Source organism: Plectropomus leopardus, chromosome 6 (genome assembly GCF_008729295.1).
Source record: "Plectropomus leopardus isolate mb chromosome 6, YSFRI_Pleo_2.0, whole genome shotgun sequence".
Taxonomy (NCBI): domain Eukaryota; kingdom Metazoa; phylum Chordata; class Actinopteri; order Perciformes; family Serranidae; genus Plectropomus; species Plectropomus leopardus.
Genome location: NC_056468.1, coordinates 21,472,931 through 21,582,443, shown reverse-complemented (window position 1 = coordinate 21,582,443; position 109,513 = coordinate 21,472,931). Strand labels below are relative to the sequence as shown.

Sequence of the window (109,513 nt, the reverse complement as noted above, 5' to 3'; positions counted from 1 at the left end):
ATTTTACGCAACAACATATCGCTGACAAAGTTTGGTTCACTTTGGTTTGCCGAGGTTGAAACCACAAAACAGCAAATCTGTTTCAAGTCTCAGCGAAGAAGAAGCTTTTGTGAGAAAGTCAGCCAGCTGTGCCCAGAAGTAAATGAGGTAACTGTGTGAATGTGCTCTTATCTTAAAGGAATAGCTCAGCATTTATGCTTATTTACTTTTCGGAAAATGATTAGAATTATTTAATAAGAAGAACTGAACTGTCCAGTTTGTCATGACAGAAGTTAGAAAACGTCACAAACTCTGCAAAGATAGTAGTCTATATATTCCACTCATATACTGAACTGAAGAACCTCAGAACAGGTGTTTTTCACCAGTTGCGAGAGGCTCTGGCATAAACGTCTGCATTACCTGGCAACAAAGTTATTAATTAGGTTTTAATATGACAGCTTCTGAGTGAGTTCTGCATTGATGCAGCAAGACCCCATAGGTGCTCCTGTCCCATTATTGAACACAGGTGTGTTTTAATGAGCTTCGGTTTTGAAAAAAATGTACTCAGCAGAGGCAACTGACTGTATTAATAAGTATACTAATAACCTAAAAGCATGAGCACAGCGTTAAGTGATCTTGCAGTGCACCTGCACTGTGTGCGCTGAATCCAATGGTAAAACCAAAAAGGATTTACTCATGTCTATATAGGCTCATGGAAATGTGTTTGTTCCAAGTTCATGTAATGCTGTTCTTATGAGGAAATAAAAATTGATACCCTGTCCACTAACCTTCCAAGTTGACTTTTGAATTGAAATCTTTACTTCTTCTTACTAAATTACCTCAGTGTTTAGTCAGAAATGCTTCCTAAAAACAGTTTCTCCCAAACAGTTTCAGACAGCGAAGCAATACCATGTGACAGTAGAGCGAAAATTCCCTACTGTAAGTACAGGACATCGACTTCACTCACTTGTAGTTAGCAAAGCAAATCATATTACAGTAAAATGTCGCGGCATCTGTTAAATACTGTGCAGCAGCTGTGGCCCGGCTACAGTGCTGTACAAGTTGATTAAGCATTAACTCGAATAAGTGAATGAGAGCTCATGTGGAGTCTGGGAGTTGATAGAGGGGTTTTTACCATGAAGCTCTGTCACTGTGCAGCGCAAAGTTCAGGGCATTCCTGTTTCTTTTTCTGTGTGTGTGTGTGTGTGTGTGTGTGTGTGTGCATGCGCGTGTGTGTGAAACAGAGAGAGAGAGAGAGAAGAGAGAGAGAGAGACAAGTGCTAAAGTTACTGAGATGACCTGAGAGGCTATGAGACGAGCTGATTGCAGACATGCCGCTCAGGGTTCACAGGGTGTAATTCAAGTGTGTGTATATGTGTGTGTGTGTGTGTTTTAATGAGCAGGCTGGTAACTCTAAAGTCCACGGCTGTTTGTGTCACCTAATGCCCAATGTTTTAAAAGGAAGGATAACACTTCAGTCAGAGCAAGTGCCTCTTTCACAGAGAGAAAGTTCACCTCTTAGAGATGATTTTATACAGTAGGAAAGGAGGGGAACATGATGGGTGTTATCCTTATAATTAAAAATTTAACCTCCTCATCATTTCTATGCATATTTGAACTCTGACAGATGTTTGGTCCTGGCTCTGCTGTTTTCATTTTTGGCATTTTGCCTAAAGGATTTCATACCTTAAGGACCTCTGAGGTGCTGACACATCAGTCACAGAGAGCAAAGCTTCAATAGAAAAATCTGTAGCATTGGGAAGTGCTCACTGACAGGTGCGTTAATGGGCAACAATCTCCTTTCATTCTGGCATGTGAGCAGATCAACTCTTGGTTAACCCCCCCCCAATCCATTCAAGCCCCTTTATTTATAGAAAAGGTCTCCTCTGATATAGAATTGCACTTCTTTAAAAATAACGAGGGTTTGGGGACTTGCATCCGTGCTCTTTGCAGATGATATGGTTCTGTTGGCTTCATCACACCATGACCTTCAGCATGCACTGCGGCAGTTTGCAGTGTGAAGCAGTTGTGGTGAGAGTCAGCACCTCCATGTTCAAGGCCAAAAACGATTGGTTTCCCTCTCTGGGTTGGGAGAGAGTGACTGCCCCAAGCGAATGAGTTCAAGTATCTCGGGGTCTTGTTCATGAGTGAGGGTAAAATGGAGCATGACATGGACAGACAGTTCAGTATCAGCTGTGATGTGGGCGTCGTGCTGAACCGTCAAGGTGAGGAAGGAGCTGAGCCAGAAGGCAAGGCTTCAGATTACTGGTCTATCAACATTTGGACCCTCCCCTATGGTCATGAGCTCTGGGACCAAAAGAATGAGATCACAGATACAAGCAGCCATAATGAGTTTTCTCTGGAGGCTGGCTGAGCTTAGCCTTAGAGACAGGGGAGGGAGCTCAGACATCCGAGCGGACCTCGGACCAGAGCCGCTGCTCCTTTGCTTTGAAGGCGGCCAGTTAAGGTGGTTTGGGCTTTTCATCGGGATTCCTTCAGGATGCCTCTCGTTAGAGGCTTTTCTGGGTGCGTCTTACCGGCAGGAGTCTCAAGGCTCAGCCCAGAACACACGGGAGGGATTATATATCTCATCTGGCCTGGGAACGCTTCAGGAGGAGCTGGAGAGCGTTGATGGGAAGAGGGACGTCTGGGGTCAGATGCATAAAACTCTGTGTAGATCCACAAACTAAAACTGTGGGTACACACAGAGGCAGAGTGCATACACATTATTTTTTGACATATTTATAAAGCCTCGCGTACACCTGATTCTGTTTTATAAATCTCAATGATTTTGGCGCTGGATGCACAAGCATGAGCCTCATTTTCACACCCACAGTTCGCCATAAATACTTGTAGAAACACCCTTAAACATGCATTTGCATATTGACACGTGTCCCCTTTCACCATTCATTACACTCACCAGTGAGGAATACAGTAGAAAAAGGGCAATTTCACCAACTGTATTGCATCAACAAGGTTCTCCAAAAGTGCCAGACTGCATCATTACACATGGCTGTGGATATTTGTAGTGTCAGCACCACTTATTCATCACATCTCTGCAAATTATTGTCACAGTGAAATCTCGATCGTTATTACTATTAATAAATGTCAGAAGCACAATCAATGATTCATTCAGAGCGTTCATGTGGAAACTAACTTTACAAAATGCTCCACATGATAAAATTAAATGATCACTAACAGGGAGATTAAGTGTGTATAAAATAATGCAAAAATGTATCACACATAAATAGTCTAAGATTGAATTTATAAACGCACCTTTTATTGACATTTTACAGAGCACAGTGTAAGCTCCAAAAATATTAAATAAAACAATCAGTAAAATTGGCAAACAACCTTAAAACATTGTTTTCCATCTAACAAATTAATCTCCTTCTTATCATCCCTGCAGCTATCTCAGCTAAAACTTTGTGTGCACTTTATCTGAAAAAACTGTGAGGTGCACACATTCTCACTGCACATTCATCCTTTATAAATACAAGTTTATGTTTGGGAAAAGGTATATGCGTGGTTTTTCTGCGTAACAATTATTCTTCTTCGTCAAAACTTGGAGCCTGCATTACCCACAGTACAGCTTGATCACAGACAGTTCAGACCCAGAATCAGGTATGTTATGCTAGAGGTGGCAAATAGCTTCAAGGGGAGATGAGGCGCAGCCTACAAAGGTTTGTTAAGCTCCTTTTTTCTTAACTCCAGACCCCCTGAAATGCTTTGCAAAAACTTTTCCCATATGTAGGCTAGTACTACATCCAAACAAACTTTCATGTTTAAAATTGTTGGAACTCCACTAAAGGCACAAGTTGTGCCTATCTGTGTTTGCATGTAAAAATATGGAAACAAGGGAACACAGAGAGCTAAATTTAGAGACAAGAAGGGATGGAGAGAGAGAAAGAGAGACAGAAAGAGAGATGTGAAGGCTTGGACTGAGGTATCAGCTGTATCAGTGTGATCATGAGTAATGGACACCAGCAGGTTGGAGCATCTAGTTTATCCTCTGGACACTGGATCTGTCCCTGTCCGTCCCTGGCAGCTCAGGAGAAAAGCAAACACAGTTGCTGCTCGTTGTGTGAATTATCAAGTGCTGAAAAGTGCCAGGACAGAAAGGGAGAAAAGTAGACTGTGTGCTTGTGTATGTGTGTGTGTGTGTGTGTGTGTGTGTGTGTGTGTGTGTGTGTGTGTGTGTGTGCATTTTCACACCTGCAAGTCATTATGTGCCTTGGCACTGGAGGTATGACAAAACTGTCAAACATGCAAACTAGACAATACTAGGCAAGCACAAGAATAGAATATAACAGAATATCCAATTTTATTTATAAAGCCCATTATCACATATCATAATTATATCATAAAATAGGATAAGGGAAAAACTCAAGAAAAATAACCTTTAATGGGGGAAAAAAACAAAAAACAAGAGAAACCTCAGGGAGAGTGACTGAGTGGGTATCAGGATGGATGGACGCGCAATAGATTTCATAAAGAACGACAAAATTAAAGTAGATTTCAAAATGATACATAGGAAAGAGAAGAGGGAGAGGAAGAGAGGAAGGAAGGTAGAGGGGTAAAGACTAATAAAATAACAATAGTCATAGACATAAAATTTAATCAGTTTAATTTATGATATCATGTATACTACATTAAAATATAGTAGAATAGAATAGAATAGAATAGAATAGAAAAGAATAGAATCGAATAGAAAAAATGAAACCTTATTCCATAAATGAGGACATTTGGATGAGCTTTGACAGAAATCTGCATTATGTATTCATACAGTAATTCAGTTCTGACTATGACTGCTCTTTTATCTGCAACACTTTGCGCCCACATATTCAGGTCTGCGTTTGATTGCAGAGCCGCAGTGAAATCCTGGGGAGGGTACACAGTACACGGTGATTAGACAGAAAAGGAGCTACCTTGTGGAAATGGTGGATTCTCAGAAGAGCGTGGGCAGGCCCGATGAGTCAGTGTGGCAGATGGTTTGGCACTGGCAACAAATGTGGGCACAGCCAAACATTTACTGATCGAGAGGATTTGTTGTTGTCCAGGGTGAATTCTAAAAAGGGAAATGAAAGCGTTTGATGAAATGAAGGAAATAACAAAGACAAACAAATAGAGAACATGACAGGAGCAGGTTTGTTTTTCAACTTGACAAGCTCTCTATTAGTCAAAGATAAAAACCTAAACAGGATCCTGTAATATAACAGAATGTGGCCAGCCCTTTTTGATAACTTATCGTGATAAGGCCACTGACACAGACTTTGATAATAATCTTCTCATGTTTGCTGAGTCATTTCACCTGCCTCTTACCTTGCCAGATACAGGTGGTACAGTGAACAGTAATAAAATGTGCTTCTTGTAATTGTAATTGCAACTTCGCAGTAAGTACTCCATATTCTATAGGGTATCTCAATGCAGTGACAATCAAATTTAACCCTATGAAACCTGAGCAGATTGGTTTGATTTCTTTCAAAAATATGAATTTTATATTTAAAATATACATAACATTCTAAAGATATTTATGATTATAGATATAGTTTTTTGTGATTATTTTCTAATAATCCTCCCTCTTTTTAAAACTATTTTTTATGTAAAATGTCTTGAAATTTGTGGGACATTCCTTATCAAGTTGGTCATTGCCTTTATCCCCATGTTTTAAAAAAAAATTAAACCAATTTTCTCAGTTCTCATAGGGCCAAATAGCCACATTTCAAATGGTTAAAGAACGTTCATAAAATCAAAACTCACATTAAACAACACAATGAAAGTTAAACCACAAGTCAGTCACAAAAAAAAATAATCGTAAAACCTTCCTCAGTTAAAAATAAAAAAGTTTACAAAAGGTGTCAGGATCTTAGGTTTTGTCATAGTTTGTTTGTTTGTCTGTTTCCCATTTTATTCTGAAAGTCACTGTCCTCATGTCTCTTGTCTTGTCTTACTTCCTACCTTTTTCTGCTTCCATACACCCCTGGGACAAGTTCAGTCTCAACACATTTTGCACCTTTTTTTAATGGTTTCCAGTTTGATCCTGCCTGTGTGGTGTTTTGCAATTGAGAATTTTGAAATTTTGTAAAATATGACTCAAAGGGATTGGTATAGGGTCAGAAAAAAGTGAATTTTGACCTTGTCAAACTTTAATAAAAAATCTTGCAATATTGCATCTCTGCTGGACTTCCTTGGCATTTACAGGTGAGGAGTGCAGTTTACAACACTCTTCTATCAAAAGACAGTTGTTGAAATCACAAAGTTTATCTCAAATACACGCTACATGATCAATGTAAATTATAGCAGTTCATATGATGTCAAACAAATTTAACACTCCACAAATGACATTATGTTCTTGACGTAACGTTACATAGGATGGGTTTAGGAAATGAAACATGGTGAAGACATACCTGAATTTAACTCAAAATTCATTTGGTTTCACACGGTTCCAAACAGCCGTTTATTTGATGTGGTGCAGGTAGACCCAAATGCAGGCGACTGCAGGAAACAGGAACTTAAAAAAGATTGCTCTTTATTACAGGTCAAAGCAGGAAAACAGCAACAAAATCAAGGATTTAACAGAGCCTGAACTGAAAACCAGGACTTAAATACAAACTAGACTGATGAGAGGATGAAGTCCAGGTGGAGAAACAGGGCGGAGAAGCTCAGGTGAGGGGAATAAGGTGATGAGGAGAAGATCAGGCAGGGGGCTGATTGGCTTAGAAAAACTCTGACTGAGGAAAGGACCAACAAGGCTGATGTAGGACAGGTGCTGGCTAAACAAGGGAAAAGGCAGCACAGGAACACAGTAAACAGAAACACAATCCTCTAAATAGTAAACTGACCGAGTGAAAACAGACACTAATGCAGATGTCATAGAAAATTATTACAAATGAAAGTATGTAAATGTGATCATGAATAACTGTATGGAGATATGCGATTCACACGTTCTTTGTTTAGATGTTGTTGAAGAGCTTAGAGTCCTTCACTGACTCCAGGGTGTCCGAATGTTAAGATACTGCAAGAGCAAGACCATGTAGATGTTTAGACTACAGTGATAGATACAGCTCTATTATGTGCTGTATGAGGCTGAGTGATTCTACTGTTGCTTTGAGTTGTTGGCGTGTCGTTGTCTGTGTTCGTGCTGTGCCAAGAGCTTCTCGGATTCTATTTAAATTGTCTTTAAATTCACATGTTCATATAAGATCTACTGTGGCTCATCAAGTTTGTTCTATTACTCATCAGTGACCAAGAGTACAAGTTTTTTCTACATTAACAGGCAACTTAATGAGTCTGTTACACTCAGTTCAATATTTCCAAAAAGTCATCAGGACACTAACTGTGACAACAACTGTCTCCTGGTGGAAAGTCCTGTGTTTGTCTGACCAACTCTCCAACCTGCCTCCTTGTGTGAGCTTTTGGTCTTAATTTTTAGCTCACATGAGGGCTTTGGTCCCATGATTACATTACTTTTTGATTACATGATTATACATAATACATATATCATGGCTCATGATTACGTGGGTTATATGTGAAATGTGGTGCACTACTTTTAGTAGGGATATGTATGAACAGTGTGTGTGAACAGCCTGGCATGATGCCTTGTGTAAATACTTTGGCCAAAACTGAATGGTATTCCACTTTAAATGTTAAGTTTTACCTGCTTGTCAGACTAACCGCCATTTGAAATCTTTCATTTCCTGTGATCTGTCTTTTAAATTTGTCTTTTTCTAATTGTTTTTATTTATTTTATTGAGAATCAAACTTAACTTCATTCTATTTATAGATTCCTTAATCACACTGAACTCCTTGGCATATTTTTTTTAACTTGTATTTATTACTAATTCATTTATGTGTCTACATGTTACAGCGTGTGTACACAACAAGCTGACTGGATTAATAAAGTTGTGTGAATCTGACTATGGTAGATTCTGGAGCAGCTGAGGGCTGAAGTGAGGTTAAATCTTGATAAGATGTTCTGGGGCAAGCTGAAAGACATTTTTGGGTGAGTCTGTGACTGTCGGGAAGTATAGACTCTGATTGGGATGTTGCAGGCCTAAACCTGTGTGTTATACTTCAGTCAGTCAGTCATTTTCTGTAACCGCTTGTCCTCGTAAGGGTCGCGAGGGGGCTGGAGCCAATCCCAGCTGTCATTGGGTGGAAGGCGGGGTACACCCTGGATAGGTCGCCAGTCTATCACAGGGCCGACTGTGTGTTATACTTTTAAATGAAAATTTTTAAATTACTTATTTTTTGTTTCAAAGTGTTTTTAAATGTCCTTTCATACTGAATTGCATTGATGGCCTGTTTTATATTAATTTTGTCTATTTTCATGAAAAGCACTTATATTGTAAAGCACCTTGTGCTGCATTTCTTGTATGAAAGGTGCTAAATAAAGTGTGATCATTTTGTTATTATCATTATTATAATTATTATTATCATTATTATTACTAATATTATATTATTATTATTATTAGTAGTAGTAGTGTTTTATTTTATTTTATTTTAATTCATTTTTTAACCTTTTATTATTAGTTAAATGTGACTTTCACTGAAGGTCACTGAAACCCCAGATTGGCTCCTCCAGGTCTCATCTAATGTTAGTTTTATGGATTACATTAAACCAAAGTTCTCACAGCCGTGATATATATTATCATGTGAGAGTGAAAAGGGTGTAATAAAACCAGAGACGCATACATGGGTGATAAAGGTAGTTTGTGGTTTCCATTAGCTCTGGATCTAAATATCAAAGAGTCCTGAACTTTGCACACTGTAAACGACCAGCACCTGGTTTCCTGATTGTGAAGTAACAAATTTCTGGTTAATCTGAGAGTGAAAATGGCCACTGGGTTTGTGAGTGTCGCTGCTGTAGTCCTCTCCTTGAGTTTCAGGACACCTCCTGTGCGTGTTTGTGTTGGGACAGCCACCAAAAGCAGCTGTCCAGGTTACCCGAAATGCCCCATGTGGAGTAGCTGCAGAGAAACTGATCCATCCTTGTTTATTATCTCCTCAGCTTGAAGTATTTTTAGTGGAGAAGCGGTGACAGACTGAAGATCTAGTGAAGCAACAGTGGTGTTAACAGTTGGGCTCGTTATTGATTGGTTTCCGAATAATTCGGATAATAATTCTGCAAACCATGGACATGTTAAATGTGCACATTTTATAAGTAGCATATACCTTCTTTATGTTTTAATTTTCGGTTTCATGCAGTGACAACTCTATAGTTAATGTGCGGATAGGCTTAGGCACAAACAACACTAGTTTAGTGAGAAAAAAATCATGTTTTTGCTTAAAATACAAGGCTAGGTGAGTACAATCGTGGCTGGAAATGTGCTCAACTTTGAAAAAATAAAAATAAATAACTGCTTTTGTTGGTCTCCAACAGTCGTTTCACCATCTGCCATCCCATCCATCTGATGAGAAACTCAGCTAATATGAACTACGTCACATGTATGAAATGTACAAATGTAAAATATCCTTGGTTTGCAGGAATGTCAACATTTTATTTTGGTGACTGGGCTGTTCTTACATTGCTTGATGAAATCACATTTACACATAAAGACTTGCAGTAAACAATAACACCAACATGTTCAAAATGTCTGAGAGACTTCCAAGAGTGCATTTGTTTACAGTGCATTTGTTCCTGCTCAAACCCTGAGTGCCTGAGGTTTTTTACTCTCATGTGATGACCTTTTTCTTCAAGTTCTTTGAGTTACATATGATGGAGACAGTCCTCAAGGACACCAGTACTTTGTGCTCCCAAGTTTTCAGGAGCTTTGATATGCAACAGCATATGAAAACATGTAGCCCTATGATCAATAACCATGATCCACACAGTCTTGAGCACTGGAGGTTGAAAACCTGGCAACATGTTAGAGTTTGACAGAAAGATCACTTGGTAAATAAAAATGGCCAAAGTGGGACATTGCATTAACATAAATCAAGACTAATGTTAGAAATAAAGCAACCGAGCAAATGTATCTGTACTGGAATAATGTGGCGTCTCTTTCTGTAAGGACAGTTTAAAACAGGCCTCAAAGAGGGATTCCTGGTGGTGGAGATGCACAGCATGTCCCCACATTTCCTGTCTTTATCGTCACTGTCGGCTGTCAAATAAGGGCAAAAATTCCAATAAATACATGAACAAACAAATAAAAATCTGAAAATGTGACAAGGAGTGAGTGTGTGGTTTGGGAGCCAGCGTGCAGGTAAGTGAAGGTGTGTGTGCGTCTACATGCACGTATACTTTTTTCGAATTATTCCTCAACTGTCTTTTCAACACTGATTGTTAATTAGATTGAGTGTTATAAGAGGATATCTGTGTGTGTGTTGTTTTTCGTATGTGTGCGTTATATTTGAGTATTTGTTGCTGTAATCACTGCCATGCCAGCTAATTCTCCTCTATTCATATGAGTGTTGTTTTGACAGCTGACTCAAAGTGGAAAGTCTCTGTGCCAGAGAGCTCGGAGAGCAGCAGTCACTCTTCCTCTCTCACGTACGTGCTCTCACACACACAATAGACAACTTTTACAGTTACACACACACATACACACACAATTAACAGCTCCTCTGGTCCAATCTGGGACGTGTGTGTTAGTGAGACAGAAAGAGAAAGAGCGAGGCAGAGACCATGGAGTGCAGTCCAGACCAGTATCAGATTCAGACCACAGTGATCCCCATGTTAATACCCTGCCTTTCTATTTTAGCTGCAGGGGCTCTTATGTAATCGGTCACGTTTTCCCAACACCACTTTCTCAGTCACCACCTTCTTATTTTACATTCAGCAGGTGTTCCTCTTATCCATAGCAATGCACTGCGAGTGCATCAGAACAAACAAGTACTAAAGTGCAGTACTGTGGTGAATCAGTGCAGATCCAGCACCATTTCAACTCTGTTTAAAAAAGATTGATAGTGCTGATAGATCCAACTGTTCCAGGGCTGAAGGGCTCAGAGGAATCAGACATTCAGCGGGCAATGACTCGTGGAAGTGTATTTGAACTCTGGAGGGTTCAGTTCATGTCAGCAGGTGAACTAACTGAAATTAGTTCGGCGCTAAAAAGCCGCACTGAGGTGCCTCAATATATGAGGCTGTCCTCTCTCAGGTCAAAGTGTTGTGGCAATGAGGTTTTTCGGGAACAGAAATGTAATCGGAAGTAAACAGCACAGAAAAGTCTGATTTTAAGGACGTAAGGAGGCAGATGTTAACATCTGACAGCTAGCAGTTATTTATTCATGCAGGGGCATAAACATGAAAAACAGGAGGATTCAGGGTCCTCTGCCAGAACATTTGAGCATCAAATTCTTTATTTTTTAGCATTTGGTGATTTATTTTTATGCACACATTTGTGCTTTTTCTGCATCCATTAATTTTAAATGTCTATAATTTTAGCAAAATAAAAGTCCTCTATCTGCTGCCTCCATGTTTTTATTGTTTGGGAACATGCACCGTGCCTGGAAAGCATGATGAAGATAAAATGCTTGTCATAAGTTATGAGAGCCCAAGTCAAGACCAGCATAATTAAAGTCAAATCCAAGACCAGTTCAAGGTAAAATCTGAGACCAAGTCCAGTGGCAGCTGAAGTCAAGACTGAATCTAGAGCAAATCAAGTCCTGTTCCAGATGCTAAAATTAATTATGGAGGAATTTTAACATCTAACATTAGCCGAGGTATCAAGTGACTTGCTGTAAGTGAGGTTACTGTTAGAAAACTGTGACGGCAAGATCTGAGATCAGAGCCAGCAGTGTTTGCAAAATTGCAATTCCAGAGAAGAGGACACAGATGGAGGGTTTTTTTTCCTGTGTGTGTGCAACTGATCCCTACTCAACCCCATGACGGTCTGATGACCAAAAGGATGAGCGCTTAATGACCAGTTGCCAATAGCCAAGACAAGGCACGAGACCAAGACAAGTTTAAGACTCAAGAAAGGTGGTCCTGAGACCGGACTCAAGACTAAGACGGGACTTGATTCGTGCTAAAGCCCTGGCCCAAAATATTATAAAACGCCTTTTTTTGTCCAGTCAAAAGTCTTTATTACTAAAAAAAACAGTTCTATGTCTGTAACATGGAAACTGGAAAAAATCACAATGAAAGTTGGGTAAACGTGTCAGGTATTTGGTTATATATATACTGTATAAGTTCAACTATATCTACATGTTGCCTTTAAAAAACAATAATAATAAATTATGGTGGGAGTTAACTATTCGCTGAGTCCTCAGCCAATGAATTCGTCCATAACAAAGACGCAACAATGTTGACCCTACAGCACATGACAGCATCTCCTGCTGCCATGGCGACCAAGGACAGGGAGAGAGGAAGATGGGGAAAAGTAGAAAGAGAATGTGGCAGACAGACAATGACATACAGATAAATAGAGTAATAAAATGTTAAAAGACACAATAATTTCTTATTCATAACTGTCTCCTTTGTTGCTGCTCTTGTGGATGTGCTGTAGTGTTATTCTGCCTGTCTGTCGTGTCAGTACAACCTGATCTGAACTAAGATGGATTGAGTGGCACGTGGAGACGGACGGATGGAGGCACAGGGAAAGGAAAGGTGTGTGAGGCAAGTTCACCTGCAGGTATTCAGAGATGGAGGAGCTTATTTAATGTAGGACAGCTTTCCAACAGGGCATTCTTCAGCCCTAAATATAGACAGGACAGAAGTAGGCTGGGCTGGGAGCACTGCCAAAAAGGCTACGAAAAATAAGCCATAATGTGAAGACTTGTGCATGATGAGTGAGGACTGTGAGTGGTGTGCACTCATACATCTAACTCTTGTGTTTTGATGACTTCAGTTGCTAATTGTCTGGGTTAACACAGACCCCACTTCTGCATGTCATCTAGGGCTGCAACTAATTATTATTTTAATTATTGATAAATCTGCAGACTAGTTTCAGAATTAATTGATTATTTGTAAGTGTTGAAAAATTGTAAATAAAATACTAATCACAATATCCCAGAGCCTGAAGTGGCGTCTTTGAATTGCTTCTTTTGTCCAACCAACAGTTCAAACCCCAGAGACTCATTTACTGTATCACACATCATTTAGTATGATTAGTGACAAAAAAATGTAAATTTTAATTTTTTTAATAAGCTATAACCATCAAATGTTTGACACTTGCTCTAAAAATGACAGGAGCAACGAATGAAATTATTAATGATCAATACGGTTGCAGATTAATCTTCAATGGATTGACTAATCGATAGTTGAATCTTACAGCTCTAAAATCTTCCCTTTGCCACAAACTGAGTTCACACATGATGGTAACAGTGACAAAAATATGACCATAAAGCGTTTTTAGATAAATAAAAGAAATATTTCATGATTAATGTGTTAAATAATCTATGCACAACCAAATACATATATCCCTTTGTTGGCCAAAAATGCATTCACAGACAAAGGACCATTCAGTATGTTATACAGGGACTTTATTTATGTTTGGGTCTAGAGGTCTTACTCGTTATCAGAAAATTAGAATGAACTGAAGTTATAAAAATCTTATTATGTTTTGGGTATCCATCTGTGTCTGCTGTTACTATCCGGGATGCCGTTACAATGATGTCAACAAATGCACATGGTGGGATGACGCTGCACGTCATTATGTTTTGACAACAATAACACATGGCAACTAATGCTGGGATGTCAACAAATGGATGGTTAAGATTAGGGAAAGAGGGCACACAATAAGGTTTAGAAAAAACCATCACATTCAGATGGGAGGCAAACACCAGACTCCTGCACGAAAGTCCAGGGTTTGCTGGACCCATCCATCACCTCATTATATTATGTCATTATCGGCAGCTTTTCAACTTGACGCTGTCTGCCACGTTTCATGCAGACGCGACAGCTGCCATCCACCCGTGTTCTCAAGTGATGCTGCCTGTGCACATATCATACCAATGCAGCAGGTGCCATCCGGTCGCCCGCCAGTGTACAATAACACTGTGACCGGTTCTATCCGGCCACGTGCTCACCTGACACCATCCAGCGGAGTTTCATACTCACACGAAAGGTGCCGTTTGACATTGCAAACTTACGCCAAAAGCACTTTCAAAGCAGCAGTATTTTAAGAGTTTGGAACAAGAACAGGCTGAAACAAACTGAGCAGGTGATTAAAACATTGTCAATGAATAAAGCAGTTTCAAGTTACAAATCAATGTTTCTCCAACACTGTTTCTCATGTCGGAGACGGGCTGCTATCCCAGCACCTGCTAATGTGTGTTCACATTTTTTCTAGATCCAAACATTCTGGAGGTCTTTGCCGGAAGCTGAGTAGTCCACAGAGGTCTCTTACTCTCCAAAACAAACTGACCTGATGATTTAAACTTGTAAAAATACTGTATAAAGCCGTTTCAAATTAAAAATCTGTGGTTTTCCGACGCTCCTGTTGCAGAGGGGCTGCTAATTATGGTGGCCTCCACGAATGGCCTTACCTAGAGCCAGTGTTTGGTTTGTTTATTATGGCCTATTGTAGAGATAGTAATGGTAATGTCCATGAACGAGGACCCGCTCCCTAAGATATTGAAGACATGCCGATTCTTATTGTCAGATGATTTTACAACACTTAAGAAAACATACTTATTATATTATATTCCACTTCTGTCAGTATATCTCCATAAATCACAATGGATCTTTAAAACGAAACTGAAAAATGCAAACCTATCATTTGTGTATGTTTTTTGGAGTTGTTACAAAACAGAACATTAGAGATTATTAAAGCATTTATCTGTGTATTTGCACCACATGGGGTTTATACTTTTTGCATCTGTATGCTATCCACTGTGTCCTTTCCATCCTAAAACACAAAAACAAAGAGTTACTCTCTTTGTGGAGCTTCCAAGGAGTCTGTATCAAAGACAGCGCAGCAGGGTAGATTCCTGCTAACTTCATGACTGGGACTTCATGGGCAACCCTCTGACTCACTACACCCCCTCCCTGCTGAGCTGAGGAGTGACTTTTCTAGAAAATCTTTTTAACACAGACTTCCTACAGCTCATCTCAGCTACAGTCCTTTCTCTCTCTGCACCCTTTTTAATCTCTCCCTCATTATGTCAACATCTAGTTCAGCACAGAGCTGATGGCACAGTTAACCTCCAGTGTCGTGCTTTACACTGTGCTGCGACAAGCCTCGACTTGTTCCAGGCACCGAGACCCAGAAACACCTACACCATATACTTCACAATTACCGTCAATAAAGATGTTAACATTCCTGCAGGAGGAAATGTAGGTTAATTTAGGGAACAGGTTGGAAAGAAAGAAGAGTTATAGAGATGTGGGTGAAGTCAGATTAATTTTCCCACTCATATAAGTTATCAGGGATGTGTTACTCCTCACACAAGGTCAAAATAAATAACCCTGTGTCCTCTTTCACCTCATTATATCCATGCTATTTTTAGTAGTTAATCCTGGGTGTGGTTAGAATAATTCAAAACAGCACAGTTCATAGACACTCCTTGGTAAAACCCATGAACTAAAAACACACACAAAAAAATTCCAACTTCCCCCTCCTCTTTCATTTTCTCTTTCCAGGTTGGTTTTGACAGGTTAGCTAAGCTCTCTGAAGTTATAGTTGTGTTGTTTCTGTTATGTAACAGTATGGTTTCAAGTGGCTGTGTTATTTGTTATTTGGAGTGCTGGTTTGGAAAAAAAAAAGGTCCCCAGAGTTGCAAAATCCTTGTTTACAGATCACAAAATGGACTCTTGTTCTGCTATGACCCACGCAGATGGTAAAAAATATCTACCCAAACCTGCTCTGCTCATCCTCAGCCGCCCAGCACAAGCACGCGCGCACACACATACACACACACACACACACACACAGACACAAATACCATAACAGTGATCATGACTCATTAAGAAATTCCCACTCTCCACTTTGCTAGAGATCCTGGCAGTGACTCACTGGAGAACATAGGATGGGTGTGACATTCTGGGACTGACTGCTGATGCTTTACATGTGGAGCGAACAGGTGGTGAGATCCTCGCTGAGAGACGGATAGGGGTGGGAAAAAAAACCTTAAAGGGATAGTTTGGATCTGTAAAGTGCTGTTTTATGTTTCATTTATCCGTAATCAGTGTATAATCTGCAGTACATGTCATTCAGTACGCCCCCAGTTTGGAGAAGCCACGGTACCATGTGCCCCTGTGGGCGTGGATCAGCAGCAAAATTTATTATTATTAGCCACCTACCTTGTGATTTTAAATGTGCTGTGATATGATCATTATTGTAGTATCGTATGCGTATCATAATAACATATATTGTGATACATTACTTTTTTTAACTGCAAATTCTGTCCCAAAACGAAAACTTTGTCAGCATCTGTGTCAAGATTAAATTTTCTTTAAAAGCAACACAAAAATTAATACTTGGCATCTGTGTATCAATATGATATTGCAACGCAAAAAAATATAGTGATACTATACTGTATCTATTTTTTCCCCCAACTCAACCTGACGGTCTGTTCTAACAGGGATGTCGTCAATGGCTTTAGTTCTACAAGTATGCTCTGTTCAAAGCCACCAGACTACAATGAGAAAAACAATAATTTTGGCTCAGTGAGCACAGGAGCTGCTGGTTTACCACCGCTTAATCAGTTTGTGTTGTAGTGTGACTTTGGTGAATCAAAACTAACCCCTTCAAGCACCAAAGTCACACAATAACACAGATAAAATAACTGATTGCAAAAGGTAAAGCAGTGAAAATACTCACAATATAGCGTTAACTTAGCCCTTTGGAACATAGTGTGACGTAACTTCTTCTGCTTCTTCTGCTTTTTTCACAAGAATTAAAATCTTTGAACATTGAGCAAATTGGTGCAATTTCTTTTGAAAATATGGGGGAAAAAAGTGCATAAGACAATGTGAAACGTGGTTGAAACGTAGTACAAATTGTAAGAAATTAAAAGATTTTGAAAATTATTTTTAAAAAAGCTAGGAAAAAATGTTTAGGGAAAAGGAGAAAAGCTACAGGAAATCTATATAATTATCAGAATTATGTTTGAAATTCTGTTAGAGGATTTGTATAAGCACATTTTCTAGGTTATTTCCTTTTTTTTCTTTTTTATAATACTAATCTTCAGATACTTTTCCTATATGTTTCATTGATTTCTTGCTTATTTTTGGGTTGTTTCAAACTAAAATACTAACTAGGAGCACCTGAAAAACTGGAGAATAAACCACGACAAATACTTATAACAACAGAGAACAGCCTAAATGACGAGGCTGGCAGTCATCTATTTTTTCACATCACAGAAGTACTGGACACATGATTTGTTTTTTTTTTAAAAACAGTCTTTGCGATGACCGTGCTCAACAGAAAAAGACGTAAACTGTTTTTTTTATTTCTTGTTATATTGCCAGAAGCAAACACATTTGGCCGGTTACTATCACTGAGTGAGTAAATGATGTCTGCCTGTCTCTCAACAAGGAAAACACAGTCGTTCTCTGCAGAGCCTCCAGTCAGACACTGACGCTCTTTTATTACTTTAAGCTACGAGCACTAAACACACAAGCCACAAATCAGCATGTTTTTATTTGGGACAGTTCTAGGAAGCGACTGGACGCACAACATGTGCAACTCCCTCCTGCAACGTCAAAGGCTGCTCTGAACACATTTCAGTGCAGGGGGGTCCACCATGTACCCACTCCCAGCTCAAGTGTCTGGAATGAGTCCACCGCTCAGTGACTCTGCAGTAAAAAGTAGCCCGAGGAGGGACTCAAACAGTCTGGAAATCCAATTACATCAATTCAATTCAAATAGTCGGCAGATACTGTAGCAGCAAAACAAACTGGTTGAAGCCAGTTTCTGGTAATAACTGCAGTTTTTGCCTAAATCTGTGACATGAGTTTATATCTCAAAAGGATCTCTTGGGTGGACAAATGTGCCTTTTAAAATGATTTCAGTTAGGATTTAACTGCCTTTTTCATTATGAAATGCAATTATACTGATGGGACGTGACTTCCAATCATCCCTCAGAAACCCAAACCCCACCAGGGACGCCCAAAATTATACCCTTTATCACTGCCAGAGACTGTAAAACATTACTTATCACTGGGTTTTCAAATTGTCGACGGACATTGCACAAGTCGTGTGTTACAAACTAAAATAACCAAATCTGACTTTAAAATTTTGACAATTTATCAAAAATCATTTATAATCTAAATGTTTGATTTAAAATGACACCTTTAGTAAACAGTTTGCACCAATCAGACCCTGTGAAAATCATGAGCAAGTGGGAAGTCATGTATGACTGTTGAGAGCGGCAGTCACTTGACAAAGTTTCAGTGAAACCTCGACTGAGCTGCAGGCTGTTTACACAAAGCAGAGAAGAGAGCGGGAGAGGTTGTAAAGATGTAAATACTGAAAAAATATGTGTAGCATGTGGAGCCCCAACATTTATGGGCAAAGTTGCACATATGGATTCCATTTTTCTCCATTATCTGAAAAATAAATAAAAGAAATGCAACTTGACTTTCTTTTTCAATGATTTATGGCATTTTAACAGTGATACTCGGAACACAAAAGACATTTGAGTTCCCCCTTTTACCCTTTATTGTGCCATTTCCACAGAGGTGCAGGACTGATATATTGCAGTGAAAATGAGGCACAGTGAGTATAATATGACAGGAGCAAAAAAAAAAAAAAAAAAAACACCCTTTGGGGTTCAGAGGATTTGATGCAACTCCTATCTGCACACAAACACACAGAATAAGGAAATAAAGACATTTAGACATGAAGACAAGTGCAACATGGGTTTATTGTCAAACTGGTTATTAAGACATGAACTTGATTAATGCCATATCAAATCTTAAACTCCGCTGTAGTAAAGTGCAGATTCAAATCAAGTTGCCCTGGGAGTCATCATACATTTTCTATGTCTGGTTTTGAACTGTCAGGTTAAATAGACTGCAATATGAAATCCTATGAATTATGAAAAGCCCTTTTTTCAACCCACACATCTAAAAGCTAATGTGCAAACAAGATAATTCACAAAGCTTTACTATTCTGTAAGTCAAGGCGCCCTCCCGCTGTCTTCAGTTCTCATACAATTGGATGACGGTTGTAAAAAACCAGCAGAACTATCCTAGCTGTCGTCTAGTTTGGAGTCTAGGAGTTCTCATGAAAGGTTCTCTGCAGTGACCGGTTGGCTGATATGCTGCTGCTGCTGCACATGCACAGTGGGCCAATGTTGGTAGCCAACCCTAGATTTTTTTTTTCCTTTTTGATCATGATTATTAAAAGAACGATGGCATTTCAAAGGTCAGCCATGTAACACATTAAGAGGTCACTTCTGTGCACAAGCCTGCACACTCCAGCTGTTGTAGACACCGAGTTTGGCCGTTGTGGGTCGGAGTGGCAGTCATGTGCATTATGGAATCTCCATGAGTGCCACTTCACCAGACTCTTGTCCTCAATAATTTGTGTAAGCTCAAAAAAAAACACTCGGCATACAAGAAACACACTGTGGCACTCACACACACATACACTCCAATTCATTCGCTCTTCTTACAACAATCAGTACAATGGTTTTGTATCCCCTTCCTTCTCTGAGTGAAGGGAGGGGATACTGAAGGAAACGGCAGCAATGAGGTAAACACAAAAACTCATGAGATATTGCACAGACGAGTGCCGGCACAGAATACAACAGTCTCTCTTTCCAACAGCCTAGCCTGTGCATAGGAAGAATAAAGCACTTATGGTGTTCGCAGACATTAAACCCTTCTTGTAAAGCTTTGTTATACACTAAAGAGGGAACGACAAATGAGTCTAGAATCCACACTACTTGGCAGATATCCAGAGTTGCATGACAATAACTAAATGTTTTGTAAAAGTACAAAAAAAGAGTAACCTAAGAGTAACTGAGGAAGGGTCCATGACTGTTGGCAACAGTGATGGGACGAACAAAAAAATAACCTGAAGTCCCAGCATATGTAGAAATGCCTCAATCTTTGTTTTGAGAAGAGAGGAGCAGGCAAAGTTGAGGCTGGGTTGAAGCCAGCATGGAGAAAAATCTCTCAAGTTTCATTCAATAAATAGCATAGTGGATTATGCAAAAAAAAAAAAAAGTCAAATTTTTCTAAAGCAAAAATATGTAAACCCCGTGCTCAGTTCATCCAGAGATACAACTATGTTTGTCCATGTTGCAATCTGCTCGTAATACATCCCCACAGATCTGAGAGCTGTGGCTCCATGAGAGCAAACAGAGGAAGAAAATGGTAACTCATTCCCCCGTTTACTTATTTTTCAGTTTATTCTGGTTGAATGAAGACATTTTTGTCCACACGAATATTCAAGTTCATACTCCAAATAGTTTGCAAACCTCGCCCACAAAATTGTGTCCTTCTGCTCCTCAAACACTTTGTGGGTCAGGCTTTGAACTAAAATGCTCCTCAGACTGTTCAGTCCACTTGATGTGATCACACCCTCTCCTCTTTTCATCCATCCACTCCCCTTCTTCACGATTATTATCTGTGGAGCAAGACAAAGGCCTCTAGTTTCTCGGGGATGTTTCCCCGGTAATCGAGGCTGTGCTTGACGATGGCCCTGGCGGCCAGGCACTGCAGCGTGGTGTGGTTAATGGGCTGGATTACATTCCTGGACAGCTCCTTCTCGTCCAGGAGGTCGCAGGCCGTTTGTTGGAAGGCGTTGGTGCTGTCAAAGTGAGTCCCGCATGATATCAGCAGGTTCATGATGTCAGGGTGACCGTTGGATGCAGCTATGTGAAGGGGGCTGGTGGGTTGGGAAAGATAATAGATCCACTATGTGATTTTACTACAAAACAAGTAATCATGGACATTTCATGCTATTTGTTTAACTGGTGGCTGTCATAATGGCACAATGAAGGAGCTTTTTCTTTCTCTTTTTATTTTAGGGCTGTGCCCAACTCAGAATTATACCAGTCAAATTGGATTTGGTTGTTTAATATCAATATCCAATTCTTTGTTTTGGTTTTGGATACAAAGTTTTTCAGTTTAACGGGGCTCCGCGGGAAGTTCAGTGTGACAGCAGCATTCCCATCATATAGTAAGCAACACTTTTTCCCAACACTAGATATCAAACAAAAGCCAGAGACTGCAGCATATTAACCTGCTGTAAGCTGCAAATTCACTGTTACTGAGCAGGTCTCTCCTCCTCTGTGCCCCTGTCTATCCGCTGCCTGCATGTCTGAAGCTCCAAAGAGTAGCGAAAAAGTCAAGAGAATTCACTACACAGCAAAATCTGGGGACCAAAATGTCCCCAGAAGTACACTGCACAGCACATCGACTAGCAAAAGAACAAAAGAACGGCAGCTTGACTTTTAGCAATCTCAGTCGACCGAGGGTCTTCAACTGATGATTTGAATCTTGATCTTTTAAAGGGCAGCCCTATTTTTTTTCATTTACCTTCTCGGTTTATGGACATACGTAGTAAACCTTAAGTAACCCTTTCTACTATGTTTTTTTATTATCAAGTATGGTATGAGGTATGAGAGCTTAAAGGTATACCTATTGTGGTTTAATGTTTGTAAACACGCTCATCAGCGAAAGTTGAGGTAAAAATCCATCCCAAATTCACTGTTGTTTGGAGTTTACCCTCGCTTCATTTGTGTTTTTCCTTTGCATGCCTGCTGCTTACAGTCTGACAACTGGTCATCACCAGCCATGACCTTGCCTGAGCGCTGTTGGGATACACAGCCACAAACGTTCCCAACACAGAAAGTACAAAATACAGGCAGAGGGCGGTCTCTGCAGAAAAATACACCGCCACACACTACTGGTGGGTCATGAGTGATTATTGAGAGGGATTGCTTCTGCAGGAGTCTGTGCATTGTTTTTTGAGGAAATTTCTGCATAGTGTATCTTAAACGAAGAACTAAAAACAAAACAAACTGACCTGTTGTCATCTTCATCACGGCTGTTCACATCTGCCCCGCACTCAAGAAGGATGGAGGCGACTGTGAGGGAGGGGAACTTGCAGACGGGATAGCGGCCCACACAGGTGGTGTTGCGGTCGACTGCCAGGTGTAGTGGACTGTAGCCATTCTTACCACACGGCTGGAGCTTCAGGAACCTGTGGTGATGTGGACAGATGTAAATTTTTCAGTCTAAGAAGAGCAAAAGGTGACCTTGAACTATAACTTTTATGGTAACGGCAGTGAGGGACAATGTCCCAGCTGAAAGTGAAGATTTCAGTTTGGCTTGAACCATGTGGTTCATGGTGGTCCATGATCGTAAAATGCGTCTAAATGGTCATGGCCTGGGCCCCTGCAGATACCAAAACACACACCTTGCAACTTTTTTTTTTTTGTGCCTGTCAGAGGGACTGAGTCATAGAAGACAGCCAGAAAACTGTAATGTCATTGAGTCTCATGCCGGTGGCTTAAAAAAAAAAAAAGGAGAGACGTGACAATGTACACTTGATGTTTGTGATATGGTTAAGTTGTACATCTTACGTGGAAATAACTGAGTACCATCAATATATCGTCCGCCCTTTGTTCAACTGTCACTCTTATTTGCTGAAAAAGGGGGATAAGAAAGTTGCTCTGACTGGAGCAAGTTGACAGTACGGCACCAAATACAAGTCAGGACATGGAAAGACATTTTTAGAAATGAGGTTAAAGAAAATCAGAGCCACAAAAAAATACAGATTTCACTCAAAACTGCCCTATTTTGCACTGCACGAACACACGTGAAGGACCTCACTCTACCAGATTACCGAGGCAGTTTTCCTCACTGAAGAAAAATCAAGGCACCTTAAGTAATTTATACAGAAACTCACTTGTAGATGGTTTCCTTCTTAAAGTGGTCCTGTTCTGCAGTACAAGGCACCTTCTCTAAGAGACAAATAAGGTGCAGGATGATTGACAGGGCTTTGCTGAGCTGTGCAGGGTCAGGAGGCATCGGTCCATTTTGTTTAACGGCCCGCTCAATCTCCAACACGCTCTTGGAAAGGATCCCCATCAAGTCCTCAAATGACACCGATGTCCCCAGAAGCCCTTTGGCTCTGTCCTGCAGCATGAAGGAGAAGAGTTCAGCGAATGACAGCAGGCTGGAGGCTGTCATGGGGCTGAGGGGGTCCAGGTTGCTCTGCTGCATGTCCAATGCATACTTCCACAGATTGATACAGCGCTCAAAGTTCCCAGAGTCAGCGTAGACGGCGCCTCTGTAACGGATGTAATAAGACGTGTCTGGATGTTGTGGGCCGAGGATTCTTTCACGGATGAGCAGTGCCTGCATGCGCATCTCATCCGGGTCAGATATCAGCCCGTCCAGCTCTTCTCCATTTGTTACCTAGGAGGAGGATTACAAGGTCAAAACAATGGCACAGTACAGCAATTAAGGCAGTTTAAGGTTTTCCTGTACAATGAAGTCATGCTTAAGAGCTGACACTAGACTGCTGCAGTATGTTTTCTGTATATGTGGCAAAAATTATAGTAATACATTTTATGTTTCCCTTGTGCCTGAAGTGTGTTTTTTGTGGAAACAAGCAAGGTCCTAAATATCTGTTTCTCTTGGTTTCCATTTCTTCACAGCTAATGCAAAATTTTGCAGGCTGTGTCTCAGATACAAGAGACTACTTTCAAGTTTTTTTGTGCACAGTGAATTTAAAAGCAGTCTCCCTGCTAAACTCTGTGCTGCCTTTATCAAATTATGACCACTTCTGCAATAATACAATATATTTCAAGACCATTCAATGCAATGCGACTCACTCTGGGGTGGTCCCTAGTAGAAAGAAAGTACTCACCTCCCTGGCGTAGTCATATGCCATGATTAGCTGCTTGGGTTCTGGTTTATGGACAATGTTGTTACTGTCCATGTACCTGAGGTCCATGGCTCTTTTCCAGTATTTCAAAGCTCCGAGCAGGTCTCTCTTCTTGTCAACAAATGTGGCACCCAAGAGCTCCAGGGCATCGACGCGCTCTGTGTGGCTTGTCTGCAAATGAAAGAAAATACTTTTTTCATATATTTCTCCAAGATGAATAGATTAAATGCATCAAAGCAAGAGCCTCCCACACAGGTAGACAAACTTTCCATTGTCAGTGACAAAAACCCTGACCTGCGGATGTGTCGTCAGGTCATCCACAATGTTAGTGTGTCCTGTGACGCTGGCAGAGAGCAGAGGCGTCATGCCATAGCCGTCCTGCTCCATGGATGCTCCAAACTGCAGTAACATCCGCATGATCTCCAGACTGCCCGACTCTGCACAGTCATGAAGTGCTGTGTTTCCTGTGAACAAATGACCATTTATGGTTTCTTTTCAGCAACAGAATTAGTCAGCATACACAAGTAATGCTAGATGATCTGCACATACATTTAAATGAAGATCTTACAACCATGCTGCTGGAGGAAGAGGTAATTGTGGCATGCACTTATCCTATATGACTGCTGGGAACCCCAGCATTTTTGATAGAGCAGAAATGGTTTTGGTGCCACTGTTTGGTTTGCAAACTGTAAACAAGAAAAACATTCGGCCAACCTTTCTGTTTCTATAGACAGAGCTAGAGCGTTACAGCAAAGCCAGGAGTACAGCAGTACACTGTCCATTCTCTTGGATATATTCAAAACAGCTGTCGTTGATATCAGGATTCTTATGGAAACGGCCATCAAGTCACTTGTCTGCAGCACGCTCACTTAAACTACCTGATTACCATCATCGTCCAGGTGCAACTTGCCATACTCGCAGTATATTTGATCAGCACCACCTGATTTTGCCATTTGATCACTTTTTTGAGTTTTTTTAAGAGAGAGGGAGCGGGAGAGAGGGAGAGATGGGTTTCTCTCTTTCTGCTTTTATACACTTTGTGTCCTTGGTGTCAGGCATCCCAAAATGCATAAGTACAGTTTATACAGCCCTAGAACCAACAAAAATCTAATAAGATAAAGGAAAGCAGGACCCTGAAATTAATCTCTGCCGAGCACCAAATGCAGGTAGATTTTCTGTTTGGAGTTAATCTTGGTAGGTGTTTGCACCAAAATAGTCGTGTAATTAACAATGCTGAGAGTCTCTGCAGCGTGTTGGTGTCATTTAGGGGTGCATGGCTCTGCTGCTCATTGCTCCTGTGCTGTCTCTGTGTCACACACACACACACACACACACATACACACACACACACACAAAACCTGACCATCACGAGTGCCACTTGATTTGCAGTGCTGTTTACCATACATGAGATCAGCTGATCCACTAAACTGTTACTTGATGCTGGTCTACCACTAGCTAATGTTGCACACATACTTCTGAAGGCGGGGAGATATTAAGACAGAGGCCACATAGACTGAACCAAGACAACCCTCTTTTGTTGCCTCTTACAGTGACAGCGACAGTGCATTAGCTCCACTTCCTCCATTCGTACCTTTCAAAATAAAAGCCCTAAATATAAACAGTGCTTCATTGCTCACCAGAGCAAACCTATTTACATGCTGAGGCTGTGCTGATGAGTGTTTACAATACATTTAACAATTTTTGCTCTGGCCTTTTCTTTAAGTTTGTGTTCCATATAATATAATATTATCTTAGTAAAACTCACTGAAACAAACGTATCCGTAAAACTGATACTGCAAAAAGGAAAATGTATCATTCTGGCCAATAAAAAAAATTGCCTGACCAGCCACCTTGCCCAGGGAGTCAAAACGTTAATTTCAGACACCAGAGGAAAGTTTACCAACTATCTGAAACAGGATAGTTTTAAATACAGTAATTCTATATCCTAGATAGATTCCTGCTGTAGTGTCCCTTTGATAGTGTACATCTGCTGCCCACTGATTCATGCATCCAAACAAAACCCTATGTAAGTAACATTTACATACATGGTTTCATGACAAGTATCTGTTACGTGAAAGCAAAAGTGTGGAGGCAGAATACTACTAAGCCTCTGCATGCCTTGCCCATTCTTGTCCTATAAACTTTTCTTTCAAATAGGTCACTCAGCCCTGGAAATCTGGGTCAATCATCAACAAAAACATTGTGGAAAAAAAGGTTTCCTCAGATGGTTCTTCCTGGAGTTAAACATGAGTAGTTAGGGTTCTGGAAAACAATATCAGAAAAACAACAACCTCAACACACATAAATGTCATCAAGTAAATCAGTTCAACACACCTCATGTCCATCCCTATCAGCCTAATAATGTCAATGTAATTCTTTTGTGTAATGCTGCTTTGCTTTCGCTTGCATCTAGCTTCTCCGCTCTCAGTCCACTAAGGCTAATCCATATTCAAGCAGGCCAGACCAAACAGGGTTAGTCAGAGATTAACCATTATTTATACTCTGCAGTTTCTGCCAAAACTACACTGATCAGATTATTTTTTACTCTTGACAAAGAAAACTTGGGGGCTGCAGCGGGGATTTTCCTCTATTTTATATAGATGGATAAAACGAGTGAAGTTAACACTGTAGAAAAAATGATTAACATTACTGTTGTGGTGTTGGGGGACTGAATGCTTTTAAACGAACAAGTGATTATGTTTTAATATTTTTGGATTTTAAATGCAGTTTGCCACAAAGGAAATTTAGACTATTACATCATCATTACATCATCAATGTTTATGTTTCCATGAATTTCTCACAATGCCTCTTTTGGATGTTCCTCAAAACCAACTGCCACCAAATTTGGCACATTTTCTGGGGGAAAGTGTTTAATTGTTTTACATGGTGAAGGTAATATGTTGACCTTTGCTTATCTGGGTGATAAATTCACCTCTACAAACAAAACAAGTTAATCCAAAAACCAAGGAAATCCTTTCCAACGCCAGGTATTAGTCTGAATGCTCCTTATCCATGTCCAGACTGAATTTAGGCTACCTTAAGCTGAAGAGAGAAGGGAGCCTCACTAACAGGTTTTCTACGGAAGGAATTGAATAAACTAAGTGTTGGTTTGTCTGGGGGGGGAGGGAGTTTATCATAGCTTTTAAAACAGTTCGAATGAGATTATAGTGCCCTGACCATTTTTTTCTAACTTGCGTGCCTTCCTCCATCAACACAAGGTCCATTGTTATTTGGAAATATGCCACTTCATATCCAATATTACACATTTCCTGATGGTTCTGCTGTTGTGGGAAAGAAATCTGAATAATGAGCCTCAATTGCCATATGATACTGACTAGCTCGTTTGTAAGCACATGCATTGATTTGTGCACAACAGAGCACCTGCGTCCTGATATTCCACTGGTCAGGAGAACTAGGTCTCTACTCCGGCGTTTTGGCTAAAGTTAATGAATTCATCAGGTTCATCAGGCCAGCCATAGATAAGCTGCAACAGCACTGTTGTGACCAAAGAGTGGGAGATGAAAACCAATACACTGCTTGCAAGTTTGTCAGATTCCTGCATGAGGATAACACATACACCACATTTACAGTATATGAATGTTTTGAGTATGATAATTTTGGAACACACTGACTATACAGATGGTCTGCCAAATCATTCGCTGGCTCTTGGGACTCGTTTTGTTGGTGTGTCTGTGCAACGACACGGACAGGCAGGAGAACAGTTAAACAGTTAAACAGTACACAGCAGCAGGATCAGAGGTCTTTGGAAACGTTTCAGTGTTTTCTTCTCTATATATCTCTAACTTATTCAGTCTTCCTTTCAAACTCGGGGCACATGTATTTGAATGTGTGTTTTATCGCTGCTTAGGAGGAGATAGACAGTAATTAGTAGTGTCGCATCATCACTTCTTGATGGTTAGGGGCTGACATTACCGCAGTCAATTGGTGTTAGTGGATTTTTTGCAGCGGGAATGAGGCTATAGTGACCAAACTGGAATTACACCATCTGGATCCATCATGTGATGCCATGGGGCCGAGAAAGGCTTTTTCCCATTGACTTACATTGGGAAAGAGACATCTTTAAATTAGTGAATACATTTTTGTAAGCATAAAAATCTCTGCGAAATGACTAATTTTATGATCAAGATTTAATACATTCAGTTCATTAACATTTGAAAAGTCTAGGGGAGCCACAAGATTAAATAATTTGATCACCAAGCAAGCTAGCAGAGTGCTAAACAGGAAGTCAGCCGTTCGCCGGCATAAGTCTCTAGTGCAATCCAAAAGATCTGGGAACTTTCTGCTGAAAAGCTCTTTTTTTTGCTTCATGCATCACTGAGTAGCTCTCAGAGGAATGAATTGGGCACCACATCCATGCTGTATTCAGTTTTTCTTAATACATTCATGGCAGTTGCTCAAACTACATAACGTTACCCACCAGCGTGAGCGTTTATTGGTCTGGAGCTTTCTAAAGGTTCTAAGGTTTCTAACTTTTGAGCACAATCCAATGGCACAGTCCTTTTTCATCAATTTCAAAAATATTTACGTCTTTCTACTGCACAGACAGCCTAGTTTTATATGAGGACTCTCTCTATAAGGACAAAATACTACTTTAAGGATAAATTGATCATTTTTCCTGCCCCCAAAACTAGTCACTTTATAAATCCACTGCAACAAATATGTAATTCAAACTAACCACAACAGCTGTGCCCCATGAAGGTCGAAACAACACACATTTGCCAAGCCTATTACACATCTACAGCGGCCATGTGTTTGAGCCACAAAATTATTTAATGGATAAGCAATCCTTTGGTCTGTTATCTCACAGAATACAATACCCTAAAAACCGGATGGACACTGGTTTTCATGTACTCATAAAATACCTTTCAAAGAGAGCTTATGACACACCCACAGAGTCAGCCCAAGCTGACGTAGTCATCACAAAAGTTTTCCATTGTGAAACCAGAAGTTTGTGTTATTCTGTTGAGTCATTACATGCGGAAACATGTAAATGCTTTAATTATTATCTCATATTGTTGATCCCTACTGGTTTTTACAAAGTCTTCATTAGATATCTGTGTGTTATCACCTGTGATATATACAGGTATTTTACCTGTTTAGAATACCAGCATTTTTTATTCGATTTCCTCTGTTTACTTGCTATGAGATCATGACATACCTTTACCTGAACCAAAAGGAGAGAGCACATTAGGTCAGTTTTAGCTTCTCTGCACTAAATTCCAGTGACATTTAGAGTTGATTTTAAGACCACCCTACCTGTAAACAAAGCTCTAAATGGTTTTGGACCAAGGTACATTGCTAACTCCCTTGTGAACTATTTGCCCTAACCAACACTGGGATCATCTTCTTTATTGGAGGTTTCCAGCAACGACCAAAGGAAAATCTCTGATACGGTACTAATTTTTTTTTTTTGTTTAGGAAGCTTAAAACATATCTGTTAACTCTATCCTTTAACTAGCTCTGACTTTCTAAAACTCTTCTTTTTACTCTTCAGGCTACTGCAGTTCTTTTAAAATGTTGAATCTAAATTGATTTTATAATTTACGGTGTTATTTTATGACTTATTTTTTGTTTTACTCTGTTTTAAAATGTCCTTTTATGCTGAATTGCCTTGCTGGCCTGTTTTATGTTCATGTCATATCACTGTGCTTGTAATGCCCTTATTGTAAAGCATTTAAGGTGCTATATACTGTAAAACATTAAACAAAAATCCATTCATTTTACTAGCCTTGAGTGGCTACACATTTTAACAAATAAAGGCCTATCTCAATTAGAGGCCCGGTCTGGTAGTCATGCAGTTCATTTTTATAGAAGTTCTTTGGATGTATAAAACAGGATGTTGGCTACCCGCTGGACATAAGCTGCTTAAATCACACATATATATCAATTTTTTTTAAAATGTTGAGAGTGTGAAAATGCTACACATCTTTAGCTTGGTGATATTCTCCACCATTCATTCTACTGAAACCATGAGCACCAAAGAAGTAATACTATCATAGTAAACAAGAGGTTAACAAACAATTTGACTGTATTTCCCATCTTTGCTAAGCAACAGTTTTTTGAAAGTAAATAAAAGTCTGTCCCATGTAGACACCCATCACAAATATAAGCCTGTTGGCTTCAGTGATTTAAGCAAATTTAAGCAAATAATAACCTGGGCTCTAAGGTAAATAAAGTGTGTATTATTATTATTATTATTTATTATTATTATTATTATTACCTTTATTATCTATTGAGCTGACATTTGTCTTGGAACAGGGAATTTAACCCATATTGAACCGTGAAATGTACAGTTTCTTTTTTCTGGATGAGACACCTTGTCAATAAAGAAGGCTACTGTATGTCATTTGTTGCTGATAGCTGTTTGTCTGCCGCCCCCTCACCTTTTACACTTTTCCTGTTGACGTCTGCGCCTCTCTCCAAGAGATACTGTGCTATCTCCTTGTGTCCTTTGTAGCAGGAAATCATGAGACACGTGTGGCCGTGTCTGTTGGCCACCTCCAGGTCAGCTTTGTGCTCCACCAGGTATTTCACAATGTCCAGGTGGCCGTCAAAGCAAGCTGCCCTCAGTGGTGTAGAGTTGGTCAGGGTGGTGCTGTTCACAGATGCTCCGTGGCCCAGCAAGGACTGGACCACCTTCAGGTGACCCGCCGCAGAGGCTGCCCAAAGGGGAGGCGCTCCCTCGATGGTCTCCCCGTCAAAGTTCACGGACCCACCGACCTCAACGGGAGCGCTGCAGCACTCCAGCAGATACTCTACCAGGTCCAGGTGACCGTACCTGGACGCCATCAGGAGCGGGGTGGCCCCGTTTGTCTTCTCGCCCATCAACTTGGTCACCTCGTGTCCATCTTTGTTCTCTAACAGTTTCTGAAGCAGCCGGAGTTTACCGTCCCTTGCTGCGTTAAACACTGCTGTCTTTAAATCCATCTCTGAGAGTTGGTTCAATGCTAATAAAAAGGCAACGATGTACGTGAAACAGTCGGTTAAGTGTAACCCGATGTGTAACGTTGCTGAGGACAGGTGGAGCTCGGGACTCTTTGTTTACAAGCTCCGACTCACTAGCTAACGGTAAGCCAATTGACGTTAGCTAGTTTTGGTTAAAATCGCACTATTTGTCTTTGTACACGCCAGTTTTAAAAATCAGCATCACCCGCCTGTTTTGTGTCTCTTTAAATCGACTAATAACGTTTGAGGCGACCCTTGGTCCAGTAATACATTTGTCGCCGAGTTAGCAAGGTGGCTAGTCAACTTCCTCGATCAACGTAGCTAACCGACTAGCTTCGCCAAGCTGAACTACTTTTCACACTCTTTATAGATCGTTCAACCGATACTCATCCGCTGATATTTCTCCTCTTCTAGCTCGTCTCCATTAGATCTGCCTCCAGCGCTTGTCATTGTCCCACAAAACACTACCGAGACATTATTTATATTCGCTTCCCGAGGGCCGAAAGAAATGTAGAAATCCACCCCCACCCGTTACGCCGTGCTGCTGTTAGCTTAGCCTGGGAAAGCGACGCTCGGTCGGCCAAACGGTTAGGAGATATCCCCGGTGTCCGAGCCGCACACACGTCGAGAAACAAGCCAGAGACGTTATCCCCAAAACGGCGAACAACAGTCGTCCATGTAGCCACTCAGCGAGCTGACAATAATCTCGGCGGAGGGGATGGTAAATAGGGAAGGCTATCCACCCACGGCTCGACCGGATGATCACGACTCAGTTTCTGTCAAATCGCAAATCCAACGCAGTCTTTTTTCTCGGCTCGCGCATGTGATTGACGTGTGAGCGACCAATCACAGAGCTGCTAGACTCTGACGTAATCAATGGAAAAAACAACAAAAAGGGATCGCTGCTCTTCGAGTACCTGGGACTTTTACAAATATATATATAATATATATATATATATATATAAAATTATCATGCAGAGAACATCAGAACTAATCGAAAAATCATTTGAAATATTACAGTATTGTGCAAAAGTCTTATGCCACCTTAAACTCATTTTAGCAAAGTTATGATCATACATATTTATATTTCAGCAGCAGTGGTGGAAGAAGTACTCAGTTCCTTTACTCAAGTAAGTATAAATACCACACTGTGAAAATTTTCTGTTACAAGTAAAAGTCCTGCATTAAAAATGTTAAGTAAAAGCAAGTATAATCAGGAACATGTACTAATAGTATTAAAAGTAAAAGCATGCACTGAAGAAAAATAATTACCCCCCAACTATAGAAACACACAATTGTATATATATATATATATATATATATATATATATGTGTGTGTGTGTGTGTATATACACACACTAAAAACTTGAAATGATATTAAAAAAATGTAACCCCCAACTCAAAATAACCAATAACTGAAAATGGATGCCGAAACTCAATATTCTATATTCTTAAAAAAAAAAAAAAAAAAAACATCACCCAAAACTCAAAATTATTTTAAAAAAAGAAAGAAAAAAGAAAGTCAGTTAATTGATTTAGCAAATAATTGTTTCAGTTGTACTTGTAAAAACTGTTTGGGCATTTATTTCAAGCAAAACATATTTTATAAATTCTTTTTACCTTTGTTTATGCATAAATCTTAACTTGTAAAGTAACGATAGCTGTCAGATAAATGAAGTTGAGTAAAAAGTTTAATATTTCCCTCTGAAATGTAGTGGAGTGAAAGTATTAGGTGACATGAAAAGAAAATACTCAAGTACAAGTACCTCAAATTTGTACTTAAGTACAGTACTTGAGTAAACATACTTCCTTACATTCCAACACTCTTTAGTAAAATACAACCAGAACATACAAGAAATATGTATACAGTATTTAAAACGCAAATATTTCATAATAAAACAACATCAACAGGCTAAAGTTACAAGTGTGACCTCTCTGTCTACTTTGCATGTCTTGAACTCTCTTGGGCAAACAAGAGAGATGAGAACTACAATACTAATCGTCTGGTGTATTTCCACCAGGTCGCATTCAAGACATGTCCAAAGCTCAATATTGATTTGTTGCCGTTGTAAGACTCCATGTTTTGTCTTTACCCCTTTCTTTGTTGAGCATTACTTAAACAACTTGTGACAGTTTAACTCCCTGGAAGATGGCTACTGTGTAAGACCAAGTCCCTACCACATCTTTTCATTCAAAATGCCAAAACTACACAATTAGACAGGAACAAGACTATTTTTTGCATCAGCAAGGCAAAAACAAATCTATAGTGGGCTAGGACTCGTGCACAGTACTGTACGTGTGCAAACCTGACTGTGATGGCCTTGATTATATCACTCCCTGCAGGATGCAAGAAGAATGGCCAGAGGTTGTAACCAAAAACATGATCTCTTATTGAAAATCAAGTGATTATTAGTTAGGATTAAATAAAAGCATACCCCAACATTTTAACAGAAAGTTTATTTAGCCATCCCAATAACTTAAAAAGTTCCCAGAATGCATCAGAGCTGAAATTGTGTCCAAAAATGACCTGTGCACAAACCCAAAATGTCTACACTGCACCACCTACCAAAACTGACCTTGAACATATGGGGAGAGGGGGAAAGCATAACACAGGAAGAAAAGACAAAACCAGAAGTAATAAATGAATAAAATAAAACACAGATTTTAATTGTTTTCCAGACCTCTAGAATAAGCTCTGACAGTTAAACAAGACCAAACTATAATAAGCGTTGAATTTTTGGTTTCTTTAAGTGGCTGTTTGTCATGACATAAATGTTATATTTGTCTTAAATTCCAATAGTGATGTCTACTAGCTTTTCCGAGATCTGATGTAACCTCAGTCACATTGACTGATGTTGTGTACTACTAATTCAACAGGTGAACTTCAAATTGACTACATTATACTCAGGTATTTCATGTTTCTGCCTTCATGCTTGTTTAAAAACACAATTTGCATTCAGGTTTTTTCAGTGAGACAGTGAGAGAAATAATGCCCCACTAAGTTTCACATCATTTCCTGGCTGAAGCTACTTTACCAGGTTGAACTAAGCCTGCATGTAGTGCTTCTTGCAGGCATAAATATTCAGAGTCCTAGTAATGTATTTAGGCTGTCTAAATCCTTCTTCCCATTCCTTTAGAAATTTAACTAAATTGACAGCAAGGGAATAACATTTCAAATTACAACTACAACTCAGTTATCTTATATTCAAGCAATAATTTGCAAAACAACATGAATTTTACAACAGTGCTGTATAAAACCAAGAGGACAATATCAGCCCACAAAAATAACTTGATACACTTTAAACAGCAAAGGCAGAACTAGACATAACATTGCAAGGGAACCAGTGAAAGACAATGTCTTTATAACAAGTTGTTGCATTTAAAATATCCATCATTGTCACTTAACACACAGAATGTGTCAAACACAGGAATATCAGTCATTTCTTATTTTTGCCTTCCACACTGAGTCACACAGATTAATGTGACTTTTTGTGTGCTCAAATTGAAGAGTAACTTAACCCCAGTGTGTAATCGTGCAAATAGAATCCAAACTGCAAAAACTGACTTAAATATTTTTAAGGAATTGGGTCTGTAGTCACTCCAGGGAGACCATCTGCATCTCTACATTCAATCTTTCAACCCAAATACAAACTGTTTCAAGCGAATATTAGATTAAATGACTGTGTACTCTATGTAAGCTGATAAAAGCACAACACAATGTCTACTCTGTCTCACTTAATACAGTGAGGTTTGATAGCAAATAAAGAAAATGCAACACATTTTTTTATGATCACGTGCAACCTTTGTGGGGAAACCCTCTTTGCCTTGCCAGTGTGGTTTTAGAGACCCAGTGCACTGCAACCACTCTTGGTTTTTTCAGTGCACAGTTTGGGCTGAAAAATGGAACAAATCAGGGAGAAAAGGTTTGAGATGACAGGGGTAGAAAAGGACACAAATAAAATAATACATTTAGAAATCATTATATATTGCTTCAACTATATGACCAGCTGCATTAACTGCCCTCCAGTACAGATAGTTACAAGCAACACAAGAAAGTCTCTCTTCAGGCTTTCTCTTTTACCCCTCAACAACATTTTAAACAAATATAACCTTTTTGCTCAAGACTCATTTGCATGAAGTTTGTATGAATACCAGTGCTGAATGAGGATGACGTGTCAGATTGTACGACCTGGCAGTTTGATATGATCCAATGTCAGGTCAGCACTGATATTCTAACCAACTCCATGCACACGAGCCCAGGTACAAAGAAAGTGATGTATTAGATCCTGAGGCTCAGAGACTGTTACGATCCGACACGCGTCGTAGTGGTCTTCTTGTCAGAGAAGAAACTCCTCAGCAGGACCACCTGACTGATGCTGACCACCAGAAGAATAATGGCCTCTCCAATGGACCAGAACGCAACACGGGTGTTGAGGTCCTCTGCCCGGCTGCGACCCTGGGCCTCACGGAGGCGGAAGTGAGTCTGGTAATCGATGACTGACTTCAGGGCCTCATGGATGGAAACACAGGCTGATTCCATCTGGAAAGGGTTAGGAAATATGGAGGGCAAGACCAAGACAAGATATTTAGATGTGGCTTAAAATCAATGATTGACAAACTAATAACATGATCATTTTAACTTTGATTCACAAACTTGAAAAAAATTGGTGAGCAAAAAAAAAAAAAAAAAAAAAAACTGAAAACATCCTTTAACTTGTAAAATAAAGGGACATAAATACATACATAAAGTTAATCTTTTTTGAACATTCAACAATTAATGTTCTGTTTCCATCAGATTTTTCAGAAAAGTGTTTCAGAACTGGGTGGTGACTGCTCAAGTCTAAAAAAAATGTTCAGCAGGTTGGACCTCTTTTAGGGTTAAATTGGGAGGAGCCTGGCTGGGAATTTCCGGAAATCACACAGCTATATGCACTTACAGGAACCTCAGAAGTGTTAGTTGTATGACCCTAATGCTAAAAATACAAGCAGTGGTAAAGTGCAGCTCACTACAATAATTACATTTTTGTGACATAGGTCAACATGTCACAGAAATCACAGGACTCTGTTTACTGATTCGCTGCAGGTGTTCTCTGGCTGCACTTTGCCGTTAAAAGTCAAACTATCCTCAGCGTTTGGTTTGGCGGCACTGTGCTGCAAAATCAATCAGCCATATCTTAGAGCGGTCACTGCATGGCAGCTTACTGCAGCCTGTGGAGTGTTTTAAAGTGTATGCTAAACACTGCATAATGATCAAGCTTGTGCATCCACACACACACACACAGCTTACCTGAGTGAGAGCAGTGACTCTGTTCTCATTGGGGAAGAGTGGAGGGTCATCGCCGACCTGGAAGTCAAAGTACACTGTCTTGTGTGTGAAGGTTGAGAACTCATTACTGAAGCAGAACTTGTAGGTGCCGTTCTTGGCTGCCGTGAAGGTAAAGCTGTCATATTGCTTCTTCATCTCCTTGTAGAGTGTAGTCCCTTCTGGATCCTCCAAACGACAGTCCACATCATAATGACCACCGGTCACCACCTGGAAAAACATACAGACAGGATGACCATCTAGAAAAATGACACGATATTTGTTTTTTCCAAGTCATCATGCATTGTGTCAAGAAGTACAGATATAAAGAAAAGGAGGGGACGATGTGGACAAAACTCATGTCATGATTGCAGGGCTATCAGACTGAGTATCTTAAATTTTGAATATCATTATAATCCAAAATGTTGTGCTTTTCTGGTTTTAAAGGCTGCATAACAGTACAGAGATGTCATTTTCTAAACGTACTAGACTGTTCTAGCTGTTCTTCTAATATTTACTATTTATCAGAAATTTCATTGCGTAAATACTTTGTGAAAGCACTGACAGTTCACCGTAAGATACTGTCACAATGTCGATATTGAAGTATTTGATCAAAAATAGTATTATACTTTATTTTCTCCATATCACTCAGCCCTGTGATGATAGTCACATCAAAATCAGTCAAAGGATGCATTTCACTAGAATACAGCCATCCTATAATTATCTTAAATGTGCACAATTATTCAATATCTCTCAAGATGCAAAAGATTTTAGTCATGTTAAGGCATGAGCAACTGGCATGAAGACATAATATAAATTGAAGAGACCACACACAACATTGTAATAGTAAATCTTCTTCTTATCTTCTACTTATACTGAGCATCCAGACTACACATGTACACACAACGGCGAGGACAGACAAAAGCCCCTGTATGTGTGTAATTTAAAAAAATATATATTTTAAGTGTTGCTGTTATTATGGAAAGTTAATCGTGTAATGATAACTCAGATAACTGCTGATATAAACGTGTTCCTAGCCCTGTGTTGTCAATTTTTGAATCCGGATGATGCTTTCAAATGGACAGGCTGGACTCTGTTCCTCAACACTTCAAAATGACAGATTCCCATAAGGACGATTTGTAAAAAGGCTGAACGTTGGGTCAAATGAGGACCCACTCACCTGAAACTCCAGTGTACACTTGGTGCCGATGATGATGTCCTCGTAGAAACACTGCTTGGCGTTGTCTGGCAGCTCAAAAGTTAGCTCAGAGCCTAGCACCCACACACAGAGCAGCTGGGCCGACAGCACCTGCAACAGCACCCGAAAGGCTCCGTACATCCTGAAGACCGAGATCCAAGCTTCAAAGTAAAAACCTGAGTGGACCTGTCGAAACACACATAATCACGTAACAATCTAAAATTTATACCGATGGAGGCAAAAAGACAAAAATGGTGACAAAGCAAACCCGGACATTAATTTCAGCGACAAGCTGTTAGCTTAAAGCTAACGCTAACTAGCTAGGTGCCGGCCTTTATATTTTAGAGACAGAAAGCCACTGGGGATTTGTAACACTTTTTCATAGCTAGTGTATATTTGTATTATGGGCCCGTTTGTGGTCACTTAAGTCAAAGTAAATTCAAACATTAACATTTCTTAATTCATTATTTTGTCTCGGTCAGCATTAGCTACTCACCTCAAAGTGCTCACCCGGATGCAACTAATGCTAAGTAACGTATTACAAAAGTGACACGCTATTGGCTGTCATGGGTAAAAGCCCGCCCCCTGCTGCCTCTCATTGGTCAATAAAGAATAGGAGGAATGATTGTGAAATCACGTGGGCCACGTCCACATAATAGTAAAGCATCCTCCTTGTTCAATATACTCCAACGTGGCTGCTATCTATCAGGCTGTGGTTAGATATAAAACTACCAGTGGTGAAATGTCACTTAGTACATTTACTCAAGTACTGTGCTTAAGTAAAAATTTCAGGAACTTGTACTTTACACGAGGCTTTTCTTTTAATCCCACTTTATACTTGTACTACATTTACTAAAAGCTTTAGTTACAAGTACTAAATAAATCGATAGTTTGCGTTAAAACCACAAGAAAAGTGTATACAATATGATATTTTGTTATAAATCAAACTACCCAGTGCATACAAGTACAGCTGAAATAATTAGTTTATTAATGCAATAGCTGACCAAAAACTAATTGGCAACTATTTTGATAAACATGCAAGTCAATTTCTTGTTTCTTTTGTTTCTTTTATATATATATATTTGAGTGTTTTTGTTTTGTTTGTTTGTTTGTTTGTTGTTGTTTTTTTTAGATTTTTCTTAATTAGGAACTTTTACTTTTCATATTTTAAGTGCCTTTTCCTGATTATACTTCCTTACTTTTACTTAAGTAACATTTTCAATGCAGGACTTTTAACAGATTATTCACGGTGTGGTATTGGTACTTTTATTTAAGTAAATGAACTGAATACTTCCTCCACCACTGAATATTACAAAATTATTTTGTGTTTGGCAGTTTACACAATACCATAAATTTACTCAAAAGGCTGATGTATCAAATAGGTATTTGTATCAACACAGATCTCAAATGATTTGTAGTAGAAGTCCTGAATCATAATATTCATGTAATGTAGCAAAGAGTTATGACACGGTTGTTATTTTTTGGCAATGCCTCAGCTTATGTAGCAATATTTTTACAGAAAGTATGACATCAAAAGAAATGCTCCCTAAGACCTCATGGTATATCAGATGCTTTGCTCCTGTTGAATATTTTGTGTTACTACCTATGAGATGCTTGTGGCGATGAGACAAAGGGTTGTGTCTTCATTCATGTTTTGTATTCTCATGAAAACCACAAAAATACTCCTTATAAAGTTACTGACTTAGAATAGACTCAGGGGTTATCCGAAACAGAGTCAGAAATACTCTGTTCTCTATTCTGAGATCTCACTGAATTATTTCCACAATGCATGTTGGTGTATAGAGCATAGCTAGTGTTGGATACATGTATTCAATGACAAAGTAATGGTGCTTGTAATCAGTTACAGTTACTGAATGAAAACGTTAGGCGCTATTTAATTACAGTTACAAATCAAAATGATGGCGATTACAATTGGGTTACTTTTGAATATATTTTAGAATTGCCATAAGTTACATTATGATTTCATGAAAAATGACTGAACTGATGAACAGATTTAACCATTTTCAAATCATTTTTACTTGTTCTGCTCATATCAACACACAACAATCAGAATGAGATTCAAAACAACTCTAATACACGTTTCATGACCAAAAAGCAGCAGGGAGTAAGAAAAAAAAGTATTCACCTGCCTCTTTCTCTAAACAAATATAAACCAAAGAAAGAAAGAATCAAGAGCCATACCAGTAAGTCACCTTCAACACAGGAAAAGATTCTTCCCGGTAGTTTCATAAAGCCCCTAGTCTATTTTTTCTTTCTTTATTAATTTTCTTAAACTTAAAAATATAATTACAACACTTAAAATCATTCTGTAGAGGATTTCACAGTTTGATGCCAACACATCTGCTTTAATGTAGTCCCTGCAAGCAGGTGCTTATAAAATATATGATTGTCTAATTCTACCTTATTAGCTGTCCCATTTTACCTTAACATGCCAACAGAGTGATGTAGGGTTTTTCGATGTGTTTTACTGTCCAACATTAATAAAATATTTTTACTTAACATATTTTCTTCAAAGAAATTTATCTGAAAACCATGAGTTATATAATTATTACTTGAGATCGTCTGTAGAGTTTTATGTGTTTTGTTTTGGCAGTCTACCAAAAAGTGTCCTACATTACCTGACTTTACCCTTGTTTATTGAACCATTCTCAGGACACAACGCCCCTGCAAGATGCGCGCTGAATGCGTCCTTCTGACAGTTGTGAATACACATCTGACCCATAAACAAAGTCTCGCGTGAACCAGCGACACGAGATTACAGTGTAGGGAGGGAGGGCTGCATGGAAAGCTGGAGAGACAAAACAAAAGACACACATTTCAACCAACAGGCGCTGGTCGCTTTTTATGTTTTTCCAAACCAAAACAAATTTGATTAACTATTCGTATCGCTTCCCGTTTAACGATAATATTACACAAAGTTTTGCATCATGCCGAGCAGCACGTCTTTGCTGGAGGCCGACGACGGAGAGTCCGAGGTCCCACCGCCGCTAGTGCACGCTTTCGCCGGTATGGGCCTTGAGGAGCACCACGGCACCCAGAGCCAGACCCCCGAACAAGTAGACGAGAACATCTCTTTTCACCGCCACCACCAGCTACCCCCGGTTTCTCATTTCAGCCTCCTCGGTACGGTCCTAGACTTGAAGCCCCTGCCTCTGCACCGACCGCCCTCGGGAGATGAAGCGAACAAAACGGCAGCGCCCGAGGACGAGGAGCCAGAAGTTGTAGCCGACTCCTCCTCGCTGCTAGCGCAGGCCCACCGCCACCAACACCTCCCATCGGGGCCGGGGGGCTCCGTGATGCCGTCCGGGATGGAGCCGCCGCACATCGAGACGGTGTTGTTGTACAACGGAGACGAGCGGGATGATACTGGAGTCGGCGGCAGCGCCCTGCCATCGGCCGGCAGCATGGCGATGCTACCGCCCGGCGTGTACGGGGAGTCGGGCTACGAGGCCGAGTCTTCGCTGTTGGCTCGGCGAAAGAGCGTCAACACAACCGAGTGTGTGGCGGTGCCGAGCTCCGAGCACGTCGCGGAGATTGTGGGCAGACAGGGTGAGTCTTTGTTGTCTCTCGGATGTTTTTGGCTGGATCGATTAGCTGATGTTAATTCGCTATAGGGAGTTAGGACGAAACTTGGTAGGAAGATAGTTCAGGCAGCAGTAAAGTCAGAAAAATAAGATATACACAGCAATGAAACGGGTCAGACTTATATAGTTAATTGATTGAATAATTGTGATTGTATAAAAAGAAAAAAACACATTCAGGAGTGAACATGTCGCTAAATTAATTTTGTCTGAAGTGGGAACTAACGTTAGTTAACTAGCTAAAGTTAGCTAGTAACTTATTGTTTTCAGCAGCACTAACACCAGCAACTCCGCGCTATTTTACATCACTAGCGACCATTTTTATAAGTTACATTTTTTTACGTGGGACATCTGTCTAGCTTTGTATAGATGAAATATTAAAAACGACCTGTAATTTAATTAAATTGTCACTTAGCTTTTTCAGGCACAACAGTTAGCTTGAAACCAGCTAGCTTAGCACTCCTCCTAACTGGGTCAACACCACACTCGCCCACCCTCAACAAAACTTTGCATCACAAGTTTTATAAATCACCAGATTCCCCTGTGTTTTCTTGCTTTGACAGTTTGTCGGTATGATGGATGTTTCGTCTGTGCTCTGCAGACAGTGAGTCTGTCCTCAGCCGTGCCTGGTCGTGCTAAACCAGGCTGGGCTTTGTCTCGGAGGAGAGCATGAAGAGCAGTGTGCTGGTCACCATTGCTTTGCCACATCAGCTGCAGGATGTAGTTAGCTCCGTGACATAACCGAGACTTCTGAGTTCAGCTAAACACGACCAGCTTTTCTTAGATATCCAGCGCCTTAATTTGGTCTTTTACATAAACTTTACATAGCTCTATGGTAGGGTAGAGAGAGTGTCATTATGTCGTCTTTGAGACGAGTTGGGGGAGGGTGCACACAGACTGCAGTGTTGACAACAACAGGAAATGGCTCTGGTAATGATGTTGGACTCTCCACCACAGCTGAAAGGAATATTTAATTTATTAGATATGCAACTTTTAGATGGCATTAGTGATTGGAAACTGAAATTGCCTGTGCTATAATTTTTTAATAGTTCATCATCTAAGAATAATATGATGTGTGATGTAATGTGGTATATTTTAAAAAGTGAATCAGAAATGGTCCAATATGCCTTTCCTTTGCTCTCTTTAACTTGCCCCTCACAGGCTGTAAGATTAAGGCACTGCGAGCCAAGACCAACACCTACATTAAGACACCGGTGAGGGGGGAGCAGCCTGTCTTTGTTGTGACGGGGCGCAAAGAAGATGTGGCCATGGCTAAGCGGGAGATCCTGTCTGCAGCCGAGCATTTCTCCCTCATCAGAGCCTCCCGGAACAAGACAGGGCCTCTGACTGCTGTAACCGGTCCAGGAACCCCCTCTCTACCTGGACAGACGACCATTCAGGTCAGCAAATTAGGTTATGAGTCATAGTTTTGTTCACTGTCAAAGACACGAATGAGACTAGGAATGTCCTGATTGGCTCAAAAGGATTGGTAGTAGGCCCAATCAATGCATTTTCAGTTGATAAAGATTGGTTTGTTTGTTTGGTTTTGTTTGTTTATTTGTGAGCATGTGCCGCCCCCGACTCTTGGTTTACGTCCACCATCACACAGGTGTCGTAAACAGATATCAGGATTTGCAGCAGATATTCAACTTTTATTGTAATGTTGCCACTCTAATAAGCAGAGACTGATTTACTTTCACATTCAACTTGAAGCTGTTACACAATTTTTTTATTCATTTTTAGTGAACTGGTTTTATGCTGTAATAGCGGAACTGTAACATTCCCAGTCATCACAAATAAAAATCTGTCAAGGTTCAGTTGTAACACTGCTTTGAAGGAGAATTATGATATATTACTTTTTTATAGTGTTCTGTACTTTTACTACAATGCTACACTAAGTGGATTTGAGAATAATTTCAGAGGATATTTTTTTAATTTGTTTACTTTATTTTGTTAAAAAAAAACAAAAACCTAGGAACTGTTTGAATGCAGACATTTATTTCTTGTTACATTGCAGAACTCTCAAGCATAAACACTAGATTAATTTTAATACGTTTAAAGTACTTGGAAATGCATTGTGCAGCTGTATTATCCAGGTAAATGCAAGTAGCGGATTGGGACTCGGTATCAGCAGATACTCAATATCAAATGGCCTGGACTGGATCTGGGGCAAAAAATAAGTAAATAACTTCCCTAAAACAGACATTCTCATGCAGTAAATCACATTATGTGCAGTCATTATAATACAGTGTTGAGTACGTCACCATCCAGGGGCATTTGTCTATAAAGGAGCCTCTCTGTGTTTTATGTTATGTTAGGTCTGCCATTTAAAATGTGTATAGTTACCCTGTGTCATTTCAACCCAACAGGTGCGGGTACCATATCGTGTTGTTGGGCTGGTTGTGGGTCCCAAAGGTGAGTCATTCATCCTGTTTTTCTAATTTTTATTTATTTATTTATTTTTTTACAGCTGCTGTACTTCATGTTGTAACAGGAGTCTGAAAGATTTTAGCTTTGGTAACTGCTTTGATTGGGATTTTTAGTGTGAATGAGAAAAAACAAGCTTGTACAACAATAGTTTACACTGGTATGGACAGGTGTGTGAAGTTTTTAGATTTTTTTTATAGAATGGTAGGAGAGATACAAATATTTACAAGAAATTAGTATATTTTAAATGAGTTTACTTATTATTCACATTTAATTTGTATTATGAAAGTACTACACTGCTTGATTCCGAAATAATAAATGGAGCACGTTGCTGTAATAGAGAATACTCTCCATAAGACATTTTCTGAGCATTTAAAGGAAATTGTGAATTATCTCATGTTTTGTCCTCAGCTTCTGACAGCTTTGGAAAAGTTACATAAATTAAATAACTATTATATAGATTATATTATATATAGTTACATAATTGTGCTCAGCTCTACTTTTGCTATCACAGAGTCTTTAACCCCTTGCCCTGTTGACATTAGCGCCTCAGTGTCAGAAAGTCCTGGGGTTGATTTGTAAATTGAAGTGCAGCGGTTCTCAACCATGTGCCATTAGGCTGGAGAGGGTGAGATAACCCGTCAAAATGACAACAAATATGGAAATGGTGAGGAAATGCTATACAACATGCACAAACCAAGAGGCAGCGTGGACTTTTAATATTCAATATTTGGGGTTTACAAGCATTAACATAAAACATGTCTGTTACTTGCACATTCGTTTTGTGAATTTGCTCTCAGATTGTTCAGTGTTTTTCAAATATATAGTATGGGCATTTGAAAAGTTGCTACACACGCCTGAAAGTCTTAGTGTTGTGGTTAGATGCTATGTGTTTTAGCATGCTGAGTCACCAGGACGGCCCGCACTTCAGCCCTATAATTACTGCACAGCCGTGTTTTTCCAGTTTCAATGTCAGAAATTGTTGTCAGAAAAAAAAACCAAGTGTAGTTACTGTAGGACTGTACCCGACTCAGAATTATGCCACTCGAGTCAGATTTGGCTGGTCAATATGAATGTTTGACGATTTGTCTTTTTTTGTTGTGCCGTGTGCAACAACAATTTTGTCGACACCAGACATCAAACAAAAGCCAGAGACTTTATCGTATTAAGTTTCTGTGAGCTGCAAATTCACCACATCTCAGGAGAAGAGATGAGATGATGTTTTCTGAGAGCCTCACGGTGCAGAGCTCTACTCTCTGTGTCGCTGCCTGTGTATTTGCAGTTGCCTGTACCAAAGAGTAGTGAGAAAGGGAAGAGTGCTCACTCCGCTCCAAAATCTGGAGACCAAAACATCCCCAGAAGTGCACTGCACAGGACACTGACCAGCAATTAACAAAACAAAGCGACTTGAATCAATCTCGGTCAACTGAGGGGGGTCTCCAACTGATGATTTGAATCTGACTTTAAAGGGGAAGCCTTAACTTTCCTGAAAATACATAATGCTCTTAATGTGACTGTGCAGTCTTAAGTATTATTCTGCTTGGGCCAATTTGTCAACTTGACACACTCGGGTCACACTGTAGTTAGGAGGGAATAATGAGAGACACAGAGAGCTGTTCTCCAGCTAATGTATTCAACACTGTTAACATAATTTTCAACAACATTAACATCATTTTCTTCTCGACACAAAACTGTTGTTTTCTATTCTCGGCATATCAGTTGCTCGCTCTCAGTTGTATATTTCTTAGGAATGGTCACACATGTCATGCGTGAAACTAAATTTAATGGTGCACTCTTGACATACATGCAGCCATGTGACCAGAGCAGTTTTTTTAACCAAGTGTCATATTTTGAAGTACAAGGGTCTTGGTCTGGTCATATCTTTCAGGGGCCACCATCAAACGTATTCAGCAACAGACCCACACCTACATTGTGACGCCAAGTCGTGACAAAGAGCCGGTGTTCGAGGTCACCGGGATGCCAGAGAACGTGGACCGGGCGAGGGATGAGATAGAGGCGCACATCGCCCTCCGCACAGGAACCTGTGGAGGCATTGAGGCTCCTGGTGTGGACAACAATGACTTTCAATTCAACGGGACAGATGTCAGCTTTGAGCACTCTGCACCACCAGTTGGGTTGGGGGAGGCCGGGTGGCTTCATGCCGGTGCATCATCACCGAGTGGTGGTGGTGGCTTGCTGCCAGTGAGCATCAACGGTACTCAGCGAATCAATAGCAATATTAACAGTGGTGTCAGGATGTCTTCCACCTACCGCAACGACAGCTCCAGTTCTCTGGGCAGCGGCTCCAGCTCAGCTGATTCTGTGTACGGTAACGGTAACCGGATGGCAGATTTCAGCCCGACCTGTCAGTTTAACGCTAATGCAAACAACAACAACAACAGTACTGGCGGCAGTACAAGTTTCTGGTTTGGTGAGAGCCTTCTTCCTATAGGGTCTGAGGAGCTGGTCAGCCTGGGAAGCGGTGCCTCCTCCTCAGGATTTGACCCGTTAACCATCTCAACTGCCCATGCCCCGCACGCTTCTGCACAGCCACAAATCTGGAGCCCCTTTGTGGACCACCAACACCCCCAGGCCTTTGATGCTCGTCAGTCTCAGGTAGGTGAAATTCAGCAGTTGTAGCAGTTCATGGCCTCCTGTGCAGAATTAATAGAAGTATTTCACCGAAATAACGAGTCCTCATATAAAACTAGGCTGTCTCTGCAGCAGAAAGACGCAAATACTTTTGAAATTGGTGCTACATGACCGGGAAAACTGAGCAAAAAGATTCTTTTACTCAAGAAGTAGAAAACCTACAACTTCCAGAAAGCATTACGCCTTACCAGACACTCCCACTGGTGGGTGACAAAATGTGGACTGGCCTTAGTGAAACAATGGTGTCCAGGGATCTTCCATTACAGTTAAATGGTAGGCTCAAACATGTTTCTGAAAACTTTGGAGGTGAGAAACAACACAAGCTGAAACCGTGTTTATTCTGCTGTAAAAATGGGCATTGTAACATGGGGGTCATTCAGGGTGGTCATTTGAGGAACTGCAGTTTTTGGCACCTCTGTGTTGGCTTCATTTATCATCCTAGGATGTTGCAAAGAAAGACCAAGGGCAAAGTCTGTGCAGTGACACTAGCAGCCCAGAAAAACTCATTAAGAAATTTAAGAAACACACTATATGTTCAAGTCATTAATAACTGTTGTTATTGATCTCTCTAGACAAGTCAGCCTGGGACGCCCCGACTCTCTCCGACCTTCTCTGGGACAGATGCCTTGGAGCACCCTCAGGCCCAGCGAGTTCACCGAGGGCCTTTTGGCTCAGCCGGGACCCTCGATGCCCACAGGTTCCCCTCTTACAGCTCCGCCTTCTCCTCCTCCAGCGAAAGCACCGCCTCCTCCTCCTCCCCGCCCGAATCCTCCCTCTCCTATCGACCGGGGCTCGGATCAGCAGGAAGAGGACAGGAGATATGCATCCACTGTATGGATAACCAGGTGATCGCTGCCTTGGTTCCCTGCGGCCATAACCTCTTCTGTCTAGATTGTGCCACCCATATATGCCAGGGTCCAGACGCTGTTTGTCCTGTGTGCCTGTCCCCGGTCACACAGGCCATTCAGCTCCGTAACATGTGATTTTAATCTATTTACTTTGATGGCTGATGAGGGATCAGCCTCCCCAACACTTCAAATTCATAACGTGTGGGGAAATTACAAAACTGACCCCCAATCAGTGTCTAAGTTTGTCCTCACCCCTGTTTTGTCCAAGCTGGTGTTTGATTGACAAAGGTGAGGGAGAATAGTTGACTAGGAATGATCTGTATTTAGGGCATGGGTGAGGGTGTTCAGCCCGTTCATGTGCCTGCTATTGTGAAGTCTTCTTCTATGATTGATTGATTTGATCAATGGGAGGGTTGGGAACCCTCTGTGTAGCATTGGGTGGGGTGGGATATATATATATATTTTTTTTTTTTGCTCATCATGATTTTGATTTTCTTCGCCCTGACACATCTAGTTATCAGTTTTCCTGTATTTTATCAACTTGTTTAAATGTACTTTGAATTCTATTAGATACATAATTTTGGCTTTTGGGTCAAAGTTATATTTTGTCTACATCTCAAAACTTTTGCCCGTTTTTTTTTTTAAATCATTCGCTGCTATAGTTTTTATGTGCTGAAAATCGCCCCTTTGCCTCTCATTTATTGTGCTCACGGCAAACTAAGTAAAATAGCAGAAGTGAGCAAGTTTACATTTAGTGAGTCCCACATATGAATATGTATAAACTAATAGTATTCTCCTGGTTCCCACAGAATTTAAATGCCTACCGTGGTAAACTGGATACCGTAAATTGCTTACGTCAGGCTCGCAAGGTGCAACTTTAAACAGTATATGATGTTTACATGCTCCAGATCATAAATCAGAATTTGGGTATCGCCGAGTTTGAGAACATATTGATACAAGTGCATAAACACCCACAAAGGGTTTTTTTTAACCAAGTGTGTCAAAGTGGTCACTGTGAAGATGTCACACTCCAGTAAGCCTCTCACAGCAGACGCTTTGACTTGTTACTGTAGGAAAAGCGCAGGTGTTTCTAATGATACTAATGACGGCTCTGTTCTTGTCAAGTGCTCCAGTGTGAGTGACAGTGAGCAAGCATGCAGGATACAAGCAGGGTTTCTGCTTTTCCATAACTTTTCTATACAATATAATCCCATTTCCGTGACTTTATTTCAGTAGGTTAAAGTAGGTGGGCCGATCATTGTATGCAGGAACGGATTGGTTGAGTTCAGATTGGCTTGTAGCTCTACTGATGCTCGCTGTGCTGGTAGACACAGTAACGTTATCTGATCAGCCGGGAAATATGCGCAGACGTTAGATCTGTGCAGCAGCCTTTTGGTTGTCTTAATATTTTTCCCTTTAGCACGGGTGACCAGATCTGCTTCCCCCCTGCTGTCAACATCAAATGTTTAGGTGAACAGCTGACATGCAGCGTGGCTTTCGTCCGCCTCTCTTGAGCCAAGTATTACATTTCTCATTTTAGAGCCATACATAATTAAACACGCGCTTCCTTGGCATTTGCGGATAAGCAGACTGTGAGTGCTCACTGACTTAACTCAGTCATTACGCATTCCACCACAAACTAGCTGCATACCCCAATGTGTATCTACTAGGACCATTTCAACGGTCCGACAGCGCAGCGTTAAATAAGTAATACAGGGAAGGTGTTCTGTGTAATGTCAGACATATTTGACAATAGCCTTAAGAATGTATATTCAAAACTTTTCCAAAAAAATACATTAATTTCAAACTGTTTCCAGGCCTGGAAAACATTTTTTCCAATTGTCTAACCTAACTGGCACAGCCCTGCACAAGGATCCTGAAATCAAAGCAGCTAATTAGAATTCAGCCATCATTACTTTTATTATGTACACCTGTGTTGTTGCTACTGTGGCATGTAAAAATGGCCTCTGTGAAAAATTAAGATTAACTTTATTGTCCCACAAAGTGAGCAACCTCTTGTTGCTTCAGGTTTCTTTCTTTCCCAGACCAGAGTCTGTGGGTACGCCTTTTTTGTAAAGTACCAGGATGTTACACCACTTCAGTATCGCCACATTGCTTTCCATTTCTACTTTAAAAAAAAAAACTGTTTACGGTAAACTTGTGCCTAATTCTGTTCTGACTACACAAAAAGAGACAACTGGTTCAGCGGACGCACAGTGTTGCTCTGTCTTAAAACAAACGTGGCCTTTTTGGAAAGCCTGTAATTAACTGACAACACTATCTACAAATCCAGATCTGGGCTCGAATGAACACACGCTGACTGAACCCCGGTCTTAATGTATTTGTCGAAGTTCAATTTCTTAAAAGCATCTCGGTGGAACAAAGGTATTATATTGCAGGGATGCTTTCTTTTGCTTCCTATTTTTGTTGAGCCTTAGTATTGCCACCTATTGCTTTATCTTTTTTTTTTAGCGCCAAACACTCCCATTTTTTTTGTTCCATAATTTTAAGCCTTTTTGTTTGTTTCTTAATTGCATTGTTGTTTGGGGAAACCATGTGCTGGTTTTCAGAAAGATGTGCACAGCTCGTACCTATGGAAACATTCCTCCTCCCCTGTATTGCAGCCACTTTTGTAAATGGTATAATTTAATAGGGAAACCTCGCCTGGGAGCCAAAAAGCTGTTTGTTTTTTTAATAACTACTATGAAAACAGCTGTAATCTGAAACAAATCCCCAACAGCCATTCTTTCACCTGAACTGCTCCACCCTGTGGACGCTCATCACAGCCATTTAGAGTTGGGACACGGTCAGCAAAATTGGGATGCAAAATTTAGACGGTGGCCACCCATGTCTTGTCTACCAGGCCTATGCAAAAATGCGTCTCAGTATGTTTACTTGAGGAAGCACCAGATATATTAAACTCCTCGGGTTTTCATTACAGAGCTCCAAACACCTTGAGCATAAACTTGTAGACACACTCTTCTCTTTTTACTACATTTCAGTCGGGGTTAACCTTCATTACCTGCTCTTACGTATTGACGAGATGTTTCAAAGGCACACGCTTCTCTGTGGAGTCTCATCATTTGTTTTTGTCCTGTGCCCTACTGAGCACAGCCATATCTTATCACACTATTGACAAGTTTGGACTCAAAAAAAAAAAGAAACAAACAAACAGTCTGACCTTTGCTTTCCCCCTTCATGATGTGCATCTGTCCAGTCCTCCACCTGAAAATTTAAGAAAAGGTACAAATTGGTGGAAATCATCTCAAATCCTTTAGCTTTAAACACCAGTGTCTCCAGACTTTGTTTTACAGGATTGAATGAGTTGACGGACATTTTGAAGGGAAAGCGGCTGGAATGGTTTCATCTTGGACTGTGCTGACACTACATAAGGTCAATACTGTTGCTTTACTCTGTGGACATTGGACCGCAGTCCGTCTAGCATTCCAGCTGAAAACAGTATTTGGGAGTTATTCTATTGCTTAGATCTGTTTATTAAATATCGTCTTTCGGGGATGATTGAGCTTTCTCGAGGAAATGGAACCGAATGAGTCCCAAAAGTGCAAAAAACCCATCTGCTTCTGTCCCCTCGGGTCTTCTCTCCGTCCTTTTTATTTCACTTCTCTTGGCTCTACGAAGGGTTGATCTTTTTGCTCTCTTACTCTCTCTGAGGGAATGCAATACACTGTCGGCCCTCAGATTATTAATATGAATCTATTGACATTTTTGTGTATGTATTATGATATTACTGTTAATGACTGATAAATATACAGAACTTATTTTTATTTTGTTACATTTCATATATACATAAATATATCTATATTAAAATGTTTACAATAAGATTTTTAAATTTTTTTTTTTTAACTTTTTTTCTGAGTGATTAAGTGAATGAAGAGTTGGAAACCCAGAAATGTTGCAGGAGAAGGGTGTTGATGCTATCTGCTTGTAGTCTAGTTCTTAGTTTACAGTATTGATGATAATAGTATTGATAGCTGCCGTTTAACCTAGTGGAAAATGGAATGTGCATCACGAGCATGTCTTCATAATGTACCGCCAATGTAAAAGTCACACTGCAACTGTAAAAAGGCCAAGGATTCAAGCTGCCTGTCATGTCTGTACGCCACCAAATTAAGAAAGGTATACTGTAAAATGTATCTTAGATTATCTATATATAAATAATACATATATTGTTAAGATGTACCAACAGTTCAAAGTATTTGCTAATTTTACTACAATTTTGTTATGTATATGTAGGGGGAGTCTTATGGCATATAAATTCTTCAAATTGAGTCAGGAGTTTAAAAGCAGACTATATTTTATAACGGCCTTTTAAGTTATTGCGGCCAAAGCACTGATATTATATATTTGCTGTAAAGAGAATTTAAGAGTTTTATTTTTCTGATATTAAAGTTACTTAATAAAGACAGTTTCATTTTAGGATGTGTCAGACTGCTGTGATTCATTTATTGTTTAAAATGGTATTTTAATGTTTGTGTTTGCACCTTCCACATGCAGTATCCTTTTTATGAATGTTAGGGACAATGCTTTTTGAGGAACCTGGGGCCCATTTCACCAATTATGTAACATGCAATAATGTCCTTAACAATTACTTATTAGTCACAAATAGGATGACTTTTGACTCAACTTCAAAAAATGACGACTTGTGACTTGACTTGAATTTTAACACCAATAACTTCACTTAGACCTCAGACTTCTGACTTAAATATTTATTTAAAAGGTGTACCACGAATAAATTAATTGGCCTTTATTTCCCCAAAGAAACTTCCATTAACATGATTTATTCCCAGCAAGATGACACTTTGACCAAATCCAACATCTGGTGAAGTTGCAGGAGAGAACAATGAAGAACAAATGTTGTGTTACTGAACGTAAGACCATTTTAATCTGGGCACAAAAACTACACACTGGTCAACAAAATCCATATTGCAGTATGTAAAATGTGCAGATAACATGCGACAAACTCCCAACAAACTTGTTTGAACAAGTACAAAGTTCTAAAAAAAACTGATTAAGTATTAATTGTTTGTTGAAATATTTATTTTATTTAACCTTTATTTAACAGTCCCATTGAGATTCAAAATCTTTTCAAGGGCATTCTGGCCAAGATAGCAGCATGACAAATTTCACATAAAAAAAACAAACACACTGAGAGCACAACAGCAAAAAGTTAAAAACAACTTACAACAAAGCTAAAATTAGCAGCGTTCAGTAGACAGAAAAAAGCATTATTTGTTCAAAAGTTCTAAATCCTGTTTTTAATATCAAATGTAAAGGTCCTACCACAAGAAAAAGTCTGTGGCCAAAAAGTACCTTTTTTATTTAATGTAAAATTCTTGGTTCAAGTTTACAGTGAACAAATCACGGTGCAGCACTCACAGTGTTGTGGTCACCAAGTGTCGTTGCTTCTCTAACTAAATTCAGTCATATCAAGAAAAAACTCTGGTATGAAGCTTGTAGTTGGGTGAATGATTGTAACAAAAAGAGTATGACCGAACCCTGATGCTCAGATCCATCAGCATGAAGACACGAACATGGTGAAAGATATTTTAAAAATTGTATGAAATATGACAGTTCACTGTGTGCAGTCAGTACCATAGACTATATAAATAAGATCAGTATATGCTATCTTGAAGTGTGGGGAGTTCAGATTCAAATAATTTACCTCCTGATGGAGCCTCAGACCAGTTGGAGCTGCTGTAATCCCATCAAGCATGTTTGATGTGCGTACCTGTCATCTAGACAAACTGTGGTCCTGTATCTGGAGCTGGATGAAGGACAGCAGAGCACACTGCATCCATGTCTTCACACCCACACAGGTGTTTTCACTTGTGTTTGATGACACTTCAGCTTAGGTTGCAGGTGGACCTGTGCTGGAATTAGATAAACTTACTGACATTATTTGATAGTAAATAAGTAGATTCACTGCACACAAGAAGGCTGAGTTGCTTCTTTTTCTTTAGTGTTCACTTAAAACGTTCAAATGAACATTAAATTAACCGCAGCAATTCAGCCTTCTTGTGTGTAGTAAATCTACTTATTTAACCATCAATTACTTGCATAAAGTTATAAGGACTGACTAATACTTAGACTAACATACAGTTACCATCAGTATCAACTTTTTAATATATTGCTTTAAAATAATTTTATGTTAACAACTTCCTCAGAAGCTGTATTGTATCATAGTTAGCTCTTACATGCATTTCATCCATTTTAAAAATCAAAATCAATCATATATAGATATAAATATATTTAATGTTACAGTTGAAACTGATGGTAACACAGTTGACATAATTAACAGAATTGACCACCTGTAGAAAAAAAACAGCCTAACTTTGAAACTTTTAAAAAACAAAAAAAACATTTTAAAATATAAAAAATCATAACTACAACATTTGAGTGACTCTGAAACACCACTTTGTGGTGTCGTCACATCAACAAATGTCTGCCTTCTTGTTCTGCACTACAGCAACAAAAATGATATGAACCATAGACTGTATATAAATGGAGGACATGACAGCTCCCCACAAGTGAAAGTGAAAACATCTGGATCTCCCTCTGGTGGCTGGCGGCAGTTAAGGTCATAAATCCCGACCCTCAATGTTAGTAGATGGGACATGGGCTAAAGTTAATAACTCAAAGTGAATATCAAATAAATTTTTCCAAGATGTTTTTTGCCATTTTAGGTAGTTATTATCACCCTGATGTTTGATCAAGTGATGGTTTGTCTGATAAGTTTGGGTTTTAAGTAGTTTTATGATGTTATAAAAGAGGATTTGATGCCAACTGCATAAAGAAGCATTTAAATTCTGCTTATTTCATGTTAACCTTGTTGAGAAAATAAACAGGTCACAGCTTAGAGAATATCAGGCCATGTTTAATTAAAGACTCTCACATAAGAAATACAGGTAAAATTTATATCTGCAATCTGTCATAGTAGTCAACATCAACTATTTCAAGCTGTGTCTTTAGGCTCCTATAATAACTGCAAGTAATATAAAAACATCTGTCCACCTTAAAGCACAATTGAATTTAACAGATTATTTCTATAGACAGAATTCAGCATCAACTCTCTCAGTAACTTATAATCATAAAATATCCTGTTTCCTGCCATTTGATCGATTGGATGCATAATTATGTGAATAAATCCTCAAGTTTGACTCTTAATCCCTGATGTAGAACAACATTTTAATAATTATTTTCAAATTATACTGAGATAATAAAAGATGGGTCACTGGAGAGAGAACAATCTACTGCTTAGATTTGCTTAATTCACTGGATAAAACTAAATGGATAATTTTGTATTATAAAAAAGACCATAAACATCATCTAAACCTTGAAGTAATTAAATTTGTCTTTCCCAATTAATCTGTAATCCACCAGGACAGCTTTGTTTAAAACAAAAAAAAAAAACCAACACACTTGGACATGGACACATTCATGGACACATTCATGGCTGCGTCCAAAATCACATACTGTGCAGTACGTACTCAATGGGGACTATTGTTCAACATAGGTTTATGTATTTAAATAGTAGTATCTTTTTGGATACACTGAAGTTTAAAGGTCATGTGTGTCGGATTTAGTGGCATCTAGTGTTGAGGTTACAGAACTGAAACTTCCCCTGTCTGCCAAGTGTGTTGGGGAATAATGGTGGCAAATGCGAAAAAGGGATATGGTCGTATTGAGAGCCAGAGTTTAGTTGGTCTGGCGGACTCCGCTATTACATACTATTTCTGCCAGTAGATGCCCCTAAATCCCAGAAACTGGATCTTTACTTACAATGTCACTTCCAGTGAGCCTCCTTGCAGGTTGAAGCTGCTTAACAATGGTCATCTGGCCAATCTTAGCTCTACAGGTAATTTAAAAATGATTTTAAAAACAGTCTTGCACCGTGCAAAGTCGCTATCCGACATTGTCTGTTATGAACGCTGTTGTCTACTGCAGTGGTTCTTGTCTCTGATTAAATTTGTATCAATTTGGGATTCTTTGACACAAATTAAGTTAAGAACCACTGGTCTACCACATTGCATTGTGGGATATATTTATGCTGTTGTAGTATTGGGTGTTTGCATACTGTAATATTTCACTGGAAAACAGTATGCACTTCATGTTTTCATTCAATCATTCTGAGCTGTGGGGCTTACCAAAAACTAAACATCTTGTTGGCATGGAATTTTGGACACAGCCAAATTAAATTTGAAAAATGTCTTATTTTCAGAAAGAACATACAGTTGGAAAATAACAAGCATGGACAGATAAGTTATCTATAACAAATGCCTTTGACAACAAAAAGTATCACATGCAGCTTGGGGGCAAAGGAGATGAGGTGTTTAAATCTAATTTCTGTGTGTCAATCTACCTTCAACTGTTCCAACACCTCTGAGAGAGAAAATATGCTTGTACTAAATTTACTAAAGAGAGGCTACACACTAATAACTGATGGAGTTACTGTATCATACAAATTAGGTGTTCGGAGGCCAGTTGCCCTCTTACGGAGCCTGGGTGCTAATAAGTTGAGTTTATATGATCAATCTGGATCATTTCCAACGGTTATTACTATGTAGCTTCCCACTGCCTTTAATGCTGTTTTCATAAACCAGCAACATAGCAGGGATGCACGATACTGGATTTTATTTTTGTTTTATTGCTGATATGTGATTTAATAAACAACTAATTTGGCCATTAACTGATGCCATTATCAATATATCCACCCCCCACATGATTTTAGTAATCATGTCTCTTCTGCAGTGAAATTAACATCATATTATGCATACTTTTATCATGGTGGAAGATGGAGACATAAAATGCAATGTTTTTCAGTGTACTGAATGTTCATTTACTGTGCAAAATAAGAAAAACACTTCAACATATGGTTGATGTTTTGTACGTGTTCAATTTGTCAATAAAAATAATATATTGGTTTGTGACATTGGCAGAAATCAGCATATAGGATAATTCCAGTATTTCATATTTGAAGTCATTATCTGCCAACACCTAGCCAATATTATCGTGCATCCCTAGGAGACATCACACCAGTGTTCATCAGTTGCTGGTTTCTACTCTCCTCCAATAGTCCAGTTTCCCAGTGTATTGTAGGGCAAGTAAAGTAATCTGTTTTAAAGGGGGCAGTGGGATAAATGGGCCTATTTGCCATTAAAATTCATGCAAACACTGACATGCATTTCAGAAACAAAGTTATTTACATGGATTAGAAAAGAGAAAAAAAAACCTGCAAGTCAAAAACAAAAGACTGAAACTCAGAACAGCCAAAAGTAACCCTAGATTTGTGTAAATGCCTAAATAGTGAAAGGGCAAAAACAGATTCTGAAAAGATGTCTTAGTGTTACATATGTTTTCAATCCAAATGCATCACGAAATTGCCTCTTCACAATCCTACACAAAATATATAAACTATTCACTCCCTTATTCATATTGCAGGACAACCACCTCACAATAAGGATTATTGAATTAAAAACAAGAAAAAAAGTAAAGTGCTAAAAATATTATACAAATCAATTAATAAAAGTAACAAAAATAAAACCAAGAAAATATTTCAATATTGCTGGGAAACTGTCTTAAATTCTCAAATCTTTGTCTGTAAACTATACACAAGAGACCTGGATAAAGTAGCAAATAAAAGGGCTGCAAATTAGGAGATATTTAAGTACAATGATTCTCATTGTGTGGAGGGTCTGCATGGAGATAAAAATAATTACAAATAATTATAGTCACCTTTAAATCTCAATTAAAGAAACTTCCAAATTGACATATCTGTGGTAAAGTCCAGCAGCTGACATGGACCATCACACTCGACTTACAGTATGTGTCTGAGCAATTAGTACTTTGGTGTGCCAAAACATTGATAAACCCTGTCCATTTACTGTGATACAATCTCAGACATCTAAGACCAACTGTCTGCCTCTTCTCTGCTGTCTTACTTCAATCTTACTGAACCAAAAGCATCACAGTCGTTTCATTTTTTGCTCTCGACATGACAGGGAGAAATAGCGAGGAGTTCGCAGAAGGCGTATGAGATTCATCCTTTGTGGCAGCATAAAAGAGGGCTTTTTCAAAAACATTACCTGAAAAAGGCGGAAAGTGACCAATGATGAATGATCACTTAAATGAGCATCAGCACTTTGAGTGAAGAAATTATATAGTCACAGTAAGTCAGTAAAAACAGGTATTTGTATCATGAACAGGCAATTCAACTCTGTCTGTCATGATGACAGAGAAAGACCTTAACGTCTGGTCTGAAACCTCAACCATGGGCTCTTCCTTTGCTCAAAAATCCTTTTTATCAAAGGGACAGTCTACCCAATTATCAAAAGTACATATTTTATCTCCTGCCGATAGTGCTATTTATCAGTCTAGATTGTTTTGGTGTGAGTATTGGAGATATCGGCCGTCGAGATGTCTGCCTTCTAATATAACTGAACTAGATGGCTCTCTGCTTTTCAAATTTATTTGAAACAGCAATGTCTCTTTCCAGAAATCACGACCTGGTTACTCAATAAAAAATCCACAGACCTTGTTGTGAGCAGTTTCCCGTATCAACTATTTTCTTTCTACCGGACTACTCCCGCCAACCGTAACATGGCTCAGCAAAAAGCATGCAGCTACTGCTAGCTCCCCTAACACCACTGAGCCAAGGCTAGTTCAATGCGACTGGGACACACTCTTTCACCCGACGGGAGCTTGGCACAGACGCAATGTTCCTGGAGCTGCAATGTTGGAGGGTTACAGCAGATGAAGCTGGAAATGAGGGGATATTGCCTGCTCAGTTGCTCTTTGGGTGCACTATAGAGTGGTGAAGTAATGAGTCCTAAAACACGGAAGTCCGTTAGCCTTTTAGCACTTCCGGTTCCCTTATCTTAAAGTCTATGGGTTTTTTGAATGGGTTTCCGGTAAAATGCCCTAAATAAGGTCTGTGGTTACGACAGGCTAAAGATATTTAGACGTGGGGTGCTCGGTGGCTCAGTTAGTGGATCGGGTGTCCCATGTATAGAGGCTGTGTCCTCACCACAGCGGCCGCGGGTTCGAATCCGGCTCTGGCCCTTTGATGCATGTCATCCCTTCTCTCTCTCCCCCTTTCATGCTACATCTGTCCTATCAAATAAAGGCATTCAAAAAGCCCCCCCAAATATCGAGTCGCACTCGAACTTGTAGATTTATCGGTTTATGATACTTTTCAACTGTGTTTTAATGTGTTTTTACAGTGTTTTTAGTGGTGATGTTTAAGTTGTGCGACCACTTTGTAGTTCGTGTATAGCCTAACAATAACTTTTCTCTTCCGGTTATTTAATTTACTTTTAAAAACACACAGAAGTGGTGTTCATCTGTGAAGATTATTGTGGTGAACAAAACATGTAAGTCTCATAAACTTCGTCGTCAAAGAGCTTATTTTTGGCCATAACCGAAAATCCCATTCAAAAATCCCATAAGGTTTTTGATAAAGGAACCAGTGCGATGCTAACCTTGTACTCACACAGATGGTGGCTGATGTACATTAAAACATTTCCCTATAGAAAGCATTTGTTTATGGTCTTCTATTACGGACTATGTTGTACTATGAAAGTGTGCGGGTTACTGAGCCTTTCGGCAACTGAAGATCAGATGTCACTGTGCACATGTTCTACCCCATTGACATAATCTAACATCATGACCTCTCCTCTCTTGAACCTCCTTGCACTGAGCTAGCCAAGGAGGATACCATAAATGTTTCCATCTTTCTCTGTCACGAGCATAAGCCTCTGGTCCATGAGTAGATGCAAGCTTCCGTCTGCGTGGTGACATGGTTGGCAGACGTAGTTTGGTGGAAAGAAAATAGTTCCTACATGAAACTGCTCACAACAAGGTCTGTGGATTAGCGAATAACCGGGTTATGATTTCTGGAAAGAGACATTGCTGTTGAGATTTTCAAATGTACTTCTCTTGGTGCTTTGAGCTCCACAAGCAGAGTGCCTTCTAGTTCTGATATCTCCAACACTCTGTAACTCACACCAAAACAATCTAGACTGACAAACAGCACTACAGATAAGAGGAAAAATATGTTGGGTTTTTTTGGGGGGGGGACCATCCCTTTAATTGAGAGGGAGGGGAAAAAAGATTTGTCATTGGACACCAACCAGGATCACAGTCACTTTCTGAAGGTCCAAACCCATAATTTGACAATACCTGACCTAGAAGAGTCCACAGACTTGACCTTGTTTCAGTTCAGTGGTGTAGAGTCAGCTTTAGGCATGGTGCATTCATTCTCTCTGATATTAGTGAGCGGTTGTAAATGTCTTGTATGACCTGATCCAGGCTGGGTGGTCCTCAGCCCTGCGTAGTATCTGAGAAGCAGTGTGATGTCGAGGGGTGATCCTCTGAGCGCTGCTGCTTCTCTATTCAGCCTGACAGCTGACTCAACTGTAACAGAAACTGACATAATAGAAAACCAGCAGTACTCTGGTGCCAAGACACTGGATATAGCTCATCCCACAGCTGCACAGCACCCAGATGCTCTTTGAGTGTTCAATAAATCTAATGTCTGTCAGTAGTTGGTGGTTGCAGACTCTGAGCAGTCACTGTGCATTCCAGTTTTTTGGGATGTGCAGGTCAACTATGTGCACGTTGTGGTGCTTTTTAACTGTAGTTATCTTTGACCTCTTTTCTTGTCCTACAGTTCATCATTCCAGTCATTGAATATCAAAGCCATCTATCAAAAATATAGATAAATATATCTTTAATATATGGCTTTGGTTGATTTTTGTGTCACTTTCACTTAAAAAAGCAAAAGTAGGGGCCACAGTGCACAAAGGTGCCTCAAACACCTAAAGGTATTTTTTCATGTGGGACAGCTTCAGTGCTTCACTGGCGTCTCCAACCAAAACAGTTCAATGAGGAAGACTTTCTGCTGCCACTGTATGTCGCAGTTGCAGATCTCAGTCCAGAGGTTGTGGGTCTGCTATAGGCATAGTGTGCAGGACCTCATCCAGTAACTGTAGAGCTCTGTGCAGGTGGATCTCGATCCAGCAGGGGGTCTCCTTGATGCTCTGGCGGGGGTAGTCAGGCCCCCACCCTTTAACAAAACTCATTCTGAGAATACACAGCCGCCGGAGGTCGTCTACTCCAATACCAGCTGCCGCTGACAAACCTGAGAGGACAGTAGGGGAGAGAGTCGCTTTAAGGAATATTCAAGTGAATTTTATTAACCCAAGATTAATACAACCAATTATGGGGTTCGCTAGGACAAGGGCGAGTCAAATTCAAGGACTTTCAAGTCCTTTAAAGCACTCATTTTTATTTTCAAGGATGAAAATGTTTTTTCTCCAGAACCATCTGTTGCAAGAAAATTCGAAAAATTTGTAAATGGAGCATATTATAAGAATATTTCTGAAACAGTAACTGGAATCAATATTATATTGTACTGCTGAAATATCAAATTTGTGTTACCTGAGCATATTGATTTGGTTTTTCTATTTGAATGCAAATAAGGCTAAACATCTGTCTGCGCATCAATCTGTTCAGTTCATGTGCAAGTTCTTCCCACTGAAGAACTCACTTCCCACTGTCTTGTCTAGTGAATGTGCATCTGTATTTGCAGTTTCTTACTTATAGCTGGAGCAATCCCCCCAACTGATCCAGGTCCAGGTATATTTCCGGCCACAGCGGCTGCCTGAGCTGCAGCTGCTGCTTGAGCCGTAGCAGCCTGCTGTTGCATCTGTCTGTGGCACTGACGGAGGTCAAACACCTGGCAGGAGAGCAGAGACTTCAAAATGTAAATACAACCACAAGCAGCCAATCAGGGAGAGCTGCAGCAGGAGTGGAGCTGTGAGAGGATTTATAAAAATGAGTGGAAAAGATCTGTGGCAGCATAGGGAGCATCTTAAAGAAGTATTTCACCAATGTAAAGAGACTACTCACATAAAACTAAGCTGTCTCTGCAGTAGATATATGCAATACTTTTGATATTGGTGACCAGAGAGAACTGAGAAAAAGGACGCTTTTGCTCAAGAGGTAAAAAATCTACAACTACCAGAATGCATTGCGCCTCCCCAAACCAATAAATGCTCCCGCTGGTGGGTGATAAAATGTGGGCTGGTCAGTGTGAAACAATGGCAGCTGGCGATGTCGTATTACAATTAATCTGTAAACTTAAACATGTTTCTGAAAACATCTGAGGCAAGAAATAGGCAACACTGTAACAGAATCTTGGTTTATATTTGATCAGTGCTGCCTACTTTTACCGTTTGATGTCCAGTCCAGTGTCCAGTTCAGTAACATAATCTTGATTTATATATGAAGAGCACTGCCTAGTTTTACCATCTGGTCCAATTTCGGTCAAAGTTTCAGAGAGAGGGGCAGGTCTGTCTCTTGATCCACTTTGACAGTTTTTGTGCTTGAGGCGGTGGCATGGGTGGAGGGTAATACGAAAATACAGTTACAGTTACGAGTACAGGTTATAGTTTGAGTTACGTTGTGGGGGAGGAGGGATATCTGGGCACTGGTTAGATGGGGGGAAGTTCACCACAGTTTATCTACATGTACTACCCACATTGTTTTGAGACAAAGCTGGTTAAAACTCTGTGAAATATCCCTTTAAGTGACATACAGACATCTACTGTATAGAACCTATGAGCCTGAGGAGATGTCTGCACTCTGCAGTTTCCAAAGAGGAAAAACAACATTTTATGAAACGTCTATTTTAATTGATGTCCTCTTTTTACAGCCCAGTGACCCATGTGCTTACCTTAATGTAAGCGCTGGGGTAGATTTTGTGAACTGCGTCTCCAGGGGCTCGGCCCGCCTCTCGGTCCAGGTAGTAACTCTGAACGAACACTGCGTGGTCACTGAGGCATCGCACCCACACGTCTCCCTCACCCTTACACTCCAGCTGGACCCCTTTCCCAATGTGAAGCCTGAGAGAGAGGAAAGAGGACAGCAGGTGAACAAAGGAAACAGGGAAAGAATGTGAGTCAGTATGTCAAACTTGAATGTTTCTCACATCCTGTGCATGTCAAATAAGTAGAACAACAAATACAGACAATTTGGGGGCTGCGTCACAAAATATTGTTCAGATATTGTATTGTTCAGTGTACTGTTAATATAAACAGGAAGGAATAAAAGAAACCAAATGTACAGGTGAGGTTGTCTGATTCTTATCTGTTATCTTGGATCAACTGAGTTTTCAACTTAAATGTTGATGGTACTAATATTATGGAAAGGCTCTCATGTCCCAAATGTGTAGATACAAAGTAGGTACTTTGACCAAAACAGACTGATATGGAAATGTAATTTCACTGAATTTATCTATATCTGCATAAATGGACATCTCAAGATACCACCAATGTCAAAGATGTCGCATGTTATCTGTTGTTAATATAGAAGCTTGTTTCTTGTTGAAATGCCAAAAAACAGAATAGCCCTGTGATTCTTTTTCTACTTTAAAAGCTGTGTTATTTCAGCAGGTACATTTGCAGTGGGGCTGTAACTGTGTTGCTCTAAATAGTAAGTGTCACGGGGTCACCCACCTTGCTCTCTCAATAGCCTCAGTGCGATGTACGTTGCTGAGCTGGCCCAAGCAGAACCGGTCTCCTCCTGAGGGGTCGACATAGCCGTCGACTGTAACAATGGGACAAGAAGAGGGCACTTTAAATGTCTCCCCGACTTGAACGTCCATCTCAAAATAGGCGATGGAGCACCAGTAGTCAGGAGCTGAAACAGAGGGAAGATGATGTCAATGGCTGTAAGCCACGAATGGAAAACGCTCTTTGTCTGGGTAATAATAAACTTTTGTGACTTGATTTTTCAAGTTATAGATATAAAACCATATAAAAACCAAGAAATGTTTTACATTTATGAAAGTATAATGCCTAAATGTTTGATATTTTATGACTAAAACCATTTATTGACAATATAGTTGAATCAACTCATTTAATTCAAATAAGTGCAATGATTAAATATAATTAAAGCTAAAAAGATTGCAGTACACATGCTTCAACATAAAGTTAACTTTCAAATTCAAAAGCTGGCAAAGAGGCAACCAAACTGAACATATTAACTCAGCTGTATATCTCATCTAGTCTAAAAATTCTGGAGGCCGTTGAAAGGGTCCTGCACTGTCTTTAGCAGGGATGAATGATAGCAAAATACGTCAGTACTCTGAATAATCTGTGTGGATAAATATGAGCAAAGAAAGATGTGCAGTTTGTTAAATCTATTAACAGATTTTCTTCTACACCAGGCCAGACAATTCTGTCCAGGGTTGATGTGCTTGAGGATCGTGTATTCTCACCTGGATGATTGGATATAGGAGGCTGAAAGGCGAGCTCGTTATGCACCGGCCCTGAGAGAGACAGAGGGAGCAGCGATTACACACTTTGCGAAAAAATGAAATCTGAGTATGCAATTTTTTTTCGAATTAATTTACTTCTTTCGCACTTGACACATTACCCCTACTATCAAAATTATCAGGTCACATGACGTAAGATATCACATGACAACACAACAAGGAAATTTACCTCTAAACATATCACAGCACACTTATGCACGATCGCAATGTCGTGATGAAGGCCACTGTGCTGAAATGCATCGGCGTTTTTTCCTACTTTCCTACTCTCTCCTACTTTTTTTTTCTCTCTCAAAAACAAGAGTGCCTGTGACCGCTCCAAAAGACCACTTCACCATGTCTAGGTAAGCTGGTTCTTTTTGGCTACATTTTTTATGCAGTTTTGTCACTGGGTTGACGTGGAGCTGTAGTGACAGTGTGCACTTACAGTAGTGCGTCGGATGTGGCATAGGAGGGTGGTGCTGTAGATGACCGTTGGTGTGGTGGGGTATGTTTGGGGTGAAGCTGCTGTTCCTGGACCAGGTTGAGCTGGCACCTGAGGAGAAAAAGAGATGTCAAAGACGATAGATTGTATGAACTCACAAGTCTACTCATTTTCAAAGCAACAATTTACAAAACAGAAGCAGAGCATCCTTAAACATGTCCAAAATCATTCTCTTTCTGAAAACAAACCTTTAAATGAGACAAAGTCTTTAACTGTCAATTACAGACACATATTGTCTGTCTTAACATACACAGACACAAGGGCAAACATATAGGCGTATTTTATTATAACTGTATCTTACTGCCTGATCCAGCAGCAATGGCGGGGAAGGATGATGTTGAAGCAGAGGTGGAGGCCTCAGCAGGTGGGAGCAGGTTTGGGGTTGCAAATGATTCAGAGGGGGCCGGGCGGGCAGCAGATGGGGGGTGCTGGATGGTCTGGATGGAGTGTCCTCCCTCGATGGATGGAAGACTCTGTGGTCCATCGAAATCATACTCATCCTTCACCATCAGCGCAGAACTGGGTCCAGAACTGGTCAGCGTCAGTCCTGATAAATCTGTGGAAAGAGAAAAAAGAATAAAAAGGTAGAAAACATTAGGGGCATTGCCAGTTGCTTATCTGCATTACTAAAAATATTTCTTGTGAGACTGTGAGTTAGAGAGTGTAACTAAAGTAACTTTCATCTATAACACAGGGAATAACGTCATAGGCACATGCCACTTAGACTTTAAGTAAAGTTACATTAGTTGTACAACTTATTTACCCCTTTTCCACCAAAATTAATGCATGTACGCAGGTTTTCTTAACATGGGAAAACCCTCTAAAACAGGTCATAGAGTGCTTTCCCATTGCCAATATACCAGAGCTTTGTAACTTAAACGGCTCAGACAAGTATGCCTTTGTGTGTTTGTGTGGTTGTTTTTTATTTCACTGGTGTCAGACATTTGACGTCTTAGGCAGGCCACAAAACAGTTTAGTAAACGGCAGAAAGTAGCATGGAGGTCAGTGAAAATGTTAGACTGGTTACTTATTTTTGTAAAATCTGCTTCTTTTTCGGTTTGCTTCGAACTCGGTATCGACTAATTGAATAGATGTCCGCATGCTGCATGTACGCTATTTTCTGGTGGCCTGTCATTGCATTGCAGAGGGGCTAAAATTAGGGCATCCACCCAGGTGTTGTATTTCCATCGCTACCGATGAAAACCGATCAGAGCTGGAGTCAGTAAATACCTGTGTCTACTGCAAAGTTATTTGTCCAGCGCATGAATTCTGATAGTACCCTTTCCCATTAAATACAAAAGTTGGACTTTAGATAGTGTTGGTGGGATGTTGTACAGCGGGAGAGGAGCTTAAGTTTTAATTTTGCACATTTTGGCCTTTTTACTACAAACTGTGTTGCTGAAAATTGCTTAAAAAAGTTTTTACATCAATTTACTCCAACAAGGAAGCTTTTGGTGTCCATCTACTTCAGTGATTTGTAACAAACAGAGAGCTGAAACTTTCACACTGAATTTCTTAGGTTCTGAAGACCGTGAAAGCCCTGTGCACAGCTGTGCTTTTCTCCTGGTTGCCAGGTTGTGCAGGGTAACAATGAATCAAAGAAAACGAAGCTCCAACAGTTTACATTAAAAAACAAAAAAAGGAGCAAACTACTTAATCAGAGTGAATCTGATGAAGCGACATGTGAAACTCCTTTTGTTTTTAATGTAAATAAGTTGATAAATAAGTTCTATTAAACCCCATATCCATTTATAAAAACACTAAGTGGAAACCTCCCCTCATGACTCACCTATGCCAGGAGACACCACTCTCTCATAGTGATAAGGGTTAACACACACATTGTCACACTTGAGGTCGAAGGCAAACTGGCAGTATTTGACGTGCTTTAGTTCATTCTTATGCAGGTCAGGCCATCGCCACAGGCGGGCATAGATTACATGAGGGAACCCTTTACGTCCAGCCACCTGGGAACATCAGGAACACAGAGAAAGAATACAGGAACACAGAGTTAATTCATTTTTGAGACTCACTGTCCTCACAGCTGACGTCAAATGTGGTGTTAAGTCACGTTTTGGAATACAGCATTTTTTCCACTGTTGTAGTGAACAGCATGTTCTGGCTCGCTAATCACACACTGGTCAAAATATTTCAAACAATGATTTCAGCCACAACATATTGCTTAATTTGTTTTTGCTTAGTGATTTTCCAGAATGCAATCATGTCAAGTTTTGTGCTAAATGAATGACCATTTCATTTTCTAATCACAGCGCTGCCATGTTTGTACTGGCGGGTTTCTCATCTCACATGTTGGATGTTATTAGATCTGGAACACTACGCTGATAGCCAGGAAAATATTTTTTAATTGTCATTTTGCAACCAAAAAGGCAGAATGTTTAGTAATTCCAGCTTTTCAACTGTGGGGAGTTGATGCTTTTTTTTGCCGTACATGATAGGAATATCTTTAGGTTGTTTGACTGTTTGATAAATCAAACAAGGTGTTTGCAGACACTTAAATTTAATGCTTTTAAAGACCTTTCCAAGATCATTTTTAGCCAATTTTAAGATTTTTAGACAAATAATCCTTTTCTTAAATAGTATCTATGTGATCCTTTGCAGGTTTTATGTGAGAATATGGTTATTAGAGTGAGTTTACTTAATCTATATTTTGACAACAGATATGTGCAAATTTAAAGGTAAATCATGAGATTCTGTGGTAGGTCAGAAATCTGGACTTTCATGCAGAAGAGCTTGACTCATTTTGACAAAAATAAATTACTCAATGGAAAACTGAAATTAGAGCAAATGTTTGGGGCAATTAAGACCTCACAAATTAAAATGTAAGACTATTCAATTAATTTTACAGCCTAGTATTTATGAAATTCAATTTAATACATTTTAGACTTTTTACGAACCCGCAAACACCCTGTCAAACGATATGAAAATGTCTCTGCAGGCTCTGGAAAATCACACAGTCGAAACCGCTCGTATTGATCATGTCTGTATGGGTCGAGTTATTCACTGTAAGCATATTATTAGAACTATTTTTTTCTTATTTCTCATTCAACTTAACACCTAAATGAAATTTCTATATTTATAACTATATAAAGTGGCCTCACGAAATGGATAGTTTTGCTATTTACTGAATTCTACTTAATGTTTTGAAATACAACACAGCTGTTACATGTGTCAGTCATTACATGTGCATTATGTGACTGAGCCTTCCCCGAGCACATTGGCATTTTGTCTCCATGGCTACCAGCCATAAGCTTCGAGGACTACAAGTATTTTTATTGAGAGAAAATTATTTTCTTTTTTCCTGTCATGATTTGAATATGGATGCAAACACCAGCCTATGGTAGCCAGCTCATGGGAGTAATGTAAACAAAACAGAAATACATTGTAAGCTGCCTATTTGACTAGTATGGGTGAATTATATAAAAAGGCATTTGTATAGAAATTATTCTGTCCCAAGCTTTTAAATCCATAAAAGCAGCTGCAATCACAGTAATTAATATTTTCAACATTTTTCTTTTTCAAAAAATGCAACTTAATTGAATCTGATGCCTGGAAAGTGTAACGTTAAAAATGAACAGATGTATTACTTGCCTGAGCTTGTCAAAAGTAATCAGCACTACTGTGTAGAGTATAAATCATATTCGAATTTATATACCTGTGTATATAAACTGAATGATCAAGCTATCAGTATCATCCTACCTGCAGCCGTCCATCGAGTGTCCTCTGTATGGTCACACACTTGCTGGGATGGGCCCCATTGGTGGTGATAGCTGTGATGAGAGAATCAAGCTCGTCTTTTTTCTCCTTCAGCTTTTTCACCAGGCTCTCTATGGCCCGCTTGGCAAATGTCTCACTCTCACCACCCTGTCTGTGACACATCAGGCTGTGCACAATGCTCAGGCAGGCGTCATTGCTGGTGGGCGTGTTGGTGATGGACATCTTGATTTATCTCAGGCTGCACTTTCTGAGAATATTATGGCCTTGATCAGGAAGCCGGAGCACAGAGGATCTTCACAGTAAGTCAGCTGTGGTTGAGGCAGATGTGGGACCACAAACCTCTCAGCATCAGGAGGAAAAGAGACAAGATCTGAAAAAACAAAAGAGATGTTCGTTTAGGCCTGTAGTTCCCATCCTGGGATTCCCATCCCCACTAGCTGTCGGCAAAGCTTCATAGGGCCTTCTTGATTTGAGGGGCTATATATATGTATGTGTGTGTGTGTGTGTGTGTGTGTGTGTGTGTGTGTGTGTGTGTAAAGAAAACTAAACAAAATTACACAATAGGCCTGTATCTCAGAACTTATTTTATTTTTGTAAAGAGCACTAAACAAAAATTGTTATTTAAAGTCTAATCTTAATAAAGGGCGCAATGAAGATCTGAACTCAAGCTAAACCTATTCACAGTGCCTTCACTCTTTGCTGAACCAACTTGTCCTGTGATAAAAAAGTACGCAGTTAAAACAACCTCAGTGCTAATAAAACAATGGCCATGTGCCACGGAGAAGAAAACACAAAAGACCCAATCGGATTGGTATCAGGCCTGATCAATGAATTTTTTTTTAACTGATCGAGATCGTTTATTCTGAGCATGCGCCCCGCCTGACCCCTCATTTACATTTGCAGTCACAAAGCTGCTGCAAAAGGAGAGCACGGTTAGCAACAGATATTTTGGTTTTACTGTAATGTTGCTACTCCAATAAATAAAAACTGATTTTTTAAATTTTTGTCGTTAATTTTTAGCGAACTAGTTTAATTATAAAGCTGCAATAAGTGAAACTGTGACCCTTTTATTTGTTGTGACTGGGAATGTTTAAGTTCAGCTATATTACTACTTTTAAGTGGAATTGAGATTATATTACTCATTTAGTGTTCTGTACTTTTATTACAATGCTACAGTAAGTGGTTCGAGAGGGATTTCTAAACATATTTTATTTTGTTATCTTATTTATCTAATTTAAATTCTATAAGATACCATATAAAAACATTTGTAGTTTTTTTAATTTGTTATTTTTTTAAAAGATAAAATGAAAACCCTTCGGAACTGTTTGGATTCTGACAATTGTTCTTGTATTGCATTGCAGGGCTATTAAAATGTCAAGCATTAGCACTGGATTGATTTTAATAACTTGAAGTTAAGTTATGAAGTTAAGTAAAGAACGTGAAGTGTGCATTGTGCAGCTGTATTATCTGGGTAAATGCAAGCAGCAGATTGGGGCTTGGTTTCAGCAGATACTCATTATGAAATAACCTGGATAGCCAACTTGATCAGGATTGATCAAGTTGGAATTGTACAAAAAGTCCCTTAAAATATCAGGAAAACTCTTCTCTAATGAGATATTTACAGGAAATAATCTGCTCAACATTTATCCTAATTGCTCATTTTATACAAACCTATTACAGGTAGTGCGTTCATTACTTGGGTTAAATGTGCAGTTTTTATCAGCTGTTCTGTTTTCGTTATGCATTAAACCTTTGATACCTGTGCAAATTGGCTCAACAAGCAACTTAACAAGAAATTAGCCCAAAAAAATCTGAAAATATGCACACACACAAAAAAGTAATTTCAAAGAAGCAAAAACAAAAAAGAAATAGATATATTTATTTTTTAAGAATGTAATTACGAGAATTATGTATATAGTTTCCTAAACATTTTTGTTGCCCTTTTTTCTTTGATAGTATTTGTTGTACAATAGTAAATTCCGACTAGTGCATTAGTATAAACAAAGGGCTCTGGTTCCGACCAAGCAATTTGATTGGGGCATTCCATGAGGTCTATAAAATACAACAACACTGGGACTTTTAACTCTTCATGTATCACTCCGCTTCAAAGCTGTCGCTTAGGCCTACATTGACGGTCGGTAGTTACCTAACGTAACTGTAGACTGCAGTGTAGCAGACTGCTCTGTGCTGTTGGAGCTGTCACACCGTCTTTATTAATTGTCCAGTTAGGTGAACTCACTTGACTATATTGGTGAAACAAGCCGCTGTGAGGGCTTTCCTGTGGACGTGTCGAGTCGTTGCCTGTGCTGTTGTTTTTAGCTTAGCCGCCTCAGTATAGCTAGCTAGCTAACGCCCGCATAGTGCTTCAAGACTGCACAACTACGCTACGAAGATGTGGCGCGGAGACAAGGACCCCTTTAAACCTGGTACAGGGATGTTTGACAGACGTTTTCCCGGCAGAGACTCTCAGGTTGACCTGTCCTCTCCCTTCACTGGCGACGGGAGCCAGAGTTTCCTCAGCTGGGTGAGGCGGCTGGAGGCGGCTGGAGGCGGCGGGGACTGCAGTAATAAGCCGGTAAGGATTCTTCCCGCTCGCCTCGGCAACTCAAGAGAGACACACAACCTATTTCACTCCAAACTACTATGTTACGGAGCTTCCCTGCGCATAATACGCAGACCTAACAAACACAATGTAGCAAGCTAGTTTGCAGTAAAAAGTTTTGTTGCTAAGCAGCAGCTGTCACTTCCGGCAGTTGCGAAACTATTTGTCGGCGGAGCCAAAAATACCCCCAAAATATCCTGAGATGAACAAACAAATCATAATCTATTGTCGTGTATTACCCTAAACTGATAAATGGCGCGTATTGAACTGTTGTATAAAAGCAATTTCACACTCCAGCTGTGGCTTCCTGCCTACGACCGAATCACAGCCGTGAAGATATACAGTACAACAGCACTCTTTCCCGGGACATTACTTAAATAATAACCCCCAGCTAACTTTCGGATCGTTTTTCTTCTCACATTTGACTATTTTTGCAGTTTAAATTACATTTCTTGCCAGGTTGCTGATTATTTTTCCCTGTGTTTTTGAGAGAAATCAAACCAATTTTCTCGGGTCTCAGAGGTTTAAATGTTTTTAAAAAGGTGTTTGAAGGCAGCACAAGAAAACGCATGTCAACTCAGGTGTTAAAGGGTTAAACATGATGTGAAACATCCATAAAATATGTAATTTAGTCATAATGGTAATGAGAGAAAATGGATCCCTTAAGGAAAAGGGTTGGGTACCACTGGTCAGGGAGGCTGTGGTGTGAATAACGGGTTCTTTTGATATTCTGTTCACCTCAATAAATTGAAATATTACGCCGAATATTAAACAAAAACTGAACATTACAATGTACATGACAGATTGCATGGGGTTGGGTATAAGGTGACATGAAATACTGTATACCTCTGTTTTTTTCTCTTTTGGGTAGAGTCTGTCAGTTACTATCATGCTGCTGTTTTACTGTAATGTTGAGTAAATCCGGAGGATAGAGTAGCTTTCTAGAGAATAGCGATACACACACAATTCTTCTGTGTTGAGTCTGGAGACATGCACCGGAAACTTCAACGTCTTAACTAAAGTTGTTAGCTGTATAATGAAAACAATAGCTCGCCGACACGTCAATATCAAGACGAAGCAGCAATTTGTTTATTTGCGTTTGACCTTAGGAAAGCACAGAGCTGCTTATTTTAGGTAAAAATAATGTGAAAGTAGTTGTGCTTGTTTGCCTCATCTTAGCTTGCTAGCGGCGCCACTCTGGCTGCAGTTACTCCGGGAAAGTTACTGCACGCGGACAAAACTAACAGGAAGTAAACACTTGCCGCCTTCTAAATAATGGTACAACCTTTTAAAAGCAAAATGATAAACTCTTTAAAGCGCACAATAAAATCGACTGTAGAAACATATTCAATTGTGACTGTGTAATAAAGCATGACATTTTGAACTGTGCAAGAATTGCCTGCAACTATGGATATTTTTAATTTGTCGTTCGTCACTGCTAACGTGCGATTTTATTTTGAAGAGCCTCACCGGAACAACTTCACGGCTGATTGGCTGGCGACCTGACACAGAAAACATCAGCTAGCACCGATGATTGTTGATAGCAAACGAGCTAACGTAGCATTCTACTATAAGATTAGCAGGCGTGTTTGTTTACGATAACAATGACATAACAACAACAATAGTCTGTTGGCAGCTTAGTTTGATAGGAAGCGACAAAATACTTAAATGCGACTGTGTTAAACAATGGCTGGTATGTGGCCGCAGAGTAGTTTATAATTGCAAACGAATCAAAGCTATGTAAACAGCTAGCGTTAGCACTTTACGCTACCTGGAGTTAGCTGGTGTGTCAGCTAGCAGGAGAACCCTGCCTCTGTCCGAAGTTACCGTGCAGACGGAACAACGGTGCAGATCCTGTCCGCCTCCTGGATTGTCCTCATAGATTTTACAAGCTGCCTATAAAGACATGGTGGAAAATATTTCTTGTTCGCCAGCTGTAGCGTTGCATCCTTAAAACTGGAGCGCGGATCAAGCCAAATCTCAGATTTCGTGTCAAGTCTCGACCCACTTCACGCACTTCTCACACCATTTCCTTCAACGGTGCTTTGCGCATGCGTGACATGAGACAGGAGTTTGTCAAGTGTTCAGATATTTAAATACAGCCTCTACTGTCACAGCTATTAAATGCTATTAAACAGCTATTAAAACTTCATTTAACGGCCCGGACTATTACTTGCTTAAGTCACTGAACTCAACAGGCTTATATCTGGGACAGGCTGAATATATGGGACGGGTTTTTAATTCCTTTTAATTCCAAAGATGAGAAACACATTTATTTAACCCTTTGAAACCTGGGCTAATTAGCTTTTACAAAAAACAAAAAATCATGGGAAGAAGGTAAGGAGCAATAAAAGAAGAGATGACGCAGAAGTTAGCAAGAAATCTGTGGAAAGTACAAAAGATTACTTGAATAATGAAAAAAAGGGAGATTATGTTAAAAAAAAAACAACAACCCACAAAGCCAGAAATGACCTAAAATGCTTAAAATTATCATAATTCTGTAAAATTATTTTAAATATATATTTATGAATATAGTTCAGAAGACATTTTCCCTTCGCTTTTTAAAAAATAGTCTTCTGCATCCACTAGTCTCTTTTTTTCGTCTCTCTTGTTTACTATGCCGGTAATATTGTCCTCTTTCTTGCTAATGGAGTCAGTAAAATTAACTGAATGACTAAAATGTAGAGGATCTTACCAAGCTAACGTGTGTAGTATGTCCGTACCGCCAAAAGTTTAAACATATATACATATTGTGTGCACGGTCTAAGCAGCTAACTCCGCTTTCTCTCTCACAGAAACAGAGGGCACTCCTCACAGCAGATAAGGAAAATCTTCCCCCCAAAAAACCCTTTAACGGGATAAAAATGGTAGAGACCCCAGGAAGAGCAATTCAATTCAATTTTATTCAGTTCTTTTCAATTTATTTATAAAGCCCATTATTACAATTCACAATTTGTCTCAGAGGGCGTTACAGCATACGACATCCCTCTGTCCTTAGACCCTCACAGCAACTGAGGAGGGATCCCTCTTCCAGGACAGACAGATGTGTAATAGATGTTGTTTGTATTTTACCACCAATTTTTAAAGAAAATATGCAGGGTTTGTTTGTCACATGCTCTGTGGTGTGTTTCCATATATTTCACACAAAAAAAATCACAAATAAATAAATAAAAGTAATCAAATTATCTATGCATGGCCACATTAACATCCATATATTGTGTGTATCGGTCGACAAGCATATTATTAATAGTCTGCAGACACAGCCAGTATACTGATAATGTCAAAGATTTTTATGAAAATACTATGCAGTTATTGTAGAACAAAAAAATTCTAAAAGAAGTAGCAGTGGGGGGAAATGTAAACAAATCTACACACAGAAATGTTTACATAGAATAAAATGACTAGACAGGTTTATTTTAGCTGCTGCACTACAGCTGCTCATTTCAGTTTATTTTCTCCTCTGCGGTTAACGAGGTCCTAATTAGTGAAGTGAAATCAGCTGCTGTGATGTTTAGTTAGAATGAAAAGTAGACGTTGTTTATCCTCGATTTGCCACTTTCATTATACCCTCTCTACATTAATGAGAATATAAAAGCATCCGCTCTCTCTCCCAAATGCACACACTTTAAATGCCCCACTGGTTACCAATTTGTCCCAATTACAGATGTGAATATTACCAGCTGACAAGCCGTGCAATGATGATTAATTATCAGCTTCTGTAGCTAATGTACTTGGCATGCTCCCATAATTTGACTTTAATTGTCTATCATCTCTCTTTCTATTTGTTTCCCTTTCTTATCTCTGCCGAGGCAATACAGGTTTTTTTTTCAGTTTTCTGTGTCTTGTTTTCCCTCTCACTTGTCCTGTAGCAATTCCCTTGCTTGCTGCTAATGTGACTGAGAGAGCAGCACAAAGAGATGAGATAAGATAGAGGCAGAATTGACAATATTGACAAATCACATGGGGGAAAGGGGGCTGCAGAGGAGGAATGAGAATTTATCTTTGTAAGATTTTTTTGCATAAACATATGGGTGAAGGGCATTAAGGGACACTGTAGCCCACCATCAACTTGTAGTGTCACAATACTGACCAGCAGAGAGCAGTAAGCATCAAGTTATAAACTGTGTTTTGGCGTCCTCTTGCAGGTCTAGTGGGGAAAAAGAAAATCCAGAGGGTGTGATATTTTGTCGAAGTAAATCAACTCTTGACAAAATGTAACATGTATTGAATGAGTGAGAAAATGTAGAGAGGAAGAAAAGCAAACACAAGAAACATTGATTTATTCCCTATAGTGTTTCGTTTTGATTTGAATGCCTGTTCTTTTACTGGCACAGACCCAGGCTATACAACATCTGTGCCCAGGGGCCCATTGTTGGATAATTCACCCCTGAATGCAGGACTTTTACTGGTAAGTAGTATTTTTACAGTTTAGTATAAGTACTTTTACTTAAATAAAGAGTTAGAAAACTCCTCAACTACTGGCCCTCACCTAGCCTTTATGGCACACTAATGTTATTTGGTGTTTTACAATGTTTTCCTGGCAAATAATACTCAGTTGTTGCACTTTAATGTCATACTCAGTTAACGTTTGAGGTTGTTTTAAATCCATGTGAAACTGGAATGAATGGCTGTACTTTCTGGTAATGGCCCTACAAATTGAATTTTACCCATTTCAGCTTCCAGCGTGCTCAAAGAATGAGAGTCATAGGAGGCTGCTTCAATAATTTATTTGAGCTTGAACTGATCATGAAGCGAAGTGCGTCTGTTGTCCTCATGACTGCCTTTCATTCTGCATTAGACGCAGTGGATGTGATCCTACAGATGTTTGTCTGGCAGTAACTGTGACTATTTATCAGCACCATCTGAATATCACATGAAAAACAGGGAATTACACTTTAAATGTGGTATTTGTCTCATTTCTCACATGGCTGACAGAAAATTACCGAGTAAATGTCTGTCGTTACCAGGTAATACTGACTCTTACAGGGCAGTTTTTGTTTATAGTGCAGTTTAATGATAGTGGAGCAGCTGGCGGCTAATGGCTCAGGACTTGATTACAACAGCACATACCTAAGAACAGGACAAAGTTTCTCACAGCACAAACTGAGATGCTGCGTTTGTTTGAAACTGATTTTCTTTGGGTCCCCACAGTGATGATGCAGAAGTTGATCGGACCATTATTTATCACTTTGACAACCATCCCTTAGAGGCAAGACACATGACTGCTCTGTGTCTGTGTGTGTCTGTGTGTGTGTATTAATGAGTGTGTGGGCCGTACATTGTACATCCATCAACAGAGGCACAAACGTAAACACAAACGGACAAGCAGGAGAGGTGCTTAAGGGATGTGATGTGACTGTCTTCCTGTCAGTCTCAGCAGAGTCTGACAGGGAGACAGTCGCAGGATGAAGTGACAGCAGCTTTGAAACTTAACACACCAGGTCACTCGCTTTTAACCTCTTCGCAGCTTCTTCTTCTCCACATTTTTCTATTTCCTTTAAATTTTCAACGCTTCTTCTTCCTCCATTTGTTTCCTCCTTTTTGCTTAATTTTTCATCTGTTTTCCCCTTCTGTCCCCGCATCTCAAGTGGAAATACTGAGATATGGTGTATTTTTGTCCCTTCGGTACTGTTGCATTATTTTGTTTTGTTTTACCTTTATTTAACCAGGTTGGTCGCACTGAGATTCAGAATCTCATTTCCTAGAGAGACCTGGCCAAGACAGTCAGCAGTGAGAACACAAAGTTGCAGACAGACATAACAGGGAACAAAAATAATTCACAAGCACTAAAATTAGCATTAAAGGAGAACTATCTATGAGTCAAAAGAAAACACTCTGGGAGTCAGTTGTACAACCAGGCAGGCTAAAAACATCGACATCCTATAGAATCTGTTTCTAAGTCTTGGCATTGCCTATCTAGGTTTCTCTTCTTGCACAGCACATATGCAGTTTAGGCTTTGTACACACATACCAAGCTGTGGTGTAGTGGTACTAGATGAGGTGGGTGTACTACTTGGTAAATGGGTAGGTTACAGAGGAAGAAGGGACTTTACCATGTTGGGCTGTTGGCGAGGTGTTTCCCGCACCGTTGGCCCTTGACAACTCTCGTTGGCTTTTTTTCCGCTGATTCAGCATGTTGAATTGGCGATGGCGTCCGTGGAGCCCGTTGGTGAATAAAATCACTCCAACTGGCTGTTCAGCCTAGTGCTCGAGAACAGAAACAGATGTGAAAATGTAAACAAAGGACTAAAGTCCAGAGGAAGATAGGTCGAAACAAACTTGTTATATGAGGTAAGATTATTTTTCTTAAGCCATTGAGCCCGTAACAGATACTTTTCCTGGTGGTTTGTGTTGTTGTGCACTGGCACAAAGTAGATTTGCTTTTTTCTTTTAACATTGGGTTGTGTTTCTTATTTGCTAACTGCCTAACTAGCATCATGGCGGTCTTCCGGTTTAAAGTATTGATTGACAATTACAGATGACCGCTGTCTGCTGGTATGGAAGGGTATCTCTTCTCACGGAGATGCAGAACATATGTGCTTGTTAGCTGTTGGCAACGTGAGGCGACACAGCAGTGGGCTTTTGTCGCTGCTAGTTCTTGGATGTTGGTTTGGTGTGTCTGTGGCTTTTAACTGACCCGTTTTACAATAAAACCTCTGCAAAAGGCATGTTTTCTTGATGCATTGCCACAACATTTTGTACAAATAATCATGGTTCCCAGATGATGAATTCTACTCACTACAATGTAGCTCCATTATCAGGTCAAAATTTAACTTTGACCAAATCTTTGGTTTATAAGCAAATACCTGCAAACCAATGATGTTCCCATCATCCTTGGCTGTAGGTGGTATTGAGTGCTGATGCACTTTTTTTTTTACAGCAGACATTTTGTCTTGTCATAGAGGGAAACGCACAGGTAAAATCAATAACTTAAACAATGGCTCAGCTCAGTTAAGTGTGCCATCAAGCTGCTCCAGGGAGTCAGCACGAACAATCACAGGACCTCACTGTGGAATACAACTATCATAACTGTGAATCGATACACCTGTGCCTTTACTACTATCACATGTGAAAAAAAAAAGAGAACTCAGTAATGAGTCCAAAAACCCAGAAATTTCAGGACCTCTGGTTCCCTTGTATCAAAGTCAGTGGGTTTTGTGAATGGATTTTTGGTTAGATGCCTAGGTCTTTGATAAGGTCTTTGGTTAACACAAGCTGAAGAGACTTTCACGTAAAATACATATTTGACACCCCACTTGCTGACCGCTTTTATCTGTTTTAAAAAAGGCGGTTTCCAACAAATGGCTCAATGAGACCACAGAACGTCATCACGTGGAGCTGCGCAGAACACAGCTTCACAGCCTTAATGTGGCAGGGACGTTAAATTACATGCTATAGTTAGTTTATAGCCTAACAATGGCTTTTACCTCTGGCGATTACATTTAGGCTTCAAAAATCCTGAAAGTGGTGTTCAGTTGTGAAGATTATCTTGCTGAACAAAATGTGTAGTATCTACACGTTTGTTTGCCACAGATCTTATTTTGGTGACACTAACATCTTGATTGCACTGATGATAATTTCATTGCAATGTGTTTATACGCAGTTTTAATGCATTGCTGTTTTTTTAAGGTGTTATTGAGTGCTTTGAAAAGTGCCTATAAATCAAATGTATTGTTATTATTATCATTATTATTATTTCTGTTATTTTTTTTTTTTTTTTTACAATAATCCATAATCCAGTGAAAAAATCCCAGGCTTTTTGACAAGGGAACCAGGGCGATCCCTGGGGCACTCCAATGTCTGTGACAAAGGTCTGTTAGCAAATGTTAGCACGCTAAATACACCAGACTAAGATGTTTAAGCGTTTAGCTCAAAGCACTGCTGTGTCTAAGTACAGCCTTGCGGTGCTGTAAGCTGTAGACGAGTAGTTTTGTAACCAGTGAAAAAGTTGGGGTTTTTTTAAGAATCAGTACTAACAGACATGTTTGATTAGTGTAAGGCTACAACAGGTAACATTTCCATCTACTCATCCGAAAGCGTTCCTCGCACCCTCTGCTCCTTCTTCTCTCCTCTTTTCCCTTGAACCCCAGCGCTTCGTCTGACGCCTGAGCACATCACATGAGTGGGGGATGTATTAAATCTGAAATCTTTCCACTTCAGTGGGATTCAGGAAATTGTCTTCCCCGCGGGAAAGTAAATGCAGATGGAGGGATGGATATAAGGAAATATGGAGAGATGGATGGAGGAGTAAAATGGGTGGAAGGAGAGATGGGTTTGGGGACGGGAGGAGATTAAGAGCGGGGAGGTATTCAGAGGATGGATGGGTATGTGGTGAGGAGCATCAGAGAGGCAGAGACGGAAGGGATGGAAACGGGGAGAGAGGAAGGTGTGAGAGAGGAGATGGCTGAGCTGTCCGTTTGAAGATAAATCAGAGAGGCAGTGTAGTGAGGAGGTCTGTATCTATAAACACACACACACAAACAGATGTGTGTGTGTGTGTGTGTGTGTGTGTGTGTGTGTGTGTGTGTGTGCGCGCGCGCACTCACGCTTGAACTCACACACATGCAAACGCACAGAAACACAAATACACTCACTTACTCGGCTTGTGCACACTCTGCCCCACGGCGCAGTGGTAAAAGGCCACGGCTGATTGGGTGCTGCAGGCTGATTTCGCCCCGAGTGGCAGAGCAGTGCATGTTGGGATGTTTGGATACAAATGCAGTCATCCATGCAGGCATGAGATAGGTCACCACTCTTCCCTCTGTCTCTCTCTCATCCCTTCTTTTTTTATTTTACCCCATTTAAAACCTGAAAAATTTTGTTTGCATTCTTTCAAAACCATTACATGGGTGGAAAGCACTGAGTAACTTCAGCTGGAAGTAAGTTTTTTTTTAAAGGAACAAAAAAGGAGGGGAGAAAAGTGTATATGTATACAATTCTTTTGTTTTCTGGACATTTTCAAATCTCTTTTAAATCTAATTTTCAGGTCATTTTTTTGTCACCTTTTACAATTTTTTTGCAATATGAGGGGCATGTTTTGTCAAGTTGCTCGTTGCATTTCCTTTCATGTTTTCACTGGAAATCAAACAAATTTGCCAAGGTTTCAAGAGTTAAATAGCTTGTGAAAGGCATCTCAACGCAACACAAGAAAACTGATGTCAATCCAGTTTTCAAGGTGTTAATATCTTCCTCTTTCTCTTTCCTTCCATAGATCAGCCTTTTCTCATCTGACAATTCTATCTAACTTGAAAAAATCTAGGAAACCGATTGCCTTGAAAAGGGTAAGTAAATATAATAATTCTCACGTTCTGTATACTTTACATCTGTTGGTGGGATTTATGTACAATTTTTTTTGACAAGTAAATTTTAATTGTTTTTTTTTTCGGGTGATAGCAGCATAAGCAAACCAAACTGGTTGACCACATTTGATAAATAAAGTAATCACAAAAATAATTATTAGTTTGCAGGATTGGTTTTATTCTAATAAAATGCAAGTCAGAGTATCTTGACACTAGACCAGTATTTGCACAGAAAAATAAACCCAAATTATACAATCAAAACAAATCCACTTTAAAGTCTTATAAATAACCTTTAAAAAGGAAATATTTAGACCAAATCTCTCTTTTTGACTTTATTCAAGATCTCCACAGGACTCCATGCTGTTTTATGACAAATATCAGTACTCATTCAAGCTTCAGCCAACTTGCAAAATACATAAAAGTGTTCGGTTAAGCCCAACTAACTTGGTTTACTTAAAAACTTCAGTTGCTATCACTAACAAAGAGCAAGGTAATTCACTCATCATTTTTAAGTTGCAACAACTTCACAAAATTAGATAAATACAACTAAAATTTAGGTAAAATTAACAATTAGGTATGAAATATAAATAAATAATACTAATAGTTATATTACTCATCTTTATCAAGGCAGTCAGTTTCAAAAGATTTATAAAAGTAATATCAGCTTGTGAGTTTAGTGTTCTTCTTTCCAACCCTGGCTCTATACCTTCCACACATTTGCCCACAGGGTTTTTCCACTAATACACCTTGAAATCTGCCCTTCTCTCTGTTCCTATCAATCCATCTTTCATACAGACAGTGTATCCTCTCTGGGTATTAACAGTAGCTCTCAGTTCTCCCCTTGTTCTCCCTCTCGTGCTCTCTTTTGTCTGGCTCAGTTCATTCCCATCTGTCTTCCATCTCTCCCCTCTTCATCTTTTTCTAGCTTTACTCTCCCTCCATCTCTTCCATGCCTGCAGCCACACACACACACACACACACACACACACACACACACACACATATCCCTGCAGTGTAGTGTGCTAACAGAATAATTAGTTGTGCTTGATGTCTCTGACAGTTCTAATCCTTCTAAATGGCCACCACATGCCTCCCCTCATCCGCCAAGGGCTAGGCACACGCGCACACAAACCACACACTGATGCTCAAACATGCACACACACACACACATACACACACACTTGCACTGCTTGCAAATAAGCATAGTTACAAATGAGATGCTTCCATCCGTTCAGAATAATTTTGAGATGCTTGCGTGCTAAAGATTTTATGCCCTAAACAATAAAACTAGAAGCTACAGAGTGCCCGCATCCTTGGCAATTGTAGTTTGTAATACTAGAGAAGGAAAAACAACGTTTTTTTCCGAGTTGGGAAGCTAGCTAAATTGCAAGTGAAACCCTCTTACACTAAGAGGCACTTAGATAGTGCCGTTTGAAACAAAAAAGGTTCATTTCAATTTCTCAATAAAAGCAGAGATTTTTTTGTCATTATTGAGAGATTTTCAAAGTTGTTTCATAGTATGAAAACAGAGATGCTGATACTGGCTTGGCCAGCCTGTTTGTCCAGTGTTTCTTCTGAACACAGGTTACCTGGTTGTGAACATCCTCAAAAATGAATTCTATGCAAGATGCGGTTAAGCCCATGACCAGTGGGGGCAGTACATCAGGATATGGACAAAGGTCAGCAGCAGCAGACTGTGAACCATAGATTGTATAAATAATGGATGTAGCAACTGTGACGTCACTCATTGGTTTGTGGATTGTTGGACTGCTGCTTTGAAGCTTTGAATTTGGCATTTTGGCCATCATTGTCTTCAGTTTTTGGTGCCAGAAGTGACTGGACGAGAGGTTGGAGTTGTGGAGGAGCAAGGGCCCATGGCAAGGGCACAGCTAACTCATAGACTGTTGCAATGCCTTGCAGACAGCCTGTCACTCAATTAGCTCCCCCTAAATATACATAACTTTAGGCCCTAATAAAATGTATTGAATTAAAATAAATTCACCCCCATGCAGATGTCATGAATGCTGAAATTATCTATAGAAACCAAAAGTGTTTTTTATGTTCCAGACTATAAACGTGTTTATTTCTGCTTTATAGTTGGGCATTTTAACATGTGTGTCTATAGGGATTTACTCTGCTTTTGAACCAGTGTTAACTGGTCATTTGTTTAACTGTGGCTTTTGTCACTTCTGTGTTGGCTTCGGAGGTTGCCCCTTGCTCTTAGAAAATCAACAACAATGGCAGAAAGATTTGATGAGATACTGATGGCACCTCTGCAGCTTTGTCTGCCATGATATCAACACAAACTATAACATCTATGCAGATATCTGCATATGCATGCAGTATCTGTTGTCAACAGTACAAAATTTTGATATCAAAAGTGTCCTGGTTTCGGTTTGTAGTCTGAATAGTGTTGAACAAAGTAGCTTTGAAGATCAGCAGATTTAACTAAAAAACACAATAAGTGTCTATTTGCACAAAACAGGACCACAAGGCACTGCTCTACCTCGCATAAAGGATGTTTACAGGCGCTACAAAAATAAGGGCAGGAGAATCATTAAAGATCCCAACCACCCCAACAACAGCCTCTTCTCCCTGTTGAGGTCAGCAAAAAGGTACCGGTTACATCAGGCCAAAAACTGAAGAAACTGACCACTGTAAAAATGAACTATTTGTTTTAACTTAACAAACTTGTGTCCAAGCTGCCTTAATTTTTTTAAGTTTACTGAATTTGAGAGGACAAGTTAAATGTTTTCAAAATTACCTCAACTAATCCTCTCAAATTCAGTCAACTTAAAATGTCAAGGCAGCTCAGACACTAACTTTTTAAAGTTAAAAACAAATTGTTTATTTTTACAGTATCTGCTTGAAGAGGGATTACCTGCATGTGGTTGGAAGCCCAGTGGATTTTAGTCAGGACTGTGACAGTCTCTGAGAGATTTGTGCCTGAACAAAGATGTGTGTGTGTGTGTGTGTGTGTGTGTGTGTGTGTGTGTGTGTGTGTGTGTGTGTGTGTGTGTGTGTGTGTGTGTGTGTGTGTGTGTGTGTGTGGTTTGTTGTTTGTTGGCTTGAACAATTGTGTTGGTTTTGTGTGTCTGTGAGTTTATGTTTTGATATCTCTTATAAGTCATTCTGACTCTGTGTACGCCTGAATGTGCATGTGTGTGCGCGTGTGTGTGTGTGGTGTGTGTGTGTGTGTGTGTGTGTGTGAGTCAGCTCATTTTCCCCAGTGGAACATGACATGCATCATTACAGTGTAGCTCCGAGTCAACATGGAATAAATACAAACAGATAGATGTGTTTTCTCTGTTTCGCTCTATTACACACACACACACACACACACACACACACACACACACACACACACACACAAAGTTTGTGTCTTTGTGAATGTTTGCATGGCTGTGTGTGTGTGTGTGTGTGTGTGTGTGTGTGTGTGTGTGTGTGTGTGTGTGTGCTTTCTGAATCCTGTAAGGACGTGATAGGAAACAGAGACGGAGTCATGGGGGGTTTGCAGCTTTGTGCTGCTCTTCTGTGAGATTTCCCCTGAGAAAAGACTATCAGCACAAGAGAACCACTGGTGAGAAAGCGAAAACATGAGAAGGAGCAGAGAGATGGAGTGTGAGAGATACCTCAGGAGAGAGAGAGAGAGAGAGAGAGAGAGAGAGAGAGAGAAAGCTGTAAGATGTCAGGTAGATTGTAGATGAGATAAAAAGAAAAAGGGAGTGAGGAAGAAGGTCGAATAAGGGCAAATCTGGTCTCTGTTTCGGCTCATTCACACCAAACCTGGGAACTGCACTGTGATGACAAGACTTCAGGATGCTGTGCACAGTCGCTGCATGCAGCTGCAATGTCAAGTTTTTGATTTTACACTTCTATATGCACAAAATAAACAGTATATATATTTTACTTTATTTCCTTTGTTCAGAACCAGGTTATGGATTCTCACATCTCAGTCTCAGACAGAAGACAAATTATAAAATAAATATAAAACTATTCTTCAAGAGCATGTTATCTCTAGAAGTGTGAGGACATGTCAGCACATATTAGCAATGGGATTAATTGTTTTCTTAACACTCAAAACAAACAGAGGAAAAGATAACAATGAGTACATAGTACACATTTCCCACGGCTGAACATACACAAGCAGCCATCTTCAAATACACGTGTTTGCTTTAGGACACACAAAGATAGTCACATGTCTCTCCTCTGAGTGTGTTGTTTACTTAAAAACACCATCATTGTGACAAAATAACCCCATTCCTACTTGCTTGTATACTTAAAAAAACCTTAACTTGCATCACTTAACAAAGTACACAGGAATATTTGATACAGAATGTTTGCCATAAGCATTCCTCAACTGTGAACTTATTTCCCCATGTTTTTGTGTAAAGTGACTGATGTAAAACACAATTTTGAAATTTTTGGTCCAGTCTTGAGAGAGAGAGAGGACTGCAGCCAGCAGTTACATAACATGTACGTCCATTACAAGTAGTCATTTTTTGCCACAGACAGGCTCAGATTGTTATTGTAAGTGGCTGAAGTGTCTCTTTACCTTTCACTCCATCCAGTCTATTTGTTGGTGTTTAAGCCTTGCTTCTTACTTTTAACGGATGTGTGGTGATGGTGTACAATTGCCCTATTCGGATATATTGTCAGTGTTGCACGGATGCAGGCTGCAGAGTGATGAGATTTTTGTTATTTTATGGTGATGTTTCCCTTCACTGTATCAGTCATCTAATGATACATTCTTATACCAGAATTTTCTATGTATTCAGTGTGTGAGGTAAATACACATCTAAATATTTGCCCGGATGTACAAGTGTTTCACATGCAAAGAAAAATCTTGGACAAAAATTCCTTGAATGATTATTGTTATTATTGCGTCTGGGTTTGATTTTGCAGCATTGCAACTTATCAATACCTTTTTACAGCCAGCAAATCTGAACTACACTTCAATGCACCAGATCAATCTGTGTTTTAGTGAGTGCACTGTAATGCCATGATAATGAAGTTCTTACAAAAAAAAGTTGTAATGCAGTGAAATTAAGGGAAGTGAGCTGGAAATGCTTCCTATTAGGACTGAAATATGCAAAAACAACAGTATATACCTTTGAGTCAATCAATAGTACTTTGCCTAAGGATACTTCTGCACTTGCATTGCTCCATCTGTGTGTGTGTGTGTGTGTGTGTGTGTGTGTGTGCGCGCGTGCGTGCGTGCGTGCGTGCGCGTGCGTGCGCGTTCGCGCGTCTGTGACCATTAACCCATCACACGTGTAAAGTGAACGTGTGACCACACACACCGTGAGCCCCTCTGTGACTCAGAGAGCTTGCGGAGATCAAACACTGGTGCTGTCATATGGTTTGAATTAGGGTCAGTCTTCATGTTTCATCATAAAATTTCAATAAAGCAAGTTTCTAACCACACACACACACACACACACACACACAGGGTGTTTGGTTTATGTGTGCATCATTGTTGTGATGTGTGTCATACGATCAGGGTGTTTTTTCAGTGTGTGTGTGTGTCTGTGTCTGTTTGTGTGTGTGTCTGTGTCTGTTTGTGTGTGTGTCTGTCTGTGTAGTTTGGCGCGATGGCATGGTTATGTGTGTTGTGGTTAAGTGTGTGTGTGCTTGTGTGTATATGTTTCCCAATTGTGGGTGGGCCCATTAGCCCACAACCTCTCATAGCTTATGGGTCAGTGGTTTAGGAAAAAATGTTCTGAACCGCAACCACACACACAGAAACACACACACACACTTGCATGGAGTCATCTGATGAAGTTTTACAAAGAAACGTTATTTGGTTCCCTTCAAGCAAATGTCATCACCCAGGACGTTCACAGTTTAATCAAGCTACTCATAGCTCGATTATGCCATTTAATTTGACTACTGTCCTTGTCCTTAGGCAGTTGCAATAACCTACATTATTTATGCAGTCTATAATACAGACCTCATCACAATCACAACTGTTTATTTACCATAACTTTTAGGGTGAAAAACTGCTTTAATCAAACGTCACTGATCAAACTCTGCCTTCACTGATAATTTTTAAGCCAAAAAAACCCCCAAAAATCAATATCAGTTTAAGTGCAGCCTCGGCTATATTTTTGCTGCTTTACCTTGCCATAAAAAAACCCTTACTGATTGGGATTTGATGCTATTATATCAAGAACACCAGAGACCACTGAGTCATCTTTCCCCACTAAACGGTGATGATATTGATTTTTTTTAGGTGGCTAAAGTATGTTTTGCTGTGGCCCCATCCACAGCAGTATATCGCTTACCTTCTGTGTAGGTGTTGTGGGACTGTACTTTATTTTTCAGAGAGGAATGGCTGTGGTGTAACTTTTTGATTTAAAACAAAAATAAAAATACTACAATTTTATGTCCCTTACCCAAGCCAAAATTAAAAACACAACCCCCTCCTCAGTACTTACAAATTGACTGACATGTTTTGCAGCACCCCTTCCCCCTTCACAAGTAACCAACAGTCCCCATCCATAAACACCTAGGGAGGTCGGCGAGGCGACCAGGAGCGCGCGCAGATCAGCTAGTCCAGTTAAAGTCCAACTAATGTGTTTATTTGATTTGTTTGTTGATGGATTAGCTTTAGTTTGAATCACATTATCTGGGTGTGTTAGTCCACTTTAGAGAAATTTGATTTAGTCCAGTTTCAGTCAGACTAACACAACAGTTTGACTTTTTATAACATCATGTAAACGAACTGACTGAGGATCTCTGTGATTTTTGTTTTCTAGCTTTGGTATAAAATAAGATACACTTGTATTTCTGCAAGAAGAAACACTTATGTTAATGGGCCTTAAATACCTAAATAATGAAGGTTCTGTCCAGCGTTTTCTAGAAAACTGGGCCATCACTATGTTATAAAATGCTCATTTTTATCCATATTATTTTGTGGGGTTGAATTCTGTCTGAGCTTCTGTTTTCTGTCTGCAGAGGTCCGAGGTAGACAAATATCAGTCCCTCCTTGGCCTCATCCTTTTCTGTGTGTTTGCCACAACACTCATGATATACCTTCTTTCTTAAAATGTTACGTATATGCACAGCAGTGTGTAATGTCGTGTTCTTTTTGGATTAAAAACAATTATAGTTGACACAGAAAAACTTCCTTGAGATCTGCTTCTTTTGCACGAAATAAACCCGATAAGATGTGGCAACTCTTGAGACTGTTACTCTATTTTTTACTTTTTACTAAACACCTGACCGGACCTGCTTGCTACTGAAAAAAAAAACAAGTGCTGTATGATTTACTGACGCAAGTAATCATGAGCCAGTAATTCAGTCTACAGCCTTTGTGTTTCAGTAAGAATCAATCAAAGTCTTCCTTTCAGCCACATTTTGAATATGAAGGTTACATGCGTGCCAACATCCGCTGAGATAGAATATCTATGTTTGCATTGAGCTCTCTTACAAAATGGAGTAATTGTGAGCGTTTAGAAAGCACAACTGGGGCCTTGTTGAGTTATAAAGATAGATTTTACCATGTAAAAGTTTTGCCAGCTGGGATGTCAAAATGTTGACGCTCAATACTCCATAGAAACATCTCAAACCTTGTAATTTAAAGCTCACAATTTGTCAGTGTTCAGATGGTGATTTCTGTCATGCTTGGACATCCGGCTGTCTGAGCAACAACTTTCTTTTTGGAACGCTTTTGGCTGTGGAAAAACAATTTCACTGATGTGGGGTTTAAACTCAGAACCGCTGGTGTCACATGCATCATTGCTAACCACTCGACCATTCAACCCTTACTAAGTGCTTTCAGATATCAGATTGTGGCCTGAGTGTACCCCTCACAATTTAATCGGGGGTTTACAAAGCAAGAGTTGCTTCTTATTTCTCCTCTGTGCAGTGCATCTGTTCATGTGAGTTCAGGATAAAAAATCTGCTTTTTAAGGCCAACAGAGGTCATTAGCACGTTGTCACGCTACCTCACAGTCTGCTTGGGACTTTAGTGTGTCTGCGTTTTATTAGGCCCTAATTCCCTCAGGAGTGTTTAATGTGTGTGCACGCTCACACACACACACACACACACACACACACACACACACAGAGCCTTGCATAATGCATCAACAGTGTTTGCTGCAGTGCTCTCAGCCACTGTACTGCTTTGTTGCTTTGTTCTCAACATGGAAAATCTCCTTTTAACTGCCACAAATGCAACAGTCACACACACACACACGAACGCACACATAAGCACTGCTGTACAGCTACTGCTCCAGCTGCTGCTTCAGAGGATGATTAGGCAGCAGCAGAACACAAACACGATACAATATGCACACATGATGCCTGCATGCACATTAGTACACATGCATTTTATTATGCGTCTCATTCTGCTTACATGAAGTAACTTTGACCAACAAAGGCTTGTCCTTTACTGTTAGCGCTAACTGTAACCAGCCCATCTGCAAAGTTCCCTGTGAAAATGGATTTCTTTTTTTAAAAGATACAATGCATGTAACAAGCGTATATTGACACACTGTCAAGTGCAGTTTTTACTTGTGTTATGTGGCATCATGTGACATCATGTGACATATACATCACTGCTGTAATATGCTACACATCAGCACACCATGTGTCATTAAAATAATTCCATTGACTTTTAGTTTCATACGAGAAAGGGCAGAGTATTTTTGACCCATCCACCAACCCTCCCGCCTGCCCTACACAGACTTTGTGGCTCTTGATGTTAATGTCCACTGATATTTGATGGGTTGGGTTGTGGCCCGCTGCGTCAATAACTGTCCTTGCCTGGTGCGTATCATACTGGTGCCTCGGCACATTGATATCTGACGTCGTGATCACTGAAAACGGAGTGTTATTTGATGAGTTGGCAGTGAGAACATGCTGGTTTATTATGTGAATTACTCATCTTCAGTGATTCAGTGTTAAAATGTGAAATATTGATTTAAGCTGCTTTGAGCGAAAACCTAAATCAACCTGAGTTGAGTCAGTGGTGTAGTGGGTGCATTTGTGCAGACTTAAGACACCAAAAATCATGAATGGTACTTGATTTGACAATGTCACAAATTAGAGGATTATACCAACGGGTCCTCCTAAAAATAAACCAAAAAAATTATGTTGATTGGTCCCACCAGAATGACACATATAAGCATTTTCTGATCTGACGCCCCAATTACATTTTTTGTGCCCTCCAAAACTTTTAAAAATCACTATTGGAAAAATGTGCTAATTTGGGGCACTAGCTGAAATAACTCATGTAGTTTTTCTTCACCTTCTTAGTCTTGTTTTTAGTTAATCAGTGGTAGCTGGGTTTTGCTAAGTTTTGCTTTTATTGAGCTTCTATTCCAGGCAGCAGAAAGCAGTGATTAATTGCTTAATAATTGTTAAAAATTCACCCCAGAGTTCCTCACTTTTCCTCAGAAAACTGTCTTTACTCCACATTAATTCTCAGAAATGAAACCTGACTTCTACTTTTACTTAAAAACTAAATCCTGTCGCTGAACTGATTTTACACCAACTTAACAGCTGTATGACACTTTCAGATGCCGAGAACAATGGTGTTGTTTGTTGTTGGTAGCATCTGATGCTTTTCTACCGCCAAAACTTTGGAAACAGATGTTCACAGTATTACTGGCTGCAGAAAATACCATGTCATCAATAACTGATCACAGACAGCAGACAGTTCTTGTAGTGTCCTGCTGACAGAACAGCGTGATTAATCACTGTGAGGCATTAATAATCATCTTTTCCCACTTTCTATGAGTCCCTTTTCCTATTTCTTTCCATCATAGTGTCTCTTTTAAAACATGTTGCTTTTAAAACATCAGATGACAATCATCAGATTCAGTTTTATTTATATAGTCACAATCTGTTCTGTGGTGTGATTGAGTCAATGTAATTAACATTTCATAAGATATAGAAAAAATGTTAAAAGATATCTGATAACTACTCATGATGACAATTTATATTTAAGAAATTTGAGGTTGTTTTTAATCACTTACTCATTTTGTTAAGTACCTCCCATGTTTCAGGAGCTGTAACTGAATCTCTGTCAGTCTCCTCTCTGTATCCCTTGAAACTTGGTCACACTTAATGATTTTCACACAGACTGCGAGTCTGATTTGACCATTTAAGCCTGTCGATTGAATTATGTAGTGTGAAGGAGTTCAACATTTGACAAATCTTCCCTTAATGACTTCACGCCTCCTGTTTGACAGGACAATTGGCATCGACATTAAACATTAGATTACATTCATCTGGCTGATGTTTTTAGAGCAAAACATTTTTTTCGCACACATACATAAATTGAGATGCTTGTCACTTTACATTTCACTTTACATCATGTGTTGATGGTAGTGTGACAAATGAAAACAGCCTTGAACCCTTGAGAGGACTTTTGTTGTTCAGAGTTTCACTGAAGGTGACTTTGACGTGAACAGGCAGGGATCAAACTACTAACCTTGTGAGTGTGACAATAAAAGAACAAATTGTCAATAAGAATAACATTTGGATGCAGGAGGAAAATCAGTTTAGACTGAACTGCCCTTTGGTGAAAGTCAATGACAACACTAACCTGCGGATATTTATCAGGTATTGTGTTTACCATGTTTACCATCTTTACACTGCACAAAAGCCCACCAACACCTGCAAATATCTGGCTTTTTAATTGAATGAGAAAGGTTATGATCAGCATTCATGTTGGGATGAAATAACTGCAGGACTCAAAGGTAATCATTGCGCACTGCTCCGAACGTCATTACTTGAAACACATCTGGGTGAAGGTGCTTATTTCATCACCTAACGGGCTGCCACAAACTGCCGTCTGTCTTCATCTAAGATGCACAATACATTGATCCAAATTAGTCTGCACTGAGTTTGTAAAAGCATCGGAATAAGTAAGAGATATATAAAGTAACCACCGTAAAGTTTTCACAGGCACTCATGCTGCTATCTAATGTCAACAAACCTCTGTGATGTATGTGACACACTAAAAATAAAAAACACACAGACAGGCATGCTCGTCTGCTGCAGAGCCATGCACACAGCTCTACTCTACTGGCAATGGGAAAAGAGTATTGTGGGGGTGCAGAAATGACAAGACGAAGAGACTGAGTCGAGTCCGTTTTCTCAACAGCAACAACCCATCAAACTCCATCTCCCAGAATCCCCCTCTGTCAACTCTGAACTCTGCTTCTTAAAGGAGCAGCAGTCTCTGGTAAATGACTCAATAACATCTCAATAATGTGGGTCACTACACTATAGCCTATTTTTAGCTGGTTTACCCATTTTTAAAAAACCCACATACATGCACACATTTTGGTGGAAAAGGGGTATTAGTAAGTAGCACTTAACAGAAAGTACAGCTTAGGCTTATAGGAATGTTATTAGTTGTGAAGGTATTTGTTTATGAACAAACGTATTGGGCAAAGTGAAGTTTTGACCTGCTGATGAAAGTATCAGAGTTCTTGTGAGTTCGTCCTCAGAGGAACACGAACGTGTGCACCAAATGTCACAGCAATCTTTTAAATACTTGTGAAAACATTTCACTCAAAACCACAGACATGCAACTAATTCAGAAAGGATTTGTCTTCTGCTGTTAAGTCTTAAAGCTCGATGGCTTGTTATCCCTGTTGAGCAAAAAGGAAAGGAGTGAATTCAGGGAAATATGTCTGCGTGAACAGACAAATCAGTTCTCAATCACTGGTCTGATCTTGTTCCAGTGGGGATGTATTTTAGTCATTTTGCTAACAAGGGTGATCGGGCCCCCTTGTACCAGAATCCATCAAACAGTTGTAGAGATTAGCTTTGAGCGGTATGTAATATTTCATACCTTTCTGAAATTTCACCGGGACATACTATATATGATGGTGTAAGTGTGCAGTGCCGGTGTTGCGTTCTGTGCACTGCATACTGTGATTTTAATAAAAAGAGGAGCACCTACTATGTTTATGATGGTATTGAAAAACATATCTTCAGGATTTCTAAATACTCTGGTAAACTGTGATACCAATATACCGCCAATGCACGATGATGGGCCTGGTGAACTTGCTGCCCTGAGAGCCTTGCTGCAAGTGTGGCTTAAACCAAAACCTTCATATTAAGTGAGTGAAATTAACTCTGCCTATAGATATGAATCAAAATAAAATGTCAAGTAATTATTCCAAGATGCTTCACTTCTATTAGAAGTTGTTAAAAAATATCTACCTAAAATGAAAGGCCTTAATGGTAATGAAACTGGATGTTTTTATTTACAAGGCTCAGTGACCACCTTCATGTGATGGACTTGGATTAATTAACCCAAATACTCTCAGGAAGTGTATGGGATGTGTAAAGTTGTAAAACAGCCTGTTTTTCCTTTCCAGACTGTGGCTGTTACTGTAAATACAAATATGCTGTCAGTTCACTGCGCTGGTTAAAAAAAGAGCTGAACATTTAGACTGTGGTTTTCCATTCGAAACCACAAAGCTGCCGAATTCTCCCCTTCATCTCTTTTCTTCCCCTCTCGTCTCTTCGTCCCCATCCATCTCTTGCTGCTCCACATTAAAGACACGCTGCTAATTCAGAAAAGGTTTGTCTTCTGCTTTTAAGTCTCAAAGCTCAACGGCTCTATATCCTGTTTGAGCGAGAAGATGGCGAGGAAAGGAATGAGTGAGGGAAGTGTTTGTGAGCGAACAGACAGACTTGCTTTCTTTACAGTAAGTGCATGCTCCTGTGTGTGTCACCTTTGACCTACATGTTGTGTTTATCACCTCGTCAGTTTAACTCCTCACACTGCCTTTGTCATGTGACCTTCCCCAAGACCAATAATTGGTCCATATGCGCTGACCTCATTAAAGCTGCCTTGGTTTTATAATGGCTTTTAGCGCCGGCCCTGGCGGGTCTAATGCCAATAGTGGCATTAGCACTAGTCTGTATTTACACCTGAGATCCCAATAGATACAGGGCTAGCCATTACACACTGCCTTAATGCTAAGCTCTTCTAATAGATTTAGGATTGATCTGTGAGGCAGTAAAGCGGTTAGCAAGGTTCATAAAAGGTCAAAGAAAAGAGCTGCTACTATGACGAGGTAGTTAGCTGAGGCAATTGTGTTACTGCTGAACATGACCTCACCAGGTACGAATGCTCTGTGGATAACAGCGGCACAAAGTGCTTTCATAACAGACTGTGAAGTTTTTCTCCATTTCCTGTATTCTGTTTGGTGTTATGTCACTTCTCTTTGTAGTCTTGTGTTGTGGTGCTGAACGTAGATCTCTGGTAAAGTGGATTTATATTTCTTTCGATTTGCTGCAGCTGTCATCAAAGTGTTTTCATAGTCTTAACTGTTACTGAAGACCAGAGTTGGGTCTGTTTCAGTCAGACTGTAGTCTCTCCATTTCTGTGTTTTATGAAGAATTGCTAATAAAAAATGTGTCTGTTTAAAGGAGGTGTATGTGGTGCCATTTTTTCAACAAGTTCCAATGCCCCATTTGTGCAAAAAATGTCCCATTAAGTTGAAAGCCCATTTGGTCGACAACAAGTTATCCCAAAAACAAAAAAGCCATTGCTCCGAAGTGCACTGATCTCAGGTGTTTTTACCAACCCTTCTCAGTGTTTCCCAGCTGCATTTGAACCACTGATCCAGGGTGTTTTTTACCAAACTGTCCCTGCTTTTTCAGGGATGTTTTTTGTGCCACCAAACGTGGGTTTTTTAAGCCAAAACATTATCTTTTCCAAAGTGGTCTTTGTGCCTAAACCTGACCTCACACTCAACACAGCATTGTTGAATAACGTAACATATCTGTGGTTTACAGTAACGCATAATGCAAACATATATTTTTGCGATTTTGTTGTCTTAACTGCAGAGTGTGTACATTTTTGGAGAAATGGGACATCAGGGCAATGGGCGTTTTTGTCCAACTGAAAATTCAGACAATATCCACTTTTACAAAGCCTGCTTAAGGTGGGAATATAACACCATTATGCCACCTCACCGCTCTGTATATAACATCCAATTGCGGAAAGGTGGGGTGCTCTTGCCTCTAAGACATGAATTGCTGTAGTAACAGTGCTGAAACAAAGTCTGTGAACAGCTGAGAGGACGTGACCATGGCACAGGTGTGATGTTTTAAATATGTATCATGTTGGCGACCACACTGCAGGAGATTTAAAAAGCAAAATTAGACATTAGCCACTAATTCAAAGAAGAAGAATGTCTGTAAATGTCCAAACAGAAAAAAAGGATAAATAACTGTGATTGACATGTTAAGCCATTGTTATTTTTAAGAAAGCTCTGCTGAGGCATATGTTATATGTCACACTAGAGAGGCCGACATGCCTCTTTTTACTGCAAGATGCCAGGATGCAGTCGATAATCACACATGTCCTCGTTTGGTTCTGGGTTCTCGCCCCAGACTCATGAAATTAAGTCCAGGGGCCACTTCTTACTTCAGTCTGATTCCCACTGATCCTATTGGTAGTTTTACAAAAGCCACTCTACAAGTCACACACACACACACACACAGAAATCTGTGTGTGTGTGTGTGTGTGTGTGTGTGTGTGTGTGTGTGTGTGTGTGTGCGTGTGTGTGTGTACACGTTCATCAGTGTGTGTGTGTGGTTGTGTAGGTAGGAGGGAGCGATGCTGGAATCATAAGCCTCTTTAACATCAGTGTTGAATAACTAAGTTACAGTAAATCTTCTTAGTTTGCTCTCTCACCCACAGCCTCCATCTCTTCTCATCAGTTTGTCCTCTCATCTCTCACTCCCTCCTTCATCTCTCCACTGACAGTCTCCCATTTCTGCCTCTTCCACAGTTTTCTCTACTTCACCAAAAAGACTCATAAACATGCACCTACACATGTACATTTACCTCAAAAGTAATCCCTGTAATAGAAGACCACTGGAATCAAAGCTGTTTTGTACATAGACTCTAAGGTAAAGGAAAAATATCGTCCTGTCTATTTCTATCAATATTGGATATTTACCTGACACGAAGCCACTGACATGAATTCGTTATTATTAAGCTACAAAATTGCAGTTCCAGTTGACATTTAAAGTAGTGCCCTGACCCCTAGGCTCTAGTTAATGTGGTGGTATTGGCCTAATATAATAACAGTTAAACTTCATTTAATGACACTAATAGTTAGCTTGTCTCATAAATTATCTTCTGCTCCAATATATTTTTTCCCATTATGAATTAATTGCTCAAGGACACATAAGCAGGGTGGATGCCCTTGTGATGAGGGCTTGAACTGTAGAAATATGATAGTAGAAAAATAGTAGAGTAGACTGACGTTTCCACTCAAAACGATGTAGCAGGATGGTCAGAAAGCCATTGCACCTGCTGTAGCGGGCTAACGTCCGTAAAAACCTCTGTGTATCTCGCTGAGGGGGGGTTCAGTAGTATGTTTTAAAATAAGCAATCCTTTACTTTTAACTTTTAAACATTCCCATTACTGTTATTTTCCTGTTATTATTCTTCTTTTGCCACCAAATGCATATTTGTTTAAACATGATGTCATGGTACTGTAGTTACCTGTAAAGAAAGACTGAGAGCCGCTGCTCAGTGGGCAGCTGGAAGGAGGAGAGACTGCGGGCATGAACAGCGAGCAGATCAGTGTGAATTCAGGTTTCATTTCAACCAAACCAGAGTTTCTGATTGTTGGAAGAGTAGACTAATTACATGACAAGCAAGACACATTTGCATGGGATCAGTAGGGGTGTAATAATCCATTGATATGCATCAATATATCTGGTTAATGAGCAACGATTCTGTATCATCAACGCAAAGTGAAAACATGGATCCATATCATCCTCTTTCAGATGCACCTTTATTTCAAAATTCTGCATGAAGTGTGTTTTACAAGGCAATAAGCTAAACTTAGTCTCAATTCGGTGAAAAAGAGGAATTTAGATTCTTGTACAGTTGTATTTTTCTGTTCAATAAAAGAAAATAGGTTTAAGAATGCCAAAACCGCATTATCAAACTAGTGCACGTGACGCTTTACAGCCCCACGGACATGTGTTGTCACCATAACATCCAAAAACTATCGCCATTTTCTTTTATCCTGGCCAAGTGATCGCTGCAAAACATTCAATGTCCTCTCTAGTCATTCAATATCTATGGCTTGAACATTCTTTGCACCACCTGATTGGCCATTGATGTTGAGGTTCCTAAAGTGCACATGTTCAAAACCAGCGCTGCCACAAGTGAAGAACATGGTTTGTTAAATACGTAAATAAGAGGTTGATTAGAGGTCCATACAGTGTGTGTGTGTGTGTGTGTGTGCTTCTTCTATCTTTATCTTTTTGCTCAATGTGTGTAAGAGCTCAGTTGTGGTTTAACAGTATTAGTGCTTACTTAAAGGGTCGCAAGAGTCTCAGTGTCTAAGCCTGTCTCTTGGATTAGCACAACAGCCGAGGACAGCACGCGCGCGCACACACACACACACACACACACACACACACACACACACACACACACACACACACACTCACAAACACTCACACTCACACACACTCACACTCCTCTATTTGCATTTCTTTTTACACACAGATCACTGTGTGTACAAAGAAATGTGTGTCTGCACACACACACACTTCTATTTGCATTCCCATGACCATAACAAGCCTTTGATTATCACTCGTGGTGGGTATTTCCCCCAAGCCTGTTTGCATGGCTGTTAAACAAACTGGGTGTTGGTGTATCTAGAGAAGCATCTTTGTTCCTTTTTTACACAAAGCACCCGCCATGAATAGCTCTCATCCACACATAATTGTCTGAGAGCGCTCGGTAAGAAAACACACAAACACCTGATGACCATGTATACACTCCCGTCACCTCCTTCCTGACACACACCTACAAACATGCAGCCTTGCACAAGCAAAAACAAACAAATGCGGAGGACACACTCAGCATCAACAGAGATAATAAAGTCTACGTGCACAAGGCCACGCAGCCGGCACACACTCAACACATGCAACAACAAAGAGAATGCTTTAAACAGGCAATATTGTCTCAAACTCAGAGGCTGCAGAAGTAGATCAACTTTATCTTTCATTCTGCGCTCGACATAAAAGACTTAGTGTTTTCGTGGCTGAGCGACTTGGCAGCTACAATTCTGCTTTCTGTTTTATCCTTGTTAAAGTGAGGAGGAAAACTAGAGGAGAGTGCTTCAAAAAGAATAGACAGATCAAACACGCACATCAAAAAGACAGATCAAAATACCCCAGTGGTATAAAGTTTGACTCTCTGCTTTTTACTTTGAACATTCTGCTGCTGTAAAATCATGAGATGCTATATGGAATAATACTACGTGTACTGATGTGTGAGACCGTACAAAGCAGCCAGGGAACATTTCAAGGCAAATGAAGAGCCTCGCCTTTGTGATCTCACATGCCCAAAAGATATTACACAACAGGGAGCACCTGCTGTAAGACTTTATGTTAAGCACTTACTGTAACAATGAATGTACAAATGTTGATTATGAGCTGCTCCAGTTTGATTTAAAGCCTTAACAGCCTTCAGACTGAGCTACACAGGAGGGCATTTTGCCTGCAGTTCTGTAGTACAGCTGCCCACACCCACAAGACAAGTTATCTCCTGTAGCAATAGGAGAAGAGTATAACAACCAATGTATAATTACACAGACAGATGTGTCTGTGGGCCTGTGTTGGGGATACAAACCAGAGCTGTTAACAGTCTCTTCCTATCTATAGTATCTTAAGTGCTCAAATATTGAAAAACGCTTTTAAAAGTCTTTACTTTGAATAATAAAAGTACACTGTGCAGGATTTAAAAAAAAAAAAAAAACAGAAGTGTATGGTGATATATTTATCAGCAGAGACTTTTCCCTCTGCCTGCATTATCGATTTTTCTTCTTATTTTGCTGTCACCTTTGGGCACTGGGTGCGTAGCCCCCAGCCGAGGAAAGCAGTTTGACTTTCACATTTGCTGGCGAGCAAGAGGAGGATGAAAAATGATGCTTAAAGTTTTTTTGTTGGATGGGTAAGTTCCAGCGGTTAACTTAGTTAGCTTGTTGAAGTATCAGCTTTTCCATTACAACAAATGTAATGTTCCACATTAATCCAGTAGCTTGCAGGGTACAAACAGAGTTGAAAAGGGCCAAGTTTGAATGTTGTGTTTACAGACAGTAACTGAAAATTCTTCTCAACTTTCCTCTTGACTCTCAACAACTTTATATTTTTTTCTACTTACTCAGATGGTTTTTGGTACATTTTCTTCCAAATTTTCTTTTAATTTTCCGCAATTGCAATTTTTTTTGTACTGTGCTAATCAAGAGGACCACATTTACTACAGTGGCCAGTGTCTTCTTGCAGCTGTAAACAACTTCTTTTGGGTGCACAATAAGTTAAAATTCATGAAACAACTGGTTTAAATGAAAACTTTACCCACAAAATGATCATTTGTTCATCAGTTACTCACAACATGATACCTTGAATTCATGGTAAAAACTTTGTACTTATTTATCTTGAATGCCTCCATGGTGAGCAGGAAATCCCAAAAAGGAAAACATTCTTTATGAATTGAAGTCATTGTGACCCCGTTTACAAGCTCTCACACAGCTCTTGCAGTATAATCAAAGTTTCATTTATTCAGTCATATGCTCAGTATTTCCCAAACACATTCATATTTGCAAAGACGTTATGATTTAAAACCCTTCTGCCTATGAGCACCACACCGTGAGCATTTTAGAAAAAATGCATGTGTTTAGTAGTAATAAGCATGCGACTGGATATATGAGATTTGTATTATACTGCACATACTACGCGAGAGCTTGTAAACAGATGTTTTGATATAGTTTTGCTGCTGTGAAATATGGCCCCTGTTTATTTCAGTTTTATGAAGAATTTTTGCCTTCTTTGGATTCTCTGGAAGAAAAACGAAGTTTTCCCCCTGAAGACAGATGGAGAGAGACAGAGAGAGACTTTTGGAGATAGCAGCAAGCAGCATGTCCCCTTTGTCGGATTTAAAACTACTGTGTGTGGGGGAGGCTTCTGGGTACAATGTAAACACTGGTGTATAGATACCGCAAGCTGTCAAGACCGCTGGTCTTGAATGCGTTTGTGAACAGTGTTTCCACAATAGGAACTACAGGCTACAGGCTACAACAAGGCTAAAAACATGGCGCCAGTGAATTGGCACGTTGGGGCTTCAGGACCCTTGGATTACTTCAGACAAACAGTATGGAGACATTTTGTGGTTTAATTATGTCTTTTTTTAACATCTGAATCTGGTTACCATTTGCTTTGATTGTTTAGGAGGTGAGTGCGAAGCCTTCTCCCCAGAAACCCCAGCAGTGTTTGGTGGACTATAAAACACCCAACTCTTCATCGGCATGAGGGTGAGTAGAGAGTAGTTTTCATTTTTGGGCAAAGTATTCCTTAAAGCCGACTTTCCCCTTGTGTTTTCAGTAAAAATATGTTAAACTATATGTCTTCAGACCCTTCAGCTTAGTAAAACATGTTTATGTCCATAATAGATCTGTGGAATTCACTCTGTTATAAAACCTGACGTCTGATAAGACTTCAAACTCATGGATCTGGTACTCAAACCAGCTTTTACTCTGTATATTACAATTTATCATCCAACCGAAACAACACTTCCCCACTGACGCAGCCAGTTGTTAAACTCAGTGCTGTGTTTGGTCTGAGTGTCGGTCATGCTGCATTTGAGGTGATAAATGGACACATGCAGCAGGTTGGTCAGTGCATATAAGGTCAGTATCCAAAGCAAACACACCTCACATCACTTCATTCATCCACAAGTCTGCCCACTTTGCAACAGAAACAAAAAAAGAACACTTAACCCACCTCAAAACTCACCTCCGTAGATAAACAAATGAGAAAATCGTCACAGCAGCTCAAATATGCCGTCATCACAAATTGAGAGTGAGTTTGTCCATTTCACTGACATGCTAAAACTTAAGGGTATTTTCTTTTCTTTAGAATCAGACACTATGAATGTGATAAGTTGTGGTTTGTGCTAAACTCCGTGTGATGGCTGCAGGGTTAAATGTCTTCATTCCAATTCATTTTTAAGCATTTCAAGTGATTTGTTATGTTTTATCCTCTGTGATATAAGCCGTGCTCTGCCAACACAACTCTTTGAAATTGTGTGTGTGTCTTGATTAGCCAGTCTTTTGCTCAACCATCTGCTGTAGATCACGGCTCTGACTGCAACTACACGTCAGTACACACAGATTAAACCGCCAAAACCTTTTTAAAAATATCCACCCGATCCACACACTCTTTATTCTCTCCTGACAATATCTGGTTAGGCTTGTTGTCTTTGTGATCAGAGACGCAGACGGACGTCCTGGTGGCTTTGCGCCAAGGTACACAACACACATTGTGGGTTTGCAACTGGCTTATCGCTTTTGTTGCATGTCACCTCGGCTGTTCTTCCTATTTGAGTTCACTAAAACAGGAAAGCCATGAGAGAAAACAAAGGGACAGAGCAGGAGATAAAAGATCAGTGGCTAACGTAACAAAGCAGGGTGAACCGGAGCAGAGGCGATCAGGTCTGTCTGACAGACTGAAGCCCATCTGGACCTGATCTTCTCTGCAGCACCGCAGCCCTGCTCCACATGCTGCCCCTTTGATACGACTCCGCTCACAGCTGGACTTGATAAAACTGGAGGTTTTGTGGTGCGTAGGTTTATGTGTGTGTGTCTGTGTGCATGCATGTGTGCGGTTATATGTGTTTGCAAGTTTTTATGTGTGCGTTTTCGCCTCACACTGTGTCACTTCCACCTCGTCTAGTTGCAACCGCCTCCACGCACACACACACACGCACACACACAGTCGCACATGTTTTCCATTTAGGTTTTAATTTCCCTCCTTCTCCCCTTTTCCTTTCGTCTGTTTAAACAGCCGGCAAGCTGCCTGTAAAAGCCCTGATCTGTTTACATGATGGGCTGCCTGGTGCTAGGCTGTTTAATGCACAGTCATAAATTATACAAGAACTCTGCAAACTGGGAATGAACACCATACTGCGGCTTCGACAAATGCCAAAAACCTGTTTCACATAGCTTGGATCTGGGACACCCTCGAACTATTGAATAAGTGGATTCTTGGCTATTTTTCCTCCACAGAAAAGAGGAAAATCCTCACCATCACAATGAAGAATCCCCTACATGTAACATACAGATTTATAGTAAATAAGCCATACATAATTGATTATATCTCTTTATTGTAATTATAATCTAAAACACATTTCATTTACTTCCTGGAAAGTAAGATCTTGTTTGTGCACACTTCACGGTGCTATAGTCACTGTGCATAAAAAAAACTGCAGATGATATATTAATCAAGGAGTCACACTCAATGATTATAATCAGCCCAACAAACAAACTATTAAACCATCCCTCAAAGCATTAGAGTCAGTTTTACACATAAATGCATTGAATCTCAACCACAGTTAGAATGACGACTCCTTCAGACTTTATCTTGACCTTTTAGCAATGATATCACTTCAGGGATCAAGAGAGCCAAGCGGAGCTAAAGCGCCCACAGTGCAAAGATAAATCATAGCTAATAATGAAGGAAAAGCACTCACTGTGAGTAAAGCACAATGAATAGCATGACGGTGATCATTAACTGCAGTTGAGGATTTGTCATAATCTGACAATAGACTGTATAAATAATGGATGTAGCTACTGTGACATCAAACATTGGTTTGTGGACTCTTGTTGTGAAGCCTCAAGTTTTACATTTTCAGCCATTGCTATTAATTTTTTTGGAGCCAAAAGTGACATATGTGGACGAGAGTATGGGGCTGTGGATGAGTGAGGGGTGGGTCTGACTCATACACTGTAGTGATGCCTCGCAGACCAGCCTGTTCTCATTGTCAAATAGCGCTACTCTGTCAGTACTTTTGATTCTGAATTATATGATGGTAAAACATAAAAGCTGTATTAAAATATCCCCCTGACAGACAGCAATAATTTGTATCCCAAGTGTTATGTGAAACTAGTGTTCGTGTGGATAAACTGATAACCTCGATGAGATATTCCAGCCTTAAAGCATGTTCACATATGTTATCTCCATCATCTGTGATGCTTCGGTTTTGCTCAGTGATCACAACATCACTCTCTACAGGCTTTAAACCAGAGACTGTGCACATGATATCATGTGAGCATGTGGAGAATCTGTGGACATATGACAACAGTGATTTACTGTACTGAAGGTACGGGAGGAGATTTAGTGGAAAAAGTTCATATCTCTAGGCGGTGCAGTAAAAATCCAACAAGGTTGCAGTGAGTTCACAGCCGCACTTCATGTACACTTTCATGAGGTGAGCAGTGTATTGTGAGCCCTATGTCAAATATCTAAATGGCTGCATCAGATATGCTTAAGTTAGAGTAGAAAAACTTGGCTCTTATGCATGTGAGCTCAGTGGGTGTTAGCACCAAAGACATGTGGGCGAAAATTGAATGACGGGATCTGATATGCCTCAAGTGGCAAAAAAGTAACATTAGCTTTGTAGTTACCAGTTCTGTTTTCAAATAACTTATAAGGATCTGTATCTTAAAATGAAGGATTTAGTTTGAAAGATCCCCCACAGAAATGCCACAAAACATACTAAATACTGTGCTTTGAATAATAATTTCTATGCAATATGTTTCCCCTTTCCACAAAAAAGTTCCACTATCTCCTTAAAAAATCTGTACTTATTTTTAACCCATTTCACCTTTTTTTATGTTTTATTTTTTTCCAACCAGTTATAGAGGTGCAAAACCAGTCTTTCTAGACCAAAGCCCATTTGCCACAGAAAATTCATTTTTAGTCAAAATTACTATGCCACACCACTAAACAGTTCAATGTTTGACATTACACTAATTGATTTGTGTGCCCACAAATTACAAAAAGTATTAATAGCTGTTAAAGATGACAGCAACAAAGTGTTTGAGCTACGCTGTGCAGTGCAGAGACAGTGCAATTTATTAGAAATATTTTCAAGCCATATTCTAGTTCATTTTACCACCGGCCATATAAAAATGGGCAGCGGGCCGTAGTTTGGCCACCCCCGTTCTACGTCCGTCTTCATGGTTGCAGCATTTACAATTGCATAGGTTATATATAAAGTTTGGTTCATTACTTTACATAGGTATACATACAAACAGTGCATGAGCCATGAGAACAGATTGCCCAAGGACATGCCAACTGAAATTGCAACAAGAGGAAAGTTTTACAGAAGGCAAAGTAAATACACTTGATTTGTGTGCGTCATTGGTCCTCACTGGCAACAGTTGGTGTTGACACTGCAGATTAGTGCCTTTGTCCTCCTGCACAGTTTTGATCTTTGGGTGCCAAACATTGACAGAAATGCTTCATGAAAAAGACACAGATTCAGACTACACGTTCCTAAGAGCGTTGCCCTCCTACCTATGCTTAAACATAAATGATGCTCCTCTTCTCCTCCTCTCACACAGAGCCTCAATCCAAACTGAGAGAAGACTGAATTTGGCACAAAGGGACTCAAATTCTTCCTACGAGGAAACCAACCAGCACCCCCAACTCCCTCAACCAAAATACAGAGAGAGTGGCAGACAGGGCAGGATTGATGGTATTCAAATTATGTCCTTGGTTGTCCATTAAAAACACAAGAGTCAAAACAAAACAAAAGGGCTCCATGCGATGACTTGGCCAGAACCCTCACGCAAATCATCTGCTGTTGACACACACACCACCTCATGACTATGAATACACTCTTTAACACCCTCTCCTGACACCACACACACTAACCAAACTCACAAAATGCGCATACACACACATTCAAATAGCACACAGCCAACATAACACACATGTTTGCATATAAGCTCACACACACACACAAAGACACACACACATCACACCAAAGCTCTTCTTGTGGTAAGTGGGACGAGAGAGTGGGATCACTCCATTTGTCGTCCCGCACAAAGCTGCTTGTTCAGTCATTATCTGGGAGAGCCTCTTCTCTCCTCTACAGCCGAGATGACCGGGTCACCGCTAAAATAGCCACTTCTCCCTCATGTCACTCCTCTCTCTCCACCACTCTCTCTCCCTCCTCTTTTATAAACAAAGCTCAGCCATTTGTTTTAGCCACTAAAAATCAGAAAGAAATGGGATATTTGCAAACCAAATGAGGCTTATATGGCAGGTTCTTGTACCCCATCCAAAGCAGAGGCTAATTGTGTGCTTCTCCACTTTAAACAAATGACTCAGGGATAGGGAAAGACTTTTGGAGTGAATGAGGAGATGGGCTATTTGTTAAGGAAATTAGGAGGCCACTGAGCTCATGTGCAATTATCTATTTGCCTGGTGACTGTTGCTGTCTGATCACCAAAGCAGAACACAAAGTATCACTGAGAAAGTTTGGACATTACAGATCAGATGTGTGTATACAGAAACCTCCTTTCCTCAAGTGGGCCTATATTCTCTAACCATGTAAGCCATTAATGGTTACCTTTAATCCCGTAATTTTAATCGTACTCACTGCACAGTCTGAAATAACAAAATGTGCTGCCAACCTGACCTCAAATGAAATCTTTGGCGGCACTCAGAGCTACGTAATGACACTATTCATTGAAATGAAGGTTCTTTTGTCAAGTATCCTATTGGTATTGATATAAGAAATAATAAACCCTCAACGGTTGAAAAGAAAAATCAACCTTCTCATTGAGTGCACCGATCAAGGTAATAACACCGACAAGAGCCCATTTCCACATAAGACTATGTAGAGGCAAAGCATTTTATAAACTCTTTATGATCATTAATTATTTTCTGACTTTTGTGTAATTATATTTAAATGACCATACAGCTGTTTATCTGGAATACTGTATGTGTCTATTTACTTAAAGGTTAGGTATGTGGGATTTGGGGGGATATATTGGCAGAAATGAAATAAAAGTGTAATTTCTGTAGTGTATATCACCTAAGAATAAAACTTGTTTTTCGTTACAAAGAGCCATTTCTATCCAAAAAAATGTAATGGTCCTCATCAATAGAGATAGGCATGTTGCACCGCCATGTTTCTACAGCAGCTCAGACCAGACAAACCAAACATGGGCTATAGAGAGGGCCATTCGTGTTTTTACGTCGGCCACTATAGTTAAAAGCTCATTTACAACGAGCAATTTCCGAAAGAGTTGGAACCTGAAACAGCTTTATTAAGTGTTTTTACTGGCTAAAATGACAGTCAATTTGTTCTGGAAAGGAGGAGAAATCTGTTGATAATTCAGCTCACGCTAAAAACCTCCTGAACGTCTGGATCAGGCATGCCAGACAGTGACAAGTCAGACAGCGCTGGAGATACACTGATTTGTAACATGAAACTGTTTTTTTCCTGTATTTTTACCGATTTAAATCACCTGGTCCGTTTGTTTTGGAGAGGGGGCAACCTCTGCAGATAATTCGGCTCCTGGTAAAACCCTCCTGAACCACTCAAAGAGTCCTAAGAGAAGTAGTTTCAGCTGGTTGCAATCTCCAATCCAATCTCACACACTGAATTTTTAAATCTGTAGATGGTCACTTTTATAAAAAAAAATAACTTAATGTCCTATTTAGCACTAATTGAGATGGATAATCTGTGAAAACAATCATATTCCTCTGCCTGCTCTATAGCCAGCTGCAATCATGTCAATCATGGGTCGTGAGCTGTAGTCAAACTGTCAAACTAGGCACTGCTGATCAAATATGAATCAAGATTCTATAATTGCGTTGCTTATTTCTGGCTTCAAATGTTAACATATTTTAGTGAACTGTTTAGCTGTAAAATGAGAAAGTTGGTCCTTTCGGTGGGCAGTGCTTTGTACTTTATTTAACTGTATCCAACATGGTGGCAAGGTCACAAACTTTCTCATTGTACAGCTAAACAGGACCAGTCCGTTCTCGTTCTGAACGCGCCAAATAGCACCGCTCTGTCAGTGCTACCAGTGTATGAGCGTAACGCCAAAAGCCACCTTCTGCATCCAATCAGAATGCAGCTGGACAGCGTTGAAGGATGGCATCAGGTAATAACACTGCCGGTGACCATGTATTATAAAGAGTGAGTGCACTTTTGGGGCAGTTGTATGGGAAGGTGGATGGGTCCCACAAACAACTGACTTTCATGCGGGTGTCCGGAGTTCGCTTCCCGTCAGGATATGCCTGTGTGGGTTTTTATTTTTTCTAAACTTTACCATGTGCCTCTTTTGCCTAATCCCAACCAGCGTGACAGTCCACACTGGTTGGGATTAGGCTGCTTCATCCCACCATGTGCATTTGTTGACATCACGGTAACAGCATCCTGAATCGTAAACAGCTGAGGCAGAAGGGCACCTATGACGTCATAAGTAGACACAGATGGTCTCTACAAGAGCGGCACCATGTGACCAGTTGGGATGAGAACATGCTGACAGTACACTAAATTATGTTTCTGAAAACATTTTTGGCGTATAACAGGCAATGCAATAACCGAATACTGATTCATATTTGATCGGTGCTGCTTAGTTTGAAAGTTTTACCACAGTTCCCGAGCAGTGATAGACAATATTGACAGCTGCATTAGAGACTCATCAGCTCTGATTGGGTGTTTTCTGTGTGCTGTGGTTGATTCTAGCAAATGCCTGTAGAAGCAGTAGGAAGAACGGGAGGAACAAGACTTCTATTAGAATAAAGAGACACTCTCAGGAAATATGACACAGAGTTTGTTTTTTTTTATAAAAGTTACCAACTGTGGCTTTCAAAATATTAACAAATCATTGAAAAAGGTGACAGGAAACCTTGATCTTTTTGTTTGCTCTAGTTTCAATAAAATTTCACTCTTTTATTTACATATCTTGCTTTTCTGAGTGGGTGTGAATTATTTTTGAGTGATGTGTCCACAGCTACCTCACTGCACCTTGATGCTACAGACTGCTGTGTGCTGATATGGTATCAGACCTTTGTTTTGAAAGGAAGTATTGAGGTGAGTTGAGGACTGATGGTGACGAACAGATGTGTCAGGTGGATGAGGAGGATGTATAGACTAAATGAACAACTAATACCCAGATGTGATGCTGTCTAGCAGATGCTCCTTTATATGGATGAGGAGGAGATGGTCTTTTTTTTGTTTGCTGTGCCAAAGCATTGTTTAGGGAACTGAGGAGCATTGAACCAAAATAGTTAATGATTACCTCTTCTGAATAAGAGTGAAACCATTGTTTTGGGTTCTGCTTTTATTTCCGTTTCCACACTCTTAAGAAGAAGTTGTTTGATTAAATTTTGCCCAAGCTTGATTTAAGTTTCAGGTACTGTCAGGCAGTGCACTGGATCCTGAGTAATATTTTAAAACAACAATATACGATTGCATCTTTACTGACTGTTACTGACAAGGGCAGAGTAGTGCCAACGGTATGGGACACAATGCCCAAGCTAGGGTGACAGATGCTCACCGAAGGACCAACACTGACCGACAGCCCACTGTCACCTTGGTGTGTCAGGGCCCTTATATCACAACACAATCTGATTGGTCCAGATTAGGGAGGAGGGGTGACAGAGGAGGAAGGTCAACGAGTGTTAACAAACATAGAAAAAGACAAAATGGGATCAAACACATGCACACACGTCTGTATGTGCACGGCACTGTGATTAACAGTACCACCCACTGAATAGCACCTGTGTGTGTGTGTCTGTGGTGAGAGCTGGAAAAAAGGTCACGTCTGGTCATAGTCAGGAGTCTCTCATATGGATTGGATCAGCCGCTGCAGGGGTCAGAGGTCATGGGGTCAGGGGTTGAGCTCTCTAAGCCAATCACAGGTCAGCATGGGCAGCTGAGGGGCTTTCCATGTGAAGTGAGCGGTGCTTAAGAGGAGCACAAGGGACCCTGAGCCTGCTTTACGACCCAGTTTCAGCCACCTCAGCAATCATGACATGGTCACTTTATCACATCTGTTGTTTGTCAATCACTCAGTATTTCATGGGTTAATTAGCTGCTCAGGTTTGTCAGATCTTAATGCTGCTGGTTACACAAAAATCATGACTATAACTCCAAGAATGATGGGGCAAGTCTCTCTTCTGTCATTCTGTTGCTGTAGCTGTGACTCACACATGCTTGCTTAAGTTGTGGTGAGTATTACAGCTGTAAGTAAAACAATTAATAATCAGCACATCTTTTTTGTTATTCCAAAAAACACTATTCATAATTATTTTGTGCAAAGAATTTGGTCTTGATTTTAAAGGAAGTTTGGGCTTCCCCTGACCTATAACATGAAACCAGTGACACACAGTTACTCACTGTTTTAATTGTTTTTAGTGAAATATGAAAGTTAAAAGAGTCTAAATATTCCCATCAGTAATGGAACCAGTAAATTCACAGGGCAACAGAGAATATATAAAAACCACAGTGCAAAATGGCAAAGATACTACTTATAGCAGAGGTTTTGTGGGTTCCACAAATAGATATCATTTTATTGTAATTTCTACAATAAAACATACTTCAATAAACACTTTTCTTGTGAAGGTAGTGTCTTTAACCCTTTAAACATGAGCAAATGGGTTTGATTTCCTTGAAAAAATATGGGAGGAAGGCAATAAACAACTTTACAAAGAAATTACCTGAAAAATTTGCAACAAATTAGTAAATTTGCAAGAAAATTACCTGAAAAGTATCACAAAAAAGAAAGTTAAAAACAAACAAATAGGGAAATGACTTGAAAAAAAGTTGTAAAAATGTAAACATAATTTATATTCTGTAACCGATTTTAAATTTATATTTATAATACTCACAAATTTATTTCCTGGATATTTTCCCCTTTTTTTCTCTCTCTCCTTTTTTATATTTATTTTCTGTTTAGTTTCTTGTCACATTTTACCAATTTTTAAATTTGGTCATTGCCTTTTCTCATGTTTTTGAACAGGATTAAACAAAGGTTTCGAAAGTTTAAATACTTGTGAAATGTGTGTAAATGAAGCACAAGAAAACTGACATCCATCCAGGTTTCAAAGGTTAAATATTGTATACAGACTATTTTTTATCAACTTATTTGATTTCACCAACCAGAGTACATTTGTAGGCTACTGTATCAGAGGTGGGGGACTCAAGTCACATGACAGGACAAGAGTCAGTGTTAAAGTTGCAAATTTAAGGACTTGAGACCTGCTTGACTAACACTGAAAAAAGACTAGACTTGGCATTCATGACTTAAGAGTTGACTTAAGAACAATTACTTGCAGGAAATTAAGCGTCAGACACACTGTGTCAGACACTTTATTTTATTATTAGGAGGACACCATCAATTTCATAAATGTCACCCTAAATGCTGAAACAAAACCAATTTGCTTGCGTTTTTCCTATGTTTCCACCTGGATTTATGTGCTTGGATGGTAACATACCATTCTGTGAACTTTATTACTCACAAACAGGATTTCCGCTGGCAAGTTTCCTTTCTTTGCGCTGTATTCACACTCAGACAAATACAGTTTTTATGTGGCATAACAAGGACCTAACAATACTCGATTATAGACATGGGGTTTGGGGTTTACCCCTGGACTCCTGTCTATGTGAGTTATCACCCTATGTGCTGCATGTAGATGAAAATAGCAATTATCTGCTTGAACATATAGCCAGCAACAGATGAGCATAATTAGATTTGTCTTCTTTTAAAAGAAGTGGAGTACAAAATGTTAAATTAATTTGCACACTGTATATTATTACACAGACAGAGGGAAGAGGAAGAGAAATAGCTTGGGTTGATTTGCCATGACACTTGTTAGGAAGGTTCACAGCAGCTACTATGAAAGAAAGTGTTTGTGTTTCTGTGTGAGGGCTGATTCGTTCGTGTATGAGAGTGCATGTGCGTGTCCAAGTGTGTGTGTGTGTGTGTGTGTGTGTGTGTGTGTGTGTGTGTGTGTGTGTGCACGCGCACATTTTCAACCTCGCGCCTGCTGAGCCCACGTTACTTTGATTGACAGGTGCGACTTGCCTTCACACACCGCGCTGCCCGCCCCGCGCGCCTCCGGAGTGGCAGCTCCTTTCTGATCCCTGATTGCCCAGAATCCGTGTAGCTCAACCAGGTCAACAGTCTCGGGGCAGTTTAGAGAGCGGCTATTGGTCAGCTGTAACTATCCCCACGTGGAGCGGCGGCTCTGATTGGTCCGCGGCCGCTTTGTGGGCGGGCTTACCGTTTCGGTTAGCTTGGGAGCGTGAAACCGCGTGAGAAAGTTGCCATTGAGGTAAAGCAGAGCTAGACGGTGGAGTGCTGCTGCCGCTGTGGGAATTGATGTTATTAAAACTAACAACATCTCTCCGTTTTTTATTCAAAATCTATTTTGGACGCCTTCAAACTCAGCGTGGAAGTAAATATTTCTGTTTTTGTTGACTGTTCAACCGTCAACGGTCGACCG

At 39.9% G+C, this 109,513-nt stretch overlaps 5 protein-coding genes across 5 annotated transcripts in view; 2 read left to right on the top strand and 3 right to left on the bottom strand.

Moving 5' to 3' along the window:
* Positions 1 to 18,713: 18,713 nt before the first annotated feature.
* fem1c (fem-1 homolog c) lies at positions 18,714 to 31,036 on the bottom strand. The gene is made up of 6 exons (XM_042487681.1): positions 30,122 to 31,036; positions 24,012 to 24,181; positions 23,700 to 23,888; positions 22,734 to 23,245; positions 21,849 to 22,025; positions 18,714 to 20,705 (listed from the first exon to the last, which is right to left on the bottom strand). The coding sequence occupies exons 1-6, from the start codon at positions 30,663 to 30,665 to the stop codon at positions 20,441 to 20,443; spliced, it is 1,857 nt and encodes a 618-aa protein (XP_042343615.1). The 5' UTR covers positions 30,666 to 31,036; the 3' UTR covers positions 18,714 to 20,440.
* Positions 31,037 to 33,125: 2,089 nt separating this feature from the next.
* Positions 33,126 to 37,702, bottom strand: tmed7 (transmembrane p24 trafficking protein 7). The gene is made up of 4 exons (XM_042488574.1): positions 37,680 to 37,702; positions 37,166 to 37,369; positions 35,971 to 36,216; positions 33,126 to 35,223 (listed from the first exon to the last, which is right to left on the bottom strand). The coding sequence occupies exons 2-4, from the start codon at positions 37,322 to 37,324 to the stop codon at positions 34,987 to 34,989; spliced, it is 642 nt and encodes a 213-aa protein (XP_042344508.1). The 5' UTR covers positions 37,325 to 37,369; positions 37,680 to 37,702; the 3' UTR covers positions 33,126 to 34,986.
* A 2,256-nt stretch (positions 37,703 to 39,958) lies between these two features.
* Positions 39,959 to 48,455, top strand: LOC121944188 (RNA-binding protein MEX3B-like). The gene is made up of 5 exons (XM_042487898.1): positions 39,959 to 40,753; positions 41,947 to 42,185; positions 43,155 to 43,200; positions 45,101 to 45,828; positions 46,437 to 48,455. The coding sequence occupies exons 1-5, from the start codon at positions 40,132 to 40,134 to the stop codon at positions 46,845 to 46,847; spliced, it is 2,046 nt and encodes a 681-aa protein (XP_042343832.1). The 5' UTR covers positions 39,959 to 40,131; the 3' UTR covers positions 46,848 to 48,455.
* A 10,336-nt stretch (positions 48,456 to 58,791) lies between these two features.
* Positions 58,792 to 71,912, bottom strand: LOC121944631 (mothers against decapentaplegic homolog 4). Its single transcript, XM_042488487.1, has 10 exons — positions 71,656 to 71,912; positions 67,265 to 67,652; positions 65,340 to 65,514; positions 63,852 to 64,106; positions 63,494 to 63,601; positions 63,013 to 63,063; positions 62,249 to 62,432; positions 61,468 to 61,636; positions 60,330 to 60,468; positions 58,792 to 59,871 (listed from the first exon to the last, which is right to left on the bottom strand). Exons 2-10 carry the CDS (start codon positions 67,502 to 67,504, stop codon positions 59,660 to 59,662), a joined length of 1,533 nt encoding a protein of 510 aa, XP_042344421.1. The 5' UTR covers positions 67,505 to 67,652; positions 71,656 to 71,912; the 3' UTR covers positions 58,792 to 59,659.
* A 37,436-nt stretch (positions 71,913 to 109,348) lies between these two features.
* The window catches only part of LOC121944139 (transducin-like enhancer protein 1), a 13,421-nt gene continuing 13,256 nt past the window's right edge, over positions 109,349 to 109,513 (top strand). Inside the window, exon 1 of the mRNA XM_042487826.1 lies at positions 109,349 to 109,513. This exon is cut by the window's right edge and continues 575 nt beyond it. The gene's annotated coding sequence lies outside the window, so the exon portion shown is untranslated.

What these genes read in the sequence shown, in the direction of transcription:
- fem1c (XM_042487681.1), bottom strand. Translation starts at nt 30,665, where the DNA reads ATGGATTTAAAGACAGCAGTGTTTAACGCAGCAAGGGACGGTAAACTC. An exon ending in CATATGACTACGCCAGGGAG is followed by an intron (nt 23,246 to 23,699) that starts GTGAGTACTTTC and finishes TCCTCCTCCTAG; the next exon opens with GTAACAAATGGAGAAGAGCT. An exon ending in AAGAAGGAAACCATCTACAA is followed by an intron (nt 22,026 to 22,733) that starts GTGAGTTTCTGT and finishes ACATCACCACAG; the next exon opens with GTTCCTGAAGCTCCAGCCGT.
- tmed7 (XM_042488574.1), bottom strand. Translation starts at nt 37,324, where the DNA reads ATGTACGGAGCCTTTCGGGTGCTGTTGCAGGTGCTGTCGGCCCAGCTG. An exon ending in AGTGTACACTGGAGTTTCAG is followed by an intron (nt 36,217 to 37,165) that starts GTGAGTGGGTCC and finishes ATGTTTTTCCAG; the next exon opens with GTGGTGACCGGTGGTCATTA. An exon ending in GAGTCACTGCTCTCACTCAG is followed by an intron (nt 35,224 to 35,970) that starts GTAAGCTGTGTG and finishes AACCCTTTCCAG; the next exon opens with ATGGAATCAGCCTGTGTTTC.
- LOC121944188 (XM_042487898.1), top strand. Translation starts at nt 40,132, where the DNA reads ATGCCGAGCAGCACGTCTTTGCTGGAGGCCGACGACGGAGAGTCCGAG. An exon ending in CTGGACAGACGACCATTCAG is followed by an intron (nt 42,186 to 43,154) that starts GTCAGCAAATTA and finishes TCAACCCAACAG; the next exon opens with GTGCGGGTACCATATCGTGT. An exon ending in GCTGGTTGTGGGTCCCAAAG is followed by an intron (nt 43,201 to 45,100) that starts GTGAGTCATTCA and finishes CATATCTTTCAG; the next exon opens with GGGCCACCATCAAACGTATT.
- LOC121944631 (XM_042488487.1), bottom strand. Translation starts at nt 67,504, where the DNA reads ATGTCCATCACCAACACGCCCACCAGCAATGACGCCTGCCTGAGCATT. An exon ending in CATTGCTGCTGGATCAGGCA is followed by an intron (nt 63,602 to 63,851) that starts GTAAGATACAGT and finishes TTTTCTCCTCAG; the next exon opens with GTGCCAGCTCAACCTGGTCC. An exon ending in TCCTATATCCAATCATCCAG is followed by an intron (nt 62,433 to 63,012) that starts GTGAGAATACAC and finishes CCTCTGTTTCAG; the next exon opens with CTCCTGACTACTGGTGCTCC.